The 144,179-nt window shown below is 35.6% G+C and overlaps 10 protein-coding genes across 11 annotated transcripts in view; 6 read left to right on the top strand and 4 right to left on the bottom strand.

The window, feature by feature from the left end:
* adap2 (ArfGAP with dual PH domains 2) overlaps nt 1-12,282 on the bottom strand; it is a 15,723-nt gene extending 3,441 nt beyond the window's left edge. The window contains exons 1-7 of one of the 2 annotated variants that reach the window (XM_056453502.1): nt 11,991-12,282; nt 9,026-9,156; nt 8,765-8,856; nt 8,024-8,106; nt 6,660-6,769; nt 5,826-5,975; nt 5,582-5,665 (exon numbers count right to left, since the gene is read on the bottom strand). In XM_056453502.1, coding sequence (XP_056309477.1) covers nt 5,582-5,665; nt 5,826-5,975; nt 6,660-6,769; nt 8,024-8,106; nt 8,765-8,856; nt 9,026-9,156; nt 11,991-12,078 — 738 coding nt within the window. In that variant the 5' untranslated portion in view covers nt 12,079-12,282. The remainder of the gene's footprint in view (nt 1-5,581; nt 5,666-5,825; nt 5,976-6,659; nt 6,770-8,023; nt 8,107-8,764; nt 8,857-9,025; nt 9,157-11,990) is intronic. The other variant, XM_056453501.1, reaches the window with a different exon arrangement.
* A 1,158-nt stretch (nt 12,283-13,440) lies between these two features.
* On the bottom strand, nt 13,441-37,208 carry atad5a (ATPase family AAA domain containing 5a). The gene is made up of 23 exons (XM_056453498.1): nt 36,880-37,208; nt 36,580-36,652; nt 34,829-36,477; nt 34,666-34,744; nt 32,735-32,890; nt 32,496-32,637; nt 28,544-28,622; nt 28,257-28,438; nt 28,009-28,157; nt 26,177-26,327; nt 25,766-26,089; nt 25,099-25,195; nt 24,914-24,996; nt 24,699-24,829; nt 22,993-23,164; nt 21,584-21,760; nt 21,230-21,463; nt 21,086-21,150; nt 20,832-21,012; nt 20,582-20,739; nt 18,359-19,206; nt 16,318-16,476; nt 13,441-13,828 (listed from the first exon to the last, which is right to left on the bottom strand). The coding sequence occupies exons 2-23, from the start codon at nt 36,628-36,630 to the stop codon at nt 13,750-13,752; spliced, it is 5,346 nt and encodes a 1,781-aa protein (XP_056309473.1). The 5' UTR covers nt 36,631-36,652; nt 36,880-37,208; the 3' UTR covers nt 13,441-13,749.
* Nucleotides 37,209-37,774: 566 nt separating this feature from the next.
* ppp4ca (protein phosphatase 4, catalytic subunit a) lies at nt 37,775-44,934 on the top strand. The gene is made up of 9 exons (XM_056453500.1): nt 37,775-37,891; nt 38,836-39,126; nt 39,256-39,307; nt 39,388-39,438; nt 41,266-41,367; nt 41,504-41,677; nt 43,184-43,310; nt 44,144-44,333; nt 44,460-44,934. The coding sequence occupies exons 2-9, from the start codon at nt 39,017-39,019 to the stop codon at nt 44,587-44,589; spliced, it is 936 nt and encodes a 311-aa protein (XP_056309475.1). The 5' UTR covers nt 37,775-37,891; nt 38,836-39,016; the 3' UTR covers nt 44,590-44,934.
* A 925-nt stretch (nt 44,935-45,859) lies between these two features.
* Nucleotides 45,860-52,996, bottom strand: nudt9 (nudix (nucleoside diphosphate linked moiety X)-type motif 9). The gene is made up of 8 exons (XM_056453499.1): nt 52,857-52,996; nt 52,211-52,456; nt 51,471-51,560; nt 51,297-51,383; nt 51,014-51,125; nt 48,533-48,679; nt 46,885-46,969; nt 45,860-46,381 (listed from the first exon to the last, which is right to left on the bottom strand). The coding sequence occupies exons 1-8, from the start codon at nt 52,946-52,948 to the stop codon at nt 46,236-46,238; spliced, it is 1,005 nt and encodes a 334-aa protein (XP_056309474.1). The 5' UTR covers nt 52,949-52,996; the 3' UTR covers nt 45,860-46,235.
* A 1,111-nt stretch (nt 52,997-54,107) lies between these two features.
* mapk3 (mitogen-activated protein kinase 3) lies at nt 54,108-65,406 on the top strand. Its single transcript, XM_056453497.1, has 9 exons — nt 54,108-54,523; nt 56,098-56,280; nt 56,374-56,563; nt 56,854-56,970; nt 58,958-59,072; nt 60,311-60,442; nt 61,098-61,207; nt 61,320-61,448; nt 63,002-65,406. Exons 1-8 carry the CDS (start codon nt 54,312-54,314, stop codon nt 61,437-61,439), a joined length of 1,179 nt encoding a protein of 392 aa, XP_056309472.1. The 5' UTR covers nt 54,108-54,311; the 3' UTR covers nt 61,440-61,448; nt 63,002-65,406.
* A 4,875-nt stretch (nt 65,407-70,281) lies between these two features.
* gdpd3a (glycerophosphodiester phosphodiesterase domain containing 3a) lies at nt 70,282-82,799 on the top strand. Its single transcript, XM_056453496.1, has 11 exons — nt 70,282-70,584; nt 73,631-73,814; nt 74,524-74,566; nt 76,812-76,947; nt 78,830-78,875; nt 78,955-79,073; nt 79,318-79,407; nt 79,523-79,656; nt 79,738-79,797; nt 82,299-82,350; nt 82,447-82,799. The coding sequence occupies exons 2-11, from the start codon at nt 73,676-73,678 to the stop codon at nt 82,573-82,575; spliced, it is 948 nt and encodes a 315-aa protein (XP_056309471.1). The 5' UTR covers nt 70,282-70,584; nt 73,631-73,675; the 3' UTR covers nt 82,576-82,799.
* Nucleotides 82,800-84,565: 1,766 nt separating this feature from the next.
* On the top strand, nt 84,566-89,248 carry ypel3 (yippee-like 3). Its single transcript, XM_056453495.1, has 5 exons — nt 84,566-84,936; nt 86,176-86,294; nt 86,375-86,418; nt 88,780-88,888; nt 88,989-89,248. Exons 2-5 carry the CDS (start codon nt 86,178-86,180, stop codon nt 89,076-89,078), a joined length of 360 nt encoding a protein of 119 aa, XP_056309470.1. The 5' UTR covers nt 84,566-84,936; nt 86,176-86,177; the 3' UTR covers nt 89,079-89,248.
* Nucleotides 89,249-91,169: 1,921 nt separating this feature from the next.
* si:ch211-11k18.4 (uncharacterized) lies at nt 91,170-99,491 on the top strand. The gene is given in 20 exon segments (XM_056451049.1): nt 91,170-91,248; nt 91,341-91,479; nt 93,506-93,617; nt 93,719-93,812; nt 94,661-94,715; nt 94,812-94,880; nt 94,883-94,955; nt 95,125-95,152; nt 95,154-95,205; nt 95,208-95,284; nt 96,021-96,113; nt 96,219-96,332; nt 96,335-96,375; nt 97,097-97,187; nt 97,189-97,233; nt 97,235-97,274; nt 97,374-97,473; nt 99,259-99,304; nt 99,306-99,344; nt 99,429-99,491. Coding segments are annotated over 19 exon segments (1,344 nt in total). The 5' UTR covers nt 91,170-91,248; nt 91,341-91,361; the 3' UTR covers nt 99,486-99,491.
* Nucleotides 99,492-102,384: 2,893 nt separating this feature from the next.
* On the top strand, nt 102,385-118,944 carry rabep2 (rabaptin, RAB GTPase binding effector protein 2). The gene is given in 17 exon segments (XM_056453494.1): nt 102,385-102,730; nt 103,348-103,463; nt 103,465-103,513; nt 104,447-104,511; nt 104,514-104,537; nt 108,625-108,999; nt 110,017-110,106; nt 110,322; nt 111,129-111,226; nt 111,346-111,384; nt 111,386-111,466; nt 111,561-111,639; nt 113,073-113,084; nt 113,220-113,275; nt 114,332-114,430; nt 114,514-114,630; nt 117,396-118,944. Coding segments are annotated over 17 exon segments (1,527 nt in total). The 5' UTR covers nt 102,385-102,609; the 3' UTR covers nt 117,501-118,944.
* Nucleotides 118,945-118,947: 3 nt separating this feature from the next.
* atp2a1 (ATPase sarcoplasmic/endoplasmic reticulum Ca2+ transporting 1) lies at nt 118,948-130,762 on the bottom strand. The gene is given in 42 exon segments (XM_056453492.1): nt 118,948-119,239; nt 121,580-121,697; nt 122,131-122,248; nt 122,338-122,471; nt 122,591-122,676; nt 122,787-122,807; nt 122,810-122,879; nt 122,881-122,989; nt 123,100-123,269; nt 123,271-123,321; nt 123,492-123,635; nt 123,637-123,716; nt 123,871-123,929; nt 123,931-123,980; nt 124,080-124,123; nt 124,126-124,231; nt 124,233-124,298; nt 124,378-124,503; nt 125,033-125,053; nt 125,055-125,072; nt 125,074-125,120; nt 125,123-125,146; nt 125,248-125,299; nt 125,301-125,352; nt 125,435-125,523; nt 125,606-125,622; nt 125,625-125,748; nt 125,750-125,772; nt 125,911-125,950; nt 125,952-125,975; nt 125,977-126,074; nt 126,077-126,209; nt 126,294-126,329; nt 126,331-126,395; nt 126,500-126,565; nt 127,589-127,727; nt 128,254-128,358; nt 129,407-129,456; nt 129,459-129,477; nt 129,655-129,683; nt 130,631-130,723; nt 130,726-130,762. Coding segments are annotated over 42 exon segments (2,976 nt in total). The 5' UTR covers nt 130,748-130,762; the 3' UTR covers nt 118,948-119,201.
* Nucleotides 130,763-144,179: the final 13,417 nt, after the last annotated feature.

Here is a 144,179-nt window from a genome sequence, read left to right as displayed (position 1 = left end):
ATAGCAATTTAAAATCAAGGTGATTAATAATAAGCAAATTAACCTTGTACACGAGAAAACAAAGCTACAAAAACTTGCTTTTCAACTATTTTACTGTTTTGTTTTCAATATATTTAGAGTAAACTTTGGTGTTCGCATTTTTGCAATGTTATTTTGTACCATTTTTTTTGTCATTCCAATAAACTACAAATCAGTGTTGGGGGTTACAAGTGATGCATTACAAGTGAATGTGAGTATGTAATAATATTACTTTTCTAAGTAACAATTAATGTAAAGTATTACTTTTAAAAAATATGTAATAATATTTGAGTTACTTTTAAAAAGAAATGTTACTTTTTAGTTTAGTTTATTCACTTGAAAATAAATAAATAACTGAATTAAAATGATCATAGTCAAGTTGAATCTTGCATGCAATGAGATAACACAGGAACAGACAGAAATGAAGACAGCAGAGCCTTACACTCATGCGATGGAAATATTCTCCTTATTTTGAACACATGGAAGAAAAGAAAAAAGAGGATTATCTGAATGGACAGTGACTTTACTTTTTAATGAGACAAAAAGTACAAAAGTAGCAAACGCATTGCTTTAAACTTTAAATACTTTAATCTGTATATACGACATTTATAGCTCTGGCATTAAGAAATTCTCTCAAGATAATAACAATTCCTAATCCCACATGAATTTCTTTTAAGGTAAATCAAGGTTGTACAGTGTGTTGTTGATGGCAGAGCTCCTCTATTTAAAAAATAATAATAAAAAAAGCCCAGCCAGGTCAGAAAAAAAGTAACTTAAAAGTAACTTATCGCATTACTTACCATAAAAAGTAACTAAAAGTAACTTACTATAAAAAGTATCTAAGTAACACAACTGGTTACTTTTTTGGGGGAGTAACTCAATATTGTAATGCATTCATTTCCGAAGTAACTTTCCCCAACACTGCTACAAAGTGAAACTGTTTAATGCTAACACTACAAAAAATCAGCATGAAAATGTAGCACAAAAGTCATTCAGTAAATTCAAACTCGTATGCTCTATCATTTGTTTTTGATACTCACAACCATTATTTTAAAAAGCCTGTTTTATATATTACAAATGTCTCTATAGTATGAATTAAAATTATACATAGATCATTCTATACGCTAAACAATTTCAAATGGGCTTATTGTTACCAAATACCAAAATCAATTTTTTCATGCCCTGTTGACATTGTAGTGGTGTGGGGTGTGTTTGACGGTCATTCATGTTGTGAAACAGGAGGGAAGACAGGCTTTAAAGCATTAATGGTTTAAGGAAGTACAATCGTTTGGAAAAGGGGAAACTTGCAGTACTTCCCTTTTATGTGGCAATGCGAGCACATCTATAACAGTAGAAGGATCTACCTGTGTTTTTGACATGTTTAAATGTAAATTGGTGACACACTGGACCTGTTTACACCTGGTCTGTGATTGGACAGCTATCTGAATGGTTCATTTACATTTGGCCACATAAATGTGCCTTAGCTAAACTCATGATTTCGATCTTTAAATCTTAAACTATATGCAAATTAACACTGGTTAAGGTTACATTGGCTAAAGTGTCAGATTCACCATGTTTTATTTACTTATATTTATTATTTATTTACAAACTTGAGCTATACAGTATATCTTATTTAGCATGTAAATGATTTCATTTCATGTTCTCCAGTCATGTTTCAGTAAAACGTCATTACAAGCTCTGTTCATTTTGACAGCAAATTTTGATTTAGTCTTAGACTTTTGACTGAAACTCCTTTTTAATTTCAGTCATATTTTAGTCTTCTGAATCATTTTAGATTTAGTTGACTAAATGTACTATAGATTTAGTTGACTAAGATATATTTGGTTTAACTTAAGTGTAATTAAAATGTTGTATACATTTATAAAAAATATTCTAACTTAAAATGAAATAAAACAGTATCATTCCAAAATAGCCTTTCCATTGAAGACCAAAAGTTTAATAGGCATTGCTTATTTATATCATAAATACTATGTAAAATTATGTGTCAGCAATCAATCCACATGTAAGAACCGTAGCCCACTGAAAATGCGAGATGTGCAATTATTTAGCAAACCCTTTATTTTGACATGGTGAACTACTAGTTTTTTTAACCAGTTTGCTGAACAGTTTCAAGCCATTAAATCTTTAAAAGGGCTTAAAAAAAGTCAGCTTTGCAATGTCAGTCTACCAAGCTTAGGCCCAATCCCAATTCTATTTTTGTACCCCTTCCCCTTCCCCTTGGTAACAGAGGGTTAAGGGGAAGGGCTTCAAAGTTTACCCCTAAGAATTGGGACAGCACTACAGCACCTGCACACATCATCATATGCCATCGCGATCTCTTGCTTCATGTGAGATCAGACGACCGTGATTGCTGTAGTTATTCCAGTTGTGCTATTTTTTGGTATTTATGTTATCATAACGATCTAATGTGGCAATAAGATCGTAATGTACTGTGTATTTACACAGTGGCCATATTCATCAATGTAAACACACCAAAAACAACATTAACATTATAGCAGACACTGTAAAAAGCTCATTCTCAGCCACTAGACATTAATGATAGGGTATTCCAGTGTCATCATGTTTCAGAATGTTGTGGGACTCCTATACAGGACTTATTAGGTTTCGAGTGTGGTCCTGAAAAATTCTATTCTAATTAAAAAGGCTATTCACCCCTACTCCCTAGCCCTACGCCTTCAAACTAAAGAGAATTGGGACACCCCTACCCCTTGGCTTGCACGGTAACGGGAAGGGCTAAGGGGTAGAATTGGGATTGGGCCTTACTCTTGTAGCTGGTGTTACAGTAGTTGGTGCTCAACTAAACTCACATTCTCATCTTGTTTTTATTAGTCAACAAAAATATCATTCATCATTCTTTTCGGCTTAGTCCCTTTATTAATCTGGGGACGCCACAGCGGAATGAACCACCAACTTATACAGCATATGTTTTATGCAGGGGAAACCCTGCGTAATATCAGTATATTTAAATTATAGTTGTCGTCATAATCACTTAACTTTTATTTAGTTTTGATCTTGTTTTATCGATAGAAACTTGTTTGTCGCAAAAATTATGACGAAAATTTTTCGGCAGCAAAATTAACACTGATTACAAGCAAACACAGCAGGCTTTGCATTTACTTTCATTATATGCTAAATTAAACATCTTTTTGGTCATACAGATATCCACAAGACATTCAAAATTGTAAAGGCTTTACATTAATTGTGTATAACTTACTCCCACAAAAACAAAACTGTGCCTTTGTAAATGAACAAAATAATATATTTTTTCTATTATTTTTCGTCTCCATATAGGCTACTACATGTGCGTGATATATCTCTGTTGTTAATGCTGCCACTTTATATTGATTTATCATTCTAATTCTATCATTTCATAGTTAATGACCAGTGAAAAAATCATTAAACAAAACAAAAATCCCAAACTGTCTTATGTGGCATTGCATTGGATGTTAAATTGAGTTGTGTGTTGTATTTGTGCTGTTTGATATTTAATACTTTCGAAAAAAAAAATCACATTTTCATTTTGGCGCTTTTCTCCTATATTAAGATAAGATAGAGGAGCAAGGATAGTGGAGCATATAGAGAGAGGAAGGATCGGCAAAAGACCTTAAGCAGGGAATCGAACGTGGGCCATGTGAGCACCTCAGTGGTGTGTGTTGGCACACTTAACCACTAGGCTATTTGCAAATAATTTACATGTGGTTTTAACAACCAGAACCACTCTGACCTGTCTGGTTTCGTCTGTAGTGCATCCCAGACCACCTTATGAGGTCAACTGCATGTATTAAATCAAATCCCTTTATTGTCACATCAGCAGCAGCATGTGTGCTATGATAAGTGAAAAGCTTAGGAGCTGGCTCCAGACAGTGCAAACTACAACGACACACTCCAAAACTGTACAAAACACAATAAATACATAAAAATGTATTATCTGTGTATACAGTGCATTCGGAAAGTATTCATATTGCTTCACTTTTTCCACATTTTTTAATGTTACAGCCTTACTCCAAAATGGATTAAATTAGTTTTATTTCCTTAAAATTCTACACACAATACCCCATAATGACAAAGTGAAAAATAAAAAACCTGAAAAATCACATGTACAGAAGTATTCACAGCCTTTGCTCAATACTTTGTTGATGCACCTTTGGCAGCAATTACAGCCTCAAGTCTTTTTGAATATGATACCACAAGCTTGGCACACCTGTCTTTGGGAATTTTTGCCTATTCCTCTTTGCAGTACCTCTCAAGCTCTTTCAGGTTGGATGGGAAGCGACGGTGTACAACCATTTTCAGATCTTTCTAGAGATGTTCAATAGGATTTAGGTCTGGCCTCTTACTGGGCCACTCAAGGACATTTACAGAGTTGTTGTGAAGCCACTTCATTGATATTTAGGCAGTGTGCTTTGGGTCTTTGTCCTGCTGGAAGATGAATTGTCGCCCCAGTCTGAGGTCAAGAGCACTCTGAAGCAGGTTTTCCTTCAGGATGTCTCTGTACATCGCTGCATTAATCTTTCCCTCTATCCTGACTAGTCTTAAAAACATCCCCACAGCATGATGCTGCCACCACCATTCTTCACTGTAGGGATGGTATTAGCCTGGTGATGGGAGGTGCCTGGTTTTCTCCAAACGTAACGCCTGGCATTCACGTCAGAGAATTTAGTTTCTTATGGTCTGAGAGTCCTTCAGGTGCCTTTTGGCAAATTCCAGGTGGGAAGTGTCTTCCGTCTGGCCACTCTACCATACAGGCCTGATTGGTGGATTGCTGCACAGATGGTTGTCCTTCTGTAAGGTTCTCCTCTCACCACAGAAGAACGCTGGAGCTCAGACAGAGTGACCATCGGGTTATTGATCACCTCCCTGACTAAGGCCCTTCTCCCCCAATCACTCAGCTTAGATGGCCTGCGAGCTCTAGGCCACTGTGATGGAGGCCACTGTGCTCATTAGAACTTTCAAAGCAGCAGAATTTTTTCCGTAACCTTCCCCAGCCTTGTACCTCAATACAATCCTGTTTCGGAGGTCTACAGACAATTCCTTTGTCTTCATGCTTGGTTTGTGCTTTGACATGCACTGTCAACCCTGGGACCTTATATAGACAGGTGTATGCCTTTAAAAATAATGTCCAATCAACTGAATTTACCACAGGTGAACTCCAATTAAGCTGCTGAAACATCTCAAGAATGGTCAGTGGAGACAGAATGTAACTGAGTTCAATTTAGAGCTTCACGGCTGTGAATACTGATGTACATGTGATTTTTCAGCTTTTTTATTTTTAATAAATTTGCAATAATTTTAAAAAAATCTGTTTTCACATTGTCAATATGGGCTCTTGTTGTAGAATTTTGAGGGAATAAATAAATTTAATCCATTTTGGAATAAGGCTGTAACATAAAAAAATGTGGCACTGTATCTGTCGATTGTGTCATTTAGCATTTGACACGGATATATTTCATGATCAGATAGCTATCCAATCAGAAAAACTCAAATTTACCAGCTGTAAATAGCCCCATTTGAAGTGAAAACCGAGTATATCAAATATACTTACGTCTACATCACTAGCAGTTGGAAAGGCTGTTTTCAGGTAGGCATGGCGAATCGCTCTAATTGCATTAAACCAATTGACAATCTCCTAAAATGGAGGAATTACAGATTAAATGCTTAGTGATCACACTCCCTTTGAATCAAATTTAAATTAAATATGAGAAAAAATATGCAAGAGCATTGAAAACAGTAGTACAGTTGCATCGTTTGTGGAATAAAGCAAAAACAATATGACAAAATATGTTTACCTGTCCGTTTTTATGGTAAACAAACAGGTTTCGGGTGTGATCATCTACACAGTAGGTGATCTGGAGACCGTGAGCATGACCGATCTTCTCAGGCTGGAAGGTTGCGTTGAGGTCCTTTACATAAATAGTAGCCTTTGGCCCTTTTGATTCCTGAAAATGAATCGCTTAAAGTCAGTTGTGCACCTAATAAGTCATTATTAGATTTGATCATTTTAATATTTCTTTAAATAGTTTAGTTAGATGTGCTTTAGTTGATACGATTTATACATTTTTTATAATTATTTTTGTCTCTTTTTTACTGTAATTTGCTATAAAATCTACAAATAAAAAATTAAACAGGAGACTTTAGAGTTAGAATTGTGATAAAGGTAGTTTACTTAAAACTGAAAATATGGTCATCATTTATTCGCCAATGACCTGTTCCAAACCTTGAATTTCTTCATTCTGTTCAACACAAAAGAAGATATTCTGAAAAATGTTGGAAACCTGTAACCATTGACCTCTATAGTATTTGTTTTTCCTATTATGGAAGTTAATGGTAACAGGATTTTAGTTTTCTTTAAAATAGAGTCTTTAGTGTTCAACAGATTGAAGAAACTTGTAAAGGTTTGGAACCACTTGAGGGTGAGTTAATACACTTGTTGAGGTGAACTATCCCATTAATATTTTGGATACTGGATTACTGAAATGCCCAGCTATCAGGTTTGATTGACTTCAACATGAACTCATATTCCATTTTGTGCTGTGTTGTACGAAATATGTTTTCAATAAAGTATCAAATTTGTTTCTCAATGGTGCGCAAACATCATTGCTCAACAAAAAGTCTTTTCTCACATCCTCCTTGTAGTATTTCAGGGTAAAATCGTGCACTGAAAGAACAAACTTCCTCTCCAGAAACTGTCCATTATCCCTTCCTTTTTTCCACAGCATGCCCTCATAAACATCTATAGCCAGAAAAAAATCATTTTGTAGATAAATAATGTTATTAAACAGTAAACTTTGAATGTTACACAGTGTTTGCAATACTTATGAAATGTTTGGAAACATTTTGATATTTAAACAAATTTCTTCTGCTCCCAAAGGCTGCATTATTAATTGAAATGAATTAAACACATCATTAGAAAATATTAGCACAATTTGAAATAATTCTATGTAAATATATGTTAAAATGGATTTGTTCATTTAATGCAAAGATGAACTTATTATTGGCTGACACTGATGTTTCAGTTTTCAGTGTCACATGATCCAGCAAACAGCATTCTAATATACTGATATGCTTAAATTAATATTAATGCTCAGTTATTAAAATTGCTTCTAGTTCTAATCTGCATTACAAACATTTGCAGCTTAGTATGTTGTGGACATTTTTTGATGGACAGAAACTACAAAATCCCCCCAAAATAACAACGCACAACAATTTAGACATTTTTTTACTATTATGTTTCATTTAATGCATATTTGTTAAATAAAAACAATACTTTCTATTGAACACATACAGTTAAAGTCGGAATCATTAGCCCCCCTTTGAATTTTTCTTTCTTTTTTAAATATTTCCCAAATTATGTTTAACAGAGCAAGGAATTTTTCACAGTATGTCTGATAATATTTTTTCTTCAGGAGTTCATGTAGCATATCACACAGTATAACATAGCATAACACAGAGCATATATTCTTATATTTATTTTTAAAAGATTTTTTAACGGGAAGGACTGATTATTGAGCAGCAAATCAGCATATTAGAAAGATCATGTGATCCTGAAGATGCTAGTCACACAGCTTTGACAATATTTTTTGAAAATTTAAATGACATTTTACAATATATTATAATTTTTCAGATATTATTTGCAAACAACTAACAACACCCCAGCAACAACCACTCAAAAAACCCAAGCAACAACTTAGCACCTACCCATATTACCCTAGAAACTACTTAAAACACCCTAGTAACTTCCTAAAAATACCCTAGCAACCATATCAAACAACTCATATGTTTCTCCATAAACTGCACATCTCTAGATTTGTGTAAAGTAACACTATTTTACAATAACAGTGTTTAATTGTATGTTTAAGTGCATAAATGTTTCATTAAAACATATAAAATCTTAATGTTTTAAAAACTTTGACAAGTACTGTACATATGCAATATGTTTTAAAGTACTAGGGATAAAAGCAAGCATATGGGAACTGAAACGGATCACCTGCTGTGTAAGGTCTTTCAGTCTTTTCCTCTGTAAACTCCATTCTTTCGTATTTAGCTCGAATCCATTGTTCTCTAAGGACCCTATAGAGTGTACATAGAATGCATTGTGTTGAGTTACATACTGGAGATCATTGATGTTTGAATTACATATACATTTGAGAATAAATGTACTTTATATATATATATATAGCTTCGCTGAAAAAGATCATATATTCTGCTAATAAATGTGCAGTGTGTGTAAGCATTAAAAATACCAGAAACCTGTAGTTCCTCTTTCTGTGACCAACAATAGCACACAGACTTTTCTTTTCCTTGCCAGTAAGATATTTGGTTGATCAGCCTTTTTAAAGTGATAGTTCACTCACCCTCAAGTGGTTTCAAATCTTTATAAGTTTCTTTCTTCTGTTGAACACCAAAGAAGATATTTTGAAGAAAGCTGAAAACCTGCAACCATTAACTTCCATAGTAGGAATGGAAGTCAATGGTTACACGTTTTCAACATTTTTATTTATCTTGTTTTGTGTTCAACAAGAAAGAAACTCATAAAGGTTTGGAACAAGTAATTGGTGAGCAAATGAGGACAGTATTTACATTTTTGGGTGAATTATCCCTTTTTTTAAAAATAAAAATACTTCGATCTGTTCTACTATGGTACAAACTAACAGAGTATTTCAGGTGTAAAATAATGCAATGCGTGCTTAACAGGACTTTTTGTCAGGAAAAAAGCTGGACAACTTACTCGCAATCATGTGGATGTGGCCGGTAATAAAAGACAGGCACGCATTTCTCATACAAGTTTTTGGCAGAGCAGTTTCCATTGGCTTTCATGAACTTCTCATCCACCGATGCATTGGAAGGAAACACAATAGTTATTATAGTTCACATTCATGACTTAATGTGACCATTAGGTTATGAAATGTAAAATAATGATGACCAAACAAAAATAAACACAATCTGAGCTAATCGTTAAAAATTGTAGCACATACAAGGTTATTTTTACCTGCACAAGTTCGTCATCCCAGAAGTCTAAACGAATGGACTTGATACGACTTATTGTAGGAAGATTGCGATGAGTTCCGGAGCAGGTTAGACACACAAATATTCCTAATTTACATGAAGCCCAATCTGGATCTTCAAAAGAAAAAAAAAACATGCAAATTTATACATTAGAATTCACGAAACCCCTTACAATATATATATATATATATATATACATATACACAGTTGAAGTCAAAATTATTAGCCCCTTTAAGCTATATATATTTTTTCCGAAAGTCTACAGAGCAAACCATTGCCTAATTACCCTAACCTGCCTAGTTAACCTAACTAACCTAGTTAAGCCTTTAAATGTCACTTTAAGCTGTATAGAAGTGTCTTGAAAAATATCTAGTCAAATATTATTTACTGTCATCATGGCAAAGATAAAATAAATCAGTTATTAGAGATGAGTTATTAAAATTATGATGTTTAGAAATGTGTTGAAAAAATCTTTTCTCCATTAAACAGAAATTGGGGAAAAAATATACAGGGGGGCTAATAATTCTGACTTCAACTGTATATTTTCTTTATTCTATGTTTATGTACTTCTCAGAAAAATACTTACAATTGCATTTAAAGGGATAGTTCACCCAAAAATGATCATTTTTCTCACTATTTACTCAACCTCAAGTGGTTCCAAACCTTTGGTGAGTTTCTTTATTCTTTTGAACACAAAAGAAGATAAGCTAATGAAAGCTGAAAACCTGTAACTGACATCCATAGCAGGAAAAAATACATACTATGTAAGTCAATGGTTACAGGTTTCATTGAAGAATGTTGAAAACTTGTAATCATTGGCTTCCACAGTATCTTTCTTCCAATGAATATCAATGGTTATCAGTGGTGGAAAGAGAACTGGAAAATCTTACTCAAGTAAATCACAATTACTTGTAGTGCAAGTAGAGTAAAAGTATCTGTTGTAAATATTACTCAAAGTATGAGTAAAAAGTAGACATTTTAAAAGTACTCATGAGTAGTGAGTAGTGAGTATTATACTTTGGAAGTCCAATGCCTTTACATGCAATTTGTATGTGTGTGTGTGAAAACGTAACATTCTGTAGTGAATTTAGTGATTGCTTAAGGCCATTTCAGACATCATACAGAAGCCATCCAGTTCAAACAGTCTCTGGGTCTTTGCGTGTGATGATTTTGGGCATCTTCTTGGACACTTAATCCATCTAAATGGTTAGCTGCATTTATAAAGCGCCCATGTCTTGAGGCAGTTCAGTATGATGCGATTTAGTTTCTATGTGCGATTTGAATACATATAATACTTTAGGTAATTAAGTTGGCGCATTTAAAGTACACTTTGCTTGTAGTGTTTACTCTTCTAACTAATTTACCAATTAAATTTTTGCAGTTTTACATACTGCGTTATAAATTGTCATTTTTAAGTTTATATATGGGATGGAATAAGTAAAAAAACAAAAAACTTGTTGAAGTGAATCTTATTTGGTAGTGTAAAAAAGTACAAAACATTTAAAAATACAAAAAAGATTTGTTAAGGACACTACTTCAAGAGCAAAATAAGTAACATAAAACAGGACACCACTCACCAACAGGGGTGGATTTAATCAATAAGCCAGGTAAGCAACCGTTTAGGGCCCCAGGAAGTCTGGGGGCCCCCAATAAATATCTAGAGGTATAAATTATATATATATATAAACTATAAAACATCGTTTTCTACCATATTTTTATGGTAAGAGTCAAACAAATACAATTTTAATGTAATTAAATATTAATTAATATACATTCAAATCAAATATTATAAAAAATAATGTAAGAATAATAATATTACCTAATTAAATATCCATCATGGAGCAGTCCAGCAGTCAAATTTATTTAAAAAAATATATTTCTTATTTTTAGTTGTGAATTCATTTTAAGAAAAAGAGATTCCATTCATTTAAAATGTTGAAAAGATGATTGAGTGATATAAAAAATCAGCAATTTAAATAAAAATAGAAAGGGTGTATTTCAGGACTTTGGCCCCATGGCTGGAGTTGCTAAGGGCCCCAAAATCACTAAATCCGCCCTGCTCACCAAATATGAGAATCAGTTCTTAAACTTATGCATTGCAATTTATGTTTCAAGGTATACTTCCATTCATTACAATTACTTAACAAGTAAACAATCATATATTAACGTGTAGTAGTACATTGCAAAACAAAAAAAAAAAAACTAAATTGTGAATAAGTGATGTGCTTAGCTTCCACTTAAATATATATATATATATATATATATATATATATATATATATATATATATATATATATATATTTATATATATATATATATTTATATATATATATATATATATATATATATATATATATATATATATATATATATATATATATATATATATATATTGTATATTTTAATATATAACTGACCCAATTCAGTCAGTATACTTGACAAGCATAATTTAGGATGAGTTTATTTTTTAACAAGAAAAACAAGTAATACAAAATAAGTGTAAAACTGATTTCATGAAAGGTCACACATAAATATTCTATGACTACAATATTCTTATTAGCCTATTGGCTAGAAAATTAATATTTAAAGGCGATTTCAATTGTTTTTGATATCTGAAACAATGAATGACTTTCGATTATGAAAATGTGACAGAAAGCCATTGTTTTACAAATCAAATTTCAACTAAATGTCTTTGAAAAATTCCAGTTTGTTTTTATTGAAGCCACTGAAGCCGAATATTATCCATTAGAGCCACTGGTGAAACCACGACCATGACAAGCTGTTTACTGTGAACCCCTACAATATTTTAGCTTTAAACTTTAATAATCGGGATGTCAATGAACAATATCGGAGAACATTCTGATAATTCTATGCACTCCAAAAAAGACGGTCTGTGAGTGAATGCAGTTTAAAGCAATGGAGAGACAATAGCTGTTAACTGTACTCACCTGCAGCTCCACAGTCAGCACAGCAGTTATTCTCTGGTAGCTTCACCAACTCTAGAAGTATCTTTTTGTTCTTTTCCCGATTTGCCATAGGCGATTTGCTTTTAAAAACATATAGGTATTAGTTTCTCCTCTCTTGCCTGTGACTTTGGCGTGTGCAGGGTGCGGTTTCGCGGTTTATTTCAGTCACTCGGTCGCTAAAACACTCCTGTCGCGTCAGATTCGACAATCAAATGCGCCTCAAATGTTGTGGTGCAGCGGCTACAGCGAGGTCTTCCGCAAGCATTCAATTACCCAAAAAATCCCTTCGTGTTCACTTCCTGGAGAAAACAACAAACACTGAGCTGTAATTGAAATATATGCTCTATTAATAGCAGCATAAACACCGTACGCTAGTAATTTAACGTTATAAATGATGACTGGTTGCTAATGATAGTGCTAATGCGAATTGTAGTGATTGACCGTCCATAAATTTTGAATAAAGATTCAAATATTAAACACAAAATACCAATAACGTCTCATTAAAGTTTTAAACCATTTATAGTGTCCTGGTAACAGTATAATAGAAGTTTATTTCCTACCTACCCAGCAAACAATTTTGTTTAATGGACGTCTAACAAACATCTAAACGCACAGCTTGACATAAACAAGGCTAAACTTAGGCTGTCAGTGAAAATCTAAGACACCTAAGAATAGCCCAAAACTAGACCTCAGACAGATTAGTCAGACTTTACATGTGTAGTCATTCATTTCTGTTTATTTGATGACTAGTCTAGTATTGGCCTATCCTTAGACGTCTATTAGATTTTCACTGCCGGCCCAAGTTTAGTCTTGTTTCAGCCAAGACGACTATGTTTAGACCTCTATTGGACATCATTTAAAAACAAATGCTTGCTGGGTAGCCTGGTCAACCAGCCTGGTTTTAGAGGGGTTTTGTCCATTTCCAGGCTGGTTTTCAGCCTGGTCTTAGCTGGAAAAATGACCAGCTAAAACCAGCCTGGTTTAAACTGGACATAGGTGGTTTTGGCTGGGCTTAAAGCCTGGCTAGACTAATCAAGCTGGTATTAGCTTGTCATCTCCCAGCTAAGACCAGGCTGAAAATGGCCAAAACCCCACCAAAACCAGGCTAGTTGACTGCTTTTTTCAGCAGAGTAAAAAGGTAAAAACAAGGATACTTAAAATCAAATTGTCATCTAGATTGATAATCAAGTGATATTACTTTTAATCTAATCTCAAGTACTCCAGTTGCCTACTGAAGCCACATACAAAACAGGCATGTACTGGTTTATCGGGTATAGTTATCTTCTAGGATTCAAGTAGACAATAAAACCATCCCATTTTGGAGAGGTAAAGGTGAGAGTTTGCTTCATGACTCATTGTTTCACAACAAAAGGTCTTCTCTCACACTAAACGTGATGAAATGTATGTGTTAAGGGGAAAGAAATCATACACAACCTGCACACAAATTCCAGTAGCACCATCATGTTTAAAGATCTCATACAATTTACATACATATTTTGAGGAAAACATGTTTGCTGGCAAATAGCAAATCCAAATTTATTACTTGATAAAACCTTTTGAAAAATGCATGACAAATTACAAAACATAAATGATCTTCATAATAAGCAACAGCAAATTTAAAACGTACAAAATGTGTGCTATCCACACAACAACATAAAAGCACACTCCTTCTGAGTATATATTACTGTACAAATGCATATTCACAGCAGCTCTCGACCGGCTGCCTGAAGATGCATGTCATTTAAGGGAAATCACACGCCATGAACTCCACTGTGCTTTTAGGAAGAGTGAAGTGTATACCATCCAAATAGTGCAAGAACCTGCAAAAATGAAAATAAATAATTGATCATTTTATGCTGCATGTCACTTTTTTCTGCAACATGAAGAAATGGCATCATTCGAAACGTCCACAAAACAAATGCTGACAAAACGAAAAAGGCTTGCACTGACACACATATAAATATGAAGAAGAGAAACAAAACCTCGTCTGTCAATTTGCGATCTCTCATGCCATATATAAGCTTGCTAAAACCACATCCTGTCCCTTTGCTGCATTTCATTTTTACAGACCTTTGCACTCTGACCAAATTGAAGTGTCACCTTTTTTGATAGCCCAGGCCAAAGAATTTAAAAACTGCATCAGTTAATACATTCATTTATAGGTTGTAAATATTTGCATAAAGCATTTAATCTTTATTTTTCTGTCAGCTGTTACTTGTCATTTTTAGTTTAATTTAAAGCTGTTATTTTTATTTTAGTTTGCCCACTGTTAATCTAGTATGCAATCTTTACTTGTAAAACGTGCCCACTGTGTAAAGGGTGTTTCCCTCTGAATAAAGGAAGTGATCTCACTTTGGGAAGGAAACAAAGGACAGAGCCTCTGTGCATAAACACGGGTGTGACATGCATTAGAGACCCCCAGCAGTGATGAAAATGTTATAAATACTTTTAGATCTGCCTCTGCCAGAGTTATGGATTCATCGTCTGATATCATTAATCTGACATAACAGTAATAATCTAGAAACATTTATGTCCATAAACAATTAAGAATTAACATATAATACTGGTATAACATTGAATGATTACATATAATGGTAATGCTTGATTTTCAATGTCAAATAAGCCTACAGGCTCCTAAAAATGCACAGAACTGGTTGCCTGATGTACAGTATTGACAGTTTGTTTGAGTGGTCTTTGTCCCGCCGCTCTTCCACTGTGATTGGCCAGATGGCTTAAAAATGACATTGATGTGCAATGGGTTTTAAACACCAAGCACACAGCATATTTTTTATCATTCATAGTGCTCTAGCGAAAGTGTGTCAGAAACTGAACTGAAGTTTTAGAAAAGCCGTTTTGGAGCCTTTTATGCTCACAAAATGCGTTCAAATGATCTCATAAAATGGTTGAATCCCTAAGCTAGTCATGTTTTCGATGCATTTTTGGGCCTTGAAAGTGGCAGCTGCGTAAGCGGTCAATGCATGGATGGACAAACCATCAGAATCCATCACAAATATATTCATTTGTGTTTTAAAGGTGAATAAAAGCCTTTTAGGTTTAGAACCGCAGAAGTAATTAATGAAAGAATCTTTATTTCTGGTTGATTTATCCTTTTAATATTGGAAGAAACATTCCCTAGACTACTCTCTTGTGCCCAACATAGAAACTGAGTGATACAGTTATAATTCATTACACAATATGCTTGATATAATACATCAGCAATAAGAAAATAAACCTTTATAGTAGGGGTGGGCGGTACACCGGTGTCATAGTCATCACCGGTGTGACATTGCGCCACGACATGGATTTTCTAATACCGTCAGTACCGTAATAAATCAATTATGTGCCTTGAACGGCTGCATTTACATCAATAATAGCTAATTCTAAATAATAAGGCATTCAATTTTCTTCAAACGTTCAGTTGTGGTCTGAATACCTGTCCTTATACTACAGGGCTCGAAATTGCTACCATTTTGGTCACATGTGCGCCCGAAATTTAATCTATGCGCCCTCATAATATATTTGGGAGCATTTGATTTTCTCTATAAACTTGCTGAATCGCTCTACGCTGCCGCTGTATTGGTTCATATTAGCTGTCAATCACTCAACGCTTCCCGCTGTCAGATAACAGGGAGCTTTTGTTACCGCAGGAAATGCAAACGGCTGAAGAATGAAAAGTACACAGGTTTGCAAACCTCACTTAAAGTTATAATAATAATTATAATAATAATAATAATAATAATAATGGCGCAGATGACAGCGATCATGACATGAGGTAAATGTTGATCCACCAGCTGAGATCAATCGAGGGTTTTCGGAGAAGGTGCCCGAATCTTGATGCGTTGCTTTCACTGCGTGTTCAGCGCAAATGTCCGCTAAATGTAAAATCTAATACTGTACACATCATCGCCAAAGAAACTTGTCTTTACTAAGTTTACACTGAAACTACGGTTCATAACAAAGAGCGGTATTGCGCCGGTGGTCATCGCGAGAATCCTGCTCTGTCTGCTCATAAATTGGTGCCGCTTTATTCCACAAACAGAGAAAAATTAAGATCAGCTCATAACGGGACGGAACATTTAAAATGACACAAACCGAAACCAAAACTTAAAGAGTGATAGAAGTGAGACTTTTTTTTGTCCGTTCTTCCTTGAAATGTATATTATTTTGCTATTTAAAGTAATACCATGATATTATACCGTCACCATTCAAAAGATGAAAAATATCGTGATATTAATTTTAGGTCATATCGCCCACCCCTACTTTATAGTATTGAAAATGAAAGTACAAAACATAAGTGTACTTAAGTGACCTGCGTTTGATCTTTCCCTGCTCCTTCAGTCTCTCTGATCTGCAGATGGTGCGCAGAGAGGGCAGGTAATCCAGAGCCACTGCTGCTCTGCTGCCCAGTGTTCCAGAAAACCTGGTGGAGAGCACTGACTTCAGCACCTCACTTCTCCTCTCCATCACTCTGTACACAACAACATAAACAAGATTGTGACTGTAAATGACAATGAGGGATCAGAGTAAACTGTTAGGATTAGGGATAAGTAATAGTCAGCAGATGCAGTGATTTTTTATTTAATTTTAACTCATTTATTAAATTGTTATGCAATTAATGAGAAAATGTATTCTAAAAAATGTTTAAGTCTTTATTCTGTTAAATGCAGAAAGCATCAAGCAGGCATTCACAAAAAATAGCTTTAGAGAAAAATGTTTAACAATTTATTAGACACTAACTTTTCAGTTTTAATAACTTAAGTAAATTGATGCATAAATTCACAAGCTTGATCTTTATGTTCCTTCATGCTTGAAGTTTAATAATTATTTATTTATTTATTAAATTAATATGGAAACATGAAAAGCAGAGTTTCTGCAGATTTCACCAAGTTAAATTTAAGACTTTAAGACATTTTTAAGACCATTATGAAGGAAATTTTAGACTTATACAGGGCTAAATGCTTCAAATAGATTTTCACCTGCCCTATCAAAAAATGATTACAATTTAATACATTTAATAATAATTTTGTTTGAATATTTCTTATATTATATTATTAATTTTCCAATATATCCATTCACAAACCCTATAACCCTTACCAAGGATAAAACAAAACATAGCTGTCAATTACTTCAGTCAACAATAATAATAATTCAATAAAGAAAAATACAGGTCAGAATCCTCAGCAGTAAATGAATGGAGAACTTTTAAGCAAATGTTACTGTAAGGAAAGTAATTAAATGCTATTTTTAAATAAAAAGTTTTATTTAGATGAATTGTTGGTGATTGTATGGGTGTTAATGGGCAGATTGGGTAGCTATACATGAGCAAAGGAAACTTACAACCCGTTCAAAAAGATTTACAACACAACATTTCAGTAGATTTAAGACTTTTTAAGGCCTAAATTGTAGCTTTTGAGATTTAAGATGTTTCAAGACTTTTCAAGACCATGTGGATACTCTGAGAAAGGGAACTAAACACTCGGTGCTCCTTAAAAACAATCCAATAGGTGTGTACAATTGCTTGTCACTTTATCTTGCTTGCGTCTTTCTGATTTTTGAGTGTGCGCAGATTTTTACAGTTAACATGGCTCCTTGTTCTAATATGGATAGCTTGGCATTGACAATGGTCAATGTAACCGAAACAATTGCCTATTTTTCAAGTAAATTTACTCACTTGTCTCTTTTTGAGAGTTTGCAGACTTTTTTTTAGTGGCTTCAATATGAAATTAATTCTTCAATGATATAGCCTAATAATCCTAACTCAATCAGCCACTAGTCGGTGGGCAACATATAACAGGTAACTCATTTAATTAACGAGGGACACTGCTGTGCTAATCCATTATTTTTTCCTTGATGAAAAGATATAGAATTATTAGCTCCCCTTTGATTTCTTTTGTAAATATTTCCCAAATGATGTTTAACAGAGCAAAGAAAGTTTGTAATTATTTAAAATGGTTTTTAAGGTCAAAATTATTAGCCCCTTTAAGCTATATTTTTTCCGATAGTCTACAGAACAAACCATCGATATACAATAACTTGCCTAATTACCCTAACCTGCCTAGTTAGCGTAATTAACCTAGTTAAACGTTTAAATGTCACTTTAAGCTGTATAGAAGTGTCTTGAAAAATATCTAGTCCAATATTATGTACTGTCATCATGACAAAGATAAAATAAATCAGTTATTAGAAATGAATTATTAAAACTATTATGCTTAGAAATGTGTTGAAAAAAATCGTCTCTCCGTTAAACAGAACTGGGGAAAAAATAAACAGGGGGCGAATAATTCTGACTTCAACTGTATATAAATAAATAAATGCAAAAAAATTAATTAATAAAAATTTCTCAGTCCTACCTTGGTTCACAAGGTGTAGTCTGTGTGAGGCTAAAGCTCTGTCTGTTCGGAGCCACGGGGAGTGTGAGCTCCTCCTCAGCCTCTCCTCTGATCTCGTCCTCCAGCTGCTGCGCTCCATCCCAGGCCTCAGACACTACAGCCTTGCATTTCTTAAAACTCAAATGCCCCAAAACAGCGTGCACTTCTTCAACACTAACACCGCTGGCCTGCTTGACGGACTCTAACCGAATGTCATCAGTCATTCCACTCTTGATTTCAGCACCGGTCCAGCCAGAATCTTGCGGTCGGCAGAACCCCTCCGACTGCGAGGGCTGATAGTGTAGTGAGGAGTCCAGGAAGGACATGTGGTCGAAAAACTCTGCCAAACCACTCAAGCACTGCATCACTGGCTTGCTCTTCTTCTTTTCGGCTTCAGTTAACACAATACGCCTTGATTTTTTGGGGGCAGCTTCAGGCACGTCGGCTGTCTCTACATTAGTGCTTTGAGCAGGATCTGTGCTGTTTTTTGGCAGAGAGAGGAAGTCTTCCTCAGATTCTGAATCAGACTGGAAAACATCTTTGCGGCCACAGCTCATCTTCTTCCGCCCCTTCATTCTGGAGGACACTTTGAGAGGACTGCCATCATCAGAAGGCTCGTCCAAACCTTCTAACCTCACAGTCTGAGGTAGTTGCTCAGGTCGGGACTGTGGAGCTGCTGCTGCTTGTGATTTAAATGTGGACTGGGGTAAAAGACGGGTTGGCAGAGGAAGCAGACTCTCCATATTTGAATGGAGAAGATTCACTCCTCTTCTGTGGACCTCAGAAAGAAGATCCCAGGACTTAATGCTCTCTAGATCAGAGGATTCATGCTGTAAAATGTGAAGTCTGATCAGTAACACATTTTATATAGATTAAATACATATAAAGTGCTTGACATTAACTTCTTTGATCACCAGCCACTGTGGCTAGTAGTTTTCTAACATTACTAGCCACAATTCTGTTGTTGGGAAAATATATTTTATATGTATAAATCTGACTTTGGCATGCTAAAATTACTTAATTAAAATTTTGTGTTACATCCACATGCCTCCTCGTTCATTTAACTTTTGTGTGTTGTGCATGACCTTGCTCAATGAGCATGAGCAAATGTGTTGGGGTTTCATAGTGTTCCATTGCAAATAGTTTTATTTCACAGGACATTTCAGAGCCAAAGAATTTAACAGCTTTTTCTCTAGCCACACCAGACTAATTTTTTCCTTGCCACAAATTTTACAATGTGTTAAAACAAGCAAAATATAACAGTAAATATTGCAAGGAAGTGGGAGCATGCAAGCTTTATAAACATAAGAGAGCATCACATCAGTCCTCGTCAGTGAGTGAGGATAGCCTGTGTCTCACCATGCGCGTGATTATCTCATTTGGTAATTACCTGCTTTCCTTTGCTTGCGCAAACAGTTATTATAGTCAGTCCTGCTACTTCTCAATTATAAGAACACATTTGCATGCATCAAAAACGGAGTTTTCAGGTAACAGTGTTTGCCAGTGAATCTACACATTTTAAGCATGAGATTCTATTTAATCCTTCATTTAATTGCTAAACAGCATGCTGAGATGAAACTAATATTGCAGCTCATGAAAAGACCGTTACTGCTATTAAGATGACGTATGCAAATAATAAGTTATATGTCAATATCATCTGTGCAATTTTAGACACCATCCATGAGAACAGCACAGTTATTATCTTAAACTCAGTTCATCTCATTCACGTCAAGCAGTGCTTGCAGGACCGGTGACCGTTTTGATTAGAGTTGACTTCAAATGCAATAAATCTGTTAATATAAAACGTGTAGTAACAGTGCTCATAATTTTTTCGTGGGTGAGACAAAATTTTGTCTGGTGCGCCTAAATTTTTGAAGATATATCTGATATATCTAAAAAATTTAATTTATTTAATTATTTTACTTGAAGCCTTAAAGGTTATTGATTTAAAATTATCAGATTTTATTTAATAGTTTTCCTCACCAATTCTGGATTTTAGATAAAAATATCTTAATAAAAATAATGTAAAATATTTATTTTCAAATCTGTTTTAATATTCAAATTATTGATCTGAGAATAAAGTATACATAAGTGCATAAATATTTATTATTTATAATTAATTACATTCCCTGTTTTTTTTTGTTTTTGGATGTCTGCACTTAATTTGTGAATGCATATTTAGGGAGAGGAAAAAAAAAACCTCACCTTCAGCAGTAAATCTGCAAAATTTTCTGTTTGCATATTGCAGATCCCCAACAAGCTCTCTGTAAATGCAGTGTGGCAATGTGGCAGATTCTCCTCCTTTACATCCTCAGTTTTCACAGACTTAAGATCAGTTCCACTCTTGGACTTCCCTCTGCCTTCTATAGTGCAAATACAAATGCACCTCCTATTGTCATACACAGCCAAGCATTTCTGAAATATCTTTTCATAATCAAATGAAATCCATCCTTGCCTGAAGAGGGCAGAGGTCTCTGTATCTGCTGTACTCCACCACTGCAGGCCCAAAACTGCAGCTGCAGGAGACTCTGCCGAATATCACAGCCGTTCCACTCCAGCAAACAGGACACATCCTTACTATCAGTTCTCAGGTTTTCTGCCAGACACAACAGCCGGACGTAACTGGACACATCCGCCTGGAAGAGCAAAAAGCTGTTAATATAACAAAAGAAAATATTTATGAAAAGAACAGAATTACTGTTTAATTACCACTGAGGGAGATTTGAAATGTATCTCCTCAAATTGCCCATCGAACATGGTACCGAAAGATGAATCTGCACAAAACAAAAGCCCATGATGGCCAATTCATAAACCACACGTTATACATTTCTGTTCACAGTCGACTTGACTCACCACTCGTTGTCAGAATAACTGGTCTCTTAGTGGTGGTCATGAAGGTTTTGATTGCAGTGAGAAATCCCAAATCATCATCAAAAATGATGTCCACTTCCTCAAATAAGATAAGAGACGTTGCCGTCCTCTTGGTTTGGTCTTCAGAGGAGATCTTGGTGCCCACTGAAGTTCCACTTGGGCACTCTTTAATTTTATCATCAGCCTCTTTTGCTTTGGCAGTCTTTTTTGGACATGCTTTAAAGAAAGATAATAAAGTCTCATAAATGATGCTTGAAAACAAAGATATGACATTTCAATATCAATTCGACATTCGTGTTAGGTAACGTTGACTTCTGGATTCTGAAATATTATTACCAGCTTGTGTTTTCTTGTCTTGATTGTTTGCTTCTTTTCCAGAGGATCTTCCACCTGCTTTGAAGAAACTGGCTAAAGACATTGGCGCCAGTCCTCCTCTTCTGGATGAAGCACTTCGAGGAGACTGAGGCGGCTTTCTTGGAGAAGATACAACCCTTCTGGGGGAGTTCAGCTTCCCTATGATTAGACGAGACACCGAGAATTCAGTCAACATGTCATGCACAGTAAATAGAAATGTATATTTAATGGAAAATTTGGTTTATGAGTTTGTGAAATTTATTAAAACTTTTTTTATAATACTGGGAATAATAGTAGCTGATATTATCTCAGTGGTCTGTTTAAAAGAGATCACCCTTAACCCAACCAGCCCTGAAAACTTGCAGAATGCATATTAAGTCATGTCCCAGTGAATTCTGTTCAATACTATTTTTAATACTATTAGATGATTTGCTCATTTCAATATTACTTTGAATAAAAAAATGTCTGCTATGTCTTTGTAAAAGCAGTTTTTAATGCACATTTGGTTTTAATGCATATTAATGCATACTGAGGTTTTGTTGCACTTACGTCATGTTGACCAGCAGATGTCCCTAGTGTACGTTTTTTTCAAACACTTCAAAACGACTTATTTCTCTAAAGCAATAGGGTATATGCACACCTAGTGTTTCTCCCCATACTGATAAACTGTCGGTAAAAGGTTATTGTGACTATTTAAAATTTTATACAATTCATTTTACAGCATCGATGTTGTAATGTAATTAAAATGTAATCAGTTAAATAGACTTCAGTGTTCATTTAGTTGTAAAACAAGACGAAAAGTCATTTACCCTTCAGGATCAGCTGGCTAGTCCAAAAACACCATCAAAAATACTGAAGTAAAATAAATGTTCATATTTTAAAGACATAACACAGGAAAATGTAATTTAATGCAGTGCTTCTTGTACATTCTGAGACTCACTTTATCTTGTATATCTATCAGGCAGTGAAGATTACCGATTTTTAAAGCAAATAGACCTTAAATGCATTGATTTTGAAACAGCATACAGTTCACTGGAAGCACTTGACCCAGGTTACAGCAAAATTAAAAGTCCTTCTGCATACTTCTGCATATACCCTATTGGTTGGCAAAGTTAACAAAAAGCACTTTTTTTAAAATCTATTGTGGTCTTTTGTTTTTGTTTTTTTGTCAGGAAGTAACAATGCTGTGTGGTTGAAGACTAAAATCTGAAACAAAGATGTCAATATTTGCTGATGCTGAACAGATTACCTGAAACAGATTGACAGATTACCTGTCATTTAGGAATAAGACAGTCTTGGTATCTGAACTGAGATTGTCATCTTTTAACAATGACTCAATCAGCCTTAGCAGTCATCATCCAAAAAATAAAGAAACGAAAAAAAATTCATACTAGGAGATGTGCCGGATTTGACGGTGGCACTGTTGCTGCTGTAATTACTGAAGTAGGACGGTTTGTAAGCATTGACACCCTGGATGTCCACCTGGTGGGACTGAGTGGCTTCCTTCAGCTGGGATAAGATCTGACGACCACTTCTCTGAGAAGAGGAGTTTACCTCAAATACCTTAAGGAAGAAAACCAACAGCAAAGGTAGAAACATTACTTTTTCCAATGACAACACTTTAAAGGGTACCTATTTACCCCTTTTACAAGATGTAAAGTAAGCATTTGGGTAAGCATTAAAGTAAGCATAGTCTCCGGAATGTGTCTGTAAAGTTTCAGTTCAAACTACCCATCAGATTATTTACTATAGCCTCCAGAATCTGCCCATTTTGTGTTGTCTGAATTGTAGCTGTTTTTGTAGCCTGTGGCTTTACATGCAAATGAGCTGCTTCTCCCCATCCACCGTCTGCTTCTCATCATGCATTACGTCAGATAAACAGCCGTCAGTGACAGACTCGTATTGAAGCTGAAATACAGCTCATTCATCAAAAATACCAAGTAAGCTTATTTGATGTATTTGTGGTGGAGTTTATTCAAGCCTTTCTGAAACGATAAGTCACACACCTTGTTTGTTGTACGAACCCAAACGTTAGAGTTTACGGACACCATGCGGCCGTGGTGATTATAGCGGTTAAGAATTACATATAGATTTTACTGTCTTTATTATAAACATGCTCTGTTTAAAAATGTTTTAAACTGTTGTAACAGATATTTTAATCCCAGTTTATTTGCAATAAAAATGTTCTGTGGACATGTGTACACATGTTATTACAGAAACATGATCAATCAATTAATTTGGTGGGTGAGGAGAGAGAGTTTTAATTCTATTGCCATTTCAGCTTCTATGGCTATGTCATGGCATATATATATTCTATATATTCTAACAATTAAAAGTAATCAACAGCAATAACTAATATACAAGGTAAAATGCATAAATAATCATAATAATGATAATATATGATAAAAATCTAAAACTGTTTTTTAAAGTTTTCTTTTGATAAAAATTGTACAATTTTAGACGGATACACATTTAAAAATATTTCATTTAAAGTCTCTACAAAATTGTTGTCTGATAACATTAAAAATGGGGCACTCCACGAGAATATGATTAACAGTTTGGTTTCTGTTGACATTTTGGGGGGTTTTCTCCTTTGAGTAAATGTTCATGCGTAAGTCTCATGTGTCCAATGCAGCACCTTCTATAAACAATCTCATCATGTCTTGATTTTAAAAATTAATTAGATTTTCTTTCTATTTCTGGCTGAATTTCAAAAAGTTTATTATATGGGCACTGATCTCATTCTGTCTGCCTTTTGTTGAGAATATAGCCTTTTATTAGTGGCTTTAGATCCGAAGGTGGATTTTACATTCCTTCAGCTTTCCTGCTAGGGCTGTTTTTGGTGGATGAGGAAAACTACACTCCTATGTCACGTTGCGGTGGCCCTTAAAATCCCTGGGATTTGGGTCCTATTTTACGTCAGGTAAAAAAAAATAAATAAATAAAAATAAAAAAAAGACTTCTTGTGTTACTTTAACTGCAATATGACAGTGTACACACTATTCCTACAGGCAGTCCTGTTCAAACAGTTTACAAAAGTTGATTTTCATCATAGGTGCCCTTTAAAAAGAAGTGCGTTAAAAAAACTCATTCAGACCTTGAATCCCAGTTCTTGTGCACAGGCATAGACTGCAGCAGTTTTGCCCACTCCGGTGGGTCCAGTAATGAGGAGTGTGTTACATAGAAAATCTTCAGTCTCATCCAGATCCTCACCCATGAGCCAGGAGTCTGCAAAAAAATAGTTGAGACAATGATCTCAATATAGCGCTCAATATACCAGAAAAAACTGTGTCATTCTGCATCTTTACATACCATTACTGTCATCCTCTTGCTTCTTTTGCTGCTGTTTCCTCTTCTCTTCTCGGTCAGCTCTCAATTTCCACTCTTTTAGCCAGCTAAAAAAATAAGCAAAATAAAACAGAAGAAAAATAACTCAATGATGACATATCGACTAGTGAACAGGATCTTGCAGTATATTTGACAGACAGGATAACAACCTGTGCAGTCTCCTGACAGACTCCATATTCCCGATTATTTCACTGGAGTGCTGTGGCTGATATTTCTCTGTCCAAAGCACATCCTCTTTAACTCCATCTAGAAATGATCACATTTAAAACATTGTCAAAAAAAAACAACAACACAGTGCAAACAAATGTATGAAACAAGTATATAATTTACTGAAGTATAAACAAAGATTTGAACAAAAGTGACAAATCACATTGTTTTTACAAAAAATGTCAACTTTTTCATTAAAATGCTCTTCCTTTAAGCCTTTCTCAAAGGGTTTTGAAGAAAAACTATGTTTCTGCCAAAATATTAACTGTTTTTAACATTAATAGTAAGAACTGTTTTATGAGCCAATAAGCATATAATATAATATAATATAATATAATATAATATAATATAACAAAGCATAGCATAACGTAGCATAACATAACATAGCATAGCATAACATAACATAACATAACATAACATAACATAACATAACATAACATAACATAACATAACATAACATAGCATAACATAACATAACATAACATAATTCAGTATAATCTTGTGACACTAAAGACTGGAGAAATTATGTAAAATCACATTCAAAATCTTAAAGTTTTTCTCCAGTTTTGATCATTTTCCATTAAACTTTTAGGTTAATTCTTTGCTCACCTTCTGTGCTTGTATTTTTTGGGACCGCTGGCTCCACAATCATGACATCATCGTTCACAGGTGAGGTCAGGTCTGCCGGTTTGGACTCTTTTTTCTGCTTCCGTCTCAGTGATCGACCTCTTCGACCTCTGCCAGACGGCTGTGCTGCTTGACCTCTTAACGGTGGACTTTCTTCGATCACTATGACATTATCATCTGCATGACTGGATTTTGTTTTTTTGCCCATTTTGCCTGTTGTCTCTCCTTCATCCACACGTTTCCGTTTTCTCCCGACAGCATCGGATGATCCAGCATGGCAGGACACCTTAGACTCATCTTCAAGATCTATAAAGAAAAAAAATCATATGACAATCATTCAGTTACACATCTCAAAATAAATTCAGTTAAGCTAATAATATATTATTGTGTCACCTGCGGCAGAGGTCTGAAGCATGTAGTCTTCATGTCTCTTAATGAACCGAGTAAAGAATCGTTGATGAGGGAAGGAGGGATTTGAGATTCTCATCTTCTCCAAAAGACACTGTCTGATTGGCTCAGAAAACTCAGTCTTCTGACAAGAAACCTAAATGACAAAATAAAAATATTATGCACAATCATTGTACACAAATAGGATCTTAAACATCTATCATTTGCTAAAAATTCTATAGATTTATTGCAGTAAAAACTACTTCTGTGAATATTTAAAAAATTTTTTCTATTTAAAAATATTTTTAAGTTACATTTATTTCTGTGATAGCAAAGCTAAATTTTCAGCATCACCACACCAGTCTTCTTTGTCACATGATCCCTTAGAAGACATACTTATAATAATGCTGATTGAACGGAGTTCTTATTATCATCAATTAGGGCTGCGCGACATTGAAAGAATCTGACATCTGAATCGGACAATATTTTGTTTTGCCGCGATTTATAGAGTGCAATATGAATATAATTTCACCAGATGATTTGAATTTAATAATATTTCATCAATTTAGATCAACTGGGATGATCCAGTCTCTTTCTATACAGTGCATCTTTGTAAATTATAAGAATTTACAAGCAAAAATAAATGAATAAACAGTGCTTTATATATACTGACAATATTCATGTACAGAAATTAAACAATTAAATGTAAAATAACACGGTCCTTTCATTAATTTAATAATATCTTTATTTTTTATCTTTAATAAATAATCTAATCCTGCGATGTGACTATTGCCAATACACATTGTGTATGTTCAAACGATATAATGTTCAGCCTTATGAGTGTTAAAAAAGTTGTTACAAATGAAATATTATGTGGACATCGTGATTGAATGCTTCAGCATTTAAAAAAAAAAATAAGTAAAACAAAAAAACGTTTACATTTTTAATTTTAAAAGTTTTAAAATAAAAAAAAAAAATTTACATTTAAAAATAATCAATCAATCAATCAATCAATGAAACTTAATTTACATAGCACCTTATTACAACCAGGAGGCTGCCTAAAGCTGCTTTGCAGTTGGGATGCTCCTATCGATTGGCCAGAGATCGGTATCGGCCGATAATCACATTTCATGACTCGATTGGTGCTAGCTAATCTGGCCAATCTCATAAACCGATCGCAATTGTTTGTTTACGAGTTTACAAGCAGAGCACATATAAGAACTGAAATCTTTTTGCATATCAGAACTGAAAGTTCAGCGTTTTCAACAATATTGCAAGTTCATTAAAACCTGGCTGGAAATATTAGGGAAATAACATTTTTTTATGATTTTAAACTTGATTGTTTAATAATATAACGTATCGTATACTTATTGCAAGGACCTATTTCCTTTTAGTAAAGAAGTAACAGATTTATATGTGTACATTTTAATTTTTTAGGCATCAAATATGCTCTCCAAACGTCAATGAGACAGTTTGAATTCTTCCTTCATCATTTGCAATGTTTCCAAACTGCTTTGTTAGTGATTTTTCTTACAAATTTCTTCTACCCGTTTTATTTATAATTTTCTGTAAAGCTGCTTCTGACCATTACATGTCTACACTAAATGGTTACAAAAGACATGTTTAAGAAAATCTACGCGACATCTAATTTATTCTCTTAGGTAAGGAGAGATCTCGCTACTTAAGTATCTTACTTGGAGGGAAAATGTGCTTTATGCATTATAAAGCTTAAAGCATCTGAATCGGTACTCTGTATTGGCCGATCACAATTAGATCACAAGTAGGACAGAAAATGTGAAACACCTAAATCTAACAAATGCCACCAAAACTCTACCAACCTGCTGGCAAAATGCTCTCTTAGCCGGAACCGTAGTACATCCTAAAGACTTCTCAAAACACATCAGTGGCACGGATGGCAAATTACAGAACTCCTTTAAACAACTCAGCAAAGGGTCTGTGGGCCACTGGAGGCTCCAGACAGAACAATCTGAGATGGAAATCAGAAATCAGGCCATCAGTCTCAAACACACACACACATACACTAATAATGCACGTAGTACTATAACCAGGAGGTCTCCAAGCTCACCTGGAGTCTTCTGCTGGATGTGCACCACTGTCTGGAATGAAGCACAGGCCTGGCTGTAAGCATCTCGATTGGCTGCCGTCTTTGCGATCTGCTTTTTAAAAGACTCTGGAAGGCCGCTCTTCAGGAACTCTCTCTTTGCTCTGAACTGTTCATCGTCTTGCGAGTTCTCAGAGGCATCACGACTGAAAGCATTGGATATGCATTTAGATGGATTTTACACTGGCAAGCAAATGAGAGATTTCAATGAAAGCCAATAGAATTAATTAAGGATTTTATAAACGTAATACCTGCTGTCGTCAAAAATGGAGATGACAGCTGAAGGTCTCTGAGCTTTTTTCTCAACAAACAGAGGAGCCAGTTTAGAAGCTGAAAAATATATTAAATTAATATTAAAATTATTATCCGCTTGTTAAGTCGTAACGTATGAAATACTGTTTCCAGGGTCCAAGTCGCTACTTATTTAAATTGATATATTGATTTTATGACCACTTTTTAGTCATATTACACATTACAGTATCAAGACCAAATTTGCACAAACTAGGTCCTGTGGGCCAAAGTTGGCCCATGGTGACGTTTGATTTAGCCCACCATCCCATCTGGGAAGAGAGGAAGAATGATAAGGATGTTTTAGAGATTGTCATTCCAAATCTAATTTACCTTTCGTTTTATTTTTAAAAGCTAAATGAAATTAAATGTATCAATTAAATGTTGTGAATGAATCAGGTTTAGTTTAAATCTACATATCACCTGATGGATAGGGGACAAATCAAGTCAAAGGCAGTTTTTCCTTGACAAATGTATTCAGCATTGAACTCCACTGTGTTATAAATATGACTGCTCTAGTTTTAAATATACTGCATCAGTTAATAATAGTTTAAAGTATCGTTTTCTAATAAATTAGGAAATTACTCATGGCAGCTTTAATGTAGTATAGTTTGATATATTTATCTTCGACCCACAGATCTCAATGATATTTGGTTTTTGGCCATTTATCCGAAAAAGTTTGGGCACCCCTGTTCTAGACAGTCTCTGCACCAATATTTTAACAATTTATAAAAAATGTATCACCTTTTGGCCATCGGATATTAAACACATTCTGGCTATATATATATATATATATATTTATGGCTATATATATATATATAGTTGAAGTCAGAATTATTAGCCCCCTTTGAGAGATATATAAAATAATTATATTTTATATTATATTTTATATATATATATATATATATATATATATATATATATATATATATATATATATATATATATATATATATATAAAATATATATAATAATATATATATACTTTTTTTTTTTTATATATATTTCCCAAATTATGTTTAACAGAGCCAGGAAATTTTCACAGTATATCTGATAATATTTGTTCTTCTGGAGAAAGTCTTATTTGTTTTATTTCGGCTAGAATAAAATCAGTTTAAAATTTTTTAAACAACAAACCATCGTTATACAATAACTTGCCTAATTACCCTAACCTGCCTAGTTAACCTAATAAATCTAGTTAAGCCTTTAAATGTCACTTTAAGCTGTATAAAAGTGTCTTGAAAAATATCTAGTAAAATACTATTTACTGTCATCATGGCAAAGATAAAATAAATCAATTATTAGAAATGAGTTATTAAAACTATTATAGAAATGTGTTGAAAAAAATCTCTCCGTTCAACAGAAATTAGGGAAAAAATAAAGAGGGGGGCTAATAATTCAAGGGGACTTCAACTGTGTATGTATGTATATATGTATATGTATATATATATATATATATATATTGCGATTATGATTTTTGAAAATATTAAATCGCTTTGTAAACGTTTATTATTATCTGTTTAGCTTCTTCGTAAAGTTTGACAGAGCGATTGGACCCAGAAGCTGCTTCACGTGTCATCACACTAGGCTTGTGCCGGTATTCGGTAATTCGATAAATCACGGTAATGAATATGCACGATATTGTTATCGCGGGCACTTCAAAATACCGTGAAAAATAATAGATCCGAATTTATATTCTTAGAACGCGCCTTAGCTTATTTTCCATCAACCGCTTGAAGAAACACTGCGTATATGCTGCGCAGAACTGATGCGCACTCTGATGTAAACAATCCCCGCATGTAGAAGCCCTGTGTGCGCAGTGCGCGCCGCCGCTGCCACCGCACTATAATCCTCACACGCAGGCCATCTGGCAGACTGGGCACTTTCCCGGTGGGCCGACGTACTTTTTGGGCCGGGCTGATCATCGTCTTATGATCTGATCGGCCCATAAAAGGCTTAGCAGCCTATCGTTTTTTTCTGCCTTATTGATTGACGCTGCTGTGATCTGTGACTCTCTGAAAGTAGATGCTTTTTTTCCCGGACAGACAGACCGGGCCGGCCCATGTGACACCCTGCAGCCCATTGGCTGTTTTCGGTATTGACATTGGGCTGGCCCAATCACAAACTCCTATTTTGGACTCCGTGTGAGCGTGCGTCGTCTGTGTGTATTTGTCAAAATAGTCGAGAGTCAGAGAGAAGAAACGCAAGGGAGGCGCAGAGAAATCGCGGGAAATACACCGGCGTTTCATTTAGCGATTCTGAAAAGTTCTCTGTTCATTCTAGTACACGGCTAAAAACGCAAATCACGTAACCACACACTCTCTGCCCAGAGCTGCAGCCACTAGTTCAGCGGGTGAGCATAAACCCCAGGTCAGAGTATAGTGCATGTCAGACAGTTCATCTGCTGGGTGATCTCATCTCACTAAAGTTGTTAAACGTTATATTGAATTCATCTTGTTGTCTCTATCTAACAATTCTTATGTCTTTTGAATCACTTGTTCTCAGTTAACTGTTTTGGCTGAGTGCAAAGATAAGCTAATATATTAATTTATGTAACCACATACACTGATTCTGCACATTGACTGATTGCTAACCTTTATCGTTTAAATTTAATGTACGTTATACTGTTATAATGGCCATTATTGGTTATTAAAACTGATATTCTGCAAAAGAGACAGGGTAAAGTTCATTCTTTTCAATGGAAATGAAAGGAGACAGTTATATTTAAGCCTTGTTTTGTTATAAATATGCAGTGTGAAGATGATGCTCATAAAAATATGCAGCTACACGAGGCTGTTTGGTGTCTGTTAATCATAATATCAAAATGAAACAAATTTGACTTATATTATGTTTTCATTGTTTAAATAGTGAAACAGCAAGCAGGATGAGGTGAAAGGTTAAACTGTTCCCTTTGAAGATTTACCCATGCATTAGCAGGCAGTTTTTGTTATGTTTATTATTGAATATAGGCTGAGTCAATAGTGTATTGAATAAGCTAAATTGACTGTAGTGTATGAGTGTGTATGGGTGGTTTCCAATATTGGGTTGTGGCTGGAAAGGCATCTGCTGCATAAAACATGCTGGAATAGTTGGCAGTTCATTCCACTGTGGCAACCCCTGATAAATAAGGGACTTATGCGAAGAAAAATAAATGAATGAATAGTGTATTTTTTTTAGAACTCAACAAATATCTTTATGGACAGCATACAGAAATTAAATTGAGATTAAAGTTTGTATTTATTTATTTATTTCATATATATGGCTTTTGTGTTTTATAGAATATGAGTTGATAAAAATATTGGACATGCATAGATAGATAGCATTTTGATTGAATTTAGTGGCGCGCTCTGGCCCAAAATGCCAGGGCCGATTTTTTGCCCCAGTCCAGCCCTGCTCACACGAAGAAGAAGCATGGCGGAAGGAGGAACGCTGCCGACAATTTATCCCCCTTCAAAAAGGTTAAAGTCAGAAGTTTGGAAATATTTTGGGTTCCAAAAAAAATGCAGAGGGATTACGAAGACGGTTTCCCTTTTGCACATTCACTTTGATATAATTGCTCAAGTTTACTTTTATATTGTGTATTGTTTTATTTATATTTATTTGTATTTAAATGTTTGAAGTACTTTTAGTTAATTAAAAAGTTATTAAAGTTTTGTTATTTAAGTTTTTTGTGTTTTTTACCTGTTTCTCTAGTAAAATTACAATATCGTGATAATACCGTATACCGTGATAAAAGCTCAATCAATTAATCGCAGCATGAAAATGTGATACCGGCACATGCCTACATCACACTTAATCCAATTAATGCATTTTTTTAAATGACCAGAACGTAATTTATGTTGAATGAAATGCTGAAAAACTGATGTTTATATAATTTAAACCACGTATTAATTTAAATACGTGTGTATACTTTACCTGCCGGAGTCTTGGATGTTTTGTTTTGAGATGCATTTTTCCCCAAAACCTCATTCAAGCTTCGAAGCTTTTTACTGATTTTCTCACTTTCCTGTGAGGAGACTGGATTGCTTTTGCTTGCCTCCAAAAACACTATAGAGTCCTAAAGCAATAAAAAGATATTGATATAAATAAGAAAATCACATAACAGTGGCAGTTTTCAATAACGTACACAATTTACAACAGTTGCACTGACTTACCTCGTCTTCACAGTAATTTATCGACGACTCTTTGCTTCTTGTAGAGCGTCTTACGGTCTCTTTCTCCCTCTTAGTGTCCTTTTTATTTTGCTGAAGTGCTTTGGCTTTCTGAACAAGCTTTTTAGCTTGCCTTCTCTTTTTAGCTGCATGTAATTCCTAAAAAAATAGTTTTTGTGAGTAACCTTTAATCGTAACCCTTTGTGCACTGTTCAAATTAACTACCCTTTCGTTATGTTTGTGGCTGTTTTTACCATTATAATCTTCCATTATAACGACATTTTTTGATTGCAAATCCATGACAGCGTACAATCATGCATTATTCATTGCTGGGTGTTTTCCTGTTGGAAAAAGCTCAAATGTGTCATTTATTTTGTTGATCATCAGTTGACATCATTAATTAAGCTTTAGATAGGCCAGTGCAAATAAGTTTCTGGTGCTGGAGTTCTATGGAGTAAAACAGGAGATTATAGTGTGTGTGCATTAATACACTTACTATGTTCTGAGAGGCTTATTATGATTTATGAAGTCTCTCTTACACTCACACACACTATACTCCATATAGATGGAAGGAGGAAGCTTTTTTGGGCTGCAACTTAGGATCAACAATAAACATTTTAAATTTGGTCTCTTCTCAACAGGAAAAAACAGCAACAATCAAGAAAGCATGCTTATATGCAAAACATGTGTCAAAATAAGATTTGCCACCAAAAGTCATTCCAATTACTGAAACACAGAGACATTTGTGGCCCAATTAGGGCCCAATCACAATTCTATTTTACCCCTACCCCAAGAATGTGAAGGGCTTCTAATTTTACCCCTAAGAAATGCGACACCAACACCTGCACACGTCATCGCGAGCTCTTACTTCATATGAGACTGATGATTGCAACTGCTGTAGTTACTCCAGATGCATTACTTTTTGGTATTTATCTTCAGAACATCACTGAAGGCAACGATATCATGTTATCATAACGATCTAATGTGGCAATAAGTTCACAACAGTACTGTGCATTTACACTGTGACCATATTCATCTATATGAAGTCTTCATTAACATTATAGCAGACACTGTAAAAGCCCATTCCCAGCCACTAGACTTTTCTGACAGGGTATTCGAGTATCATCGAGTGTCAGATGTGAAAGTATGTTGTGGGACTACTATATAGAAGTTATTATTATGGATTATAGATAGCCAAATTTTGTGTGTTTTTTAAAGCATGTATGTAAAACACAAACGCGCTTATGAATGCATTAAAACATATGCTTGTTTGTTGTAAAAATTCTTAATAATGACAAAAAAAAAAAATTCTAATTAGTGCATCTCCTGACCTCCGTGTGCAGTTATACTGCTGTTGTAGCTGGTGTGTTCTGGGAGATTTTTGTAACCCTTGGTTTCCTGAAAAATCTCTGTTTCAAGGGGTTTCTAGCACTTGCTCTTAGCCCTACGCTAAAGAGAATTGTTGGTACACCCCTACCCATTCATGTGAACACACAAAACAAGGGGAAGGGCTAAGGGGTAGAATTGGGATTGGGTCTAAGACTCAAAATCACCCAAGAGTGGATGAAAACATCTGCAACGGCACTAATTATTAACTATAAATATATGGGGTCAAAGACAAGGTGTCCTATTTTGACGTGTGGGTCAAATTAAAATTACAAATTGAAATTATGTTCATAGAGAGTGTATTTAAACCAAGAGTAGTATCAATTAACACTTGCAAAAATAAAACAAACATACAGATGAAATAATAATCAAGTGTTCTTTAGCGTAGCAGATTATTTATTTCAGGTAAAAATGAAACATTTGATGAGGACAGCAAAATGCAACACTTTGTGTTTGACCCACATACACTTATACACACAAAATATACAGTGTTTTTTATATTATTTTGAATTGTTGGTAACATTAATACATTAAATCATGTTAATTACCTGTGCTGAGAGAGGACTTGATATTTCAAAATCACCAGCTTTAATTGCAGAAGTTGGAGGCATTCGGCTGATTCTCATCCTATCAAATGAAGCGCAATGATTTGCTACCTGATGTACTTCACAAGAAACAATAAAGAGGTTAGGAAAACAATGTTAATCTTACCTGATATGACTGCCTTTTGTGTTTGATGGACAGAGTATTTCAGCTCTGTAAATTCCTCTTTTGGGTCTTTGAGCTCTCGGTGTGGAAGCTAGAGAAGGAGAGGGTATATTTTGGGTTTCGTCTTCTTTCGCTGTGTTTTCTTGTTTCTCTTTCTTCTGAGGTGCAGCAGTTGTTTGTCTACATGACAGATCTCTGGTTGACCTCCTGAGCTCTCTGACAGGCTTTTCAGTGTTGTCTTTTTCAGGTGAGCTGCTCTCTTTCTCCACCTCTATCTCTGTTGGGGGTTCTTTAGATTTGGGTGTGGTATCTTGTTTGTCTTCAGGTTTCTTAGCTCGTCCCTTTTTTCCAGATTTCCTAACTTTCTTCTTTTTATCACCAGAAAAACTCTTTGTTTCTTCATTCTTCTCAGAGCTTGTAACTTCAGGTTTCTTCTCAGATGTTTTTTCTTCAGGTTCCTTCTCTGCTGCCTCCTGGACTTGCTCTTGAACCTGGCTCGTCTTGCTCTGGCCCTTGTTGGGTTTGTTTTTAACTCCATCAAGGCTGGGCTGCTTAAAGGCATTCATAAACTGCTTTCTCTCCGCCTCAGTGCTTTTAGGATTGGAGCAGGACTCCACCACATCCAGTTCCAGATCTTCCTCAAGAAGAACAACATTAGACTTTCTTTTGAGATCAGGCAAAACATCAGGTTTAACCTCAGACAGAGGATCAGACAATCTCTTCTCATCTTTCGGTTGACTTTTTTTATTTCTACTAAAAATGGAGGCGACTTTGAACTCCTTGGACACTTTTAGAGACTCGTGGTGATCAGGGGAAATGGGATGCACCTCCGCTTGAATGGTGAGAGTTCTGGGTGACACCTGCAGAGGCCCGACAGCAGAATCACCCGCATTATTAGAGGCGTTCACTTCACTTGAAGTCTCAGCTGTGTTAGTATTGGGAAAGGCATTGCTCTCCTCCTCCTCCTCATGACTTTGATTGTGCATAAAATCTAGAAATGAGATGGTGACGGTGCTGCTTTTCTTTTCGGCACATTCCTCAGAATTAGCATCACACACCGGCTCTTGAGCATCACCAACACATTCCTTATTCTCTTCACAGTCACTTTTCGCCTTACGGTTTCTCCTCAAAGCAGACTTTTTGTTCCCACCATCTTTTTTTAACAACGGTTTCTTTTCAGAACTTTCCACAGTTTTATTAACAGTCAGAGCACTTGAATCACCCACTGTGGCATTTTTCCTCAAGCCGGATTCTTTATTATCAGGACAAGTTTGATCTGAAAGTCCAGCTGTTTCACTTTCCTCTGATCCACCGGGACTCTCAATCAGCACAACATCATCTGTGACCACCTGTACATCCTCCTCTTTAGATTTCTTCTTGTCTTTAGTCTTCCTGCCTCGCTTCTGCCCTTGTCCTCGAACAGGTTTCCCAGAGACTTCTTGACTTACTTGCTTTGAAGAATTCGGCGAGTTCTCTTTAGCTTTCAAAGAGGAGCTTTTTATTTCTGGTGCAGGCGAGGTCTTCTTGAAGTAGTCCATGATGTTGTTGGAACGAGGGGGTGAGAATGGTTTCTCCACTGTCTTCGGTGCAAAGTAGTTAGTGATAGTTCTGACAGGTGGTACATCGCCATCCTTTCTCATTTTTTTGCACGGCTGGAAAAGCAACAATAACTTCAACTTAATTGCAAAAATACACGTTTCTGATAATCAAAATATTGCCATAACAGATTACACATTATTTATAAAGACACATACCTGTCCCTCGAAATCCTCCATGACAGCTGGCAATGCAACAACCCCAGCCATCTTTCACCCTAAAACTAAAGATCTGCATTAAAGAAAGATTTTAAAAGAGGTTAAACGCAAGCACACCAAACAAACGTGGCATGAAATATTAAAAATAATATATTATTATAAATTTTATAATTCATAAACAGTTACTGTAACAGTTTGGATGAACGTTGTTTTTCTATGTTAACATAACGCTGGTAAATTACAAGTGTAAGTTAGTCAACTGTGTGTTTGTAGAAATGTATTTAAATTGCAGACACTCACCGATTGTTTTATTTCCCTCGGAGATCCGCTACATACTCCATGAATTACAGTGTAGTGGATAAATATGAATTCAGCAACGACTCCGAGTAAACACAAAGCCTATCTATTGCCACATTTACCAAACAACGATATACTTCCCGGCGAAAACAAACATAACGCGTAGTAATAACCAACCCACAGACCCACTCCGTGTGGGAATATTACTTTAAAAACCTGAAGTGCGTTTGAATCTAATTTTAAGACCCCATTTTCTGTTATAATGTAGGTTTCGATGTAGTTGAATTGTTTTCGACAAATGGCGCCAAATACCATGGACGTCTTTCGCCGCGCCGGTTCGGCCAATCAGAGTGCATGTCGTCATGCGGTCTGAAACAGGAAAAAGCGCATTGTCGAATTTCAAAATAGTATCATCATAAACATATATACACACATACATACATATATATATACATATATATACACACACACACATACATACATACATACATACATACATACATACATACATACATACATACATACATACATATATATATATATATATATATATATATATATATATATATATATATATATATATATATATATATATATATAATTTTTTAACAAGCAAACACGTCTTTCCTGGTGTAATTTCCCTTAAATTAGTTATTTTGTCCTGTTAACTGCAATGAAGTTGGACCATAGGCTAAACTATCTCTTATATCCTCACTCACGTGTCCCATATTCAAAGTTTAAACAATTCGTTTATCATGACAAAATATTTTACTATTTAAAAAAAGTTTACTTACTTTTTCAATAGTAAGAAATAAACACGTTATTAAAAAAACAATAAAATACGGTGATGTTTTAAACAGGAGGTTGGTACCTTTATTTTGAAAGATCAGCCGAACCAATGTTTGCTGCAGGCTTGTTGATCCACATTTTAAAGGCTGTTTCCTATTCCAAACTTAACATCTACAAAAGAAAAAGAAACTACGGATGGCTGAACGAATTTAACCCAAAGCCCAAGGTATTTTATGCATTTCGCCTTAATTTCAATGTGTAAAATTTAATTATTATATTGTAATTAAACAAAATGCAGCCAAATAGAGCAGAGTGTGACTAGCATTGACGCTAACAGCTTTGTCCGTACGATGTTATGTTTGTACGCCAGGTTTTGTAAATCGATTAAAAGGTCAAATGTTTGTAATAACAATAAAAGTTATTCAGCGTTTATCAGAATTGGTGGCATAGTCGCTCCAGGAACCCGATAATTTATTTTTCGTAAGATAGTTTCATGTGTGTCACATTTCAAATATTATTATTATTATTATTATTATTATTATTATTATATATTTTTTATTTAATTATTAGTAATAACAATTACAATGTATAAATCAACACCAGAAATCATTACGAGTTTCAAGTCATGTAACGTATTAATGTTTCTGTTTACGCAAAAAATAAGATTTCTGCATAATAATATATAAAGAATTATCAAATACATAAAAAAAAATTACATATAAATATTTGCATGCCATAATTTAGTTACAAACACACACACACATGTATAGTGTGTGTGTGTATATATATATATATATATATATATATATATATATATATATATATATATATATATATATATACGTCTAGAATAAATGTGCCAGGAATAATTGAAGTTCTCATTATATTAAAAACTATTTAGGTCCATGTATGATTAAATAACAAAAAATATATTTTTTTAATTATCATAATAATAAACTGAACTAAACTAAACTTCAACTCTGAAAACTGGACTAACAGAGTTTCAATTTACTTGAATGTGTATGTTAAGCTGCTTTGACACAATCTGCATTGTAAAAGCGCAATAGAAATGAAGATGAATTTAATATTATTATTAATAAACTCAGAAAGAATCACTGAGAGTTTTGCCTGATTTGATTGATGTTTTTCATTTGCATCTCTGTTTTGCAGTTGTTGGCATCGTTCAGGATCATCTTGGTGTGTGTTATTATGATGCACAAGCTATAATAGTCTCAATTTGTCTGGAGGGCGAGTGTGTTTGTGGTCTCTGTGAGACTAACCGAGGACTGGAGAACTAGGTTTTTTTAATAATCAGCCTCACATTGAGGAGTGTTTCTGCTAGTGTGTATGCATGTGTGTCATCATGGGCGACTTCATTGACCTGGACAGACAAATCGAACAACTCCGACGTTGTGAACTTATCAAGGAAAATGAAGTCAAGGCATTGTGTGCCAAAGCAAGGTAATTGATTTTACACCTCTACAAACAACCAACATACATGCATCTAGATGACTGTTGTTAATTGTTTTGAATTCATTTTAAAAGAATGACCTTATTTATACTGTTGTTATCGTTGTTTTGCCTTTATAGGGAGATTCTGGTGGAAGAGAGTAATGTTCAGAGTGTAGATTCTCCAGTCACAGTGAGTATTTCTCTATAAATGACCTATATAACCTTTTATAGGATTATGCAATTGTGAAACCAATCCACCTTCTTTTGCAGATCTGTGGTGACATACATGGCCAGTTTTATGATTTAAAGGAGCTCTTTAGGGTAAGCAATTAAGAATGCAGCAGCATACTACAGCCAGCAGGCCAAAGTTGGCCAATGGTAACATTTGACTTGGCCCACCATCCCATCTGAGAAGAGAGTAAGAATGATGGAAAGGGTTGGAGTGAATGCCTTTAACAGAGATTGTAATGTCTTATTTAATGTAACATATTTTGTTTGTTTTATTGTCGAGCTACAAAAAACAAACTGAAATTAAGTGTTTTACTTATATATTTGTAAATGAATCAGATTTTTTAAGATATAAGTAGTCACACAACAAATCGAAGCAAACACAGGTTGACTAGTGTAACTCCATTGTGTTATAAACGAGTTTGTTTTTACCTGTAATAAGTTCATTTATAAAATTAAAAGATATATATACTGCATTAGTTAAATATAGAGTAATGTTTTCTAGTTATTTTTAAATATTTAATAAATTAGGAAATTGCTAATGGCAACTTTAATGTAATGGAGTTTGGTATATTTACCTTTGGGCCACCATGCTCAATCAAGTTTGGTTTGTGGCCCTTCATAACAAAATGTTTGGGCAGGGCACCCCTGCTTTAGAGGGATATTTTACCCAAAGATAATGTGCAGTTAATTTACTCATTCTCAGGTCATCCAAAGTGAAGTTTATTCATGAACTAATTTCGAGAGGAGCACATGATTATGGTTGATCACGGCTGGTCCCGCATTAACTAATGCATGATTCACCAAACAGATGATTCCTAACTCACTTTAAATAACCAGGGTTTCTTACTACAGTTATCTTCGCCTTGAAGAATCCCCTTCCCCTTCCACCCCTACTCCTCCACCTTTCCCTCTATAGGATAGCCCAGTGGTTAGCACTGTTGCCTCATAGCAAGAACGTCACTGGTTCAAATTCTTAACAAGCCAACTGTCGTTTCTGTACAGAGTTTAAACGTTCTTCCCGTGCTCGTGTGGGTTTCCCACGGGTTCTCCAGTTTCCTCCCACAGTCTAAAATATGTGTCATAAGTGAATTGATGGATCTAAATTAACACTATAGTCGAACTCTTAACCCTCAGTATATATTTACATAGCAAATTATAATGTGTCATCAACTTTAAACAAATAGAGAAGGGGGGGAGGATGGGGTTCTCGAGACCTACCAGAGCTCAAACTCCCCTCTCACCCTGCAAACGGGAGGGATCCCTGGGCTTAAGGGTCTTATGAGCTCAGGGCTCTCTCCTGGGACAGCATGCCAAACACGCTTAATAATCAATCACCAGCTAAGTGTGAACTCTTGAAATGTAGTTTCTTTTGTTTTCACTAGAACATTTAAAGATAAGTTTTACCTGTAAACATAGTCTTTGGTGATTGATAAAATACAAGTCAATGCCACTTCCACCTTTGGCACTTCTTTAGGGTCTTTCTGTTCTGCACCTTGTACTTTTTTATTACCACCTCGGGTGAGGTTCCATGCAAACCATACAATTACATTTATCATTTTAGACTGATAAAATCTAGATGATATGCAACATGCATTGCAATGTATAATATTTGTAGTATCCCAGCTAAATATAGATATTGGTTCTAAATGGATAGTGACATTTTATTTTTTATTTTATCTATCATACAGGATTTTAATTTTATTTTTACTGTAAAGTGACATTAGGTTGTGTGTTACAAATTACTAAGGACAAATCACTGACACTCTTCACAAAAAATGTCATATACTTTGAATTGCCTAGGGATGAGTAAATTAACAGAACTTTGTGTGAAGTGTCCTTTTAAAATTAGTATGGACCTTAGTAGATAAATTTTTGAAAGCTAATGCATTGTGCTTTATGTCTGATCATTGTCTTTAGGTCGGGGGTGAAGTCCCAGAAACAAACTACCTCTTCATGGGAGACTTTGTGGACCGAGGGTTTTATAGTGTGGAGACGTTTCTGTTGCTGCTAGCATTAAAGGTGCAGTAACTGCCCTAAAGTTAATTTTGTTTCCTTTGTTATAGTTGCATTATATTCAGAAATCTTTGAGTAAAGATGAATTGAATTAAAGCCACTCTATACAGTACCCTTATTCTCAATTTTTTATTTATTTCAGGTGCGATACCCTGACAGAATTACACTGATAAGAGGGAATCACGAGTCTAGGCAGATCACACAAGTGTATGGCTTTTATGACGAGTGTCTCCGAAAATATGGCTCTGTCACAGTATGGAGGTACTGCACCGAGATCTTTGACTACCTGTCGCTCTCTGCTATTGTTGATGGGAAGGTAGGTCTCCTTACTTCAGTGTATTTTCAGTGTGTCATGGTTGATGAATTTAGTGGATTATTTACAAAATGAAAGTCTAATGCTGGGTTCACACCAGACAAAATTAATTAATTAAAAAGCAAAATTAAGTATTCATGAGAGTAGATTTCTTAGGAAGTCCAGGCAAAGGCCCAAATACAGGCAAATTTTTGATGGCCAGTGAGAATGACGCAGAATGCATGGTGCATTTGCAGCAAACGCGCAGAATTTGCCTCGATTGCAGCTTCCATACTCCAGCTGAAAATTAGCTTGAAGTGGAAAAACATCCTATGAGTAAACTAGAGCTAGTGGCCTAGTTCTCATGCTGTGTTCACACCAGACACAGATGAGGCGTCAAGTGTGAGTGATTTACATGTTAAGTCAATGCAAAGATGCAAATAGACATCCTGCGGCATGAGTTAAACGTTTTGCGAGATTGATGCGCAAATCGCTTGAGTTGGAAAACTTCAGTGGACATTCGCACCATTTTAACCAATCAGAAGCTTTGTCCCAGGGGGAAATCCTCCTGCTAAAACTGGACAACAGTTCATCAAACTGGGCTCCTCTGAATGGATCTAGTGGACTCAGACACGGCTCCAAATGAATCGACACTGTTTTTCAGCCTTCATGAAACGCATAAACACAGCTGTTATTTCAATAAAATCCATATTAGCATTTAGCAATGAAGCTAGAGTCCATGACGTTAATCCGTGTCTATTGTGAGGTGAATTTGATGCGCGAATAAAGCAAGTAAACTCAATGTTCACGCTTGAATAGCGCAATTTATCTGCGCGTGCCATGTCTGGTGTGAACACCGCATCAGAGTTTGTTTTGAGCCCGGCATAAGGCTGTTTACAAAACGATGTACTGAAAAGTTTTTCATTTGCAATTTTGAAGAGTTTGCATTCCCTCTGTTCACATGGACCCACGAGAAACAATTAAAAATGCTGCATTATGCATGTTTGGCCAGTAGTAAAGAAACACTACACACTTAAGTATGTTAGACTCGTCACGATACTGGAATTTCATACCAATCTGTACTGAAATTTTAAAAACATCCATTTTCTGCTAACATTTGAGTGCTGAGGAGCACATTCTTAAACACAGCTGATTTGCCATTGTGTTCACAGATAAAGGGACACGAGTGTTTTAAAGTCACTATTCATCAGTGGATTGCTCGTATGTCAGCTTATAGACAAACCAGCTGATCGACATGACTTTAAAACACTCCAGTGTCCTTGTAACTGTGTTTACACTCCGCTAACAGCGGTGTGTTCGGTGAACTGATGAGCTTCACAGCCAATCACTGTCATTTTTGTTGAGCTCGTGAACACAATGGCAAATCAGCGCTGTTTAAGAACGTGCTCCACAGCGCTTAAATGTTTACAGAGTTTTGCAAAATCCCATTCTAAGATGAAAACTGCTGTAAACACACACCTATTTGAACATTGACTGACCCGTTTTATGTACACTGTTTTTGATCCCCAGATATTTTGTGTGCACGGTGGCCTTTCACCATCTATTCAGACCTTGGATCAGATCAGGACTATTGACAGAAAACAGGAGGTTCCTCATGACGGACCCATGTGTGACCTACTGTGGTCCGATCCAGAAGGTGAGACACAAATGATATTATACTAATAGAAAAAGGCCATCAATATGCAGCTACGTTTCTATCCACCTATATATTTTTTTTTTGCGCATTTTGATTATGCGGTTGATGTAAATGCCAAGATACGCATAAATTTTGAAAATACGCATAAAGTATATGCGCATAACTGAGTAGGATAAACTTTTTATTCGATAAGCAAAGATGCGCATAAGCTATGATGGAAACACTTTACTGAACAAATTCCAGTATGTGCATTAAAAATAAGTCATGTGATTTTTATTTATTTTTTTAAAAATTGTATTTATTTTATTTTATTTTTATATTTTTTGTTATAAGAGGTCATGTGATCATACAAATGTGTGTGAATGGACAAACCAGCAGGCTGAGCAGATTGTAAAACATCTGAAATGTTGATTTGGTCATTCTAAACCTCCTTAACCATTTCAGTATTAGTGTTTATTATATTATTAATGACCTCCAGAATTGTCAAGAGCATCTGTGCTCTGCATCTCAGACTTTCATACATCACCACACGTGCATTGCGTGTCAGTATACTGTCTTCTGAGCCACAAGTCATTTATTAAATAAGGAAAAGATTCACACAGCTTCTCTTACCACAGTAAACTTCGCATTTACTTTAGATATTTGGCCCCAGGTAATCAGGAAGTGATGATTTTTTTTCTCTTTGACTTATTGGATGGAAACGCTGCTTTATTCACATGTCTTATGTGAAATTCCAATTATGTGCATACATTTAATTCACATTTTTAGATGGAAACATGGTCAATATGTTGATTTTAAAAGATCTAAGATTGCTCATTTTCTCCTCTCTCTAGACACCACGGGCTGGGGTGTGAGTCCGAGAGGAGCTGGATATCTGTTTGGTAGTGACGTGGTGGCACAGTTTAATGCTGCCAATGATATCAGCATGATCTGCAGAGCACATCAGCTGGTCATGGAGGGCTACAAGTGGCATTTCAATGACACTGTATTAACAGTATGGTCTGCTCCAAACTACTGTTATAGGTGTGTCTTCTCAGTCTTCCACAACTTTCATTAAATGTAAATATGCTGGTTTGCATCATTTCACATCTCTTGAAAGATCTCACCATGAACTATTACTTTTTCTCTCCTATCATGGTATTTTCTTAGATGTGGGAATGTGGCAGCCATTTTGGAGCTTGATGAGCATCTCCAGAAGGAGTTCATCATATTTGAAGCTGCCCCGCAGGAAACCAGAGGCCTCCCTTCAAAGAAACCTGTTGCTGACTATTTCCTTTGACTCGAGTTCATGATCTTGATGCACACGTATAGACTCAGTTTTTTTTTCTCTCTCAGGCTTTTTTTCCCCCCTAGCCAACTTTTATCTGCACAACATTATTCTGTGAATGGACCTGTTACAGCATTTACTGCCCATTTCCAGTTCGCTTTTTACATTCCTTCCTCTTTATAAGGTTTTTTTCCATACATCTTGTAAAATGTAATTAAGTGTTGACTGTCCCAATTATGTGGATGTTTTGTATTAGCAAATTGATCTTTTCTTTCCAACCAAAACAATAAAATGAACAGGTTTATATATTTGCATATATAAATCTGTGCAGAAATGAGCAAATCCATCAACTAGTGGCTATTTTTAAAAGTACTTGCGTACAGTTGAAGTCAATTTAAATTATTTAAAGGGCACCTATTATGAAAATCCCATTTTGGGAGCTGTTTGGACAGAACTGTGTGTAGGCATAGTGTGTCCACAGTCATATTGGAATGATAGAAACACAAGTCTCTTCTCCATATGTGATCCAAATATCAAATTTCAGGATGACCGAATCCTGTTTACCAAAGCCTTAAATGGAACCAACAGTGTAGCCTACTGGCTTAGCAAAGAACAACAGGTAGGCAAAATACCAGCGGACACAAACAGCCATTGTTTTTTCTTTTAATGGTAAGAAACAGAAAGACTGTAATCAACAAACATTTAACATGTTTTAGTTTATTCCAATACAATACTGCTTTAATATTGTTTTGTTGTTTAGCATATCTCAGATGACATGCTTCATATGGGCTTCAAATAAGAAGGAATTTATATATTATCAGTAACCATTAAGTTTGTGATCATTTACTTTAAAAAATAAAACCGTTTTTATTTTATTTGGTTAAAAACAATCACAACTGAATCCACCCTTCTGATGGGTTCAGGATAATCCTGTTTTTTTTAATCAAATAGATCCCAATCTGAGTTCAAAGTTTTGAATAACCCAAAGGGCAGGTGTGATCCAAATCAAATGTAAGACTGGATTACATGATCTGATCCTACTATTACTTTTGAAAAATCCATTTCAAAGATTTGATCCAATCCGTGATCCAAAATTCCACTGGATTACTTTTGAAAAATTCGGCCCAGAATCAAATGATCCATGATGTTCAGATCAGGCAGACAAAAACGCATTGTCAAAATAAATAATAAATTAAAATAAATTGAACAACATCATTATCAAACCATCACATTATTATTATATTATTGAAATGTTCAGCAAAGGATAAAACGACTCGGAGTGTAAGTGTACTGTATAAGATGGTTTATTCCTTTGGCTATTACAGAGTCAGTCATGCATACAGCGACCAAGGTTATATTGAGTTTATAGCCTTTAGTTCAATGCAACCAGAATACATTATATAAATAATCAGTGCACCTTTATTTTCCAAAACCGTGCTTTATACTGGATTTTGAAAAAGTTAATAAATGAGGTTAACCTATGATTAACTGGAATGTGATTTCGGCAGTTAATGGGTCACTCTTTATATTATTAACCTCCAGTATCCTACTTTTTAGTTGAGCATCCAAGATATACAGTAATTCTTCATATCCTTTAGTCAAACTATATTCCCCTTCATTCGTGTTATATCAGAGAGGCACTTCTAAATTGCTTTCTGTTACCAGTGGGCTTTTCTTTCCTCAGCAACTGTCTTCAGGAATTGAGAGTGATTGGCATAAAGGGCTAGAGAAGAGTCTATGTCGGTCCAGCTCACCTGACCGGCATCATCACCGGCTTGCAGTGGAAGTTCACTCACACTGTCTCCTAGATGAAGAGAATACAGAGGAAAAATGACTTTACTTGGCAACATGCCAGCTGAAATATCAGTGTGTCATCTACAGTGCTCAGCATAAATGAGTACACCCCTCACTAATCTCAATATTATATTTGTGCATGTACATTAGATTAGCCAAATCTGGAGCTTATCTAACAAAATAACTTATGATAACGGTCCAAAAACTAGTACACCCAAATTTATGTTATAGAAAAATAATAAATACAAATTTAAAAAAAGAGGGAAAATCAAGAGAAGCAAAGAAATTAAAAAAAATGTGTTGAATTTTTGAAGGTTGTATTGTTTTTTGCAATATTTTGCTTGAATTTAATTGTATTATCTTTCAATTTCAAATATATCTGTTCAATAAATCTGTTTTGTTTAAATGTACCAAAATACATGGCTTATATTAACTGAGGAATGAATAAAAATAGTCATTATCAAAATGGGGTGTACTCAATTATGCTGAGCTCTATATATAGTCTTTTTTTACCTGATTCATCATGGAAGTTGACTGCAACTGTTTCCATCCAGGCATTGTCTGTGTTTCTTGGATCATCAACATAACCTTTATACACCTATTGGAGGAAGAAACTTTTATAAAGCATTAGAAAGCTTTACAAATGTTTATTGATGGTGTGTGTTTATTGATGAACATGAATCTATGCATTACAGAGATTTACTAAGAACGAAAATGTTCTCTGTGGTGATATTCCTATGTTAAAGTCACCAGGAAATCCAAAAAAAAAATCATTTCTTTCTGTTGTAGTCTACAATGAATAATTTTCTTTTCTATTTTTTCACATCAGACTGGTTTTGAGAGAATGGATTCATTCATTTTCTTTTCAGCTCAGTCCCTTTTTTATATCAGGGGTCGCCACAGCGGAATGAACCGCCAACTTATCCAGCAGGTTTTACACGGCGGATGCCCTTTCAGCTGCAACCCATCACTGGGAAACACCCATACACTCATTTACACACACACACTATGGCCAATTTAGCTTATTCAATTCGCCTACACCACATGTTTTTGGACTTGTGGGGAAAACCGGAGCACCCGGAGGAAACCCCCATGAACACGGGGAGAACATGCAAACTCCACACAGAAATGCCAACTGACCCAGCTGGGGATCAAACCGGTGACCTTCTTGCTGTGAGGCGATTGTACTACCCACTGCGTCACCGTGACGCCCAGAAAATGTATTATTATTATTATTTTGTATTACATATTGCATAAATGAAAATGACATAGATCGTAGATATCTTCAGAATCAAAGTAATAACACATTTGGAAATGGGTGTTTTAGGAATGGGTTAAATGCAAACTTGTTCCAAATAAAAAAAAAGAAAAGTAAAAAAACAAGAAATAACTAATTTATTAAAAACGTTTTGCTTAAATATATAGTTCTGTCTTTCAAAACGTCGCCTCACAGCAAGAAGGTCGCTGGTTCGAGCCTTGGCTGGGTCAGTTGGCATTTCTGTGTGGAGTTTGCATGTTCTCCCCATGTTCGCGTGGGTTTCCTCTGGGTGATCCGGGTACCCCCACAAGTCCAAAGACATGCGCTATAGGTGAATTGGGTAAGCTAAATTGTCCGGAGTGTATGTGCGTGAATGGGATGGTATGGGTGTTTTCCCAGTGATGGGTTGCAGCTGCAAGAGCATCCGCTGCGAAAAACATATGCTGGATAAGTTGGCAGTTCATTCCGCTGTGGCGACCCCGGATTAATAAAAAAAACTTTATTAATAAAGCCGAAAAGAAAATGAATGAATGAAGCAATCATTTTTCAACTATTTGTTCCAAAATAATAACTAGCATTGTAACAATGTGTCAGCATTGATGTCAATATTAATTTAATGCTGATTTATTTCACATTTATTTTAGAATGCCTTTTTCTTGTTCAAAAGCAATGCAGTAAAGAGATTTCACAGTTTATTAAAATAATTAAAACATTTTCTCTGCTGGTTATATAAACTTGTAATAAATAAAGGTTTCACATTTAAAATTATGAATTGGCTACATTTTTTTTAGCAACAAATGAAACAATTTATTTGAATTGTATATACTTGAGCTTCTGTTCCTCACAACTTTTTGCTGATATTCAGTAAAGCCACTGCACCCACTCATAAGCGCATGATCTCACCTCAAGACCCGCCGAGCTGAAAAGCTCAGAGATCCGCTTCTGGATCTTTTCTCTCTCGCTGTCAGATGCTTTCAGAGAGTTCAGTGCCTCTTCCGAGAACTCGCGCTGCAGCGTTTGAGAAACGCGCTCTCCAGGATCCACCATTCCCTAAACACACAGTATGTTAGAATATTAGGTTACACAATCCATCCAAGGTCAAAAACTATTTCATTTTGTCACAATTATAGCATTCACTCTTTTCTTACAGTGTCTAAAATAATGTTCAAAGATTCAGTCTCTCTAAACTCCTCCCGAGAGGCTACTCTACTATGAGTCAATCTGTTGTAATTGTGACATTTATACTAAACTGAACTGAATCAGTTTTAATTTAGCTGGAACTACACCAGCATTCTATCACTGCTCTCCTGCCTGCCTGATATGCTGGAATGTTCCACTACCTGAAATATTACTGTGGTTTTTATTTAATTTTCTTTATCTATGTTAAGCTGCATTGCCACAGCCTATATTGTTAAAAGAAAATAAAAATAAATTGAATTAGTGAACAGCTCATGCTGTTAACTGAATGCTCATATCTGAACTTGAGCAACTCTGGAAGATTCATCAGCATTTGTGAACAAAATATTACCAAACAAATGCCACATTGACTTTGATCTGAATCCTCATGCTTTGGAAGCGCATGCAAAGTGGACATTCAATCTTGACATACTAAAAACATAAACCAAACTCTTCTAGGCCTCAGCTACAACCACAGTGTTTTATTGGTCAAGTAGACCTTGGATTGTTTAAAGAATGCCATAGGCGGACAGTATGTTATTGATATCTAACAAACTGACGTAAGTTTATGTAGAAAGACTGGATTTTACTGAAAGCTCATTTTAGGCAACACAGAATCACTTCTTTCTTGTGGTACAATGACTTCACTTTGAATGCATTTGAATCTTTGAGATTTTGCAGACCTTTTACTTTAACAAACAGCATCATTATACATGCTACGTGAAAAGTATTGTCTGAAAAAACATTATAGGATGATTTAAAAGGTTTTTAAAAATCACCACAGATGCTGCTCATTAAAAATACACTACAAACACTATAAACACTATAAAAATTGTGTTAAAAATTGTTATTAAAAACATAATATATGACCCTAGACCACAAAACCTCGTCTTAGGCTTAAACTGCGCATTTCATTCCAAAGACTCCGAAATGAGATTCAGTTCAACATGGTTATTAATTGGCAAATGATGCAAATATCAGGATTGTAAACATTAGGTGAGCAGGTTGCTTTGTTACCGCATGTCCTAACAACATGCTTCGTGTCGAGATACGCAGTGATAAACAGTTTGGCTGTTTACACCCGACAAAACACGACAGAAATTTAAATACAGCCATTCAGAAGCACAGAATATGCACTCACTCACAAAATGGTAAGGTTTATAATCTATTTAATACTTATTAACCCTCTTTAATGGGACTCCATTGATTGCCCATCCAATTTAGAATTGATTTTAAAGTGCTTTTACTGGTATATAAATTCATTTATAATCTAGCCCCAACCTATCTCTCAGAGCTGTTGCATTTTTACAATCCCATAAGATCTCTTAGATCAAGTGATCAACATCATCTTTTAGTTACTCAGTCCTGACTGAAACGTAGAGGGGACAGAGCTTTATCTGTGGCAGGTTTTCGGTTATAGAACACGTTGGCTCTTAAGTTTAGAATGGCTCCATCTCTAGCTATTTTTAAATCACTCATAAAAACGTACATTTTTAGCTTGGCTTTTTATTGTTATTTTAATAGGGCTTTCTACTGCTACATTTTTTCAGTCGTTTCTCTTATCTTATTTCTGTTTTTATATTCTGTCTTTTTATTTTACTTTATCTCATGTACAGCACTTTGGTCAGTCTTGTGGCTGTTTTTAAATGTGCTCTATAAATGAACTTGAACTTAATGTACAAGCTGGATCACTGATGGTGTTTAGTTCTAAAGTTCAATTTCAAAGGGTTTATTTTATTTTGGGTGCTGTTGCTTTAATATAGAACACTGTTTAAATCACTCGCTCCTGTCCTCAATCTGGCAACCTGCGCTTGCGTTTGTTTTGATCCAGGAGTGCAATACCTAGTTCAACCACTGGGTGTCAAATTTACATACTGCATCTTTAAATTAGCACTAATTGTCAATATTATAACTATTATAACAAACTCTGCTATCAGTATTTATTTATTACTTTTTGTGATATTGAAATTGATTTATATTTTATATATAACTATATCTTCATATATTTTTGAAATGACAAAAGTTTATTTATTATGTTATGTTTTTATAGTGTCTTCTGATGTTTTTTTTATGTTCTTGCTGGGTTCGATGTAACCTAATTTTGTTCTGCGTTACATTCTACTGTGATGTTTTAAATGACAAAATAAAGGAAACTGAACTGAACTAATATAAACATATATATTTTATCCTCAGATATATTATACTCACCCCTGGGATGGCCCATTCACCACAGTCTAGCCTCTTGATGGATACAAACTGCAATACTGGTAATTTAGAATTAGAGTTAAGGAAACGTTGCCCTGACGAGTCTTTTTTCCACCTGTATGAGGCCAAAAGACATGTGAATAGCTGATTGTTTTCAACATGTAAACTATGCCACACTGCACATTACACACCTTGTGTGCATTGTTAGACCGGTCAGATGGGAGAAAGATTGCAGTTGGAATTTATTCCATTGTTTGTGTACCATTTATTATGACAACTGTAATACCTGGTAACTATTGGGTCAGCAGCGTGGTTGGGACCCCACCTTCCTAGTAATCCTCGACCCTCCAGTCCAGTTCTTCCATGTGGATTACTAAGGATGATTTATAGAAAGTAAAAACATTGAAAGGCAGGAATATTTGATATTTTGGGTAAGCTGGTATTGTAATGTTTTACTCACAGTGGTATGCCATTCTGTATGCGATATTGGCCCTCATGGCTTCTTCTGTCTACAGATCCATCCAATGAGTTGAACTGTGGACAAAATGCACTGGAGGAAAAGTATATAAGATTAAACCTTGGCCCTTAAGTTTAGAATGGCTCCATCTCTATCTATTTTTAAATCACTCCTAAAAACGTACCTTTTTAGCTTGGCTTTTTAATATTATTTTAATAGTCCTTTCTATTATCTACATTTTTACATTTTTTTCATTCGTTTCTCTTAACTTGTTTCTATGTTTTTATATTCTGTCTTTACACAATACATAAAGTATCCCATAAAACACTGAAAACATAAATACATTTTAATAATGAATAAGATGTAATTAAACAAATATAAACATTTGATTCACTGAAGGGTGTATTACAAAATCTAACATTACTGAAAAAGTTGATGCCCTTGATCATCAATTTATAATTCGCACCCTGTATATACATAAAATTGTGACCATCCGAATAGTTTTAATTTACCATTTCTGGTAAATAAAAATGGTGTACTCATAATTTTTAATCATCATTACATATGCCACTTTATTTTTTTATTAAACTATAATTTAATTTCAAATAAGTAAGACACAATTAAGTAATATTATGGACTGCAAATTATTTTAGAATAACTAATTGAAAAAAGTAATAAATTACTATATTTATTTGACTGTTAACTGGCATTATAGATGGTGATCTTTGCCTTTTTTTACTCACCCAATCTCTAGATCAGCCCAAACAGGCTTTTTCAGCACAGCGGGGGCTGTGTAGTTAACAGGGCTGTACTGGGGCCAGTCTGTCTCCCAGTCAACTTTGTCATCTGGGACAGGAAATCTGTGAGTGTCTGAGCCAGGATACACAGCACAGCGAGCTTTAATATGTGCGGGAGGAGCCATGTGGAGAGATGATGATGATGATGAGGATGCAAAGACACTGGGAATGATGCTAATGCCGTTCCTCCTGCTGAAAATGAGTTGAAATAAACTATTAAAGTAACCATGTCTGTAAATCAATGTCATGTGAATCAAACAAATACATTTACTACCCTATTTATAAAGCATTTAAATATTATTAAATACAATTGCTTTGTTCATTTTAGTTCTGGTCCATCAAATTATACTATATCTGAATTAACATGAAACAAGATTAATAAACGTGCTTTAGGAGTATTGTTTACTCTGTAACTGACGAATGTTAAGAAATTAAACTTTGATCAAAACAAAACTCGATTAATTTACACATTATAAACAGAAAAGGGTATTGCTTATATACCTGTCAAACTTATAGCATGACTACACAGCACCTGATATTAAATTATTCCGTAGAGCAGTGATTTAAGTAATTATTACATTGATTTACATACCAGGTTCCACTTGTGCCAGCAGAGAAGGGGAGCCCAATAAGACTAAGCGCTACATGTACCGACGCAACCCATTTACGGGAAACTGATTTCATTCCCGATCCACACGAAGCCCACTACTGCAGTAACCAGGAAGTGAGAGAGAAATCAGCCCTGCCTATTCGATGACGTCATTCCCGCGACTTGCTGTTATTATGATCACGAGCACGAGCACTAGAGGGAGCTCTGCTGGATGATATGGGTCTCTTTCATATATATCAACAATCTTTAAGCATTTCACAGATAACAATATCACACGGAAAGAAAAAAGATAGAAAAGTTCATCCCTTTTTATCATCCAGAAATAGAAATGAGAGAAATTAATAGTTAAATATACAGTATATTGGAAGTGAAGAGCAAGTTCAAGTCAATTGAGAACATTCAACATAGGTTTATGGTGGATGGTTCTAGCTTGTTTGATCTGTACTTCTCTCTGTACTAGCACATTTGTACATTTTGTAATTTTTTTGCACAAGGAAGTGGACCAGATAACTGTAGATGAGATATCATATAATTTGTAATCTGAGATAATGAGTTAATTGGCCAAATGAGGTGTTTTGGTTTTGCATTAAATTACTCCTAAAGGCAAAACGAAAACAATGATGTAATACAAAATGAGAGAGCTCCATGAATGTTATGAGAAAAACATAAAAGAAAATCCTGAATGATTTCTGAAAAATAATTCATGACACCATAATAGATCGATTAGATTGACAGTTTTTAGTTTTATTTACTTTTTTATTTTAAATGATATTTACTTGTAAATGTTGTAGGGTTCGATCATTTTGTCATTTTAAATGTATCTTTTTATTCTAATCTAAATGTATCTCTCTCTCTCTCTGTGTGTGCGTGTGTGTGTGCGTGTGCGTGTAAATCTGAAATACATGTGTTGTGTAAGGATGGTGGATGTGGATCATAATAATATTTTAAACGTTTGGTTTGTTTCAGAGTTGAGACTATTGTGAAGATGATGTTGTTGTTGTTGAAAGTGGTGCTGCGTATTCAATTAAGGGAAAATATGGTGAGTTTGTGTGAACTTTAACATGCCCTCTTCTCCCTTTCGTTTGTTTCTTTCCAGCCACAAACTGTAAATCACGCAAAGGGCCTACTACCGTGGGAGGCATGAATCTGCACACCCACTCGAGCGCTCTGGAAATGCGTCTACTAGTGCAGCGCGCGCCCCCGATTGTTGTACCAGAGAAATGCGCGTTCGCGCTGCCTATCCGTTTAGATGCACGCGCTCCGCTCCGCACTCGCATCCACAGGGGGGCCTTGACCGACTCCTCTTCGACTGTCAAGAAAACGCACCGTATAACGGCAGCATTTGCTATCCAACAAACCTGTCTTTGATCTGAAAGCAAATACGAGGCCCCCTTCCCCAAAAGACTGTGCGAAGGAAACGATTTGCGGACAGATACGATGGCGGAATCGGGCAGTAGCGCGGCGGCGGCCGGAGCCGCGGGCTCGAATAGCAGTGCCGCCGGGGCTGGAGGAGCCGTCGCACCCGGGGGACCAAACGGAGCGGCGGGATCCAAGCCTGGCCTGGAGTCTGTGAAGGGACAGAATTTTGATGTTGGCCCCCGATACACTGATCTCCAATACATCGGGGAGGGGGCCTACGGGATGGTCTGGTAAGCGGAAGCGGCTCGTTTTTGCAGTCGCCCACTTCGGTGGAAATATTATTGGGTCGGGGCGAGAATTAGTGGGCTGGCACTGACCTAAGCGTAGTTAAGAAAACAGGGTGTTGATCTTCTGAAAGCTTATGCCATTCCGTATTTTCATTTCCTACATAGTAAAGCTCATATAAGCAACAGAGTGATGTAGTATGCTCAACAAGTTTGCTCATATCCTTCCCAGAATCTTGGGGCTAACAATAGAATGCGAGTAATGCATTGGATTAAATCCCATTTCTTACAGCACTGGCTGTGTTTCAAACATAGCAAGCTGCCTACATAAACAGCATTTTCCTTGGCATCATATGCGCGTTTGGAAAGCTCGAGCGCTGAAAAACTCTATTTTGGGTAAGGCATTTCATTGTGTTTCATTGCACAGCTAGTGCCTCACTGCTCGTGAATCCTTGTTATTGAGACACCAGTCGTTTGCTTGATGTCAGTCTGTTGAGTGTCACTCGTGATTTTAGGAGCGTGTTTGTAGTGTGAAACTGCATGCTACAACCGTTAGCACCACGGCTAACAATCTGACATCTCACTCCGAGCTCGTGAAACAGGCGTGGTTACGCTGCGGCCAAATGTGGATGAAGGGGCTAGCAAACATTTGCGTTGTTTGTATTGAAACATACGCAACAATTTTGAGACATCTTGCAAAAGTAGATGCTTTAAAATACAGTGAACAGTTCAAGTTATAAGCTTAAATTAATTACTGACCGCGTTAATCTGTCCCCTATGCTTAACGTTAAAACGATTGTCAAGTTTTGCTATAGGATGTAAACAAACCCCCTTTGATTAAAAAAACAAGGCCTTCTATGGATATCTTTGGTTGGGGTTATCTGAAAGCTGTATTAAAAGAATACATGTGTGATGAATACAGATCCTAATTTATATAAGTATATTTTTACCAACAACGAGGTTTGGATGGTTTTAAGCCAAGATAATTTAATTAAAATATGAGTTTTATGTGCTTGTTGAATTGATGTTTGTTTTTGGTCAGTTTTCATTTAAAAAAAGGTTATAATAATAAATTCATTAAATTTTTGCAACAAATATTGGCCTAAAATTGGCCACTGAATAATCTTTGGTTATTTAGTTCCTGTAGACGCCAAATGTCAGTCACCTAATTCAGCATTTATCAGTATCAGTAACTACAATCCAACATTTGCTCCCATGTTTTTTAGACCCGCTTGCCTTTTTTATTTAAATTCCCCATTTTATAAATAGCTATTTAACAAATAAACCAATATTCAATATCAATATGCTTTCTCAAAATCATAATAAATGTTTTTTATTGTTTAAACACAAAATAGGGTGTAAACAATTTACACGTCTCATGTAAATATGAACAAAATGTGTGTAATTTAGCATGACCTAAGGTTAAACATTTTATTAAATGCAGCAAATAAGTCTTGCTGTGTTTTTTTTTTTTTTAACTGACTTTCATGACGGCAAGGTCTATAATTATGCACACAAGCTTGTATTTTTTTATCTACTCCCTCCACTTAACCAACAATTTCTTTCCCTGCTGCCTGCAGCTCAGCTTTTGATAATGTGAATAAGATCCGGGTGGCCATTAAGAAGATAAGTCCATTTGAACACCAGACCTACTGCCAGCGCACCCTGAGAGAGATCAAAATCCTCCTGCGGTTCCATCATGAGAACATCATCGGGATCAATGACATCCTGAGAGCTCGCCACATTGATTATATGAGGGATGTGTATCCTTAAACACACAGTGCACTAGAGATCACGGTATTTTGCATGTTGTCTTCACAATGTTGCGTTATTGTAGTTCTTTAACCGCGTTTCAGCTATATCGTGCAGGACCTGATGGAGACCGACCTATATAAACTGCTGAAGACACAGCAACTCAGCAACGACCATATCTGCTACTTTCTGTATCAGATCCTGCGAGGGCTGAAATACATTCACTCTGCCAATGTGCTGCACAGAGACCTGAAGCCCTCAAACCTTCTCATCAACACCACCTGTGACCTCAAGGTCAGAACCCCCGCATTTCTTTCAAGAATGATAGTATCAGAAGGAACATTTGGAAGCTAATACATAGCAAATAACCTGACTTTGAAAAGGAAATATGGAAAACATTATATAGCAGATCAATTTTTAGTGCCTTTGTTTTAAAGAACACAGGACCAAATTTAGTAATGTGGTTCTTGTACTTTCTTTCATCTCAAGACAGAGATCCTGGGGAAGCTTAATTTAGAAACGAAAAGCTTTTTTAAGCAAAGAGCTTGGTTGTGTGGAGCATAATTATATTTCCTCATCCTTAGATCTGTGACTTTGGGTTGGCACGGATAGCCGACCCTGAACATGACCACACTGGATTTCTCACAGAGTATGTGGCTACTCGCTGGTACCGTGCCCCTGAGATCATGCTCAACTCCAAGGTATGGCCACTTATAGATGCATGTTTTGTTTTTGATAGTAGAAACAAACAGGTTTAACAACCTAGTTAAACCAGCTGCTTTGCAAAATGTTTTTTGAAGCACCCGGAATGCCACATGCTGGTGGTGATGTTCAGAACTCTATGGATGCAATAAAAATTAAATGCGTTAAAGTGTGAACTCAAAATTTACCATTTTTATTTTGCTGGCGCACATTTTTATTCTATATGTGATTATTTAATACTTGACTGGATGTAGGGCTGGGCAATGTTGCAAAAAATATCTTTCATATCATTCAGTATTGATACTTATTGAATATTTTTTAACAATCTTTTAATATTTTTTTTTATTTAACCACTTTATTTTAATTTAGGCAAATAGTTTTAGTGGTCAGAAACAAAAATATTGAAACAAAATATCTGATCTCTTTATTATAAAATAAACATAAGTGTTAAAGAGACTCTTAAACTTAAAAATAAAATGTTACAAAGTGTGTGCAATGGTAAAGTGTAAACGCAGAACAATCAAAGCAAACTTTAAGGAAGATCAATGATGAGGTGTCAATAATAATGATACAAATTCTGATAATCAAATCTGAGCTTTTGAGTAAAGGAGCCAGCCATTATTATTCAAATACATATTGCAACATTACAAATTGTGAAGTTAGATGACTTCATTACCCCTATGCTAAAAAATCTTTTAGATGGGGTGCTGGTGGCTGGGATGCACAAGAAAAGAAACCAAAAAGCCAATCTGGCAACATCTACTTGCATGAATCGTGGTGGGCTCGCGACATTCTGAAAACTTCAGATGTTTTTTAACTAGATGCGGCTGGAAAATGCGTGCACGTCATGTGTGCGCTGCTTGCACAGCATGTCCACGTAGCTTTCCATGTGCAGTGCGCATCATGCAAGTGGCACTCATCAGCCACATTTTAATAAAATTATAGCTCTTCATACCGAAACTACATACTGAACTTAAAACATTTTTTTTTTTTAGATTGTTATTGACAGTGGTGTTCGGTCAATAAATACTGATATCGATTTTATCATTCAACCCTAACTGAATGTGTTAAGCTTTAATTCACAGAAAAAATGGTTTGTTTTGGTTTTTAAAAGTCTGGCCATTTACTTGGAGGTCCATTTTTGTTGATATTAGTTTGATGGCTTCAGCCACAGTATTCTTAAACACACCCCACTTGCCATTAGTCGCTATGAGGGAATTGTGTGCAAAAAGAAAGCCCCTCCCCCTACTCAATATACCTTTTCAGTTAAAAATCTGAGCAGCTTCCAGTCAATGCAGAGTTTAAGGCTGCATCCGAAATTGCATACTTCCATACTATATAGTACGCTAAAAACAGTATGTGAGCCTAGTAATATGTCCGAATTCATAGAATTTGAAAAACAGTATGCGAGAAGTACCCAGATGACCTACTACTTCCAGCAAAATTGTGAAATGTGCATCTGACGGATGCTACGCTATCCCGTGATGCACCACAAAAGAATTCATGAATGGGAGTGAAGCGAAGGAACTGACGCGGTCACGTGATGATGACAAAATGGTGGATGTAGTATGTCTGAGTTTCATTCATACTACTCACATTTATACTGTGTAGACCTGTATAAGTTGTTGCTGTGTACAACATTCCACCAATCAGATTGCAAGATGCAAAAATCATTTTTCTCCTTCGTAAAGTACCACAGATCAGCATCTTTCAATATTTTATTCATGTTTTTAAATTGAATTGTCCCATATTGATTTATAGTGTGATAGTTAGCAATAGCAAAAATAAAAATGCTTTCACCCTTGTTCTTGAGTTGTTTTTTTCATTCTGTTAAACACAAAATAAGTTATACTGAAGAATGTTTGAAACTAATAATCATTAGTATTTATAGAAAAAAAATGCTTTGAAAGTCAATGGTTTCCAACATCTTTTGTGTTTTAAAATTCCCCATCACTAATGCATCCGTGTTCTCTCTTTATCCTTCAGGGCTACACCAAGTCCATTGATATTTGGTCTGTGGGATGCATCCTGGCTGAGATGTTGTCCAACAGACCCATCTTCCCCGGGAAGCACTATCTGGACCAGCTCAACCATATATTGGGTAAAAACATGACGCTCATTGGAGTTTTGTCATTCACTCTCATTCTCAGACCATGCCAACCTGAATATAATTTAACAAATTAAGTAATTTCATGCCACAATATAGTTCTATATTATCTGTATTACTCTATCATTGAGGACAGAAAACAGACTAGACTATCTCCCTTTCATCTCACAAAAAGAGTAAAGCAGCACAAATGTTTTCAACATTGATTATAACAAGGAGTGATTCTTGATTGTCAAATCAGATTCTGATTTAAGGAGAATTATAAAGGGTCATGCACCACTGAAGACTGAGTAATGTCTGTCTTCCATTTAAAGAAATAAATCACATTTGATAATATCTTCAAATACAAAAATCCACATAGAGTTTCACTCTATGGGCCTTTTATAATAAATGGGCAGGTCCTTTTTAATAAAATAACCTTTATTTAACCAGCTAAATCAGTTGAGAACCACTTCTCATTTACAACGATGACCTGGCCAAGAGGCAGCATTATAAGCAGATACGAAGCAGCAGGGACACAATGCAATAACCATTTCACAAATGCAGATAGTAACATATAAAACCAAGGAAAACTAAAACAAGCACAGTCATCTTGTACTGTTAACTGGAATGAAATTTAAAGGATGAAAGTGGAATAAAGTGTTGAGCATTAAAGTTCCAAGCATTAGCAGCAGAAGACTGAAAAGAGTAGCGACCAAATGAAGTGCAACAAAGGTTAATGAAACTACTAGAGTGCAGATTTCGACATGTTTTCTGAATGTTAAGCAGTGACTGTCAATATAGTAGAGTTGTCCCAAAAAGAGTTTTGTAAATGAACTGAAACCAATAAATCTGGCCACGTGATTAAAGAGAAGGCCAATTCAAGAAGGAATACAGTTGACGGTGATGAGTATTAAATGGCGTACCAGTAACAAAACTAATTGCTGCATGGTACATAACATCCAGTTTGTGAAGGAGAGTTTTTGAAGCTGATCTGTAAATGAAATCCCCATAATCCAAAATTTTTGCTTTTTGAAGCATATTTAGAAGTTTTAAAGAGTATTTATATTATTTTTTGTAATTCTGTGCAAATATTAAGTATATTTAACAACTTTTTTCTTCTTTTGTTCCAAGCCCAAGTTGATTATACAAACAATGGTTTCAGTATTGTACCACCTCATTGTTTTTATTGGCTTCATGATTTACATGTGAGGCCTTGCTCATTCTGTTAATTCTATTGCCCTGTCAAACAGGTGTTTTGGGCTCCCCCTCTCAAGATGATCTGAACTGCATTATCAACATGAAGGCCAGGAACTACCTCCAGTCTTTACCACAGAAACCCAAGATCCCATGGAACAAGCTGTTTCCCAAAGCAGACAACAAAGGTAGGCTCACACATTAGGATATTCAGCTGTGTGTGATGAAACAACAGGTAAAGCGTGTAAGGAAGGTCTGGCAGTAGCTGTCTTGAGTGTGTGTGTGCGTGCATAAGAGTGTGGGAGTATTGAACAAATGTGGGTGTCAACAAATGGTCTTTTTGTGGTCTGGCTGCATTGTGCAAGCATGTTTATTGAAACACTAGCAAGCAAAAAAAAAAGGTTTACATCCTCGTATCCCTTTTTCTCTAGACTGTCAATGTGTGTTTTGTTTGTTGTGCATGATTTATAGGCTGTATGCTAGATATTAAGGATTTAAAGGTGTAGTTTACCCTAAAATTAAAAAAAAAAGTCATTTACACACCCTCCATATGTTTCCAAACTATTTCTTTCTTCTGCCGAACACAAAAGAAGATATTTCGAAGAATGGTGGAAACCTGTAACCATTGACTTCCATTGTATTTTTTTTGGTTTTTCTACTATGGATGTCAATGGCTACCAGTTTCCAACATTTTTCAAAATATGTAATTTTGTGTTCAACAGAAATAAACTTCTGCACTGTAAGTAAATGGTCAGAAGATATTCATTTTTGGGTAAACTATCCCATTAAGATAGCATGTGGAACCTATTCCTTATGTACTGTACTTCTACTATTGCATTTCAGCTTTGGATTTATTGGATCGCATGTTAACCTTTAACCCTATCAAACGTATAACTGTGGAGGAAGCACTGGCCCATCCCTACCTTGAGCAGTACTATGACCCATCTGATGAGGTATCCTTCTTTCCCCTCTGCTAGTACTGTTAAGGGCCTTCAGTTTGAAATCTCTACATTCTCATATCTGTTAGGAAAATCTAATGGCATTTCACATTGTTTTCATATTTAGCCGGTAGCTGAGGAACCCTTCACTTTCAACATGGAGCTGGACGACCTTCCTAAAGAAAAGCTGAAAGAGCTCATCTTTGAGGAGACGGCACGCTTCCAGGCCAATTACCAGGGTTCCTGAGAGGGACAGGTACAAAAATCTGAAAACAAATTCTATTTGAGGGTTCACTATTGGTAATGCACTCAAAATAATAATAATAATATTTATAACTGGTACAACTTAATATAATTATTATGCAATAATTAAAAGAAATTATTTCAACTTAATTTATCAAGTGATCAAATATCTTTTATTTTAATTATCTTGTAGATTTGACTTAAGGACATTTTACTCTTGTTGAGCTGATCTTGTTGAACTACAATATTGTTAACTAACAACTTTAATGACTTTTTATTTTTATATGTAACCTAGTAAAAAGAGACTGGAGCTTGCATTAGCACATTTTTGGTTATTGATCGATGCAATGTTTATTGTTGTTAATAAAGCCCCTTTTTAACAATAAATATCCATGTAGCTGTATGACGAAGTTATCTTTATAAATTTAAATGGACCGAACGTAAACTTAGAAATCCCTTAACAATCTAAAATGAAAGACTTTTTTCCCCTCTTTTAAAATGAAAGATTTTTTTAATAATCATATTTTTTTTATATCTGTTCCGTATACAGTGGTCCCTTGTTATTTGCTGGAGTTACAATCTAAAAATAACCCACAATGGACAATTTGTAAAGTAATTATACAATAATTATGGATGTTTTAAGACTGTAAAACCCCTCACACTTTATACACTTTTCTCAGACAGGCATTAACATTTTCACACTTTTCTCTCTCGTTTAAAACTCTCAAAGTTCGAACCTTCCTAGAACAATAAGTCCAATATTATAGAATGAAACTAAAGATCAAAAGCATTTGATCTTCATTTATTTACTCCGTATTCCGTATCCCTACAGCCGCGTAACTTCTACCTTTCTTTAGCATGTCCAGAAGTTTAACTTTTTGTGTGATGGTTATCATCTTCCTCTGCCTCTTGGGTGCTACCACAGGTGCCTTTGACGGTGCAGAACGTTTTGTCGACATTGTGAGGAGAAAGTCACACTGCTAGCGATCGAAGATTCATGTAAATTTGGCAAACTGTATGCTTTCTGTACTGTACAGGAGACACGGCACGAAGATTGATTGACAATGGTCTACAGCCAATCAGGGTGTAGAACACAATACGCTAATCAGGACACAAAACACAATGCGCTGTAGAAAAAAGCATGTCAAGCTGCATGAAAAAAATCTGCAAAACTGCAAGTCCGTGAAAAGTGAACCGCGTTATAGCGAGGGACCACTGTACAAACATAGGAATATTGTTTTATGGTTATATAGTTTTGAATAGAATCATATTAGAAAGCTGTTGTTGTTTATTCTTGGGTAAAAAATACCCTTTTTATTTATTTCATGATTAAATCTATATGTTAAAAGCTGTACAGAGTTTCCTTTTAATACTTTTGTTAGCAAGTTTGTTTGCACGTTGCATCAAGCAACATTAAATGAAAATCACTTTCCTTTTAATATCATCTTCACATAAATATATCCCTAAATTAAGCAAAACTTATTTTAGTTTGTAGCATTATCTGTTTAAAGCTGTTTGCCACTGCTGGTCCGTAATTCCGTTTTTTAAATGTATTTATTTTTGCAGTCATCACGGAGAATAAGCGAGCAGTGCGGAGTCCCATCTAAAGAAAACTCCAAGACGACCTGCGAAAAACATATACATACATGCATATATACATTAAAAAAGATAAAAGCAAGATAAAAAAAAATCAAAAATGTACATTTAAAATCTTCAGCTTTGTTTGATCTGTCCATCTCTCTTTTCTCGCTGGGAAGCTGTGCGCTAGTTTGGGCTTCTAACATCTTATCATAACGCCATTAATGGGGGCCGTCAGACTCACTATTCTCATCACATCCCGCACACAGCTCCTGCTCTCTCTCTTTCTCTCCAACAATCACATCTTTCACCCTTTCTGTCAATACCCTGCTTCTCTCTCTGTTCGGATCCATCTCTTTCTCTTTCTGTCGAGGGTCTGTCTCTCTTTTCTGCTCTGTGGTGTTCCGGGTGTTAGTTTGTTTTGGTTTTCATTCCAATAGAGATGGAAACAGAGAGAAGTTCTAGGATGGGCACTGACCGGTGTGTGTGTGTGTATATATAAGTGGTTTTGAGTTTCATTGGAGTATTGTAAGTCGGCGATCTGTTTGTATACTGTAATTTGAACGTTTCGATCAGTTACAAATCGTGTTTTGTAATGTTGGGAATTTCTATTTGGATATCTTTTGAAAATATAAAGTCATTGCTTGTGTTTTTTTTTCCTTTTTTGAAATTCATTTATTGAGCTTGGACTTTTCTATTTGTGAGGAGGAATATAGTAAACGGTAAGAACAGGATGATTGGAGGAAACGGAGAGCGAGATGGAATTGTATCATCTGCTGTAAAAGATCACGTTCTACTGTCGAGACTCGTTCTTGCCAACGTTCTTGGGAAATTTAAGCCATCAGTATCATTTTTTCTTGCTTTAAGGCGCTGGCTTCTCTTCTGGCTCATTTCTGCGCGCAGACCTTGTGTTTTCGAGTGTTTTTGTTTTGTTTTTTTTCTCCGAAGGGGGTTGATGTGCTGATTTCTTTGTGAATAACAATAGTTGTCATTGGTTACCATGTCCATGGCTACTGTTGCCATGATTCCTTTCTGATAAGTCACACGTCGTTCCTCATATTCTTGCAGATATCGGTCCCTCGCTGCGTTTCTTTTCCTTTCTCCTCGTCGTCCTTTTGTCTCGGAGTGATTGAGGAATCATAGCCAAGCTTAACACTTTCAGAGCCATAGCACATTTTCTCTCATTCCCTCCCTGTGATGTCAGAACTTCTCAAAGGGCTTTTCCACAGGGCTTGCTGACCTCATGCCTCTCTCCTGCCTGTGATTGGCTCACCTTGTGTTTTATCGGACTTAACCTGCATGCATTGCATCCTAGACGTGTAACAACCTGCCTTTATTATACGTCCGTTTTTGTAAGGAAACAGTCATTGCTTTTGGCCAATCGTGGATGAGGAAAAGCATGTTCAAGTGGGAAGAGTTTAAATGGCACAGCGTGTAGCTGTTTTGCATAAACACAGGGTGTGATTTGCATAAATTAACACCACCCCCTTTCAAAATCGAGGAAATTAACCCCGCGTGTCATTTTTCAATCGGTGCACCTGCACTTTGTGTCTCTCATGACCAAATGTTTTGCTTTCGTTTCGGTTTTTAGTGCAATTCCTGTCACAAAAAGCGTTTCTGCTTTCTACGCTATTGTCATATATATATATATTTTTTGCTTAATCAAATGTTAGGGTAACAGGCAATGGCGGTCGGTCTTTCACGTCCCGTGTCTGTCTGTACGTCTGCTCTTTCCTACCAGAAGCTGCTCTTCTCTGCTTCCTCATGAGGAGTGGAGATCACCCCGCTCTCTGATCTGAGGGAAACAATTCATTACCAAGAAAAGGTTTATTTATATTACTGTATTGTCAATGGCAATGATATGCTTATTGTTAATGGGACCATGGGGACTGTCAACAGTCTTACACACGTGCGCGCACACACACAGACACACATTTTGGGATGTATTTCGCACATGTTAACCTGCACGCATACAGTATGATTTCCTAAAGCCTGCAAAGGAGGCAGAGATCATAATGTCTTTTTAATGGCTGTTATTATAATTATTGCTGGTGTTCTATTGGTGAGGTCTTTTTTTATTGTTTTAAAATCTGAAAAGGGATTTAAGAACTTTTTGTCCTTTAAGAAACAGTATGTTTTGCATTTCTTTCATTTGTTCGCTTTGGGTGTTGAAAAAAATAATAATTGGCTGTTCACTCTTTCTGAAGTCTATTTTTTCCCCTGAATCTTATGAGGAATTATTTTAAAAGATGATTAAATGATTTGGGTAGTTTGTCGAGAGAAATGAGCTATGGATGGTTATAGTCTATGTATATGCTTATGGGTATAATAAATTAAACGATTAACAAAACAGAATTATATACATATATAAAATAAAATTCATGATACTGTAAGTCTCTGTGTTGGGTGTTTTTTTTTCTTCTTTTTAGTCAAGAAATACATTTTTAATCAGCATTGACGGATAGTATTAAAATTCAAAACTCAATTTGTATTAATATATATATATGTAGCAGAGGCCAGCTAGTGCAGTGCTCTGCAGGTAAACCTCATTCCTCTTACATCTACAGGTGCTCTAGCAACAGATGCCAGAGGCCATGGCCTTTAGCCTCCTTGTTAGAGCAACTGACTCCCATGTGGAAGGTCGCCAGTTCGATGCCAGCTCGGAGCGGGTTGGGTGGTGTAGGACCCGTGGTGTTACATTGGTGCCGTTACCCAGATGGGAGTGAGGTTTAGGGGGGTGAGTTTAGCAGAAACCAGCTAGTCAAGTGCTGTGCAAGTAAACCTCGCTCCTTTTACATCTGCAGGTGCTCTAGCGACAGATGCCAGAGGCCATGGTTAGAGCAGCTAAATCCTATGGGGAAGGTCGCCAGCTTGGAGCGAGTTGTGAGATGTAGGACCGTTGGGGTTGTTACCCCCCTCCCCCGTATAACCGAGAGAAGATTTTTTTTTTAACACATTTCTAAACATAATAGTTTTAATAACTCATTTCTAATAACTGATTTATTTTATCTTTGCCATGATGACAGTAAATAATATTTGACTAGATATTTTTCACGACACTTTCTATATAGCTCAAAGTGACATTTAAAGGCTTAACTAGGTTAATTAGATTAACAGGTTTAGGTAATTAGGCAAGTTATTGTATAACGATGGTTTGTCCTGTAGACTATCGGAAAAATATAGCTTAAAGGGGCTAATAATTTTGACCTTAAAATGGTTTTTAGAAAATTAAAAACTGTTTTATTCTAGCCGAAATAAAACAAATAAGACTTGGTCCAAAAAAATTTATCAGACATATTTGGAAAAAGTTCCTTGCTCTGTTAAACATAATTTGGGAAATATTTAAATAAGAAAAAAAAATTTACAGGTGGGCTAATAATTCAGACTTCGACTGCGTATATGTTTAAGAAAGTTGAAGAAAAGCAATGGATACCGGTTTCCAACATTCTTCAACATCTTTTGTGTTCAATAAAAAGAAAAAGAAAAAACTAAACTTAAAACTGGTTTGAAGGTCAAGGGTGATTAAATGATGACAGAATTTTCATTTCTGGGTCAACTATCCCATTAAGACTCTAAGCAGACATGAAAAACACATAAGTCATATAACATTTTTGTTCTTTTGTTGATCTGTTTATATTATCTGAGTTGAGTCTGCTGTCATTCTCCAAAAATCATCTAAAAAGATTGATCTCTTTTGTCAACACTCATTATACATTATTCTGTTTCCTAGCTAAAGCAGCTCCAATTTTTTATATACATATGAACACCAACATTCTTTCATCTATTCTCTGTTTAATGTACTATTTTGTTTTTGCATTAAATTAGGTAGGATTTGTCATATTACTAGCATAATTTTTATCCTTTTGTTACTTTGATTACTACTCCCATACTAATGATTTGGGTTAAAGCATCTACCAAAGGATTCATTTTAAATGTGTATATCCAATTAATTGTAAGGACTTTTATATATTTAATTGATTTTTAGAAATAGTTCACATTCTTCTTAAATGTGTAATTATTTTACATATAAAATTGGTAACACTTCACAATACGCTTGCGTTGCGTAACATGAAAAATGCTTCTGAACAGTCTAAGTTTAACTTGGATTAATAGCGCTAACATGAGTTAATGACCACTGTTGTCACAGATTAATACATACGGTTACAAATTTTATTTCATAATTAATGCATTGAGATTATACCTTAATGTGTTACATTATTATAAAAAATATTTTGTATTACAACAGAATTGTCCACACCCAGGTTTTTATTCAAATATAATATGTAAACATAGCAATGTGCTCATTTATCCCATATTTTATGCTCAGTTATCCCATATTTTTAGCATTAGCAAAGGATCATAATTATCTTTTCTCTTTTCGAGAGTATTAACAATATGTTGTATATTTAATTACGATCTTGTGTAGTTAATTATGACCAGATTATGATCATCATGACTAGCTTGCGGGTTTGTTCCGTGTTCTGTGTCGCCTATTGTGAATTAGTGTCACAGTCATTCGCCTTTATTAGTTTTTCAAGATGGAAGTTGTTTCTGCTTTCCTGTGATGGAGGAACAGCATTATAACAATGAGAAGCCACAGAGTTCTCGATGGAAAAATAAAGCATGGGTGTCCATGTCAAGTTTTAACCAGAGCCAAAGTAAACTTTCTTTCAGGTTAATGTTTAGTTATTTTATGGATAATGAATCCACTTAATATTTTCCTTCAGGTTCCTCTCCTTGTTTTAAAACGTTTACCTTTCTCTCCACAAAGTAGTCTGTCCAGTTGTACCACTCCTCTGCTTCATCAACATGTTTCAGCACGGCTTGAGAATTTACCTGCGAGGCATTTTGAAGTCTCTTGAAGACATATCAAACTCTTTTGGGTGTGTTTGCACTTTAGTACGCCTGATTCAAACACAGAAGAAAAACTGTGACCTAATACACTGATTCACCGCAAGTTTGTTAAAACTAAACTGAGGTGAATCAATGGTTTTAATGAAAGCAGTTTGCCTGTACAACAACAAAAAAACATGCAAATTATTATCTCTCTCAGCTCCACGTTCCATCTGTCTCTGCCTCTCTTTGTTTGTTGGGTAACAGTCTCTCAGCGAATCTATACAAAACCAGAACAATAGAAACCCAAAGTGTTCTGCTGACGGGCAGCACCGACAGCGTGTTTACATTTGTTGTGTGTGCATTGCTGTGAGTTCACGTTTATCCCACATTAAGCCTTTGCTAAGCACTGAAATGTGTGAGAACATGAATACTGAGTATCCTCATCCACTTATGACCAACTGTTGCAGTGATACAGAAATGACAACTGCAGCCCCATGTGCTGTCCTGCTGTTATTTTCCTTCATTTTCACTGAAAATAAAGGTTCTTTACTGGCGTTGATGGCTTCATGAAGAACATTTTCATTCCACAACAGGGACTTTCTGAAAATGTTCTTCACACTATAATAGCTCTTTGAGGAGCTTTTTCCTAAAAGGTTCTTTGAGGGATCCAGATCTTCTTTGGAATTGCTGAAAAACTTTAGTGATGTGATGAATTGAATATTTACAGTATAGGGATTGTGTCATTATTTACTCACCCTCCGCTTGGTCCAAACCTGTTTCTTACTTCTGTTGAACACAAAAAATACTGAGGAATGTTTGGAAAAAACAGACATTGACGTCCATGGTAGTTTTGTGTTCTTACTGGGGATGTCAATGGCAGTTTTTCCCACAATTCTTCAGAAAGACTTCATAGAGTTTAGAACCACTTGATGTGTGTAAATGATGAGGACATTTTCAACTATCCCTTTAAACAGATTTTTGGTTCTTCCTGGCATCTGTATTCTTAAGATTATATTCTAAAGATTATATATATATATATATATATATATATATATATATATATATATATATATATATATATATATATATATATATATATATATATATATATTACTTTGAAGGCTTTCACGAGTTAAAAAACAACTCACATTTTCCTTAAATGTTTAATTTTGTTGGAAACACTTCAGGTTACATTACTTAACAGAATTAATTTAAGTTGCGTTTATAAATATTAAATGAAACAGCTGAGTTAACGATAAACACGGTGTTATTGAAGGTTAACACAGATTTATAAATACCACACTCTCAGAAATAAAGGTACAAAATCTGTCACTGGGGCAGTACCATACTGGTGGACATTAGTACCTTTATGGTACACATTTGTACCTTTAAGGTTGAGATTTGTACTTTTAAGTTACTGTGAGGTACCATTTGTTCTTTTTAGGTATTAATATGTACCTTTTAAAGACCTGTTAGGAACAAAAATGTACCTTTTTGAAAAGGTACCACCCCAGTGACACATTTCGTACCTTTATTTCTAAAGTTTAATGCATTTCTGCACTATGGATGTCAATGGCTGCTTTTTTCTGTAATTCTTTTAAATTATTCATAAAGAAATTTAAAAGGTTTAGAACCACATAGAAGTGACAAAATGATGAGGAAATGTTTATTTTGCGTGAACTATCCCATAAACCGGTTTTTGTTTTTTCCTGGCACCTTTATTCTTAAGAGTATGCTAAAAGTTCTCTATTGGGATCAATGGCTCCATGTTGAACCTTTAACAGAACTATTGTTGTTAACTGTTAACAACTAACTGTGTTGTTGTTGCTGTTTTTAAAGAAATGCTCACTTTAAAGCTTACTTTGGATAACCAAAAATCTTTGTTTTATATATTGCTCTCTCCTTTTAGTAAATTCAAGCCACAATTTACTTTTCTTTTTTATCTTTTTTGTTTCTGAAGAACTCGTCTCCACAGTAAGAAAGTTTATGGGAGTCAATGGTTAAATTTTCCCAACATTTTCAATGCATCTCATTTTGTGTTCATCAGAAGAAAAAATAATGAAAAACCTTAAACTGGTTTACAACAAGTAAGGGTGATTAAATTATACCAAAATTTCATTTTTGGCTGAACTATCTCTTTAAGAATGTGTTCCAACAACTGTATTTGCTCCCTTGTTTTAATATTTTGGCTACACTGATTTTTCCCACTAATTTAACTACAACAAGAGAACAAATAATTATAGAGCAGAAATTATTTAACCGCTATTGCACATTTTGTCCTGTGAGGCCTGTGAAAACTGAGGCATACCCGCACATCAACACACACACACACTTCAAAAGTCAAACAAACTGCATTCCAAAACAACCTCTGTCTCCACAAAGGAGGGGGAACGGGAAATTACAAAGAGTGCAGCTATCAATGACTGACTCGTTACTGAAACACACTAGTGAGAAAGATTTCATTGTTGAGGTCTGAGTCTCTAGTGCAAGTGTTTTTGGTATTTTAATGAGAGGAACAGACCTTTGCATTGCAGTCTAGTTTTGAGTTGGCGCTTATTGGGCAACATTTTAAGTAATGTGATCGGTATTGGCCAGGTGAAGGTTGACAAGGGAGTGGCTGAGCAACTGTAAAGGAGAAACACGAGAGAGAAGGAGAAGATAAGGAAAGACATAGTGGCATCAGCACTGGAGACAGGTGCAGATATCCTGGAGTAACTAAACCACAGGGAGTCTTGGTAAGTTCTTGATGCAAATAATCAATCAGTTTATCATTGAAATGAAATTGTATGTTCCTGTTTGCACTTGTTTGCTTTATGTATGATAAGTACATGGTAAGAAAATTTCCGTTAATTAACAGTTTCAGTATTTTGTGATTCACAAGTGTTTTCTGTTTATTTATGGTTGTGAATTACATTATGTGATGTTAATCTCTGCTCTGTCGACTCTTGATGTTGTTAACTCTACAGTTTAATAAAGTGACTTCTTTTGACATTTTACTAGTTTTAAATGATGTAATGTATAAGAAATAATATCTAGAAAAATAAGTCTGTAAAATAACAGTAAATGTACTGGCAGCTTATTACAAGGTTTTTATAGCTTACTATACACCAGCCAATATGTCATTCATTAAAAATGTGACTAAAATTCACCTTTTCAAGGTTATAAGTTCTTGGAAGAAGATCAAGTTCCCATAATGCATTTCAAAAGCATAAATAAACAGGGGAAATAAAAATAAAACGTGAATCATAAATTACAAATAACTGCTAATTTACAGATATTTTTTTACAGTGGTTTTAAAGAGGACATATGACATTTTAAGCAGATTAAACCTTCAGACAACCCTAAATGATAATCTTTTTTCATTTAATTTATATTCTATTAATTTAAAAAAGTAAAAAAGCAGATAATTATTTGTATTATAACTAATTTGTTGTATAAATACACATGTACTGTTATCTACCTTTCTTATCATTCGTTTTAAATTATTGTTTTATATTTCATAAAATTAAGAAATTTTAAAAAATGGAAAAAAACACAAAATGACACAAAAGCATGAGAACAAATGAAGAATTCAGATGCAAAAACTTTAAGTGCCATCTGAAATTTTCTTCTAAAATTAGCATTTTTCTCAGGCTCTTATATCTTGATTCAGTAATTTCAGTTGTATGGCAAACAACACCTTATTCTCATCACTTTTAACATGAAATAACTGAACATAAATGTAAGAGGCTAAGAAAAAGGCTCATTGTAAAAGGAAACTCCAGATGGCATTTAGAGGTTTTTGTATTTGTACTTTTTTGCACAACTCTTCAAATGTTTTTGTGTTACTTTACCTGAAGTTAATCAGCTTTCAATAGTTTTTTAGTACTTTACACAAAGTTTAACTTAATGTTTTAGTCAGTTTGATTGATGTAAATTTAGATGACAAGACAAGTTCATATTTTCCTCAAAGATTAATGCAGCTAGATTATTTTTTCTACAGTGCACACAAATATTTATTAAAATAAGGAATAACTGCATTACACTTTTCTTTTATGATCCATACATATGTTTTATTACTTTTTATTACATTTACATAAAACATTATTAAGCCAACATATATCTGAGTCAATATACAGTGGGGGAAGAATTGGGTCACATTTTATTTTGATGGTCTGTTTGTTACAATGAATCTACATGTCAGCGAATTCTCATTAGATTATAAGTAGACTGTTAGGTTGGGGTTAGGGTTAGTGTAAGTTGACATGTGCTTGTAAAGTTTCTTATAGTCAGTAAAATGTCTGTTGAAGGAGCAGTATCAGCAGATAATAAGCGGACAGTCTACTAATACTCAAATGGACCATCCAAAAACATATTTCTAAAGGTGCTGTTGACTTGAAATTTTCCCCGGATGTTGGTGAAAACCAAAAAAATGCAAATATGCAAAGAGAAACAAAAATCAATTAGTTTACAATTTAAGTTATGTGTAATAAAATGAAATGATGCAGGGAAAATGTATTGAACACACGAAAAAAGGGAGGTGTATAAAGGCACTGAAAGCCCAGACAGCAGCTGAAATCTCTCAGAAGTTTTCAGCAACCCTCTGTCCTTCCTCATTGTAAATGAATATTAGCTGCTTCAGATGAACATCTGCATTACCAGGATGATGAAATCAGGGTAAACATTTCAGCAAGACAATGATCCAAAACACAGCCAGTGAAACTCTCAAATGCTTTCAGAGAATTAAACTCAAGCTGTAAAATGGCCCAGCAAATCACCTGACTTGAATTCAATATAAAATACAAAATAAAGATCAGATTTGATAGACGAAACCCACAGAACCATCAACATTTTTACACTGTTGAAGTCTGAGAGAAAAAAACAATGCATGTGACTTCATTCTCTAAGGTTCCGTCACCAATAAAGCATTTTAACTATTACATACATTTCAGTTGTTCAGTATTTTCTCCTCGTGTCAATCCATTGTTATTAAACAACTAATTTTTATTTATTTATTTTTTACATTTTTATATTTGTATTGTTTGGGTTTTTACCAAAATCTGGTTCAATGTCAGCAGCTCCTTTAGAAATATTATTTTTTATTATAAAAAAACATAGTTTAATTCCAAAACACCTCAGATATATATCGTAAAAGCCTATATAAGAATAAATGAACATTTTATCTGGAAATATAAGATAATAAAGACATTCTGACAAAAAGTTACAACATTATTTTCCTCGATCATCTTTAAATCAATTTTTAAATCAACCTATCCTGGTTTGTCATTATCAGGTTGTGATTGAGCATTTACTGGCTAATTGGTAGAAAGATCTGCTACATTTGTTGCATTTAAAAAAATAACCTAGGGCATAAACAGAAAACGAAAAGACTGCCATACAATTTTGAATATTCTTAAACGTTTTCTGAAAATAACTAAATACCTACACAAGCAATGGTAAAACTCTCATTCTCTAATAAGTGCATGTTATGTTTTTGTATTTGTAAAGTATCTGGGGTATCAACCTTTCAATAGTAAAAAAAATCTTTACCAATCTAATTGCAATTTGGTTGCTTTAATGGTTTGAGTGATGTAAATATATATTTAAATCTATTCCTTTCATTTTCCATGTTTATTTCTTTCTTTAAATAAAAGCATGTTGTTTTAAATATGCTGAATTTAACTTGATTTCTTTCTTCTTCTTCTTCTTCTTCTTCTTATTATTATTATTATTATTATTATTATTATTATTATTATTATTATTATAGTTTAAAATGTCAAAAATTCTATCTTTCCTTGAAAGGTCAGGGTTGAGTTTCTGCGTGTCTTCCTCGTTGTTTTGGGAAATATGGCGAGCTGTCTGTACTACCTGCTGCCGGCGGTAGGGGGCTACGCGCTCACCTCACTCTACTTCCTGAAGAACCCGCACATTCTCCACAAGATGAAGCAGACCGCTTTCCGCTGCACACACATCTCTCACAGAGGAGGTACATCTTTGAAAATATGACCCATATTACGTATGATAAAGCTGCAGCTGACTGTTATCATTAAAATGAATCATCATTAAAAGGCTTCTCCCTTCTTTTGTTGCTCAATGGATGACAACATTAAAGGGGTAGTTTACTTAAATTGAAAATTAACTCACCCTTTTAAAATTTTATGAGATCTTTTTTTTCTGTTGAACACAAAAGAAGATCATTTGAAGCTAAAAACCTTAAAAAGAAAGTCGGTGGATTCAGGTTTCCAGCTTTTTTCAAAATATATCCTTTTTGTGTTTAAAATAATAAAGAAAACCAAACCGTTTTGGACCATGTAAAGAGCAAGGGCCAATTACTTGTCCAAAACTGTTTGATTTTCTATATTATTTTCTATTGTATTATCACTGGTGAGTAAAATTGTGACAGAATTGTAATTTTCAGCTGAACTAGCCCTTTAATCACGCGACATTGAAAGCTAAAAACTTTCTGATTTACCATAAATACATAATTCAGTCATATATTCAGAAATCCAAAGAAGTCTAAATTTGTCTGACGTCCGAAAAGGATATAAACAGGAATGAACAGTGTTGGCTAATGTTGTGTCTGTGGCAGCATGTGTAAATGTTTTGTTCATGTGTATATAGCTGGTTAATGTGTGACTGAGGGAGTGATTTGAGGAATGGATATGTTTGTTTGTCCTCCTGCTCTCTGTCCTCAGGATCTGGTGAAAGGATCGAGAACACTATAGAGGCCTTCACACAGTGAGTGTCTATTACTCAAATCTTCTCTGAGCGAAGAAGTTGACTGAAAAATAATTAAGAGCAGAAGCAAAATATGTAACTATGATAAAGAATTTATTGAATAATCTTCATGCATTGGTTGTGATGCTCAGACAGCACAAGTTTAACAAGTGTTTATACCACAATTACAAGAAATTGCAATGGAAAATAATGCTGTGATGTTAAAAACTGAAACATTTTCTGATCTCTTACTTTTTTAGACAAGTGTCTTTTAAATACCAAGCAATTACACCATTATAACAATGAGGAAAGGAGGAAAATTGTGAGGGGTCTGGCTGCAGACTTTGTGCAGATGCAATCTGAGCTGCATGCAATGCTTTTAAATGGGCTCAACTAACCCTACCCCTCATAAAGCTCATGAGCGTGCATCATAAAGGCTTCCCAGATATTAATGGGAAAATTAACTCAAAACATTCTGGGTTGTTTTAACCCAATGCTGGGGCAAATATAGAAAAACCCAAAATCTGGGTTAAAAATGTAATTTAAATTCAATAAAGAAACTAACCCAATATTTTTGTTTGTCCACATTTGACCCAACGTTGGGTTAACACAAACCCAGCTTTTGTTTTAGAGTGTAATAGTAAAGAAATAATGAAAATGGATTAATAGAAATGACACATTATTAATTGATAGAAAAATAACAATTGAGTGATAATTCTAAAAATGTATAATAATTATAAATAAATACATTAATGAAGAATACATTTATTTAAATAAAAACTTCTTAGATCTTTCATTGATTTTAGATTGTTTTAACCCCACATTGGGTCAAATATGGACGGATTTAATTAATAACTTTTTTCCATTCAAATACCTAACAGTTGGGTTTGACCCAATTTTGGGTTAACACATAAAGGCATTTTCTTGTTTTTGTTTGTTTGTTTTGTTATGACTGGTCAGTTTTTCCTAATTGCTCCTTTTCATTCACAGTATGTTTAGACTCTTTTGTCCTGAATCTTTAAAAACCATTTAAACTAGGTCTTATTTTTTCCAAATTAAGGGAATGCAACACATCATTGGCCCACTGTTTAAAAGAAGGGGGAAATGATTGTTTCCAATTGATTGAAATCAGGCATCTTGCCAAAAGAGAAGTAAAGACAATGCAGCCCAATTCACTTTTTGGCAAATTGTTATTTACATATACAATACCACAGACAGCAGTAAAGGGCTTTGCACAAACATCTTTACAACACATTCTGGAAGAAGTATTTGACCAATAAACAGATAATCTGAGACATAACCAAAACATATAGGCTAATGTAGCAGGGGACTGCTTGCGTCTTGTACAGGTGGGGTCAACAAAGGAATACATTATTGACAGCTTGGTCTTGGAAAGATGAAGCCTATCTACCACTTTAAATTGAATAAGTCTATCACTAATAACACAAATAGAGGATCTACAGATTCTATATATAGCCACATTCCAGTCCTTATATGTCAAACTGATATTAAGGTCTAGTTGCCACGAGTTTTTATGTGTTGCTCTAGAAGTGGGTAATAATGATGAAAGGTTAGTATATAAACCAGAAATGGGTCCACTTTGTTCTGTGTCATCAGTTGATCAATAGGATTTTGTTCAGGAAGGGCAGGAAAAGAGGTAAAATTGCATGTGAAGTCATGCACCTGCAGATGCCTTAAAAAAGTGGGCTTTGGGAATTTTAAACTGAGATTCTGAACTGAGATTCTAATTGGGTAAAAGACAAGAAGCAGCCATCAACAAAGAGATCTTTAAATGTTAAGATTGCCAAAGCAAGAATGCCTGATCATTCAAAGGTAGAGAAAATCTAGGGTTATTGGCCAATGGGACACAAACTGAAGCCGTCTGGCAACCGAAATATTTCCAAATTTGGGCCCAAATCTGAATAGAGTTCCAAACCATTGGGTGCCATGATTGAGAGTCTAGAACCATCAGCAAGCGCAAAAACAGAAGAGCTAAAAGTGAGGATGGAAAGCAGGCAGATAATTCTATCTGAAACCAATCTGGTACATGATTGTGCTGAATCTGTTAAACACAAATCTTTTTATTTCTTTTCATTTACTCCTGACTAAACTAGACTGGTCTAAAATTATGATATTTAAGTTTAATAAAAATGGTTCATTCCACTTATTCATACCTAAGTTATTGATAAGGAAAAGCATGGATTTCTATTTATTAATCACTTCATCCACTTCAACGGTGTCTCTGTTTTGTCTGTTTCTGTGTCAGTGCTGTTGAAGTGGGCACAGAGATGCTGGAGCTGGACTGTCACTTGACTAAAGATGGTCATGTGATGGTTTCTCATGATGAAAACCTCCTGCGACAAACTGGACAAGACATCTCCATCTCCTCCCTAAACCTGGAGGTCAGAGGTCAAGGTTCACACTTTATTCTGATATTCTGCACTGCTCTCCATGTGCTATTACAAATAAATCTCTCATTACATTTAGGTGTGAATAAAAAAAATGCAGCATTTCCTACTCAGATGTTTGGGGGCAGACTGTTAATAGTAATAATAATTTTATTCTGCTAGAATGCCTTAAATAGTTTTAAAGTGAAATACATATATAATGTTGCTAATAATTTTCTAATAAAAATTAACAGCACAATTGTTTTCAACTTTGTAATAATAAAAAACACGGTGGCTCAGTGGTTTCCTCACAGCAAAAAGGTTGCTGGTTTGAGCCCTGTCTGGATCAGTTGGCTCTGTGTGGAGTTTGCATGTTCTCCCTGTGTTGGCATTGGTTTCCCCCATGTGCTCCGGTTTCCTCCACAGCCCAAAGACATGCGCTATAGGTGAATTGACTAAACTAAATTGGCCGTAGTGTATGTGTGTGAATGAGTGTGTATGGATGTTTCCCAGTACTGGGTTGCAGCTGGTAGGGCATCCACTGTGTAAAACATATGCTGGATAAGTTGGCAGTTCATTCCGCTGTGGCGACCCCGGATTAATAAAAGAGACTAAGCTGAAGGAAAATGAATGAATAAGAAATGTGCAGTAAATAACCATATTAGAGTAATTTCTGAAGGCTTGTGATTTCCCATTACACAAATATAATATTAAATACAGTATATTAAACTGAAAATAGTAAGAATAACATTTTTACAATTTTATGAATCAAATAATTGTTACTTGTCAATTTTTTCTTTTACAGATATATGTATTTATTTATTTATTTATATATATATATATATATATATATATATATATATATATATATATATATATATATATATATATATATATATATATATATATATATATATATATATATTTTTTTTTTTTTTTTTTTTTTACTTTTTTCTTTATAAAAATGTTAATAAATGATGTAAGTCGTTTTGGTACTCAATATGCGAACACATACAAAAACAACATGGACTTGATTTAAAAAGGTTAATGGTCCACCAAAGATAGTCACACACATTGTTCACACTTACAAATGACCACAATAATGGTGAACGCGAGGAAATGTTTTGATTGTTGGTTTGGATTTTTGGTATTCAAGTCTGTGCTTGACTTGACTTGACAGTTTAAGCTCTATGCTCAACATGTTGTTAACAGGCCATAACTTGATTATATCTACTACATACAGTTCAAGTCAAAATGGATAGTCCTCCTGCGAATCTTTTTTTCTTTTTTAAATATTTCCCAAATGATGTTTAACAGAGCAAGGAAATTTTCACAGGATCTCTGATAATATTTTTTCTTCTAAAGAAAGTCTAATTTGTTTTATTTCAGCTAAAATAAAAGCAGTTTTTGATTTTTAAAACCATTTTAAGGTCAATATTATTATCCCTCTTTAGCTATTTTATATTTTTGATTGTCTACAGAATAAACCACTGTTATGTTCCTAATTACCCTCACTTGTTAACCTAATTAACCTAGTTAAGCCTTAATGTCACTTTAAGCTGAATACTAGTGTCTTGAAAAACATCTAATAAAATATTATGTACTGTCATCATGACAAAGATAAAATAAATCAGTTATTAGAAATGAGCTATTAAAACTATTATGCTTAGAAATGTGTTGATGCAATCTTCTTTCTGTTAAACAGAAATTGGGGAAAAATATACGGGGGGCTAATATTTAAGGAGGGCTAATAATTCTGACTTCATCTGTAAATACAGTTTAGCACATCAAATACAAATAATGAATAAAGAGATATTATTAAACTAAAAAAAGTCTTTTTTAACACCACCACAGGATTAGTTGCGAATGTCTCTGAATAATTATTTACATTTTTCAGGACTTGCCACCTTATAAAGAGACACTCGAGGTCACCTTCAAAACAGGTGTGTGTTTTCATCAAACAATATTTATTTATCTCTAATTGTACAATGATTACCCTCTTCATAATTCTTCTTTGCACAGGTCACTTCAGCACTGGATCTGATAGAAACTTTGCACTTTTAGAGGATGTTTTTCGCAAATTTCCTCACACGGCTGTAAACATCGAGGTGAAAGAGAATAACACCGTGCTGATTGAAAAGGCAAGGACTTGACATATACTTCAATACCTGAAGCACAAAAAACAACCCCTAAATTTGTCAAGCATATTTTACTATTTATTAAGCGTCTATTTTTTTCTTTCTGTTCAATTCAGTTCATGTTTATTTCTATAGCGCTTTTACAATGTAGATTGTGTCAAAGCAGCTTAACATAAAAGTTCTAGTAAAGTCCAGATTTCAGAGTTGAAGTTCAGTTTAGTACATTATTATGCACTGTCTCTTTCAGATATCTGAGCTTGTAAAGCAATACAACAGAGAAGGAATCTCCGTTTGGGCCTCTGTTGACTCTACCATCATGGAAAATTGTCGCAAAATAGTGCGTGTGCAGTTGCATCCCTCTCTACAGGCTTTGTTTCAGTAATAAATAGCCTACATACTTGTCATTTCCTACAGTACATGTTTAGCTCTGTTTCCTTGTGTGTCAATGGCAGAACTCCTCCATGCCCTATATGTTCTGTGCGAAGCGAGGTATACTGTTGCTCCTGCTCTACTACACCGGCCTCCTGCCGTTTGTTCCTCTTGGAGAGAGTTTCCTGCAGTTCTATTTCCCACCAATCTTCAACAAGTCTGTATACATCAAATATTTCCATTTGTAATATGTTTATGCCAATCACGCAGCTCTATATTCATGAACTCTTTTCGACAGAGAATACATACCTGACACAGAGATTCTGAAAAGCAGACTGGTCATCTCTTTAATCGAAAGGTAACGTACCTTAGTAGTTGTAGCTAATTACAATTACAGGCCACTTTATTAGGTGCACCTTTTTAACTCAGTTAACCAGAGCAGCCAATCTGTCTAGTTAGGCATGTAGATATTTTCAGCACAATCTGATGGGGAAGAAAGGTGATATAAAGGGTTAGTTCACCCAAAAAGGAAAATTCTGTTATTAATTACTCATCCTGGGTGGCACAGTGGCTCAGTGGTTAGCACTATCGACTCACAGCAAGAAGGTTGCTGGTTTGAGTCCCGGCTGGGTCAGTTGGTATTTCTGTGTGGAGTTTGCATGTTCTCCCCGTGTTCACATTGGTTTCCTCCAGGTGGTCCAGTTTCCCCCGCGTTCCAAAAACATGCGCTATTCGTGAATTGGGTAAACAAAATTGGCCGAAGTGTATGAATGTGTGTGTGGAAGTGAGAATGTATGGGTGTTTCCTAGTACTGGATTGCAGCTGGAAAGGCAGCCACTGCGTAAATAGTTGTCGGTTCAGTCCACTTTGGGCACCCCTGATAAATAAGGCACTAAGCTTAATGAATGGAAAATGAATGGAAAATGAATGAATGAATTATTACTTATCCCCATGTTGTTTCAATCCCCCGAGACCTTCATTCATCTCCAGAACACAAATTACAATATTTTAGATGATATCCGAGAGATCTCTCTCATCCTAAACAGAGAGCAAAAGTTCTGAGATGTTCAAAGTCCAGAAAAAGGAAGCAAAAACATCGTCAAAACTTTCCACGTGACTTCAGTAGACTCTACTCATACAAAAACTATTAGAGTCAGCAGCCCAACAGGCAAGCATCACATTGCCTGTGGTAAACGCGCACCTGATTTGGGGAAGAAGGCATAGGTGAACAAAGTTGTTATGTTCAGAGCATTAGTTGCTATGGTAACTCACATGCTTTGAATGTTACCTCTGGTTTGGGACCGAAAGCTGGGATTTTCTGCCCACAAATGCTTAGTTTTATATTGATACGTCACATATCCTGCTTTCTGGAATACCCCCTGGTCTCATTAATCCCATGAGTCTCATGAACTTTAGAATTTTTACCACAAAGTTCTAATGGTAGGGTCAGAATCTGCAATATGATGGATGTGTAGGCCTGTCACAAAAATCACTTCATCAACTTATCACAACACATGGACATGACCTCAATCATTTTTGGTCTTGCAATATATATCGCCCATACGTAAAAACCAATTCTAGCAACATTTTAGCTTATTGAGCATGAGCAACCTCTCTATCTCTATTGGAGGTGTCAGTGTCACTATGGTTAAAAAACACTACAGTATTTACTATAAATTACTATATTATATTTAGTATATTATTTTAGTAATATATATTATTGTATATATATTATTTTAGTAATATGTATAATATTATAGTATATTTTCATGTGCATGTCTGACAACTGAAAATAAATCTGGTAGCAGATATCACAACCTGTTACTTTTTACCTCGCACTTTTTTGTTAACATTTATTATTATTTATTTAGGATATGAGTTTTCACACTCTGATTCCAGTGCCTAAATTGTTAAAATGACAATAATTAAATGAAATATTCTTCAGAATAAAATATGATGTGTTCTTTGACTGTACTGGCACTGTGATGATAATATATTGTCATTCTGGCATTATATAATGAGTGGTAAAATGGCCTTAAAATTACAATAATGTCATTTATCACAATATATTTTGGTGCCGTATATCATACAACAAAAAATAGATATGGTGACAGGCCTAATGGAATGAATTGATAAATTCTGTATGTACAAGTGATTTAAAATGAGTCAAACTAAATAAAGACTAAAGTTATAGCCTACAGGCTAAACCTGAACTACTGACCATATAACCTGGTAAATGAGTCTGAGGAGACCAACGGGTGATTCCCAAATTTCATTGATGATTAACACACATAGAGTTTTCTAGATTAAAGCAGCCTTGAGTCTAGGTGACATATTTGATGGAGCGTGCCAGTGTGTTCACTTGCATATCCTGATTACAGCCGAAAAAACTTAAATACTCCAACATTTTTGGTCATACAAACAGGACATAATTTGATACTGTGAGTGTCTATTCTTATTTGAGTGTGCTTTCTGCCACATCTGTAATTTACACTCTGAAACAGATGTTTAAGACATGGGTAGACTTAGTTTCTTAGTTAGACATAGTTTCTATATTATCCAGCCAGTGTGGGTTAAAATGGGGAAAAGTACTATGTAAGTCAATGGCCACCATCTACCAGAATCTTTCCAAATATCTTCTTTTGTGTCCAGCAAAACAAAAAACCTCAAATAGGTTTTGAATGATTAAAGTGTGAGTAAATGATGACAGAAATCAATTTTGCCTTTAAGGCAGATCCAAAGCAAAAAGAAAAGGGTTTCCAATCCGGTACTACAAATGTGTACCTAATAAAGTGGCCGGTTGATGTAAACCTTATTTTCAAATTGACAGTTTTCTGTGTTTTACATGTCTTGTGGCAGACTGACTATGAGAAAAGCGATGTTCAAGCACCTCAAAGAGCGAGGAATTCAGGTTTCAAATCACCTTCTGTTCTTAACAGTGTTTTGAGCAACTAGATTTCTCAAAAAAACCTAGCCTCACATGATATCTTTCTGATTTTTTTCATAGATCCATCTGTTTGTTTGTAATGAGGAACAGGACATTGATGCTGCATTTGCCGCAGGAGCAACAGGAGTCATGACTGACTATCCCACCCTCTTATCAAACTATATTAGAAGGCGAAAACAAGCCACGTGATCAAACACAAACGAACCCTTGTACAGTTAAACACACGCTCTGTACTAACGCTGTTTGTCTTTAAACATGCAGCCAAGTTTACTTTTATGCCACTTTATTAACGTTGGCAATAAATAATAGCATTGCGGTCAGATTAAAATGGGTTTAAGGGATTCTTCATGGGACAAGTTATGTGACTAGGAACACACATACAGCATAATAAAAGGATACACTATATTGCACAAGTGGACTGTTTAAATGGTGTGTTTTTACTATATTATTCCACCATTATCAGTGCATGTTTATTGTGGTTTTCAGCCAGTCAGTGTCTTTTTAGCGCCTCCCTGCCCATGCTTATAAACAAACATTATCCAACTTCTGTGAGAGGCCGTTCAAAGTCCATCAGCTGGACCCAATAGGAGATTAGTAAACATAGAAGTCTGCATTGCTTATTTATAATTAAAAAACACATTATTCTTCAATAAATCTTTCAAGAAAATTTCAAGAAATATGGCATTGCATGCTGTTGCACGGACTTCAATAAAAGCAAAACTTTCTCAGCATTTCTGTTTTAACATATGTAATCAGTGTGCAAATTATACATTGATGACCAGGGGGGGTTAAACATGTTTCGGTTAGTTTGTGCTTCAGTCATTTATGTATTTATTTTTAAATAAATCTAGTTTATTAACACAACATATTTAGGTTTACAGCGTTTTGAGGGATATTTAGTGTATTCTGTCCTACAGTATTGTCTGATTAGCTATTTCAGATGTTACTGGTCAGACTACAAACATTATGATGCATCTAATTTGACTTTACTTTCAGGCTAAATGTAAATACAAACAACTATTTTACAAGAAAACAAAGTCTTGTGAACATGATGTCTATTAGTGCTCTAGATCTTCCAATTTCAGACTTTTTAATAGACTGATTGGCGGGATCATGCATTCACAATGGTTTGAAATATTATAGGGGTTGTCAAATGTATATTTATATTTATATTATCTGTCTTTCGGATGAGATGTTAAACTGAGGTCCTGACTCTCTGTGGTCATTAAAAATCCCATGGCACTTCTCGTAAAGAGTAGGGTGTAACCCCGTTGTCCTGGCCAAATTCCCTCCATTGGCCCTTACCCATCATGGCCTCCCAATCATCCCCATCCACTGAATTGGCTTTATCACTGTCTTTCCGCTTCACTAATAGCTGGTGTGTGGTGAGCGCACTGGTGCTGTTGTCCTGTGGCTGTCGTCGCCTCATCCATCCAAGTGGATGCTGCACACTGGTGGTGGAGTGGAGTGGTGAAGCGCTTTGGGTGTATGGGTACATTACATTATTTTAATTATTAATATTATCTACATAATATTAATTGAACATTTAAACTCGCTTACGAGTTAAAAACCTCCCTGTTATTCGCACCCTCTATGTAATCGTTTTAAATCAAGTTGTACTGTACCTACTTGAGATGCAAAATAAGGAAGTTAGGTCTTGCTTTTTGATAAATTTACCTAAGCTATTTTAAATATATTACAAATAGATAACATGAACATTAACATGAAATGAACTACAAACGTAATTGTTGCTTAAGAACATTTCGAGTATTTTTTTAATCTTTTAAATGTTGCTAATCCATTACAACTCGTGCTTGCCATAAATTTACATAACATATTTACGTGTTTTGTTCCCTTCAAAATACTCATTAAATGTTATATAATTGGTCTTAAAGTGCCTTTAAAGACATTTACCTTCATAAACCTGCAGAAAACATCTGGATGGGTTTCATAATACAGGCAGTTAATTTTAAACCGTCTACGTGACTTAATTGTCATGCAAACAACAGAAATACAAAAATCGTCCCCGCTGAAAGAAGCGATAAGATAAAAAAGGACCAAAAACACGAGGGTTTTGTTTGTTTTTACTCGTCGAAACGCTTTTAACGCAACTGTAAAGTTCAGGTGACTTCAAACGCATGGAAAGACCGCGTCTGATTGGTTGACCTATATTCTTGACGTCGCTCTCTAGATTCTGATTGGTTGACGGCGGTTTGTTTTGCGCCACACGACGTATAAGAAACTTCCTCAGAAAATACAGTAAACAAACCTACGGATTACATTCGGTTGAGACGTGATCTGCGCAGTAGCTTGCCTGAATTTTGGAAATAGCTAAGTTTGTGGTTGACGAAACGCGGTGAGGACACTAGAGCAGGTCGACAGGAGGGACACAAAGGAGGGAGCAGTAGGAAAAGCGCAACGTGCCGTTTGTTTGGTTGAGTGCGCTCGTTTGAAGACCGCGCAGGCTTCATGCCGTTGAGTTGAGCGCGCTTCCCTTCTGGTGACAATACTGCGATCAGCGTTTGTCTTGAAGAAATCACAAACATCCAGGTGAGTCAATTTTCATTGCTGTGAATCATTTCAAATGGAGGGAGTAGAAACGGTCCTAACGTGAAAGGGCTCCACGCTTGGATTTAAGAGCGTATATCATGCTGATTTTGCGTAGAGACTATATTTACTGCTTATGTATGACATATTAACGTTAGTTGGATAATGATACATGAATTTTGCATGCAACTAGACGTGTGTGTTGTTGCAGTTCCACGAGATTTGGAAAGTCCGACTCGATTCATTGAATCGGTTCTTTTGGACTGTTCGTTAAAAAGATTCAGTGCTTAATTTATGCTATGACGTTACGTCTTTGCGCGTTCCCTGACATCCCAAATTTTATTTTTTTTGTAATTGGCTATTATATCATGTTGTATATTTCTGTGATATGTTCTCCAAACCTACGGATAATTTGAATGCACATATTAAATAATATTGGGATTAAATTACATACTTTTTTTGGAAAACTATATCCTGTTTTGTTGATAAAATGAGTGAAGTAGATTGTAACTGCTAATTACGGATTGTTTTATTGCAAATTATTTGAATATCAACGTTCGTGGCTCATTGCGAATCTGTTTTGTTCTAGTGAATCATTGAAATCACTCGACTCGCATGAACGATTCGTGTATGTCGAGATTCCAGCTGCATTGAAGGCCGTGCTGTAACGTTGTGTATTCCATATGAACTGAAACTAAAATCGTTAGCATATCTTGTCCATGTTTTAAAACGTTTCGAATACTTTATAACAAAATATTTAGTCTCAAGCTGTATTTATTACAGCATACCATAGTTATCAGTTACCTCTCACCCCTGTTTACCCTCGTGCCTGGCGGGCCATATATGGGGGAACTACAGTGTGGGCAGCCAAGCAAAGTAGGTCATGAGGATGTTTCTTTTTTCCTGGTTTATCTCTCAATCAGGATACGAGATTTTTTTTGATAATATTAAAGTCATTTTCATATGCAAAAACAAAATGATTGCTATGTGTCCTGCCCAACACGCATAATATTGGTGTCAAAACATTTAGTTTACTTTGAAGTTATCAACATTACATGTTGCACAATTTGATGCCATGCTTTCTAAGTACGAACAGCTATTAGGCAATCCAGTTATGATCTATTTTGCCAGTCAAAGCTGCTTTGTAGCCTTTGCCTTTGTGGTAAAATTTTGACATGAGAATAGGCAGCAAGGTTTGCAGATACTGTATGATTTAATGCTGTTTTTGTGTGTTTTTCAAAGACATGGTGAAGCAGACCAAGGCCAAAACTTTCCAGGCCTATCTGGACTCCTGTCATCGTCGCTACAGCTGCGTCCACTGCCGGGCACACCTGGCCAATCACGATGACCTCATTTCTAAGGTGAGTTTCTTTATGTGACTTGTGGCATGTTTACAGCTAGATTTGTTATGCATTAAAGGCTCACGTGTCTCTCTTTGCAGTCCTTTCAAGGGAGTCAAGGACGAGCCTACCTATTCAATTCTGTGTAAGTATGACTGCTTTCAAATTTCAAGACGAGCTTTTCTTTTTGCCTTTTGATGGATTCTATTATTAACTTGAATTTGTGTGAAATGTGACTGGAACTAAGCGCAAGGTCTTGCTTTTTTTATTTTGGCACTGATGTATACATTGTTTGCATTTGTCAGCCAATTTTTCACCATTATAAAATCATAAGCATAGTCTATAGCATGAAAAAAGGGCATAACAAACTTAATTAGGCACTTGCTTAACTAAGACACAGAGTTGTATAATGTCTGTTGCATAACCTTTTTTTCTATTTGGGTAATTTAATAACTCCCCAAAGCCAAGTGTAACCAATGCACTTTTTTTGTCAGAATATTGGCAAGCTGTTTAAAAGGATTATAATGGCATCATCAATTTAGTTTGTTTTATTGGTGTGTTTTTGTGAAACACAGCATAGTATGAATACCTTGTTGTGGTGTGCTTTGACAACATCTCATAATAACAACAAGTTATGTTGGCAGGGAGATCATGGTTTATATAATGAATGGAATCCTATTGAATATGTATTTGAAAGTCTGTGTGAGCGATTGAAGGTGGAGAAGCTCAATGTTTCAAACCCCATTTATATGCGCGTTTAATTTTTTTCCACTTTTAATCGGATTGACAAAATAAAACATCTTAATTAGGCCTGTCACCATAATCAAAATATCGACTTCTCGCACAACACATGGACCTGAGCTCAGTCATTTTTGGTAATGCAGTTTATATATTGCACATATGTAAAATCCAATTCCAGCAACATTTTAGCTTCTTGTGCAACCTCTCTATTTCTGTTGGAGGTCCCATCATGATTTATGAAATAGTTGGTTTACTGGGCAGTGGGTAGGGTTGCACCAGCTGTTCGGAAGTTCTTTCTTAAACTGGAACGTAAAGTCCACACTAGGCGCTTAGTAACTACTAGCTAGTTTGTAGCTAAATTTGTTCTTACTTTGGTTGGACCACATGTTCTTAAGGCAAACCGTAGATAGTAGATGGCGCGGACAGTCGTGTTTTAGGCAGTATGTGTATTAATTTCAGTTGTTCAGCATTGATGTTCAATTAATAACCATAGATAGTAGATAGTGTGTGTGTGTGTTTCCTTCAATCCTTTTAAAATCAAGTAATGCACCCTTCATTCAAAAATCTCTCACTTGTAATATGTGAACATTTACAGTCGAGAATTGTCAGTGAACTATGAGGGCAAAAACATAAAATCATGGTTCATTAATCGTAAGCGAGTTAAAATGTTCAATTAATTTTGATTTCAGGCCAAATCGCCCAGCCCTGTCTAAAGTCATGTGTAGTCGCATTGAATGATGTAATATCCAATAAAAAGCATTTAAATCGTTTATCTGCTTTAAAATTTGGCAACTAATGCATCTACAAATAACCCTTTGAAAATGAATTGACACTACATTTTTATAGTACATTACAGCCAGTCACTATATATATATATACATATATATATATATATATACATATATATATATACATATATATATATATATATATATATATATATATATATATATATATATATATATATATATATATATATATATATATATACATATATATATATATATATATATATATATATACATATATATATATACATATATATATATATATATATATATATATATATATATATATATATATATATATATATATATATATATATATATATATATATATATATATATATATATATATATATATATATATATATATATATATACATATACATACATGCATGCATACATACATACATACACACATATATATATATATATATATATATATATATATATATATACACACATACATACATACACACATATATATATATATATATATATATATATATATATATATATATATAATATATATATATATATATATATATATATATATATATATATATATATATATATATATATATATACATATATATATATATATATATATACATAAATATAAATAAATCTCCACACGGAAGAGAAAAGAACTCCGTCATGAAGAAATTCTCGTTTTAATTGATGGATACTTGACACAAAACACTTATTGAATAAAGATTCAGGAGGAAAAAAGGCTGTGAGTAGAGAGATAATTCTTCATTATTATCGTGAGCTCCTCGATGTTAACTATTCTCAATGTCATCTCTTTTCTGCCCTTATACATGAAGGGAGGCTGTCGTAAATATTTAGTTGGAACGTAGTGTTGCGTTTAAAATAAGTTCAGTGGTGCAACACAAATGTAGTTGTGGGCAAGTTGTAATTTAGTGTTCTTTTAAGTCACAACTAGGCTACGTTTTAACTTGCTTGTCATTTTGTGTTTTTAGGGTGAACGTAGGTTGTGGTCCAGCAGAAGAAAGACTGCTGCTAACTGGTCTTCATGCTGTGGCTGATATTTATTGTGAGAATTGCCACACCACGCTGGGCTGGAAATACGTGAGTATGATTTGTTTTAACAGAACAGATGTCAAAAGGCTTTATTTGTCACCTCATACAGTCTGATCACAATTTGTGGTGTTTTTCCTTCTCTCTACAGGAGCAGGCCTTTGAGTTGAGCCAGAAGTATAAGGAGGGCAAGTTTATAATTGAATTATCTCACATGATTAAGGATAATGGCTGGGACTGAAGCCTTGAATTTAACTTGCTGTCACCGCTTGCAGCTTCTTTAAGATCGACATGAAATATGCTTTCTTTTTTATGTGTATATATATATATCCATTTATGATGTACATTACTATTGTGAGCACCTTTTTCCACACTGATATCCCAATGCACCAGTTTTTCAGAGTGGGAGGGGGAGGGGGGGGGGGGGGGGTCTTGGGTTATTGTTTTGTTTGTGTATTTTTTTACATGCGTGTTTGTGTGAGAGGCATGCTTTAGAGAAGCTGTGCTAATATCTCATGATCCACTTAAATCCAGTTCTGAAGATTTCTTGATTTTTGTTGGGATTTTGACGTTAGCCATCAAATTCTCCAGATTAAGTGCAATTCATGAGGTTTGGACTATGTATGATCAAGTTTTTGAAGATCCAATTCCTTTTTTTATTCGATTAATTTTTAGTTTAGAGAACGAGTTTTTTTTTTTTGAACGAGGTAGTGCGAGTTAAATTTTTCTCTGTGTGTGTGTGTGTGCGCGTATGTGGCTTAGAGAGGATTATGTGCAATATATGTGAGTGAGAGTTTGTTTAAAGGATGATTCATGCCTCCAAATTCAGTTCTTTCGGTTGAATTCATCTTTTAATTTACCAAGTCGCTGAGGGATCCCAACTAATGAACATCTGCTCATAAGTTTGTGTAAGCGAACAGGCTTATTGGGCTATTGAAGAGATTGTCCACGGTTGACTGATATTCTTAAAGACACTTTAGTTACAGCTTGTATGATGTTATTGGGATATTCATTTTTATGTTTCTTATTTCTTGCATTTTGTGTATGAAAAATGTTGTAAGTATAATCTAACGTTGAGCAGCATGTACAGAGACATTGATCTGATCATGTTAGAGCAGACATGCCATGCAGATGTGTTATGATTGTGTAGCAGAGTATTTCTTTGAATGCTAAACCATTAAAGTGTATTACATTAACCTGAATTCTTTACATTAAAGTATGGGGGTAAATGGAAAACTCTTGTTATGCTTTTTTTTCTTCACTGAAATTAAGTTGGAAAAATGTATACTGTCTTTTTAAATGGGTTCTTTTCTAAAGTATTGATTGTCGACAACGTACACTTGAAATATATACACAATTGTATAATGAGTAAATAAGAAAATTTACTAGACGTTTCCAATGCACAGACATTCAATAAATCTCTTAAAAGAACGACTGGCAAAGTAAAATTTTGAATTACTTTGGATTGTTACCTGATGAGACTGTAAAAGAGAATAGATGAAAAACCCAAAATAGCAACAGGAAACATTGAGACAATTTTTGACCACTTCATTTAGCTTAATTTTGTTGGAAAAATGCTCTTTGGTAACAAATTTCATTCTGTATAGTTTGTATCTTTATTTTAAAGTATTTTTGTTGATCAGTTATCTACAAAATAATCAAAAGAATTTATACATTTTTTGGTGAAGTGGGGTGCAAATAATACTTTTTGGCCTTAGGGGAATTATGAATTAAATTCAAGTATTATAAAATATAGTATTTCTGACTATTTTCTTTATAATTTCAGTTATGAATAACAATATTGCAATACTTTTTGGTATCGTGATACTTTAGGTAATATAGTATCGAAAGATTAATTAATGGTATCGTGACAACACTTTTTATATTTATATATATATATATATATATATATATATATATATATATATATATATATATATATATATATATAATGAAATTTACATCAAAGAATGATTGAAATAATAAATCAGAAATTAAATCCGCTCACTTATGTTACAATAAGTACGCAAAGTTGTATTGTATACTGGTCTAGAATAAATAGGGGCATATCGTCAGTTTCTCTGGACTGGATTTATAAAAGATTAACATGTTATCTTCATACCCTAGTTTTTAAATTAATGGCGCACTTCACAAGCTTCTAAAGTACAAAGGGCAAAACTGCCAAATGATTATTCGTTATATAATGGTCTGCAGACGACATGGTTTATAAATAAACAAGGCGGAAACAAGGAACAGCCTTTCTGCTCTAATTATCTCAAAACCAGACCGAGTCCGAGAGGGCAAAAAAAAAAAAACAATTATAAGACTACAACTCCCACAAAGCTTTGCGAACATCGGTGACGTGGCCAGCGTTACCCAGCAGACCGGGGCGATTTGAACTTCAATCGGTTGTGAGTAGTATTCTGGGTTATTTCTTTATTTTCATAGTATTTTACCAGCCCGTTTTACTTTGTGTACGATTAAATATACGCTGCTTTTTTAGAGCCCGCAATTTTACATCACTATGTCCGGGAAAATCAAAAGCAGGAGTGCTGCCAATGCAGACTCAATCTCTGGCAGTGTGTCCTGTGACGAGCGCATCTTAAGGGACTGCCATCAGATGTACATCGACCCGGATAGCGGTAAGAAACCGTAGTTTTTATAAACTGTTTCGTTCGGATTCAGTTATTATTGCAGTGATGAGGTAAAGCAAGTCTCCTCAGGGCTGGGTGAGAGTTGCTAACGGTAGCCGGTGAGCTAAAATGCCGGTTTGGTATGTCAGCTATTTACTTCAGACTGCCAGAGGCACTTCAGCTGTTTGAGTTTATTACAGTCATAATTGTGTAGTTCAGTAGATTCGATATTTGTTTTATTTAATTCATAATTTTATTTTTTTGGTTCGTAAAAAGTTTAAATGTATTAATTTCTGATTTATAACCCCTCAGATAGGACCCCCTTTAGTCGAACGTTAAATGGATAACGTTAGTTCATCCAAAAATTTAAATTCATTTTTCACTTGTGTCAAGCCTTCAGTAGTTTCTTTCTTCTGTTCAACACAAAATAAGATGTTTAGAAAAGTAATGGCAACCTGTGACTTTTTCATAGTAGGAAAAACAAATACTATGGAAGTCAGTGGTTACAGATTTCCAGTTTGTTTTGGGAGGGAGAGTAAATGGTGAGTAAACTTTTTGAGCTAAAAATATATTGGCAACACAAGATTAATTCCAGTTGCTCCTGTTGATGTTTTATGATGCAAAACGATTGGTCTGAATAAGTAAACTGGAGATTATCTACTAAAATCTGGGGTTAATATAGAAAAAAAGCTTTTAAATATGCTGCACCTTTTGCATTGAAAAACCTCCAAACAAAGTTGCAGTTTAAAGAATTGGTTTCACTACATGCTTTTAAGAAGATTTTAAATGATTTGGAGTTTGAAACATTGGCCCGTAGATGCTCTGAATAGTTTTTCTGTCATTGTAGGTTTGTTTTGATGGATGGATGAATGAATGAATGATGTTACCTGTTATTTGTTTGTTTAGTTGTTGCAGTGTTTTATTTTTAAACCCATGTGAAACTCCTGTGCCAGGAAAGATTTTTAATCGCAAGGTTCTTTACTGGTACAATAAAGGTTATAATAATAATAATAACCTACAAAAGTATTACATTTTAATACACAGCCTGTGCAAAGTTCCCCTATGTCACATAAGTTACCCAAAAACAGTCATAAATTTTTTTTTTAATTGGATTGTGTATATAACATCTGAATAATAATATAAAGAGTATAGTTGTATAGATTGTCGTGATATATATTTGTTGTAGATGTTATTTCGCCAAGAGGCAGCTATATGAAAAATGTGAAATCAGAAATCAAAAGATAAATTTAAATATTGAAAAAAAAAAGACCAACTAAAACTGCCTAAATGAAGTGCTTAATGCATGTTACTACTAAAGAAATATATGTTTTGATCTTCTTATAATAAAAACAATTCACACAACATCATTCTGACCCCTGCAATATAGTTTGGATCTTGCCAAAATATACCCATGCAATAGAAATCATAATATTGTGGTCTAGGACAGAGTCTTGTCTATTTAATGACGTGTTGGGAATCCTAAGAGAAGTCCGCCTTCCCAATTAGATTGTTCACACAAATCGTCACCTTGGAATTATAAGGTTCTATCTTCGTTCTGAATGATTTTGAGATATTGAGCTTCAAAGTTTTTGCATTCCATAGCAAACAGTATGTGTTGTAGCATTTTTTTTTTTTTTAAATCTTAATGTAACAATTTATAAAAACACCCCATAATGTAAATCAGTTGTCAATTAATAAGAATGTCAATTACTCACTTTTGACAACATTGTCAGATAGAACCTTATAATTTTAAGGTGAGGAAATGTAATTTTACTTTTTAATATAGGTCACAACATACAGGATAAGTGGGTACTATTTTAATGAACAATACGAACATGCATGTCCTTCCTCTCTGTTGTAAACAAACCCCACACATGCATCATTATGGGACATAAACATTGTGCTCCAGAGTCCAGACTGTTGCTTATGTTTTGGAAATGAGTGCGTTATAGGATAGATATTCTATTATGTGTTCAAATTGACAAAATGGACTTCAAGTTCAGTTTGTTTAACCGCTTATTCCTTATTCTTGTAGGATTAATAAAAATCGCTCAAACTGTCGGTGTGACGTTGCTGCCTCCCCGGAAGAAGATAACTGTGATGTTGATGGGGAACCACTCCGCTGGAAAGAGCAGCTTTATCAATTGGTAGGCTGACTTGCATCAGTGGAAACATGTATTAAATCAGTGTGTGTGAGACTGAGAGAGCAGAACGGTTAGATTTCAAACTGTTTATTTATTGTTGGCAGGTATGTGGAGGAGCATATCCAAAGGACAGGAGTTGCTATAGAGACCCAGGGCTTCAGCTTTGTTACCAGTGGGCGAAAGAGGGAGTCGCTCACGGTAAATATTATCTATACATGTTAGTTTTATGTGAGGCATAAATTTGGCTCTTTTTTTTTTTTTTTTTTTTTTTTTTTTTTTTTTTTTTTTTTTTTTTTTTTTTTTTCTCTTCACACAAGTTGTAAATGGAGTATCTATGAAAAATTCTGTTCTCGTTTTGGTGCTTAATCTAATTTACTAAAGAAAGAACCACAATATACAATCAAACTAACTTACAAAAAGGGTTGCACTTAAATCATAGCTTGAACCAGATTTTACTTAATCTTCTAAATTCTTAAATGAGCCACAAACTTATTAACTTAAGTTTCTTAACTTGAATAGCTTAAAATTATTAGCTTAAACTAACTTCTGCTTCTAAAAAGTGGACATGGCAAGCCTTCCAAACATAACGATTACATGACGCGGGTTTTGATGGTGGTCAATGAGCAGTTTAATCAGTCACTTGAGTTTTTTTTTTTTTATATTGGTATTTCTGTCTCCATCTGTTTCTCTATTAAAAAAAAAAAAAAGTAAAACAATTTAAAAATGCAAATTTTAAGATTTCATGCATCTTCCATGCATTTCCCAGTTAATTATTATAATAAAACATAAACTACTGCACACTAGTTCATGCTATGTGAACATAAAGATATATGAAATGAAAAGAATGCACCGTAGTCACAATTGAAGTGGATCAAAACCTTTAGTCAAAGTTGTCCTAGAACTATTTTACAACACCCCCTTTTTGTCTTGGGACATTTTGGAAAAAAAATAAATTTTGATCCCCTTTGAAAGTTGACTACTGTATTCTAATGTAAACATCTTTGACTATAACCCCTTTCTGTAACCACTGTTGTCTTGGGTTTTAGGGAAATGCAACGCTCCATCTGTATCCGCACTTCAAACCACTGCAAGACTTTAAAGGTTTGTTGAGATTGTAAAGTGCATTAATGTAAAGCCATTTTGCTGGCGAATTCCATGTTATCTGTGCATAAAATGGCTTGTTTTCTTTAATTTTAGGGGTGTCAGAATACCTCGGCACTGAGATTTGTACTTCACGGCAGAAACGTTTCAGTTTGGTGACTTTTGTTGCACTCCTGGTCTTGTGGATGGAGATATGAAGTATCCCTTTGATGTTGACCAGGCTGTTCTGTGGCTCGGTGTGTGTTGTCTTGTATTTTTTTTGTGTTCAGTTTCTTGGTGTTTTATTGCATAGTCATACATGGTCTACATGTACCACAGTTTACACACACTTATTAAAGGTGGTTCTGGCAACACTTCAATAATTTTTTGTGGTCCTATGAACTATTCTTGCCTGTCTGCATTAGGTGAGGCGTGTGGACCTGATCCTGGTCTTCTTTGGACCCAATGGGACAGGGCTTTATGCACAAGCGCACGCTCAACATTGTAGAGAAGTGAATGACAAACAAGGGGACCGGCTCCGTTTTTATCTCAGTAAAGCTGATGAGGCTGGAGGAGAGTCTGATCGACAAGTAAATACGCCTATACACTTCGTTTACTCACTCCTTTTCTTTGCACGCACACTGCTGTTCTAATAATTCTTTGTGCCCACCAGGACTGCAATTCATTATTATAATCCAAGTAATAATGTACAAATAATAAGTGTCCTGCACAGTTTAGCTCCAACTCTAATCAAACAAACCTGCTTTCTAGATTTCTAGTGATCTTGAAGACACTGATTAGCATGTTCAGGTGTGTTTCATTAGATTTGGAGCTAAACTGTGCAGGACCACCGGCCCCTCCAGGACCTGAGTTTGCCCACCACTGGTTAAAAGCAAACTATTTTTTTTTTCCTGTGATGGATCTACATTTTTCAGCATTGTTATTCAATGTCAACTTGTCAGAAATCATTCTGATATTATCTGATTTTATTGATGCTCTGTCCCTTTTTTTGTTCTCTCTCTTCTTTTTTTTTTCTGATTCTCCTGCAGCTCCTTCTCATTGTCTTCCTGCTCATCTGGCTTCCCCTTCTCTCTTTCCTGTTGCTTCTCATTTTGCTCATGTTTCTCTTACTGCTTCTTGTTATTGGCCTTCTCCTGCTTCTTTTATTCTCCTCTTCTTCACCTGCTCATTTTGCTTCTGTTGCTGCTACATTCTTTTCCTGCAGTTTCTAATTTTCCTCTATCCAATTTCCCATTCTCCTTTCCTCTTTTTAATCCTTCTCTATGCTAAAACAGTGTTTCATTACTGCATTATTTGTTCTTTCAGAGAGTTATGATGCAGATTGTGCAGGAACTTTGTAAACGTCCGGGACTCAATAAGTGTGGCTTCGACATGCCCACCATCTACGTTCCCAATCCTATAAGGTATCATAAACCTTTCTGCTCCACACAGTTTCATTCAGTGGTGAACTTGATAATTGCCACTTATGAAATAAAAACAAAAATTTCTCTTCACCATCTCCACCATTAGCCCAGCCGGTGTGTTAATCAGATTGATGATGTGTGTCGAGACCATAGAGAAAACCATTAAATCAGACTGTAACAGAACACACTTAACTCTCTGGAGAAGGACTGTAACCCATCATCACTGAGGCCGTCACTGACACGCTTCAGAATGACAGGTACTGTGTTATAAGATTGCATCCATATAAATGTTCAAATCCTAATTGTTTTTTTGATTGACACCATCTACTAGAGCAGTGTTTCCCAACCATGTTCCTGGAGGCACACCAACAATACATGTTTTGGATACCTCCCTTAGCTGAACTATTCATTTCAGGTGTTTCAAGTGTCTTCCAATGTTCTGATGATGAGTTGATTCCAGGCGTGTTTGAATAAGAAGTTGAAAATGTAAACTGTTGGTGTGCCTTTAGGAACAGGGTTGGGAAAGCTAAAGAGCTGTCGAGCTAAATCATTCAAGAAATCGATTCTACATTGAATCTGAAATTTTCAAAGTGCATCCCTCTTCTGTCTCGAATCGATTGTGAGCTTCGTTTTTAAAAGCAGTTGATTTTATATTGGCTAGTTTTTAATCGTGCACTCTAGTGCTTGCATGACTCAGCCTGACACACAAGCACTCTTTCCTGTGAGTTGGCTTTTATATCACTGTGAACGCACTTGTAATTCATTTAAAAACTATCCTAAATGTATTAATGATTATTTTAGATTAAGTGGTATTCATAAGGAATTGGATGCCTGCAGTGTGTGGCTGTTTGTAAAGCATACAGCTCCATGTGCTGTTAAAAACCAAGCTCAGAATTGATTCAAGTATCGGTCTTGTTTTTTTCACCACATATTTCCTGTCTTCTATTGCAATTAACATTCCTGTATTGCTCCCAATAGGCAGTGCAGCATAGAGAACCGTCGAGCACGTTTTAAGGGCTGTTTGCTGGGCATGATGGGTTTCATTGTGCCTCTGCTGCTGCTTGCTAGTTCTGGTGCTTGGCAGCCTCTCCAAAGACGTGCTGGTGCTGATGCTGGGGTGACAGTGGCACAGACGCACTCTCACTATATGTGGTTAGTGAAAATATATGCATTTATGTGCACGTGGTGTGTGGGGAGGGGGGGTTCTCTGTAGATACGATGTTTGGTTTAATGTGTTTCAGGCTCCGCAGTGAAGGCTGTTTTGAGTCACTGTCCATGGAAGTGCAGCTGTACAGTTGTGCTGGACTGGTGCTGTTGTCCTTCATCCTTCTCCTGCTTGCTCGCTTCTCTTTCAGGTAAGGAGGGAACAAGAGATTATGCAGACATTTAGGATGTGAAATGAACATTCTAGGCTGAAACTAAAAACACTCTGGATGCACTTGGTCAAAAAAAAAAAAAAACTTTTGTGTATGTGTAATTTCTCCTTTACACTAGACAATAGGACTGCTGGATTATGGAATTTTTTTTTTTTGGTCATTGTAATGAGGATTATTTAAAACTATTATCAGTGGGCCATATGTCCCAAAAAGATGCATTTAGTTTCGCCCCCAGTAAATAAGGTTGATGGTACATTTATATATTTCAAAGATCATTAAATTTCACAATGGGACAAACTAGTAAAAATGGTTTATTGTTTCACAATTATGGAAAGGAAATAAATAATTATATATATATATATATATATATATATATATATATATATATATATATAATATATATATATATATATATATATATATATATATTATATATATATATATATAGTAAAATATACTAATGAAACAAACTCTGATTTAAGCATCTTCACTGTAATCGTATTGATTTGTTTCATATTACACTGCAAGAGTTCTTAAGGCAAGAGCAGTAAGTAGTGATTTTTTGTCCTTGTCTTTTGAGTGGTTAATAATGATAAAAACAGTTGACGGCACAGAGTTTTGATTAATTGCACAGCCCTACTAGGCAATAATATAACCACATTTTATTGACCTTAACATAAAATCAGATAGGAGAAAATACATGAGCTATATATATCGACAGACTCAGAATTCTGAAGTCTGACCAATGGCATGCACACAACTGCTCAAGCTTTGGTCACTGTTAAAGCTGCTTCACACAGTGCAGTGACTACAGCTGGATGGAGCTTGACAATGCCTGGGGTCCACCTCATCTTTTCAGCAAAAAAAAATTATTTATTTCTTTGGCTGAGTTTTCGGCAGCTGAAAATTTGGTGCATCCCTCCACACACTAGTAGGATAAAGAGTCCGTTCAACCAAGAAGGAAAACTTGCCATTGGCACACCCTCATTTCAAAGAGGATGTGTGTAGTACAAGTTGAGATTTCCAGAGTATTCACAGAAGTGTTTAACGTCTATTTGTTTTTTTTGTTGTTTTTTTTTTCAGCATGTTTATGGAATACTGAGATTTTTTAAAAATCTAATATATTATATATATATATATATAATATATTATTATTATTATTTTTTTTTCCTGTGTGTTTTTAGTTTAGTATTTTAATATATTTGCTGGTAAGAATTAAAGTCCCTGTAGCCATTTTATTTGCTGCAGGGAATTGGAACAGTCAAACATCCTCCTAGCTAGGGCTTGGCAATTAATCAAAGTAATCGAATATCGACATTCAGAGCCTATAATCGATCAATTTTCCAGGTCATTTTTTTCAATTAGTTTCCCTAACCGCGTGTGGAGTCACATGACTCTGCTCTGTTTACACTTCTGCGTTGAGTGCAGTGTATGATCTGGCACAGCCTTCACACGTGTTGCATACCTCTTGCTGTGACTGATACTGATCTCGCAAGAGATCTGTGGTTGGCCTGCCTTGGTAGCAATTGACAAGTTTAGGAGGCGCGGAGAAGGCCAAAAAAAAAATAGTTAATCGTTCAATTAATTGAGATTTTGGTTTTAGGCCAAATCACTCTGCTCTACTCCTAGCTACTATGAATTCTTGGTATATAGTGAGCCATTTCATCCAGTCATGCAGCAAACACAATATAATGAAAGAACAGCTTCAGCAATTGTGCTATACAGTACTTATGAGCTCTTTTTCTCCTCTTCTCCATATTTTAGAACTAAACCGACTCTATCTGGAAAGCAAAAGAGACAACTTCAGGAAAAAACTGGAGTATGTGCAAGAGGTGGTCAAGACCAAAAAGGTATGGGTTTGCATTCGAGTTGATGTACAAAACTGCTAGTGTGTTGACCGACTCTGCTAATGACTCTCCTGTGTGTTCCTACAGAAAAAACTCTACGAAGAGTACCTGCGTCAGAGTGTGGGAGATCAGGACAGGAACTGAAGGAGAATATAGGCAGGCCACATTTGAAGAGGTAGAATAAAGCACACAGAAGTACCACTAAACTGCATCTAATCATTCCTGTTACATAGCGGACCAGATAAGCTACTTTAAGGGCACTTGGTTACTCCTGTGAGCTCTGTCTTCCCAGCACTAATTAATGATGGAGCTGTGGACCAATTACTGTGTTTTATATTCATTATTAGTCTCATAATATTACACTAGTACTTAAAGGTTATAATGGAAGGGCCACATGTTGAGAATAGATCTGAAATATCATGTTTACCATTACAGCTCTTTAATGTAATCCTCTTGCTTTGCTTATAATGCTCTGTATTGTATGGTAATTACCACAATGACTGAGGAATGAGCAGCTTTTCATATGTGGCATGAGATTCTAGTGACTCCTGGGTGTTTATTCACTATTGGTCAATTTTAATAGAATATTGAAGCTGGCTTTTGTATTCCATGGTTTTCCTACATTTTTATGTGAACTTGTTGCTGATATGATAATAAAAATTAATAAATATGTGTTCGGTTTCATGTGACATTCAGCTATTGTCAAAATGAGATGCTTGACTAGGTCTAGGTTAACGTCCTAATCCTCTGAGGAATTTCGATGAGACCTGTTGCATGTGTGTGAGCATGCATACTTATTTGTTTATTCTTATCAGATTTTTTTTAGATGTTGTTCAAAGTAAGTTCCTTGGTATTTTGATTTGCCTTTACAAATTAACTCATGGTTTTTAAGAAGATTTAAAAATAAAAATATCTTAAATGCAGATAGATGCCATTTTATATACCATTTTTTTTCTTGGCCGATTGGAACTTTTTTTTTTTTCTTTAAATAACCAGTTCATTTTAAACAACTACACAGAAACCAAAGTAAAAATCATGTCAATTTATATTAAATCTTTACTCATTTTTACATTATTTGTATAGTTTGACCCTACAGTAACCTCTAAAAATAGTCACTAAATATCTCTCAAAACATATACATTGCTTAATAAATTACATGTAATTTAAATACATTCATAAATGTTATTCACTGAAGCATGTTATTACCAAACTACTCTACCAAAAAAAGTTGACCCCATCCCCCCACCCCCGATCGTCAATGTATAATTCGCACACATTACTTATAATATAGCTTTAATTTTCAGTTGTGGACTAACTCTAGGTGTACATATATTCTGTTAAAATGTTGTCCAGTTTTACTGTTTGGGAGTTAAATCAAATATAAATATGACATTTTTCATGAAAAATGAAATATGGTAAATTATTGATTTTAATTAAAACTGAACGTTTAGCTTTATCTTCTTAAAAATAATAAACCACATAATGCTTCTATATTAAGCATATGTGGAGTGTGGGAACTGGCAAGCCACACTTCATTGTGAAATGGAATAATTCTTGTGAGTCGGTTCTTTTGTAATGAACTGACCAAACCGGTTCACCCTTGTATGACGTGAAATATTGGACTGAATTAAGTTTTGTATAAATGAACAATCCTCCTTTTTGTTTATAATGAAATGATCACTAATGTAGTTAAAATGCAATATGTCAAATACAGAATTAACCATTTTTACTTAATCAGACAAAAAAAGCAATATTAACCAAAAATAGTTTTGCGTAAGGTTATACAGTGCTCAGCATATAGAAGCACACCCCTCACAAATCAACCATTTAAAGTCATATTTTCTATAGGAAGCTTTACCGTATTATATTTGTGCATATACATTAGATTAGTCAGTACTGAAGCCACATCTGGGAGCTTATTTAACAAAATAACTTACAATAATGGTTCAAAAATTAGTAGCTCAAACTGATATGTTAGAGGGGAAAATTTTAAATAAAAAGAGCAAAAAAAATGAAAATACAACCTACAAAATTAACACTTTATTTTAAATTTTTTTTCAATATTTTGCTTGAATTTAATTGTATTCTCTTTTAATTTCTAAATATGTTTGGTGACTAAAATGATATTTTAAATGAATATTTGTTTAATGAATCTGTTTTGTTCAAATGCAACCAAAATATATGACCTATTTTCACTGAGAAATGGATAAAAATGGTCATTATCAACATAGGGTGTACTCATTTATGCTGAGCACTGTATATCCTGCATAATATAATACCGTCTGTAATCTACATCCTGCAGTTTCTGGATGTCATTCGTTTTAGTCAGGGTGGCAAATTACAGGTTGGGGGGATTGACCCCCTTATTAAAGCTTTATTCCCAACCCCCGACCCGAAGGACAACAGAACAAGATGTATGGGTGGTCGGCCCTTTAATAGTAAGAACTGGCTTTCTCTGATCTATCTCTTAAATTTTAATAATTTAAAATGTGTAATATAAATATGCATTTGATCCCGCACTATAATGGTGTAAACCATTGTGAATGCATAATCGCTAATCAATTCTAGGAAAAATAATCAACAGACTGAAACTGGCAGTTCTAGACCCCTAATAGATATCTTCAGCATTCACAAAACACATTACTGGGGAAAATGGGCATTTTAAATCAGAATGTAGCCTAAAAAAGAAACATTAGATAATAATTTGTATAGTTTGACCTACAGTAACCTCTAAAATAGTCACTAAATATCCCTCAAAACATAATACATTTTATTATTAAATTACATGTATTTTAAATACATTCATACATTTTATTCACTGAAGCATGTATTACCAAACTACTACCAAAAGGAGTTGACCCCCCACCCCGATCGTCAATGTATAAATTCGCCACACTGGTTTTAGTTGCAGTATTTTGAAGAACAGTCACATAATCAAAACCATATATTTGTCAAAGAAAACTGTCTGGGATCGCATGGATCGCCCACATCCTCTCTGGGAGTGTCGCAAAATGAAGTCAGCTGCCTCTCTAGACAGCATCACGAGCGCCTACACGAACAGCTCAGAGCAGCGCGCTTATCTCCACTCTAGAGCCCTCGCTAGTGTTTGAGACATGCGGAGCGCCTGTGTTTGTGAGAGAGACTCTAGGGAGGAGGGTTAGGTAACATCCGCAGGACTGAACCGGGGAAAGTTGTTTCCTCCTGAACTCTTGGTGCAGTTTGCTGAAGGCCGGCCCTGCTGCACTGCACACAGGGAAAAGGAAGACGGATGCGGGCGAAGGGAAGAATAACGAAACCAAAGGGAAATATCGAGACAAATGACGTGGAAGCCATGGAAGTGTCGGACACGACAACAACAGCAGCCGCGTCGCGCAGTGACGAGCGTGACGGTATGAACAACTGCTACATTATTACAGTCTGTGTGTGTGTGTGTGTTGTGTGGTGTGTAAGAAGTGTCGATGTACATTTGGGCGGTCATTCCGAGATTTGTGCGATTATATTCGCTAGGAATGGTCAGTTTGAGCTCTGAGGGGCAAATTTGAGCACGTAACGCTGGCTCTTAAAGCGCACCAACTGCGTTATATCTTACATGCATTAATAACAACTGTGAACGTAATTTGATTTGGGGTCACTCTTGTATTTTATTAAAGAGCAGCAACAACAAAATAAAAAAATAAATTAAATAAATAGGGTAAAAACAGTCCTGCAGAAATCAACAGGTGTTTTGCGACTAAATCAGAATCAGACATTGTCATGTTGTGTGTAGGACTATAACCTTAAGTAGCGTTAGACAAATTAAACAGCACTTTTATCGGTTATCTGCTTTTGGCAAATACATCTCGTAATGGAGCTTTACCATGCGTGTCCTCATATCTGTAACGCACCTGTATTCACACATAATGCAGCTGTTTTGGCTTGAATCTTTAAAAATAAAACAGTGGAGGGAGAGGGGTGTTTAGCAGAGTTTGTAAAGAAGTTCTGTGTGTGTGCTTTTCCCTTCAAACAGAAGCTGGATCTGACGTGCAGGCTGAGCTAATCGAGTGCAGAGCTCAGCTGGAACATTGGCAGGGCGTGGCGAGGATCTGCGAGCTTAGCAAACAGGAGGAGCTGCAGGACCTGCAAAAAACACTGTGACCAGGAGATTCAGTCCTTACATGGAGGCTCTGCCGGAGGTGAGGAGTTGCTTTATGTTGCCAAAGCACAGGTCTGAGGACTGTTATATATGTATATGTGTGTGTGTGTGTGTAATATATATATATACACTGTTGCAGTCAGAATTATTAGCCCCCCTTTTAATTTTTTAAATATTTCTTAAATGATGTTTAACAGAGCAAGGACATTTTCACAGTATGTTTGATAATATTTTTTCTTCTGGAGAAAGTCTTATTTGTTTTATTTCGGCTAGAATAAAAGCTGTTTTACTAAGAAATGAGTTATTAAAACTATTATGCTTAGAAATGTGTTGAAAAAAATCTCTCTGTTAAACAGAAATTGGGGAAAAAAGTAAACGGTGGTTAATAATTCGGTGGGGGGGTGGTAATAATTCTGACTTCAACTGTGTGTGGTGTGTATGTGTGTATATATATATATATATATATATATATATATATATATATATATATATATATATATATATATATATATATATATATATATATATATATATATATATATATATATATATATATATATATATATATATATATATATATATATATATATATATATATATATATTTATATATTCACGATCCATTTAACAACCGCAGGCGTGTAACTGAAACAGCGAAGCAAGGCGTCAGCAGTACCAAGGTCACGAGTTCAATTCAGAGGCAATGCATGAACTGATAAAATGTATGCCCTGAATGTTATTTAAGTCGCTTTTGCATGAAAGCATCTGCCGAGTGCATCCTGCAAATTAAAATCTCACTCTGCATTGTTTCATAAGCTGTTACATTTAGAAGTGTAAGGTGGATTTGAATCTGTTGCAGTTTCCATTAGTCAGCTTCAATGTCATGAAGTTGAACATTACCCAAAGAACTGGACGCAGCAGGAAATGAGTTTCAATTCCTTTATATCCAGTTTCTCTGTTTTTGCCCATTTCAGAAACAGCTGCTCAGTATGAAGCCAGAATATCTGCTCTGCAGTCAGAGAGAGCGCAGTGGGAGGAGGAGCTGCTCTGCCCAATGACACTAAGGTTTGTGTCTTTTCATTTTATTTCCTTCAGCTTAGTCCCTTTATTCATCAGGGGTCACCACAGCGGAATGAAACCGCTAACTTATCCAGCAAATTGTTTTACACAGCGGATGCCCTTCTAGCTGCAACCCAGTACCAAGAAACACCCATACACACATACACTACGGCCAATTAGTTTATTTAATTCACCTAAAGCGCTTGTCTTAGGACTATGGGGGAAACTAGAGCAGCTATAGGAAGCCCATGCGAACACGGGGAGAACATGCAAACACCACACAGAGATGCCAACTGGTCCAGCCAGGACTCGAACCAGCGACCTTGCTGTGAGCCGACAGTATACCACTGAGCCACCCATGTCGCCCTGTCTTTTCATGTCCCTTGTTTTTATTTTGCCCGACACATTGTGTTCTCCAAACAATGAATTTTTTCCTCTTTTATTTTCTTAAAGACTTATTTCAGTTTCCTGTATTCTATACTTCAGTTCCTCTTTCATCTGTAGGGCCTGATTTTACCATCAACTACTGTAATGCTGAGTTTACACCAAACACAGGAACGTCATGAAATTAGCCCTAATGTTGGTAAACGAAACCTCTATACATTTTCCAACCAGTGGAATCAGATAGTTTTTTGACCCATTGTAGAATCCTGTCACTGGATGACACGCAAGTTTTTAATTCTAGGAGAAGATCCTCCCACATGCTCTATGTGTAAACGCACTAAATATGAAGCATGCTCTATTGTATTGTGTTGGTTTGGTTCGGTGATAAATGTATTTTATTAAGTTTATACATTTAAAGTGAATTTTAACAGAGTTAATCCAAATACAGTTTTAGGGTTTGCCATGAAAATTGGCACAGAAGCTGGCATTGTGTTTAACACAAACAAACTCCAAACGCAGAGCACCACATCACTGGTTCTAGTTTACTCACTCAATGTTTTTTACCTCACATGAATTTCTGCTTATTTGAGGCAGATTCCAAGTATTTAACTTGTGTGAATACTTAATTCTGTGTTTGGAGTGAACCCAGTGTAACAACACAAACCCTTTTACAGTCAGAATTTACTGAGACTTTGTTTACACTAATACGCTGAAAACACTACACCGCTGAAACCATGCATCATGTGATCACACACACACACGCACTCTGGCACGTGCTGCAGCGTATGTATGCGTCTGAGCTCCAGGCAGTCAGCGGGTGCTTTGAGCACATCTACCCAGATGAGAGCTGTGCGTGTCGGACTGTTCATCAAGGATCTACCACTGCAATCTCATCTCACTATATTTGTTAAATGTGATATTTAATACATCTTGTTGTCGACATATTCCTGGACTTTGGTCTTTTGACTCTATTACTTGTTCTCAGGTAACGTGTTTTGGTTGAGCGCAAAGATAAGTTAATATATTCATTTATGTAACCGCGTACACTGATTCTGCACATTTAGACCGATTGCCTTTATTTCCTGTATTGTATAAACTTATAGTACGTTATACTTTTATAATGACCATTATTAATTATTAAAACTAAAAGCAAAAGAGGCAGGGTATGTTTCATATTTTCATTGAAAATGAAAGGAGACAGTTATGTTATAGACTCTATTTTGTTATAAATATGGCTACAGTGAAGATGACGGTCATATGAATATGTAGCTACACGACGTCTCATTACTTTTGTTGTCTGTTAAGTTGTTGTTAATATCAAAATGAAAATAGCCTATTCGTTATATCACGTTCTCATTTTATTATTGAGATAGTGAAACAACGTAGCCAGGGTGATGTGAATGAGGTTATCAAGATCACTGTTCCCTTTGAAGATTTACCCAACGTCTCCTCTGGACATTATTTTCCATATCAAACTTGTGAAGTCTGAACTTAGAAGGAGCAGGTGCAAGACTGAACATTTGTGTAGGCTTCTTCATATTGAGGGGAAAAGCCCCAATCAGAGAGTTGAATGTCTGCAGCCCTGCCTCTGTTTTCAGATGTCTCCATTTTCCCCCATCCAACACTGACATGGAGGATCAGCGTTTTAAAATGAAAGGGGCCTCTCCAGCATTTCTTAAACACACCTTTTGGCGCTCGAAAACTAAAAAATCTAATTAATTTAACCAAAAATCTAATTAATTTTATTAAACCATTAGAATAACCATATTTTATCCATAATCTACTAAAGATAAAATAGTAGTTTATAGTTACTATATACTATATATATTATATATATTATAGTTATTAGTTGTATTGAACTGCGACCCCTGGGTATTACATTATAATAAAGACACCGCAATAGTGTCAGATGCAGCAGGTTGATTTTATAGCACCAGGTTAAAACTTTCTGGCACATTTACGGCACTCACATACATTAAAAAAATTAAAACCAAGAATAGACTTGGTCTATTGGTGTGTGTGTGCGCCGTTGCATGCAAGATTTTTGTGTTTATAACCACCCTCAGAGGATATTGGTGGTCGTGTGTCACTGGCATTGTTATTTTGGGTGTTGTGGGCTGAAAAGTTTGGGAGCCCCTGTACTAAGGCACACAGTTAAAATTTAACACTGTAAAGGCCTGGAATTAGTTTGAGTTTTGCCAGTGTTATTGCATATGCATTTATTGGAGTTTTCACTTTCAGATGCTAAATTTATTGTAGTACAGAATTTAAACCAATCATGCTATGTGAGGTTTTGCAGTAATACACTTGTATTTTTTGTAGAATGACTGAAAGAATTTACCACCATATCTGTTGATTAACAATCTATCCATTAGATTGTGTTCCCCTAATTATTAATCTACCTATTGGTGTTTTTATCATCTTTGTTTACTTCTATCATCCCACTATCATCCCAAAACTTCTCCTGCCCAAATTAACTCAGCTCTCTGTGCCCACCTCTGTCTGTCAGTGGATCAACAGCTTCCTAACGGACAGGCAGCAGTTGGTGAAGCTGGGAAAATTCTCATCTAGTATCCGTACAATCAGCACTGGCGCCCCCCAGGGGTGTGTCCTCATCCCCACTGCTCTTCTCCCTGTACACGAATGACTGCACTTCAAAAGACTCCTCTGTGAAGCTCTTGAAGTTTGCAGACGACACCACACTTATCGGCCTCATTCAGGACGGTGACGAGTCTGCTTACAGACAGGAGGTTAAGGGAGTTGGCTGTCTGGTGCAGTTACAACAACCTGGAGCTCAACACGCTCAAAACAGTGGAGATGATAGTGGACTTCAGGAGAAAACCCCCCTGCTCTCCCCCCACTGAGCATCATGGACAGCATTGTGGCAGCAGTGGAGTCATTCAGGTTCCTGGGCACCACCATCTCTCAGGACCTGAAGTGGGACACTCACATTGACTCCATTGTCAAAAAAGCTCAACAGAGGCTGTACTTTCTTCGTCAGCTGAGGAAGTTTAACCTCCCAAAGGAGCTGCTGAAACAGTTCTACACCTCCATCATTGAATCAGTCATCTGCACATCAATAACTGTCTGGTTTAGCTCAGCTACTAAATACGACCTCCAAAGACTACATCGAATAGTTCGGACTGCTGAGCGAATCATTGGTACAATGCTTCCTACTCCCCAAGAACTGTACTTATCAAGAGCGAGCAGAAGGGCTGCCAAAATCACTCTGGACCCCTCACAACCCAGCACACTGCCTCTTTGAACTGTTACCTTCTGGTCGACGCTACAGAGCACTGCGCACCAGAACAGCCCGACACAGAAACAGTTTCTTCCCTCAGGCAATCCATCTCATGAACACTTGATGATAGTAATTGTGGAGCCAACATCACTACTGCTATACACTTTATACACATATACACTTATTTAACAACACACTTTACATGCCAATTTGCACATAACAACTGCACATATAACGTTGTATATAGTAATAAACATGTACATACACTTGTCAATCTGTATATTTGCACTCACTACTTACTTCTATTTTTTAAAATATATTTATTATCTGTTTTTTGTCCTGTCTCTGTAATCCTGTTGCACTGTAGAAGCTCTGTCACGAAAACAAATTCCTCGTATGTGTGAACATACCTGGCAATAAAGCTCTTTCTGATTCTGATTCTGATTCTGATTCTCATTGTGCATGTAGGGAATTTTTAAAAAGGGTAAGGTGGAAGGAACGTCTCCCCCCAATGAAGGAGCACTGGGTGATTCCTCTCCTCTCCGAGCTGCGGATCATGAGGGCTCAGGGTCAGACTCTGATCCACTGGAGCTGCTGGCAGAGACGTCAGACACAGAGACCACAGGCCTCATGATGGACTACTTTCCCCAGCACTGCGACTCTGCCTCTCTGTCATCTTTCTCTCTGGATACACCCTCTCTGCCTCGACATCTACCCCCTCAGGATGACACTGCCTCCTTGCTGTCCACTGGAACACTGGTGCCAGAAGCAATCTACCTGCCGCCACCGGGACACAGACTGGTCACACATGCTGACTGGGGACAAGCTGCAAGCACAATGTCAGTATACCTTTAGTCTTTCTTTTAGGTTTTCCCACTGCCATGGAAACTGTATCAGGAACTGTAAAATTGTGGTGGTCAGGAATTGAAATGAACAAAATACTAAAAAGTAATGTATTCACTTTCTAATTAGGATTGAATCTAAAATCATTTATCAGATAGAAATAGCTCTTCATAAGTGCTGCCTTTCTCAAGTAATTGGTGTGGGACATTTTAAGCTTATTTGCTAAACATTGCTTTCGAGATCATTGACATGATGACTAACACATGATGTCACTGAGTACGTTTACAATGGACACCAATAATCAGATTAAGACAATACTCTGATTAATAGCTGATGTAAACAGTGATTTTTGATTAATTTAATCAGATTAGGGTCATAAACTAAACAAATTGAATTAAGACATGTGGCGTAGGCCGATTTTAGTCGCGTTATTGAAGTGCAGTACAGACATGTAAACAACCTTAATCAAACTATTACCATCGTGTAGGATTTTCACCACATTTTGTCACATGATATTCTGTACACATACGGCTGTTTGACACTATTCTCTGCACCTACCAAGTCAGTAAAGAGCCACAGACACCTGCATCGTGAAATACGGAAGTTTTACCCATATGGCATGCATGCATATCAATTTCCATTAAAACAACACTCTTCCAGCAGTTCATACTCTCATCCAATCTCTTGTTTGTCACAGGGGCATGCATGAAATGTTCCCGAATGAAAGTGAAAGTGCAAAACTGCTGTTAATTTGTCAAATTAAAAAGAAACACCTGAAATTACATGAAACTCTAGAGCAAATGTGAATAGTGCGGTGACGCAATGACATTAATCGAATTATGTGCTATAATATGTAAAACGGGATCATGAAAGGAATATTCAAAAAGTAACTCATGTAAACACCTTAATTATTTTATTGTCTTATTCAGATTAAGGCAAATAATGCAGTTACTGATTTCCATGTAACGTAGTCACTGTCTCTTGTTGAATCTGTTCCTGCACATTTGTAGCTTGCAGAGCTTCAAGACGAGGTGGACAGAGCTTCAAAAACAGAAAGCTGAACTAGAGAGAGAACTGGAAGTGCAAAGCACAGAGACACAAAAACAGGTACTAAAACTCTTACTATTTGTCTTTCACAAGTTGAATGTTCCAAAGAGCAACATTTATTCTTTTATTTATTTATTTATTTATTTAATTATTTATTTATTGGTGCAACTGTTTTTAAAGTAAAGTTTGATTGATTCATTGAATAATTTATTATTTCCCTGCTAAACTAATTCTATTTTCTCTCTACTTACTAATTATAAACATTTCAATGGTAGTGTTTAATAGAATAGAATGTTTTCTGCAGGGTTCCCACGCTTCTTGAAAGTTTCAGACATATGAATTCAAAGCCTGGAAAGTACTTAGGAACAAACATAGGTCCTTGAAAGTGCTTGAATTTAAAGTTGATGGTGTTTATTTCAACAATTGTACTGTGCTGCTAAGAATTGTACTAAGAATTAGGAAATTCTTAATTTTAAAAACTCTTAAATCTTAAACTATGAAGATTATCATGAAATTTTGAAATCTGCATAATGTGGAAACAACAGAATTTGACCAACTTGAATGAATAAATTGAAATAACTGCTGTACATCTAATTAAAAATGGTTTAAAACACAAAAGACTATTTCAAAATGTTTTTAAATGAACTGTCAATCCCAAAATTATTCATACACCTGACAAATTGTGACTTAAAGTTACTTTTATTCAACCAGCAAGGTTTTTTTGACTGGAAATGACAATATAGGCTTCTTTCAAAACATGTACAAGAGGCATCATTGTGGGAAAAAAAATTTAATAACAATAGAAAAAGTTTGTAATGAGAGTGTATGGGTGTTTCCCAGTGATGGGTTGCAGCTGGAAGGGCATACGCTGCGTAAAACATATGCTGGATAAGTTGGCAGTTCATTCCGCTGTGGTGACCCAGATTATTAAAGGGACCCACCCAAAATGAAAATGAATGAATAAAAAAAAGTTTATAAATAAATATTATGGTTTTCCGAGGACCCTGACATAGCATGTCTGCAGATGATTTCTTGCTAAATAAACACTGTATTAATATATCTCTGTGTTCTTGTCTGTTCAGTGTCAGTGCTTCAGTCTCAGGTGCAAACTTCTGAAGCCCTCCTTCAAGATCTACAGAAATCTTTTAGCATGTCACAAAATGCTGTTCAGTGCAGACTGGTGAGTAGCATGTGACTGAACCAATCAGAAGCTAGCATTAGCAGGATTACTATGAGTTATTATCCTGATGAGATCAGACGCTCTTTATTAAACTTTCTTTGTGCATTTTCTCCACTCAGGCAGAGCTGTCTTACTCACAGAAGAGAGTCTGTAATGAAACTCTCCAAGCTGAAGGGTGAAGACGGTGACGTGGATGAAAGAACCGAGAACAGCCTCCCACCTCCCAGTCCAACACTAGAGGTGTGTGAGTGTACATGGGGATTTGATGAAAGAGGTGTGGAGGAACTGAATGGTGTGTGTGTTTTTGTATTAATGACATTGTGTATGTTTATAGGCAGCTCACTGTGAAGAGAGGCTTCGTATTGAAATAGTCAACCTACAGGAACAGCTGGAGACACGCACAGAGGAGAGCGGTCTGTCTATATAGTTACATATTTATTCATTTACAGATATTTTCATCCTAAATGTTTTACAGTGCATATAATCTATACTCACGGGAACGTAATTAATCACTTTGGTGTTTGAGCCACAGAAAAAAGTTTTTTTTTTTCTTTTTATCATTCCTCAAGCTCAATATTAATTCATCCTTAAAGGGGAAGCTCATCCAAAAATCTTAATCAGGGTATCCGTGTGGTCTTTAAGTATTAAAAGTTGATAAATATATTATGAGAAAATTAAGGCACTTAAAAGGTAGTTAAAAGTCTTAATCGTGTTTTTACAAAGGTCTTAAATATTGTTAAGCGTTGTTCAATTCAATTCAGTTCAAGTTTATTTATGTAGAGCTTTTTATAATGTAGATTGTGCCAAAGCAGCTTAACATAGTTTCTAGTAAAGTCCAGATTTCAGAGTTGAAGTTCAGTTCAGTGTGGTTTAAATTTCACTGGAGAAAGTTCAAACACTGAAGAGCAAATCCACCGAAGCACAGCTCCACAAGTCCCGATCCGAGCAAGCAAGTGTTTGACTCCAAAAAAGCATAAATATATTTAATTTCCACCTAATATTAACAATGGCATGCTCAATCCACACGATGGGTTCAGGCCAGGGCATGTCTGGCCAAACTCCCTTGACCGGGTGATGTCACTTAATTTGTGACAAACGCAGGAAGGTGATGTGACGCTCTCCACATGTAGCGAAATCACAGAACGATACAAACGGCAAAATTGGAAAATGTAAGTTTGCGTACTCCTGGTTGGAGAAATAAGAGTTTAAACAGTGGCTGAAGCCTGTCGCTGAAAACAGCCAAGTAATTTATTCTTTCAAGCTTTGTTCTTCTTCCGAGCTCATCTGAGTTCTGTTGCATAGTTGTGCTCCATTGATTTATTTAACTACCTGTTAAATAAGTAGATAATAAACACAATAATTAGTGTTTAACTAACTGTTTATTAACAACTGTTTATTAAGTTAAAGGTTGATACTGATTAGAACTTGAAGTGGCAATGAGGGCTTAATATTCTGAGAAGGTCTTCAAAAAGTCATAAGTTTTAAATTGCCTTTAGGATTCCTGCATATACTCTAATTACTCACACTCAAGTGGTTCCAAACCTTTCAGTTTCTGTCTTCTGCTGAACACAAAAGAAGATATTTTAAAGAATGTTGGAAACTGGAAGCCACTGACTTCCTTTAGTAGGAAAAAAAGGTCATATAGAATCAGTAGCTGTTTTCTTCTAAATATATATATTTTTGTGGGAGAGTAAAGGTTTTGTTTTTTGTCTTTGGATGAACTACTGGATCTCTTTAAAGTTTTTTCTGTTTGTTAAAGATTTTGATTGTTTTGTCTACTTTAAAAAAATGCGACCTTTTCTTTTCTTTTCTTTTCTTTTCGGTTTTGTCACATCTGCTCCTCCAGAAATTTTAGAAGGTAAGTCAAGTTTACTTTATTTTCTGTCACTAGTGTTGATATCTTAGCTGAGATTTAAGACTAGATGTACTACATTGAAACTGCGTGTCTAGTGTCAGTTTGTGATTGTGAATTTGTGAATTCTTTCATGCTCAGTCAAGCTTGCCAGCCTGAAAGTAGAGACAGACCGCATACAGATCCGGAAGGAAAAGGTATGTATGCCCTATTGCCCTTTATTTTTAAGTCCTTAGTATCTTTAAACACATTTGACATTAACTTCAGTATCTGCAGAATGTGTGAATATTTTATGCCTATAGTTGTTTACAGCATATACGAAGCTAGCAAATAGCATTTCTATTAAATCAGAATTAGGTAAGTGGAAAGAATGTTGGTGGATTTGTGTTCCTGTTATTTATAAATATATATAGGTTTACTCTACAACAGCAGTGTGGATTAGTTTCGATGGGTTATGGCACAGGTGTCAAACTCCTTTCTGGAGAGCCACACCTCTGCACAGTTTAGCTTTAACCCTAATTAAACACACTTGATTAAACTAATTGAGTCCTTCAGGCTTGTTTGAAACCTGCTGGTAAAGCCATGCTCACACTGCACTTTTTGCCCCATAGACTTTCATTCATATGCATGCGAATGCGACAGACCAGAAACGCAAGCTCGTTCAACAAGTTTCTCATGTCGCTGCTTTGCAAAGTTCAAACTTGGTGAACTCTGACCTGCGAAATCGCATCACATGACTGTGTGAGACCAATCGATGTTTAAAACATGACCTCTCTGTGCAGAAATGTAAAATATGGACCAATCGCTCTCTTTTCCTGCCTCTTTTCACAGCGCTGTACGACAGAATTTTGCATGCTCAAATTCTAGTGCAACCTTGGCAAAAGTCTGTTGAAGCAGGGTTACATATGGTGCAGTAGCAAGTCAGGGCGTCCTGGTTCCGAATCATGGCTCGAGGACATCCCCCCCCCTCTCTTTCTCTCCAACCTGGCTTCCTGTCTAAATACTGTCCTATCTAATAAAGACAAAAAGCCCAAATTAAAAGTCTAAAATAAAAAAAGGTTGAGTAAATAGTGAGTAAATTAAAATTTGGGGTGAACTATCCCTTTAATGCTTTTTTAGATTTAGATGCACTCAATAAATTAATGATTCATGTTATATGTGATAAGCATATCGCTTTTACATGTTCTTCACTAAATGCAATGCAGTGGTGCTAGCAGTGAGAAAAGTAGTCATTTGGCCATGTGTCTCTGCAGCTGGAGGCTGAAATGCAGGAGTGTCGAGTGGAGGTGCAGGGTCTGCGTGTGGCGCTTTCTCACCTTCAGAAAGACAACAAAGCTCACATCCAGGAAAAGGTAAACCTGCGTCTTTGTGTGCACAGATGAATATCAGTGAATGTGGCTAAACAGGGGTGTACGTCTCTCTCTGTGTCCTTCAGGCGGGGTTGCAGCAGCAGTGTTTAGAGTTACGCAGTCAGGTCATCAGCCTGCGCTCTCAACTAGACACCAGTCAGGCTGTGCAGAAGGATTTTGTGCAGCTGTCTCAGTCACTGCAGGTACTGCACTGATTTAGGATCAGTATGGAGAACATGCTCTTTATCTGTCCTGCATAAACATTGCAATCTCTGTTGGTATAATCCATCAGTTGTTGACGGTACACATAAAACACTGAACTGGCTACATGATTTCTACTCTGATGTTGACATTGGACAAATCTTTGAGGTAAAACATAAGGGGATATTAATATAAAAAACTAAAACTAACAAATTAGTGAAGGGTTATTTGAAGGAGAGCAAACATTAGCTGAAAATAGGTTAAATGTTAAAAAAACTAAACTTTTTATTAAAGCTTGTTGTCGGCAACATGACAACAAAAATGTTGTTTCATCTAATTTGAAGTACTAAAATAACTACATCTAAATAAGCTTAAACTAAAACTACACAAAATCTATAGATAAATATAAAAAATGCATATAAAAGTCAGTGCTTCCCACAGGTTTGAAATATACTTGCGGTGGTAGTCGAATTGAAACACCTTTTACCCACATCACATAAATAGTTAACTATATGCGACAAACAAAACATAAGTAAATTTTTAATAATTTTACTTACTGTAACACTGTTAAACACTGGTTCTTTTCAATGGGTTAAAGTGAAAAAAGACTGTTTAAATAAAAGAAATCCACTATTTCTCTTTTATGCTATTTCAGGAGCCATGTGCACCCAATGACAGGTCAAATCTGCTTTTCTCTATGTCCTTCAAGTTCAAAGCAACTTGAATGCCAAAGCGTTGAATGTGTATATAAAATCGCCTATGTAATATAGGCCTAATGACATCATCAAATTAATAAAATATACAGCAAATGAGAAATAAACTAATAAACAGAGAGAATAAAAACAGACAATATCTCTAAAAATGATAATATTTACAAGATTAAAATATGTCGATTATTTAAATAAGGCAAACGCATTGATTAACCATTTCTAATGGTGTACGTATATTTTGCAGCTAGTTTAGACCAGTCATTTGATCCTCTTTGAGTATTTGGTCAAGTTTTTATGAGTCGTTTAGATTTAAAAATATATTTTTTATGGTTCCCCTCGCGACTACGTGCGTGGTTAGCTGTGAAGCCAAGCAAAAGTAGGCTTAAGTAAAAGGTGATGCAAAAACGAATACAAGCTTTAAAAAGCGTTTTAGAGGATTTAGAAAAAAAAAATTTAAGTGCCAAAAAGGCACTGTGGGTCAGCAGAGCAGGTGAGACTGTCTGTCGGAGTGCTAACAGGTCTAACGTGCAAAGAACATGTGTCACTAACTATATTAACGGTGGCCGTTAATATACCTTGGCGGCTGGCCCAAGTAAAGTCTGCGTGGGAAGCACTGAAAACAGATCTAAAACAAAAGCAATAGACAGACATGCATCTATATTCACACATATATTAATTTCAAATAGTTTCCGTTCAATATAATTGTGGTGTCTCTTGATCTTGACCATGATATTTATATTTACGTTTAATCATTTGGCATATGCTTTCATTTAAAAGAACTTACAAATGTGGACAATAGAATTATTCAAGGCAACAAAAGAACAACAGCATCCAAATGTATTACATATTCTTTGAGTATTTATTTCCTCCATTGCCTCTGAGTTCACTCTTTTATGTTTACATTTTATTCCTGATTTATTTAAAAAAGTTATGTTTCACATGTCTGCTTTTACAAAATATTTGATTAAAAAATGTTATAGAACATCATTTGTAATATTATTGTCAAAATAAATTGTCCTTAAAAGTACAAATGACCGTCAGAGAAGTTGAACATTTTGCTTTAGTTTTTCTAGTATTTACTTTACAAATATGTCTGATAGTTTATCAGCTTTTTGCTTGGTAGATAAAATAACATTGAAAGATTTCAAAACTTATTACACCATGAATTACATCATTACAATTGGAGACTCCTCATTCCTGTTGGGAGGAACTGTGGAGTAGAAAAGGCACATCATGCGCAAATATTCTGGCAGTGCTCAAGAAACTGTATGTTCTTCTATCACAGATCATTTGATCTTCATATTCCTAGATCATTGAATGTACTTTATCTAGCACAGTGTTTCCCAACCCTGTTCCTGGAGGCTCACCAACAGTACATATTTTGGATGTCTCCCTTTTCTGACTCATCATAAAATCAGAAGAGACTCCAACACCTGAAGTTAATAAGTTGATTCAGGTGTGTTTGATTAAGGAGAGGTTGAAAATGTGTACTGTTGGTGTGCCTTCAGGAACAGGGTTGGGAAACACTGATCTAGCAGATATTCCTATTAAACTTGAAAAGGATAGATATGCATTTAGGATTTTATTGGCAACAAGTAAAAAGGTATAACCTGTAAATGCCATAAAGAAGACCCACCAACTAAAGACGAATGTTTCAAATAGCAAAAACTGAGGGAATGGAAAAAAATGACACATGCGCTTCAATTACAACAAGAGATTTTTGAAACTAAATGGAGGAAATGGCAAGCTTTCTCCACAACGACAATATAATTATTCATAATTTAACATTTACAAAATCCTGGAGATTATGCTTCATTGAGACAGCATGTTTGGCAACCATTTTATATTTATTCTATTTATTTTCTGAGGTTAATTTAACATTTTTATGTATGTATATGTATGCATGTGTTGAATGGATGTATTTGTGTTAATTATTACTATTATTTTTTCTTTGTTTGTTTTCTTCCCACTGCTTATATGTTCCTAAAAATCTATAAAAACTAAGGATAAAAAAACAAAACAATTTCAAAACGTTTTCATTTCCTCTGCATTTTCAGGTGAAGCTGGAGCAGATTCGCCAAGCAGTATCATTAAACCAAGTCAAGCACATTTTAGGGGAGGAGATTGAAGAAGACGCTGATTTGCCTGCAGATGCCACATGAAACCATATACAAACAGGTGACTTTGTCAAACCAAAGGGAAGAGAATAAGGAGACTAAAGGGCCAAACTAAGGTGGATTGTCAACAAAATAACACAAACAAAATGAACTGAAGCACTAAACGACCACTTCTGCACTCATGGCTTCACAATGCATACTGTCATCTCGAGCAATACAGGCTAAACACGACTCCTTATCAATCTGGAACAATTTGGGATTTGCTAATACTTGAATTGGGTGTAAAGCTAATACACTGACCACTGTCTGTACTAGACTTAGTGCTTCTGCAAAGTTAGATTTGTCTTGCTGGTCATAAAAGAAAGACTGATGGATGAAATGTCAATCATCAGCACCTGTCACCAGCAAAATAACCAAAAAAACACACTAGGAACTGAGGATAGCGGCAGTGCTAACTGTATATACAAACTACTGCAGATGTACCTGCCATCTTTTGTTATAGGACAAATATATATGTGCCAAAATACATCGTTCAGTGATGAGCAATCCATCAAAATATTATGTTATTATTACTTAAAATATGGCATCAATTGTTTTAGCTGTGAAAAATTGTTCACAGTTAAAATCTTAACATGTTACATGAGATGCAAACTTTTATTTTTTATATTTTAATGACCAGTTGTTGACTAGATACTAGTGCCATATTTATTTGTTTTAAGATTGCATCTTTTAATTCACACCATTTTTATTCATAACTAGTGTTACAATTGCTCCTAGCTTCTGAGTCAAGATAACTGTAATGATAGCTAGTTGTTAATGCTAGCCACCAGCAAGCAACAACCAAGAAATTAAACATATACTTGGGAGCAGTGTTCTCAACCACGTTCCTGGAGGCCCACCAACACTGCATGTTGTGGAGGTCTCCTTTGTCTGTCACACCCATTACGGGTGTTTCAGCCTCTGCTAATGAGCTGATGATCTGAATCAGGTGTGTTTGGTTGAGGAGACATGTAAAATGTGCAGAGCTGGTGGTCCTCCAGGAACATGGTTGAGAAACACTGCTTTAGAGTAAATTCATTATGACTTTGCACAGCATAAGTACATTCTACAAATATTTGAGCTTATTGAAACTTTCAAAGTGAAATATTCATGTTGCTCTCAGGCTCAACTGAACTGGTTTCATCATTCTAGACTGAATATGTTTTGTGTCCATTTTCCTCTTAGTATAATACTACCTACTGAACACTGCAATGAGAGTTGCAGTAATTTTATGGCCAAAGTCACTTTATCAGAAAGTGTTCTAGTTTCATTTTGATGTATCTGGGTGAGCCAATGAGCAGTGGAGGATCAATTTGGTGATGAAAGACTAAATCTATTTGGGGCTAATACATGTTAATTATGTGCTATGAATGCAGGCACAATGTTAGTAACAATTCTGAGTGAATTGTGTATGTATGAATCAATTAAACTAAAAGACCATAACAGACAATGCTTGTTTTTATACACATCTTTATTTTAAGAATAGCATTTTCATTAGAATATACTGTTCATAACATTATATATATTAAATTAAGTCTTAATACATATACATAACACTTTTTTTTTTACTTAAATATTTTTTTTTTTCATTTGTTCTGTAAGGTTTTACATTTTATGGGTGATTTTCACTGGTTCCCGGTTGGATTCTGTATCACTCCTGGTGAATGTCCTTTTTCTGCATGGGAGAGCTGTTCTAGTTCTTCCTTTTCAGTCCCACTTTTTGGACACTAGATTCTGATCTTTCTCTGTTCAAGAAAATAAGTCATGTGAGACAGGATGGCTTATAGATTAGTCCACAACAGCACTCTGTAAAGCCAAAATATTCTAGTATATATAGCTTTCAAGCGCATAACTTTAAATGTTCAGTCTTAATTACATGAATCATTTGAATTCTACAGATTCTTTGTCAAGACCACATATTTGAGGATGAATTTAGAATTAAAGGGATAGTTCACCCAAAAATGAAAATTATTCATCCTAGAGTGGTTCATAACCTTTCTGTCTGAGTTTTCTGTCTTCTGTTGGACACCAAAGTAGATATTTGAAGAAACCTGTAACCAGTGCTTGAATTGAGGGGGGATGGCATCCCCCTTATGGAAAAAAATGACAAAAAGCATCCCCTTTGTAAAACCAACATCCCCCATTACCGTCCCCAGATTAACAACACTGTGTGTTATGTAAAACTTATCATGCACATTAAATATTAAAATTCTCTGTTCATGGTAATTTATGACTTATAAACTATGACGATTGACCAATCAGAACTAAGTATTGTAATAAGGCGCCATGCACAAGCGCAATACGGTTCATTGTGTCATTTCACATGATTTCCAAAAAGAGCAGTTCAGACGCAACTTTTTGCATTCTTTAAAATAAGAGAACAGAAGGAATGATATTTAGTTGTTTAATATTATATACATATATGCTGTACCGGCAGTGCATAACTGCATTACAGTTTAGGCAGCTTGACGCAAGTGTAACATAAGCTGTTCTGCATCCACTGTAAAACACAGATAACAGGGCTTACTAACGTTTACTTTAGCCACCCAAGTTTAGCCATTAATATGTAAGTTACAGCAGATTCTGGGTTCCCTGTGAAAATGAACCGTTAATATTATCATCCCTAAAATCAGAACGCAAATGATGTGATTGTTTTCTCGAAAATGCTTCCTAACAGCTCAGCTGTACATCTCCAAACCATGTTTTGTTTATAAATGAATCGTGAGCTTTGATATGAGACAATGATTCAGTCGTCCTTTCAGAACGACATTTGTGAATGAATCAGCTGTTCAAACAACTCAAATAAATGAATCATTCAGTGACAAAGACGGAGACTTGACTCTACCTACTGACTGTTTTAGTTTCAAAAACATTTTTATTATTAATTTCATTGCATTCATGCCACCTCCTATGCCTTATTAAACAGTCAATTTATGAATAAACAGTACATTAATGTACATGCTAACTTTTTTCTTTGCCATCTTTGTTGTGTCAAGAGAAACTTTGTTGATTTAATCTGATAAAGATATTCCTCCTGATATTCAGTTTATATATAAAAAAGCTCATGTAGTTGGGCCACGTAAGGTAAACAAAGTGTTGTAAATAAAAAGGTAAATTTATATTTAGTCATCAGACTGGTTTAAAATATTTAGTTTTTGACAGAGAACACTTGGTGGTTATTTAAAAAAGCAATTTCTTAAATTAAAAATGTATTTAGACCTATTTTGTTATCATTGTGTGTGTGTAGCTACAGGACACCTGCCAACCCCCCTGACCCCTGTACCATCCCTCTTGAAATTTGTTGAAAAAAACAAATATGAAGTCGGAAGTCAGTGGTTATAGGTTTCTTCAAAATGTCTTCCTTGGTGTTCCACTGGAGAAATAAACTCATAAAAGTTTGGAAAAAGTAAAGGTTGAGTAAATGATAGCATTTTCATTTTGTGGTTAACTAATCCTTTAAGCATTTGCTGCTGATAATGATATCAGGCAGCTACCATAACATCTATTACTACTGTATATAGGTGCATTACTGTATATTAGTCATGTGATCCAAGGAGCTCCATGACTGACGGTCAAATATATATGCATGTCAATTAACAAGCAAAACAACATGGCACAGTTTGTCCACACAAACAGACACAGGGATATAGGCAGGCACAGACAGAGAGGATTGTGGGATACCTTGCTTTGTTACAGGAATATGGAGGGGTACAGGATTAGGCTGGAATGAGATAAAAGGGGTTGAGTAAGGGGCGAGGGTAAAGGTGAGGAATATTTACTCCACTGGAAGAAATCAGTGATTGGACTCAAAAAAAGGACAAGAAATGAGTAAAGGAGATTACAAGAAATACAGGGAGATTAAGAAGTCATCATTATAAATTATATTTGTTCATTATTCAGTTAGTAATTAATATCTCCATTAGATACAGGACGCTGTTGAAGATGTTACATTGAATAAGTGTTATGGTTCAATTTAATTATCAATACCAAGGAACTGTAATTTACTTAATAAAGTAAGTAGTCATTTGTAAATCTTAAAACAGAAATATTTTGAATGTGTGCTTCTGTGGTAAATGGTTACTCACCCTCCAGGTAGTTGCGGGCAACAAATTTCAGAGCTTCGTCGATGAGGATGACGGGGAAGGAAAGCTTCAGTACCACGATCCATTGCTCGATGTTGAGATGGGTTAGTTTGAAGATCATCTGTTGGAGAAAAAGGCAGAGATTAGCAAATGGTTGATGGGGGGGATCATTGTGATTGAAATTGTGATATGATTACCTTACTCTTTAGTAAATCTGTTTATTATATATACTCATGTTTGGGACACTGTTAAAGGTAAGTGTCTATTGGCTGGGATTATCTGGGTGCATATGTTGTTTGCCCCTGGTGGCTAACACTTTAACCTGGATGGCAATATTACACTAAAAAATACTGGGTTTTTGTAACCCAAATTTTGTCAAATATGAACACTCAACGTTGGGTTGTATGTTTTATAAAAATTGAATGATACTTTTTAACCCAACGATTAGGTTTGTCCAAATTTTACTCAATGTTGGATTATGAAAACCATTTTTAGAGTGTACTAAATGCACAAACTGAACTGAATTCAGCATGCTCAGTGCACACAGTACTTACAGGCAGAGGGTCCACATAGATGATCATGAAGTGCAGAGACATGGAGAGAGTCATAGCTCCCGCCAACCACAAATTGCTCCATGGAGGCATACGCAAAAGAAACTGATTCTCTGACAAGCTGCAGAAACATGCATCAATGTATGTTATATTTGACAAAAACAAACAAAATTTGTATGACTTTTGTATTTGAAGAAGGTCAGTACTGACCTGTTCAGAGCATTGCACATCTCAATGGTGACCAACACAGACAGAGCCATTGTCATTGGTGGAGCAGCCTCGAACACTTCACATTCAATACCGGCAAAGTCCTCATTGTCAGCAGTGCACTGCATGAAGTGGGACTAAGGACAGAGGATAGGTGTAGCAGTATTATTTTGTGAAATGTACCACCATTCAGAGACGCCAGCAAGCACATACTGTATCACCAATAGTGTTAGATGAGATAATGCCAGATTCTCACCAGCTGGTAGAAGGAGACCATGGGGCCTTCGTCACAGTAGAGGAACCACCAGCCAGCAGCAGCAACAGTTGCAGCACCAACATAACCTGAGAGTAAGGGATTCAACAGAATCTGTAAGACAATCTGAGATTAACAGGAAAGGTTCCTAAACCAACAAAAGATCAGGCATAAATCAGAAAAATGGAAAGAAGCATACCTCCAATGGCCAGGTATCTGAGAAGAGCCAGCCGGAGATAAGGGGCTCTTTGGGGGAGCGGGGAGCCTTGCCCATGATGTCCAAATCGGGGGGGGTTGAAGCCCAGAGCAGTGGCAGGGAGACCATCAGTGACCAGGTTCACCCACAGCAGCTGAACTGGGATCAGAGCCTCAGGAAGACCAAGAGCAGCAGTCAGGAAAATACTGTAGAGGATTGAGGAAATAAATCAGGTTTACAGCCAACCTTACCCCAATTGCATGGGGTTAATGGATATGCCTGTTTATATAAAAGAGAGACTGAAACTACCACTCACCAGACAACCTCTCCAACGTTAGAGGAGATGAGGTAACGGATGAACTGCTTCATGTTGTTGTAAATGGCTCTGCCCTCCTCAACAGCGGCCACAATGCTAGAGAAGTTGTCGTCGGCCAGGACCATCTCAGAGGCTGACTTGGCAACAGCAGTGCCAGAGCCCATGGCAATTGCCAATCTCTGCCTTCTTCAGGGCAGGAGCATCGTTCACACCATCACCAGTCTGTGGGATGTGTAGAAGGGTTAGGGGACATAAAAATTTAAGATTAACTGAAAAGTTGACTTTATAGTACATTGATAAATCTTACTTTGGGTTTAAGTCAGGGAGTGACATACACTGACCAAATGACTTAAGACCTTGTCTAGTTTAAGATCTTGGTTTTTGTCCCTTACCATGGCAGTAATCTCATCAAAGCCCTGAAGGAACTCAACGATCTTGCTCTTGTGGGAGGGCTCGACACGAGCGTAACAGCAGGCCTTACGCACTGCTTCTCTCTGCTGGGGCAGTGGCAGGTCATCAAACTCACGGCCAGTAAAAAGCACGACCTGTTACATCCTCATCATCACTGAAGATGCCAATACGGCGGCAGATAGCCACAGCAGTACCCTTGTTATCACCTGGGAAGAAAAAAACAGTTGAGTAAAAACTAAGCAGGATAAATAATTTTGTCACAGGACAACAAACAGTGATGCAGCAAACCCAAAACCAGTGAAGAGATACAAACAGTGGTATATTCCAGTGCTTTTTGAAGATTAAGGTTTAGTGATTTACCTGTGATCATGATCACACGGATGCCAGCAGCCCTGCACAGCTCAATGGATCCAACAACTCTTACGAGGAGGATCCAGCATACCAACACAACCCACGAAGGTAAGATCAGTCTATGGACAACAAGAAATAGACTTCAGTTAACCAACTCTCAAATGGAGTTACATCAAATACTAATCATTTCCTTGTTTTCTCTCCTTTCATGCAAATACCTCGTATTCAGCAAACTTGGTGGAGTCTTCCAGGTTCATTTCTCCTGTCTCAGAGGGTTGTCACGGGTTGCCAGAGCCAGGCAGCGCAGAGTATCACGGCCAGTTCCCCATTCCTTGATCACAGCCATGATCTTATCTTTAACTGGACCAGTACAGGGGCACACGGGTGGTGCCAACACGCACATAGGCACATCTGTCAATAACGCCCTCAGGAGCACCCTACAACAATAACGGATTTGTGTTTCAGGTTTCTTGTGAAGGTATTCATTTTAACTAGGAAAAGTATTGATTGTCTTACCTTGACAAACATCTTGTTTCCAACAGGAGCTTGGAGGCCTTTGCAGGGGGAGCAGTAGACAGACATGGACTTCCTGTCACGGGAGAACTCGAGAGTAAAGTCTTTCTTCATAAGCTGCTTGATCACCTAGGAAACCAAAAGCAAACTGCATTAGTAGAATTCCCGATATGGAAGTTGCCAAAAATACCCTTTTGGCCTAGACTCAAGAGAGTTCGGGTATTCCAAGCAATTTTACTATTTCAAATCCAGCCTTAAACTCTTCATGAAATAACAATTTACACTATTTACTCTGTGCACATTGCTATTCTTTAGGTGAACAATTAATCTGTACAAATTAATACACAGAAAAAAATGTTTGTTCATCCTGGTCATCTTAAAACAGAATCTGAAAATTTGCAGTTGCTCCTTAGTGACATTCTCAGATGACACCAGGTTGATTGGGCAGAATATGTTTAACCACTCCTCTCCAGCCATTTTCTGTGTGATAGATGAGGTGAGGAGGATGTTAAATTAAAACCCTCTATTCAATATTCTAAATCGATTGGAAATGTATCACAATACTAATGCTGGTTAAAACTCTGATGTTAAGTTTCATCAGATGACCAGTATAAACCTAAGGAATGTCAAGGCTGAGAAAAAGGAGTAAGATACTTACAGTGCAACATGTGTTTGCTCGTCTCCACCTTGGACAAACCACCGAACATCAGTGTTGAACACACTTCATCTTTTCACCAGGCAGCAAGGGCAGTCTCTGTAGCCTCGCCAACTTCTCATAGATTCCCTTAGACCTGTAAAAGAGAGTAAAGTTGGTTAATGGTCCACAAATGGAATGGCTTAGATGGGATCGAGGCAGATAAAGGTTTTGTTTACCTCATTGTAGTCCCAGAGAGGAGTCATTGCACAGAGCGCAGATGGTTGCCAAGCTCAACAAGGCCATCAAACTGGCCGCACTTGACAGGAAGTCCATTCTTAGTACTGCAAGTACAAAGTAAGAATGCTGAGTCTGTTTGTGCATGTTTGTTTCACGAGTTTGCCAAGTAAAATTAAAATGACTTACACATCTCCCTCTGGTGTGTACTTGGATCCAGAAATGTCGTACTGGTCAAGAGTCACAGAGTCACCCTCCACTTTCTCAATGACAAACATCTAAATACAAAGAGATCATCAATTTGAGCTTGCAGTGATAGCATTGGGCGGTGTATTGGTTAATACTTTCATTGGTTCTTACCTTTGTGACACACATCTGTTGGTGGTAAGGGTGCCAGTCTTGTCTGAGCAAATGACAGATGTGCAGCCCAGAGTCTCTACAGAGGGAAGAGAGCGGACAATGGCGTTCTTCTTGGCCATGCGGCGGGTTCCCAGAGCCAAGCAAGGTAGTGATGACGGCAGGCAAACCTGCTCAGAAAAGCAAAGTGTCAAATATGCTCTGTTTGATTTACACAACTTACAAAGTGTGCATTGAAGCAGCACTTTACTTTTGATCAAGTTTACACCATTGAAGCTTAATATATACTTTAAGTCCTATATTCACACCTTCGGGGATGGCAGCTACGGCAAGAGCCACAGCGATCTTAGAAGTAGTAGACAGCACCACGGATCCCAGGAGCCACCATGGACGGGGTCGTTGAAGTGACCGATGTTGATGAGCCAGACAGCCACACAGATGAGGGAGATGACTTTGGAGAGTTGCTCACCAACTCATCCAGCTTCTGCTGCAGAGGGGTCTTTTCCTGCTCAGTGGCAGCCATCTGGTCACGGATTTTACCGATCTCAGTGGACACACCAGTGGCAACCACAACTCCAATAGCCTTGCCAGCAGCGATGTTAGTGCCCCTGGTAAAATAAGAGGGAGTTTTAGTGCTAGTTCTAGAGACAGAGGAAATTAACAACAAAAGTCTGAAGCATGCGACACTCACAGAGAAAAGCATGTTCTTCTTGTCCTGGTTGACAGCCACTGGGGTCAGGAACAGACTCTGTGTGTTTAATCACACTTACAGACTCACCTAAAAATAAAGTGACTGAAGGTAGTGAGAGAAGGTCAAGATCTCAGCACTTTTTTGGGGAGTATTTGGAGGTAATCGGCCAACTTTTGTAATTTACAAGCATACCAGTGAGAATGGACTGTCGACGCGCAGGGTTGTGGAGCGATAGGCGGTGATTCTGATATCAGCAGTGACTTTGTCACCAACTACACAGGAAAAGGTAGATTGAAAACATTCATATACGAAGAATACATACTCAAACTCAGAATAACAATGTACAGAAAGGCTCTTGAGTGATGCTTGGGGTTAAGGGTGTCTCAATCCTATATTTGATTTGATGAAGTTTTTTTTAAAGCCCACAAATAATGTATTGTTGTATTTCAAAGTTATGTGTTTAGAATGGGTCTCTAATATCTCTTATCTGGTAATGGTTTGAGAGTTATTTATTATTATTCTAGTCTGGAGTATCCAATCTTACTCCTGGAGATCTAACTTACAAATCTCCCATCTTTACTTTAACATTGTCATTGTACTTTGTACAATTGTAAACATTGTACTTTAACTTTATCTTTGACCTTCTAACCATGGTCTTAAAAGCAATGTTGGAGCTTCAATGCTGGATAATTGCCCACCAGGAGCAATATCGCTCCCAGATATAACTTGTAGATGCCACTGTCAGTAATATTTGCTGATCTTTTGGTGAAAGATTGGAAATTCAAAAGGGTTGAAAGAGCAAATAATGAAACCGAAGAATTGCAAGGACAAGCTGACCTTGTGTGTGGTGTAAACAGTGGCTAGGCAGAAAAATGAGTGATGAGGAAGGAACAGGTGGAAGAGGAAAGAGATGAGAGGGGCTAGGGATCGAGAGAGCAAGTAGAGGAACAGGTGCTGGGATGTATTTATATATAGGCCTTTTCTTTGCCTGTGCTCTCGCGGGTTCTTTCAGCCTTTTCTGATCCTGCTACTCTATATTCTTCCTCCCGCTGTCACACACATACACCCTGTAATTGCCTTAAAAGGACGCTCAAAATTTCTCAAGGGCACAAGTCCCATATAATCCTGTCCCCTCTACACACACGTGTCCCATTACTTGACATCATCGTGACTACATAGTGTAACAGCTGGCTCAAAGTTGTTGCTTACTCTGCATTTCAGTGCATTGCACTATTCTGATGTGCTACATTATTGATGGGTTTTTGTGTTTTTGATATATTATCCAAGTGGTATACCTGAAACTTCCACAATGTCTCCAGGGACAATCTCTCTGGCCTTGATCCTCTGCACACTCTTTCTGTCAGAGCGGTAGACTTTGCCCATCTCTGGCTCATATTCCTTCAGAGCCTCAATGGCACTCTCCGCATTGCGTTCCTACAAAAAACAAAGATCACATCAGATCCTGGTCTCCTTTAGTATTTTACACCTTCACAGCCCTCTCATTCCAAGGTTGTGCATACTTTCCAAATGACTGTTGTGCCAGTCCCATGGACCCTTGATGAAACCTGATCAACCTTTAGTATTTTTGACATCGGACCTTTGTCATCATGCGTTCCTGACAGTGAATTTGTCTGTGCCTAACCTTTAACCTGTGATGTCATTTACACCATTCTGAGCTCTAATAATGGCATTCGGTGTGTAATTTTACAGTGCACCAAAAATAAGTCAGTACTCTTAAGTTACTCTTGAAAAGAAGGAACTGCATTAATTTAGAAATATCAAGTCTTTCAAAGTCTTCAACAAAGCATGCTAGAACTTTTCATTTCCTTTTTTAAACTGATAGCCTTGGGGCAATACAGCTTGGGGACTATTCCTGATCATGTTCCCTCATTCTTTATTGCATTACTAAACTTTCACAATATGGACAAAATGGGGATGTAAAATGGATGTGCATATTCACCTGCCATACTCCAACCACAGCATTGGCGATTAGGATGAGGAGAATAACGAAAGGCTCGACGAAGGCAGTGACTGTTTCCTCACCTTCCTCAAACCAGGCCAGTACCTGATGAACAGAGAGAAATGGAGTATAAGTGAGAAATGCAAGATCCCATGGGAGTGTGAGGATCTACAATGTAAAACATTAGAGTCTATATAAATAGACAGCAGGTGTTCGTGTACTTGTGAAAGTGTCTGTTCATATCCTCTGAAAGTTGCTCAAGAAAGTGCACTCCCTCTTCCTTTCATATGTACATGTTGCTAATTTCAAGAGTACAGCTGATCCTCTTCCAGCAATTCCTCACGTGTGGCACGCGATTTATGGCACGTTAGCACCTGCTGTCTGTCTTTCCTCTTTCACCTTACGCCGATCTGTCTTCATCCTATCCATCTTTGAACCTTTGTGGGTGGATTCAGTTTCTTAGACTGGCTTAAGACCACCTTAAAATAACCCCCTTTTTACTCTCTCTGTCTTAATCACCCAGGCTCTCTCTTTCTTGTTTCTCTCCTTTCTATGTCTTGCTTCTCTTCGAAGCTTCTTTCCTGGCCTTCTAAGGCCATAATGACAGCTGTGATGTCATTGGGGCCTGAACAAAACAGCAGAACTAATGCCGCCCGCTTCATTGTTTCCAAAACAGATTTGGAAAAAAAGAGAGATCTGCAGTTTTTATGTGCAGACACTCGTTCAATTATCAGAGCGGCATGTACTCAGATTTCAGGAGCGAGGGCATATGCATTTCTGGGACTAAGAAAAGATGCCTAGCCCCTCATGTTAACGGTGTTGTTTTCAAGTAACCATAAGGGTTTCCATACTACCCGACAGAGATAAACAACTGGATTATGGTGTACCCATTATATACTCAGGGCTGTAGGGTTCCATTAAAGTTGACTGACAGGAACGGATGGGAATGTGGAAAATGTGTCCCTGTCCCTCTCATTGGCATTATTAATCATTGTCCACACTCCTTAATGAAACCCTGTCCATTTAGTAAATTTTACAATTCTGAAACTGCTGGCTAAAACCCAGGTATTAAATTAGACAATCACTGAAGCCCAGTGAGTTTTCTGAATGGTTTGGACTACATTGTGAGGTTATGTGGTTTCTGTTTACTTACAAAAGAGATGCAGGCGGCCAAAAGCAGAATCCTGACCAACAGATCTTCAACTGCTCCACCACCAGCTCCCAGAATGCTTCTTACCTAAGGTAGAATGTAGTGTTCAATTATTTATATAGTTCAATCAATCATGTGACACACAGTCATAAATTCTGACATAAAACATAAATAAAAGGGCATGTTGGTAAAAGGAATTCACTTCAGTGTGCATAAAATACAACATGCTGGTAATTCAAGTTCAAAGTCTTTAAAGTTTTACCTTCTTCAGCGGGCAGCTCTGTGATTGGTCGGTTTGGTCCAATTGAGAAGATGAATGAAGGGGAGGAGAAATAGAAACAGAACCATTAGAATTCACAATCAGTACCTTTTCACATCAACAATCACCATAACATGGGATATTAACTTATGTTTTCATACTGTTCTTTCTGACATGAGCTGAGCTCACACAGATCTATTCTGCTAATAATCTAGTCATTCGTCCTGTTTGACCTTCTGCTCAAGGCTCAAAATGGCCCCTGTGTTCAGCTGTCACTTTCTTGCTTTGTCAGAGTGATCTCTCTTACCTCTTATACCTTCCAATCTTGCTTTTGCAACTTAATGTTATCATTCAGCATGGGCCAGTGCATCTGTTCTGGCCTCTTTTGTCTTTAAAGGGACAGTTCACCCAAAAATGAACATTCTGTCATCATTTACTCACCCTTCACTTGTTCCAAACCTGTTTTAGTTTCTTTCTCCTGTTTAACACAAAAAGAAAGCTGAAAACCTGTAACCATTAACTGTTTTTTCTAGGATGGAAGTCAAGGGTTAGAGGTTTTTACAACTTTTTAAAAGAAATATCTTCTTTTGTGTTCAACAGAAACTCTTAAAAGTTTGGAACCACTTGAGGGCGAGTAAATAGTGAGTAAACTTTTATTTTGATGGTGAACTACACCTTTAGAGCTGCCTTTAGACATGACGGCTGCAAAATCTACTACAAAAGCACTTTGGACATTTATTCTGTATGCAATTTCAAGTACATATATTATTAATAAAGTTTTATTAATTAATTGCAACTAACATTTCCTACATGTTTTACAAAAACATTTCCAATACTAAAGTTCTTGACACCTCCTAAAATAGCTTGTTCTGTCAAATTCTCCCAACATTGTTTTACAGTGATCAACCATCCCATCCATTCATATTCTTTCAGGTGGCTTCAATCCGCATTGCCCATGCTTTCCTCACCGTTGAATCCGTACTTGGCTTGGTTCTTCTTGACCTGTTCTGGAAGCGAGGCCTGTGGACTCGCTCACGCGAAGTAGGCCAGGCATTCTGCGTTCCTCTTGGTGGTGCGTTCTCCATCCTGTCTGCTCAAAGGGGAGACTTCAGTAAAACAACACAAAAAAAGGATGAGTTACTTTCCCACTCAGAGAAATGCAGACAAATCCAAGTACAAAGGTTTAAACTAACAAATCCAGTCGCTATATTTTGCTTTAAATGAGAAGTCTGAGGGTACGCACCAACACTTTTTTTAAAAGTGTAGGATAGGGACAAACAGATGGGCCCCTTAATTCTCTCTCCCCTCTCTCTTCTCTTTCTCCTCTCTCCCTGTGGAGCGCAGGGCTGACAGAAAGTGCGAACTTCCACCCATCTCCGTAGAGTTTTATAAAGACACCAGGCTCACCATCGGCTAGGGCACACCCAGCAGAGGCCCCCTATTGGCCGAGACCAGACAAATATGGTAGGGAAGGGGCAAGGCCTTGGGAAGAGGGATGAAGGGATGTGATTGGAGCAATTGGGCGACAACTGGAGTGGGGGTGAGCAGCCTTGAAAGCGGGGTTGAAATTGGGGTCTGTTTTTGGAACATGCAGCAACAGTAGGATGGTGACGATGAATGGGGAATTGTGGTGTTAGCATGAGTGACAGCTCAAATGGTTTTGGGATGTTAATATGCAGTAAAGGATGACCAAGGGCTTGGCTTTTTGTAGGGATTAAACGTGTACAGGGCTCTGTCATAATTATGTGGTGCAGGATTAAAATGTCTAATGTGGAGGCATGTTTAAACGTATACGAAGACTGTCAGGTCACCATCCTTAGAGAGGATTAGCACCTGGGATGAACTGCAGTGGAAAAAAAAAGATTGTGCGAGGGTAAAACAGTACTTCAGACATGGCAAATGGGCTGTAAAACAGACTGAGAAGGGATTCATTGCAAGAGTGCGGAAAGAAAGAGGCAAAGAAAGGGCTGTTAAGAGAGAAATAGAGAGATTATTAGTGTCTGAATGTCCCCAAGTTTATAGATCTTTTATCGTGTTGACAGATTGTTTGGATAATTTGACAGAGATGAATGACTGGTCAGATATTTTTCACCAAACCAAATCAGAGACAGGAAAAAACCTGATTGTGATTTTTGTCTATTAAATTCCTGTCTATTAAAACTTTTTAGCAATCTTCATTTCAGATTAAATGCTTTAAGCTAAAAAACTTGAGTTAATAAAAATGAAACAATAGATAAAGTAGGAAAACAGGATTTATATATTCAATATATGTTTGCTTTTCTCGTCTTTAGTGTGTATTCAAATCTTCAGTTGCTTATTGTCTGAGAGGAGGACAGCTTATTTGCTTTATAAGGAGAATTATGTCATTATTATGTCAAATTAAACTTAATCAAGGCCTTTCGACTAACATAACAAGATCACTTTTAATAATTCTGGTAATAAATGTTTTATCGTGGGTTTTGGCACACATATAAACACATTATAAGTCCATCAGAAGGGAAAGCTGCTGTTCATGCCTACATGAAGGGCTTCAGCTGCTGCTTTGCCCTTTGACCTTTTGGATCGTTTGGGCTTGTAGTTTCCAACAGCAGGAACATTTAATTCCCGGATCAAATTTTCTGATAATGTTTTCATCCGTCAGCACTTCCACAGCACTTCACATGGTTTTTGTCTAATTTGGCAACTAATAAGTAATTGACCTTATTGGTTGTTTGTACTGTATGGCAGATGCTTTTATTTTAGGGCAACATACAAATGGGGATTACAACGAGTCATTAAAAATACTTTATAGAGAGGGAAATAATCATAAGTAGTGCAAGTAATGCAAAATTCAGAGATTGTTTAAAATAGTACAAACTAGAACAGGAAGGGATTAAGGAAGTGAAAGTCTAGATTTATTTATTTATTATATTTATTATGTTTGCTTGTTTACAGGATGCAGTTAAAGGCTTATCTTAAATTAAATTCAAAACTGTAATAGTTGTAAGTTTTCGTATACAGTTAAAGTCAGAATTATTAGACCTCCTAAATTATTAGCCTCCCTGTTTATTTTTTCCTGCAATTTCTGTTTAACAGAGAGATTTTCTTCAACACATTTCTAAACATAACAGTTTTAATAACTCATTTCTAATAACTGATTTATTTTATCTTTGCCATGATGACAGGACAGAATATTTTACTATTTAAAGCCGCTTCTATACAGCTTAAAGTGACATTTAAGACTTAACTAGGTTAATTAGTTAACTAGGCAGGTTAGGGTAATTAGGCAAGTTACTGTATAATTATGGTTTGTTCAGTAGACTAGCAAAATAAAATATAGCTTAAAGGGGCTAATAATTTTGACCTTAAAATGAGTTTTAAAAAATTAAAAACTGCTTTTATTCTAGCCGAAATAAAACAAATAAGACTTTCTCCAGAACAAAAAAATACTATGAACGACATACTGTGAACGTTTCCTTGCTCCATTAAACATCATATTTTAAAAAAGCAATAAAAATAAAAAGGGGGATAGAAATTCTGGCTTGTATAAATAATAAAAACTGTATAAATAATAAAAACATAAGTAGAAATATTGCACTGGTAAATAAAATATTTTTATGTTACTATATTATAACGTAAATATATTGTGATATTCACTTTAAATATAATATAATATTACATTTTATGTTGCTGTAACAGTTTGAGTGTGCATAAATAAAATAAGTGCATGAATAAATTTGATTATTATTATTGCAAAATGTAAGATTATAATTATTATAAACCTAATATAAATATAAAATTATATACATTTTATAATATAAAATTTACATCTATATATATATATATATATATATATATATATATATATATATATATATATATATATATATATATATATATATATATATAAAATTATAAACCTTAAAATGCTCAGCATTGCTCAGACTTTTTCCCCTCAATTCTGATTTTTGTCTCACAATTATTACTTTGTTCCTCAAAATAAAAAAAGTTTCTATTTTGCAGCATTGAATAGTTTTCCTCAAAAAAATCTAAGTTTATATTTCACAAATGACTGTAATAGTTGTAAATTTTCATATAGAAATAATAAAAAACATAAGAAAGTAGAAATGTTGCCTTGGTAAATATAGTATTTTTATATTAAATGTATTGTAATATTCATTCATTCATTCATTTTCTTTTCGGCTTAGTCCCTTTATTAACAGCAGAATGAACCGCCAACTTATCCAGCATGTTTCACACAGCGGATGCCCTTCCAACTGCAACCCATCACTGGGAAACATTCATACACACTCATTCACACACACACATACACTACGGACAATTTTTCTTACCCAATTCACCTGCATGTCTTTGGACTTGTGGGAGAAACTGGAGCACCCGGAGGAAACCCAGGCGAACACGGGGAGAACATGCAAACTCCACACAGAAATGCCAACTGGAACCAGAGACCACCTTGTTGTGAGGCGACAGCGCTACCCACTGCATCACCACATTGCCCCATTGTAATATTCACTTTAAATATAATGTAATATAACATTTTATATTGCTATTTTTTACTAAAGGAAACTTGTTTAAATGTAAATATGAATTACAGCACAAACATTTAATAATAAAGCACATAAAAAGCACTAAAACAAGCCAAAATAGAAAGTAAAAATACTAAATAATAGCTTGCTCAAAATAAATGTTACGATAGTTGTACAAAAATAACATTATAAAGCTAGTTCAGGCATGTAAAACGATGGCTCAAACTTTTGCACTTTAATTTTTAAATCGAAAACTGAAAATCCAAAAATAAAATAATAAATTCAAAATAATAATAATAATATAATGGTACATAAATTGGGGAGACGCAGTGGAGCAGTAGGTAGCGTTGTCGCCTCACAGCAAGAAGGTCGCTGGTTCGAGTCTTGGCTGGGTCAGTTGGCATTTCTGTGTGGAGTTTGCATGTTCTCCCTGTGTTCGCGTGGGTTTCCTCCGGGTGCTCCGGTTTCCCCCACAGTCCAAAGACATGTGGTATAGGTGAATTGGAAAGGTGTCTGTAGTGTGTGAGTGTGTATGTATGTTTAGAGATGGGTTGTGGCTGGAAGGGCCTCCACTGCGTAAAAAAATGTGCTGTATAAGTTGGCGGATCATTCCGCTAACTAAGCCAAAATTAATAAATGAATGAATGAATGAATGAATAGTACATAAATTATACTATAAATCTATAAATTATAAGTAAAATGTAAATTTACACTCTCAAACATAACATTAGGTAACCAAGTTCACATTTTTTCAAAACTTAAAAACTGAGATTCCAAACATATTAATTAATTTACTAAATAAAGAAGTAAACAAAAGTAAATTAATAATAATAGTAAACATAATAACATTATAATATTTTAGTATACTATAATATAATATTTTTTCGGAAATACCAATGTAGGTCTAAAACTAAAATAAGTAAAAAATATAAACTCTCAGTCCCTAGTACATTATAATATAACATACATTATATTATATAACATCCTTCTCGCTGTGTAAGAGTGGAAGTGGATGGTGCTGATGGGGGCTGCTGGTCTTTTTGGTTCTTATGTAACTATAGATTGAGCAGCAGTTGTGTGTGTCCTGTAAAAATAGACCCGAATTACGTGGATCAGCAACAGCTCAACCCAATTGTTGCATTTTTGTGTTTATTTCAGGGCTGGTGACAAGGCAGCTCCAGTGTGGCAAAGGAAACTGCAACTATTCAGCCAGTAAGCATTAAGCTCCACACACACATACAGGTTTTGTTTAATTTCTCTTTCTCTGCTGTTATATTTCTTTCTGTTCATAGCACTTGGATTATTTTTGCTACTGGCTTTCTGTGACTAGTCAACTTTGACCCCTTGGCCTCTTTCTGACCCGGGCCCCATCAGGTGTGCTTGTGTGTCATGCTTTTTGACATCCCTGTCGCTGCGTAGAATTTTTTTTGGTGTTGCTGGCATGTCTGTACTCATGTTGCAGAGTGGGTCGCATTTCTGCAAAAAAATGCAGTAGATGATTTCTGACCATTCACTGCCACCGAACGCTGGATCAGTTTTATGCAAAGATCTTTAAAAGGATGTTATAAATTGTATTATTGTATTATTATTAGTAGTAGTAGTAGTTCTATTATTATTATATATTATTATTAGAAGTAGTATTGATATTATTATTATTATTATATTATTTGTAGTAGTAGTAGTAGTTCTATTAATATTATTATTATTATTATATTAGAAGTATTATTATTATTATTATTAGAAGTAGTATTGATATTATTATTATTATTATTATTATTATTATTATTATTATTAGAAGTAGTATTGATATTATTATTATTATATTATTATTATTATTAGTTATTATATTAGAAGTAGTATTGATATTATTATTATTAGTAGTAGTAGTAGTAGTAGTAGTAGTTCTAATAATAATATATTATTATTATTATTATATTATTATTATTATTATTATTGATTATTATATATTATAAATAGTATTGATGATATTATTATTTTATTATTATTATATTATTAATAGTAGCTGATATTATTAGTATTATTAGTAGTAGTAGTAGTAGTAGTAGTAGTATTAATATTATTATCATTAATATTATCATTAATATTATTATCATTTTTTTCATTCTAATTGTCTAGACTTCTAACAATGCTCAGAATTACTCAGACTTTTTTCCCTCGTTCTGATTTATATCTCGCATTCTGAATCAAAATTTATATTTAACAATTCTTTCTTTTTTTTTATTCTTTTCACATTTATTTCTTAAGGTTCTGACGTTGTTCCTTATGATACTGATTCAATATCTGCAATTACAGGTTTGATGCTCCACGAGTTTATTTATCATAATTGTGAGATTTTTTTAAAAATTTTTACATCTCAAAGCTGTGACTGAGTTGATAACTCAAAATTTACTTTCCTTTATATATTTTTACAGGTGTGATTTTTTTTTTTTTTTTTTTTTTTTTTTTTTTTTTTTTTTTTTTTTTTTTCGCCCCAATAATTGAGAATTTGTGCAGAATTTATAGAAATCGTTAATGCTGTCATATGATTAATCATGATTAAATAGATCTAAAATAAAGGTTGCATTTAAGAAAATATGGATGCACTGTGTACATAAGTAAAATCAATAACATACATAAGACAAAAAATTACAAAGCAAAAATATTATATTAGATATGTTTGTATAGATAGATAGATAGATAGATAGATAGATAGATAGATAGATAGATAGATAGATAGATAGATAGATAGACAGACACAATACAGTAGACACACAACCTATTAAGTAAAAAAAAACTTATTGTGATTAATCAGTACTCATTGTTTTGACAGCACTACTAAACAATTATTATATATATTTTCTCTCATTCAGAGTTTTGTATATCACAATTATTACTGATTTTATATCATTTTGATATTAATGATATTTTTGTGCCTTTCTGAGAAAATCAGACTTACAATTCTAACTTCTAATTGTGCAGTAGAGGTCTTCTGCTGGCGGTGTGGTTAACTGTCAGGACTGGAGATAAGTTGTTCTGGACAGAACTGGACACATGGACCTGACAGGTTAGTGCTGTCAGATTTAAAGAAATTACCTTCCCTCATTAATGAGTATATTACCTTCTGTAGCTCCGTCATTGTGTACGTATCTTCCTTTTTAGGTCTGCAATTGGCCTGCGGAACATACAGAGACGCTGCTGATGACAGGAAGACGGATCAAGGGTAAGAGAAGAGCCATTCTGGAAAGCCAAGATGCAGGGATGAACTGAGGGATAAATATATATACAGTGGCGAGTGAGAGGAGTGAAGAACAGAGAACTCAAATATATGTAATATTTCAATTTCCTGACAAAAACTAAATTATTCTTATAAAACACATGAAGGGAAAACCGTGGCGTTTCTCTCTGGTTGACTGTAGTTCGTACTGTAAATGAACATGTGTGGGTTTGCAGCGTGATTTTAAAGATCTTGCACACGTGTACTGTATGTTGTGTACATGTGTGTGCGCGCTAAACAAGTGTGTGACAGGTGTTGCACAGGAATGGTGTGAAATTCTCAGCACTGGCCCTATTCTTGGTTATTTGAATATGTGGCTCAAACGTATGGTGGCGTAATCCAGTCTTTAATGACTAACACTTCTATATTCACACATAGACGGCACGCATAGATCATCTGGGCAGACTCAGAGAAATGCCCTTTGTACTTGTACTGTTGTTTAATGATGATCTTTTGTGTAATGACTTTAGCTAGGGATAAATTGCTTTGATAAAATGTTTTGCCCCTCAAGTGTCAAGAAAAAAGTGGTGGTAACTAGTGAAACTAGGTTTGTGTGTGAACATCAATGAAATACATTATTAACATGCTTAAACAGCCATTCATAATCATAAAGCTAATTTAAACATTTATTAGTGCATTTTTAAAGTGAAAAGTTGAATTTGTTATAATTAATGTTCTTGTGAAGTAACAATGATAAGCAAAGCTTGTATGGACTTTCAAAGTAAAACTAAAGACTTGATTTAAAATGAAAACAATACAAAATAATAAATTATATAAATATATATAGATAATAAAACATTAAAACATAATAGCTACTAAATTATAGAACAAATAAATAAATAAATTAAAAAATAATAATAATATATATATGTAATGGATCATGGTTGACCGCACAGTTCAGAACGCGTGTGACCCGCGGAATAATTTGCCTGCAGACTTTTTTGAATCTGAAGGTTAATCCAGCAACTTATAAAAATTTCAGAGAGATCGCCTCCCAAGTCATTCAAATCATGTGTATGAAAGCATTTTGGCTTCCCTGTACATAGAATGATGATGAAAAGTTGTGGTGGGACAGGGGCGTAGCAACCAGGGGGGACGCAGGGGATCCGTCCCCCCACTTTTAGAGACCATTTAGAAACAGGTGATTAATAATTATATGAAGGTATTATCTCATATAGCCGTCCCCCACTTTTAAAATGTCCGTTACGCCCCTGGGGGACCTACTTAAATGCTTTCTTAGGTTATTAATTAAGGGTTTTCTGTCACTGCTTGATTAGCCTGAATTACACATTCAGGTAAAGCTGCCTAATTAAACATTAACAGATTGTGATCTCTCAATTCAAACCCCGCAACATGAATGATAAATGAAAATGATTTGCATATGTTTATTATCCTTCGAATCGCTGCATTCCAAATCTGCGTCTGATGGAGAGAGATTTGGTTTTACACTTTTTCAGTTCATTACAAACAATTAAATAACACAGAAGTATGGGGAGAGAACAGTTTATAGTTCAGATATAAACACTGATGTTCATGATAAAGATTAAAATCACTGTTAATGGAACTTGACGCTGTGAATGTTGTAGCAATTACATTGTGTAACCAATAGGTGGCGGCGAACAACCGTCAAAATATGTCAATGAATAGGTTTTCAAAATTACACACCTATAATGAAGGATGAAGTTTAATGTGTGAATAGTGAATCATTAATTGAAATAAATATGATCTCTAGATTTCTATATTTAGCATGATCAGCAACAGTAGCAAAGATCATTTTTTCCTATTAAATATTTTCCTTTTTCAAGCTGGTTCTTCTTGATTTTTATTTTATTAAAAATGACAAGTCTAATTTCTGTTTGTTAAAACCAATCGTTTTTTGGAGTAATATCTTTGTGCAATGGAAAGCAATTACATTTGTCTTCCGACCTTTTTTGCTGATCCGCAAAAAATGGTCCAATCCGTGACTCAAAAACCGTAGTGTGCTCCGACTGTGAGATTTGTGATCCGTTACACCACATAATATATATAGTATATATATAATATTTATATGTGTGTGTGTGTGTGTGGTGTGTGTATAAAAATAAATGTAATAACTGCTCAATTATAGTAAAATATTTAATCGTTAATCAATTTAATAGTAGTTTTATATGTACTGTGTGTAGTCAACATTTCTATATGTAGTTGTCCTAAACTTTGAACGGCCACTCTTGTCCTAGGACAATTTTGAATTGGATTCACTTTAAATAATAATATTATGTTATTATTATTATTATTATTATTATTATTATGAATGTTATTTATATTATTAATAATAAATATGTTTACCTCAAAAGACCTTATGAAGTGTTCCATAATATTTGCCTCATGTGGGCAACATTTGAATTAATTAATTGAATAATATTTTTATTACATATGTCATTTTATATTAGGTAATAATCTGTGTTGGCCTTACATATGATAGACATTTAAAATGGAAAAAAACATTGATTTTAAGTGCTTCGACATGTTCTATGAAACAGATCTGCAGATCATCATAAAAGCAAGGACAAACAACATATACCGGAGAGCTTGTTTTTTGAGCGTCAGATGCCACAGCTGTGATAAAACAGTTATCGGCTTTTACAGTGCAGAACATTTCATGGGGGAGGGGGGGGGGGGGCGATCGACTTCTTACCGCTTTTAAATAATAGTGAGGGTTGTCCTTGGGTATTCTTGAAAAAGGAGAGGGCAGAGGAGATCCAAGAAAGCTCAACACCCTCGCTAACTAACTAACTAACCAACCAACCCTCTGGCTTTCTCTCTCTGCAGGTTATATTTAGCTGTGCTTCAGGGCTGTCCACCTCTTGCTCTGCTGCAGCTCTGGCCTTACAAGGTCCAAGCATGAGTACAGTTGCTTAGCAGCCCGCCGTGTTTTCAGCTCCTGCAGTAAGAGACAGGAGCTGCTCTTCATCAATCACTCTCTCTTCATCTTCATCAACAGTGCGATGATCCTGCTGGTACATACAACACATGTTAATACACATTAAGATTATCGTAGGTTTGGGTTTTTTCATTTAGTGTGGTCGTTTTTACACAGTTAACATAGAATAATATTAATATTGATTTGACATATATTATTTCAGGTAGGACTTTCACTTTGTTTAAATTGACTTGCTGTGCTAAATAACTATAAAATGAAAACAGAAATGAATTAAAACCATACAGATGTTTTTTTTTAAATGTACATGCATTACATTTGTACATATATTTGCATAATTACTGCTACGAAATTACTAAAACTTCCAATGTAATTACAATTAAAAATGGAAATTAGAAAATCAGAAGCATGTCCAGGCTAATAAAGCTACAGTAGTATTTAATTCAATTTAATCAGATTTGTTTTATTAAAAGCTAGATTATTATTTGATAAAGTTATAATAATAATAATAATCAATAATAAATAATAATAATGAAATCGATATAATGAAATCTATTTAAAATTCATAACCTATACATAAGTGAATCATATCATTATATGCGGAAGGGTGTTAGGGATACCCCAAGCCTTCAATTGGCCTCTACATTTGACTGGGGCAGTTGCAGCTACCTCTTTCATCTGTCGTGGAGTTTAAAGTAGCAAATGTAGAGTCACACTAAGTTTGAAAGATTCTAAAGAGCACCTGGTAAATCAAACTGTTATGACAACAAGATCAGAGCAAAAGTGTTGTAGTCAGCGCAGCCACTGAATAGGCAGAAAAGCTCATTAAAGTTGCGTGACGTGTTGGTACAATATCAATTATACATCAATGTAAATGGCTTTATAAGTAACGTCTATGTGTCTTACTCAAACTAATTTGCAATTCATTTGATTAACCCTTACATATTTAATTTAGTTTGTTTTAAATTCTCTTCTAATCTAATTGATTCTGAAAGTGATTTAAGTTTCCCAGTATTTGGAGATAGCGGTTTGATGCTTAACTTTAGCTGTTCTAACACTTTAAGAATTAAGTTTAACATTAATTAAATGTGGGCAACAATTGACAAAAGTAATGTATTAATTTAATATAATTGTATATTGCTCTGGGCAGCACGGTGGTGCAGTGGGTAGCACAATCGCCCACAGCAAGAAGGTCACTGGTTTGAACCCCAGTTGGGTCAGTTGGCATTTCTGTGTGGAGTTTGCATGTTCTCCCGTGTTGGTGTGGGTTTTCCTCCGGGTGCTCCGGTTTCGTCCACAAATCCAAAAACGTGGTATAGGTGAATTGGTTAAGCTAAACTGTTCATGGTGTATGTGTGTGAATGGTTGTGTATGGATGTTTCCCAGTGATGGGTTGCAGCTGGAAGGGCATCTGCTGTGTAAACAAATGCTGGATAAGTTGGTGGTTCTTTCCGCTGTGGCGACCCCAGATTAATAAAGGGACTAAGCCAAAAAGAAAATGAATGAATGAATGAATGAATGTAAATTGCTCTGTAAACAACACTCATTTTACTATATTTACCAAAATCTTTGTTAAAGAACAATCACCCAAAAATGAAAATTGTCACTATTACTGTCCCTGAAGTGTTTCCAAACCTTTATGAGTTTCTTTCTTCTGTTGAACACAGAAGAATATATTTTAAAGAATGTGAAAACCGGAAACCGTTGACTACCATGATACCATAGGCAAACATAGACTACCATAAGGGAAAAGTCAGTGGTTACTTGAACACCTGCATCAGTTGTTGACGTAACGCAGTCCAGCTAAGATCCAAACATAATGTTGTCTTCAAGAACTTGTTGTGACTGATAGGTTCTATCTTTTCTGAGTGTGTTTGAAGTATTGGAGTAGAAGTTACGTGTTTGCATTACATATTGCAAATGATAGGGTCATGATAATGCTCTGGGTCCTCCGGAATCCTCCACAGTCCAAAGACATGCGATATAGTTGAATTGAATAAACTAAATTGGCCGTAGTGTATGTGTGGTGAATGGATGTTCCCAGTACTGGTTTGCAGTTGAAAGGGCATCCGCTGTGTAAAACATATGCTGGATAAGTTGGCGGTTCATTCTGCTGTGGTGACCCCTGATGAATAAAACACTAAGCCGAAGGAGATGAATAAATGAATGAAAATGATATGGGGATCACGTTTTCTAAATAACTCCCAAAATATATACATTTTATATTATTTATTATTAATAATAAAAATGTAAATAAGTTACAGAATAAGAATATGTCAATACTAGATTTTGACTGAAATGTGAGACACAATTATTCAGTTCTGAAGGATTTGTGCACATTCTCTCCATCAGTTAAAGTCTTAATTCTGGCAGTGATTTACTATGTGCTATTGTTTATCTGAAGAAAAGAAAATCTGGTTTGACAAACCGATAGCCCTCCTGTAAAATTAAAAGTCTTTTTTATTCCCCTAGTGATGTTTAACAGAGCAAGGACATTTGTCAAATTATTTCCTATATATTATTTTTTTATTATTATTCTCTTATGGTTTATTATATTATTATTATTGTATTGTTTTGTTGGGTTGGAATAAGGAATATTTTTAAGAACCTGATTTTTTTCTCTGATTGGCTACAGAGCAAACATGTTGTCCAATTATACACGCCTAGTTAATCTGCACTCAAAATGTTTTTTTTATCCTGCTTGTTTAAGCAATCTATTTGAAATTGAGCTGAATCAACACAGTTGTTTTTTAGGAAACCTAATTTTTTTATGTACAATCCACCTAAATTTGTTAAGTTAACCTAACTGTTTTGTGTGGGAAAACATGAATGAATTGTGTGGCCATATTTTACAGTAGAATTAACCATGGTAAGCCTTTAAATAGCACTTTAAGCTGAATACTAATAAATGACTAATAAAATATCATGTTCTGTCATTTGGCAAAGTGACAAATAATTCATTTATTGAGAAATGAGTTATTAAAACTTACGTTTAAAATTTCATAGGAGGGCTAATAATTGTTGTCTTCGCCTGTATGTAATTTGGTTGGTTTATGAGCAGCTTGCCAGGGTTGTGCACGGCACTGTGTGGGATCAGCTTTGAGGAGAACAGCCTACATTCTACCACGAGTATAGGAGTACAGTTTGGGAATCTAATAATAAATCAGAAGGTGCAGTTGTCCACTATAGAGTTACAGTATTTTTCCCATACAATTAGTTTGGGATTTAGGGTTACTATGGAACAAACAAACAGCTAAATGTGGGAGGATCACTCAGTGTTTATGAAAGTATCTGCCCTTGCTATATGCGCACGTGGATCCTCTTTACTGTTCCTGCTCATGTTTTTATTGTTCTTCCGTTCTTGAGGGTTGTACTTCCGAAATGCTGTATTTCACACATGACGTTCTCACATTCGCGCACAAGTGGTTTATTGGCTCCAGTCGAGCAGGACGAGTCGCACATGCTCGTGCACAAATGATTGCCCTAATCAGCGTCTTAAATCAGTGCTCATTATAACTCATCAGCAGCTGTTACAATGACGGCCCAGTGCGTTACTGAAGGCTAAAACTAATGGCCTCAGTCAATGAAATATTCTGGGTTTAATACAAGTTTAAAGCATTATGCGATTATATTGATGGCCACAAACATTTTAATTTGAACATTTCTATAAAAAACAAATTAAAGAATAAGTGTAATGCGTTTTTAAAGAGTAAAAACTTTGTTGTTTCAAGGATGAACATTTTAAAATAACCTTAAATGATCCTTAATTAGGGAGTTTTATCATGCCATTAAGTTAGTTT

This window comes from Danio aesculapii, chromosome 3 (genome assembly GCF_903798145.1).
Source record: "Danio aesculapii chromosome 3, fDanAes4.1, whole genome shotgun sequence".
Lineage (NCBI taxonomy): Eukaryota > Metazoa > Chordata > Actinopteri > Cypriniformes > Danionidae > Danio > Danio aesculapii.
This window is presented reverse-complemented; position numbering and strand designations above follow the sequence as displayed.

Bases quoted from the DNA above. Each gene is read 5' to 3' on its own strand.
- ypel3 (XM_056453495.1), top strand. From the start codon at position 86,178: ATGGTGAAGCAGACCAAGGCCAAAACTTTCCAGGCCTATCTGGACTCC. The intron at 86,295-86,374 runs GTGAGTTTCTTT...CTCTCTTTGCAG, and splicing joins ACGATGACCTCATTTCTAAG to TCCTTTCAAGGGAGTCAAGG. The intron at 86,419-88,779 runs GTAAGTATGACT...TTGTGTTTTTAG, and splicing joins GCCTACCTATTCAATTCTGT to GGTGAACGTAGGTTGTGGTC.
- ppp4ca (XM_056453500.1), top strand. From the start codon at position 39,017: ATGTGTGTCATCATGGGCGACTTCATTGACCTGGACAGACAAATCGAA. The intron at 39,127-39,255 runs GTAATTGATTTT...TTGCCTTTATAG, and splicing joins GCATTGTGTGCCAAAGCAAG to GGAGATTCTGGTGGAAGAGA. The intron at 43,311-44,143 runs GTGAGACACAAA...TCCTCTCTCTAG, and splicing joins ACTGTGGTCCGATCCAGAAG to ACACCACGGGCTGGGGTGTG.
- nudt9 (XM_056453499.1), bottom strand. From the start codon at position 52,948: ATGAAATCAGTTTCCCGTAAATGGGTTGCGTCGGTACATGTAGCGCTT. The intron at 52,457-52,856 runs GTATGTAAATCA...ACTCATTTTCAG, and splicing joins GCTGGCACAAGTGGAACCTG to CAGGAGGAACGGCATTAGCA. The intron at 46,970-48,532 runs GTGAGATCATGC...TTCCTCCAATAG, and splicing joins TCAGCTCGGCGGGTCTTGAG to GTGTATAAAGGTTATGTTGA.
- mapk3 (XM_056453497.1), top strand. From the start codon at position 54,312: ATGGCGGAATCGGGCAGTAGCGCGGCGGCGGCCGGAGCCGCGGGCTCG. The intron at 54,524-56,097 runs GTAAGCGGAAGC...TGCTGCCTGCAG, and splicing joins GGGGCCTACGGGATGGTCTG to CTCAGCTTTTGATAATGTGA. The intron at 59,073-60,310 runs GTAAAAACATGA...CCTGTCAAACAG, and splicing joins CCAGCTCAACCATATATTGG to GTGTTTTGGGCTCCCCCTCT.
- gdpd3a (XM_056453496.1), top strand. From the start codon at position 73,676: ATGGCGAGCTGTCTGTACTACCTGCTGCCGGCGGTAGGGGGCTACGCG. The intron at 76,948-78,829 runs GTCAGAGGTCAA...TACATTTTTCAG, and splicing joins TCTCCTCCCTAAACCTGGAG to GACTTGCCACCTTATAAAGA. The intron at 82,351-82,446 runs GTTTCAAATCAC...TTTTTTTCATAG, and splicing joins TCAAAGAGCGAGGAATTCAG to ATCCATCTGTTTGTTTGTAA.
- atad5a (XM_056453498.1), bottom strand. From the start codon at position 36,630: ATGGCTGGGGTTGTTGCATTGCCAGCTGTCATGGAGGATTTCGAGGGA. The intron at 21,013-21,085 runs GTAATTAAACAG...TTGCTCTTCCAG, and splicing joins ATTTCAAATCTCCCTCAGTG to GCGGATGTGTCCAGTTACGT. The intron at 20,740-20,831 runs GCAAGGATGGAT...TTTGCACTATAG, and splicing joins GAGACCTCTGCCCTCTTCAG to AAGGCAGAGGGAAGTCCAAG.